Source organism: Pan troglodytes, chromosome 2 (genome assembly GCF_028858775.2).
Source record: "Pan troglodytes isolate AG18354 chromosome 2, NHGRI_mPanTro3-v2.0_pri, whole genome shotgun sequence".
Taxonomy (NCBI): domain Eukaryota; kingdom Metazoa; phylum Chordata; class Mammalia; order Primates; family Hominidae; genus Pan; species Pan troglodytes.
In genome coordinates this window covers 7,156,136-7,300,314 of record NC_086015.1, presented here as the reverse complement: position 1 = coordinate 7,300,314, position 144,179 = coordinate 7,156,136, and the positions used below count along the sequence as shown (strand labels likewise).

At 39.8% G+C, this 144,179-nt stretch overlaps 2 protein-coding genes and 1 long non-coding RNA gene across 5 annotated transcripts; 2 read left to right on the top strand and 1 right to left on the bottom strand.

The window, feature by feature from the left end:
• The first annotated feature begins 85,411 nt into the window (after nucleotides 1-85,411).
• Nucleotides 85,412-115,186, top strand: CRBN (cereblon). The gene is made up of 11 exons (XM_001140433.8): nucleotides 85,412-85,607; nucleotides 89,958-90,064; nucleotides 90,988-91,190; nucleotides 92,324-92,473; nucleotides 97,463-97,622; nucleotides 108,991-109,053; nucleotides 110,425-110,509; nucleotides 111,180-111,295; nucleotides 111,763-111,827; nucleotides 112,664-112,795; nucleotides 114,184-115,186. The coding sequence occupies exons 1-11, from the start codon at nucleotides 85,541-85,543 to the stop codon at nucleotides 114,362-114,364; spliced, it is 1,329 nt and encodes a 442-aa protein (XP_001140433.1). The 5' UTR covers nucleotides 85,412-85,540; the 3' UTR covers nucleotides 114,365-115,186.
• Nucleotides 111,816-136,963, bottom strand: TRNT1 (tRNA nucleotidyl transferase 1). Of its 3 annotated transcripts, none has more exons than XM_063805261.1 (9): nucleotides 136,920-136,962; nucleotides 134,734-134,908; nucleotides 127,772-127,965; nucleotides 124,578-124,716; nucleotides 120,511-120,637; nucleotides 118,596-118,789; nucleotides 117,514-117,767; nucleotides 117,027-117,308; nucleotides 111,816-114,668 (listed from the first exon to the last, which is right to left on the bottom strand). In XM_063805261.1, exons 2-8 carry the CDS (start codon nucleotides 134,879-134,881, stop codon nucleotides 117,060-117,062), a joined length of 1,305 nt encoding a protein of 434 aa, XP_063661331.1. In that variant the 5' UTR covers nucleotides 134,882-134,908; nucleotides 136,920-136,962; the 3' UTR covers nucleotides 111,816-114,668; nucleotides 117,027-117,059.
• LOC134809423 (uncharacterized) lies at nucleotides 122,129-134,783 on the top strand. The gene is made up of 3 exons (XR_010155070.1): nucleotides 122,129-122,217; nucleotides 125,893-125,946; nucleotides 134,699-134,783. It is a non-coding gene; the product is annotated as an uncharacterized LOC134809423 (long non-coding RNA).
• Nucleotides 136,964-144,179: the final 7,216 nt, after the last annotated feature.

The following is a 144,179-nucleotide window of genomic DNA, read 5'->3' as shown; positions in this document are numbered from 1 at the left end:
CCACCTCTTCCACCTGAGACAGCAAGATCAACCTCTCCTCTTCCTCCTCCTCCTCGGCCTGCTCAACCTAAAGACAACAAGGATGAAAACCTTTTTGATGATCTACTTCTACTTAATGAATAGTAAATATATTTTCTCTTCCTTATGATTTTCTTAATAACATTTTCTTTATCTTACTTTATTGTAAGAATACAGTATATACTGTATATAGCATGTAAAATATGCGATAGTGGACTGTTTTTGTTATTAGTAAGTCTTCTAATTCTTTTTTTGTTATGAGTAAGCCTTTTGTAGTTAGTAAGACTGAAGCTTGAGACCTAGTCTCTCCCCTCCTACCTGCACCTTGGCCCCTGATTATTTAGCTGGTGCAGTGGTGCTGCCTTCAAGCTTGATGGCATGATAAGCATGATACAGTGACCACTACCAAACCCTGAAATGGTGTTGGTTCATAATGGAAATCTGCATGTAGGGTCAGCTACATAAATTGCAGAGCCCAGCACAAAATGAAAATGCATGTCCTCCTGTGCAAAAATGATTAAGAATTTCTAGATGGTGATGGCAAAGCATTAAACCAAGTACTGAACACTTGCAGTCAACAGAAGCCTATATAAGTAGTTAAGTTTGGAAGGAGTCAAAAGTTATATGCAGATTTTCTAATGTATGGCAGTGGGGTTGGTGCCCCTAATTCCCATATTGTTCACGGGTCAACTGTATTGCTCTTCCCCTATAGCTTTCAGCCTGGGTGGAATAGGTTGAAGGATTATATAGATATCATCAAGGTATCTTTTCTGAACCACACATATTTAGCACTTCTCAAACAGGGAGGGAAGGTAGTAGCTAGGGTACTCTTAAAAAGAATATCCCCCGCTATGAAAACTATTGCTCTAAAGAATACCAGGAACAAAGATACATCAGGTTAAATATTCCACAAGTAGAGTAAATGGGTTCTATGTATTTATTTCCAGCTGCTTATACTAAAAGCCACAGATATGATAGAATCATTGAAAAAGAAAAAGAGCAAATCAATGTAATAAAGATGGCCGGGGAGAAAAAAGCTGTACCAAAAACTGAGGTTAATGAAATTTGCTAAGATAGAGCATGTAGCAACCTCTGAGCTTCGTGGCATCCAATGCAAAAAGGAAGTGCAATATGCCACAGTGCTGTCGCAGTCTAACTGCAATACAAAAGAGTATTGGATTTTTTCCTAAGCATAAAATTCTGAGATATTTTAATGAGAGAATTTATGCACTGAACATCACTGGAGCTGTGTCTGTCCTCACAGCCTTTAGAAAGATACAGAAAGAGGCCAGGAGCGGTGGCTCATGCCTGTAATCCCAGCGCTTTGGGTGGCCGAGGCAGGTGGATCACCTGAGGTCAGGAGTTGGAGACCAGCCTGGCCAACATGGTGAAACCCCGTCTCTACTGAAAATACAAAAATTAGCTGGGCATGGTGGCCCGTCCCTGTAATCCCAGCGACTCTGGAGGTTGAGGCAGGAGAATCGCTTGAACCCAGGAAGCGGAGGTTGCAGTGAACCAAGATCACGCCACTGCACCCCAGGCTGGGCGATGAGTGAGACTCTGTCTCAAAAAAAAAAAAAAGATATAGGAAGATTGTCTGCAGGGTCATTCCAGCACAGGTCCAGTACATAGGTCAAAGCAGTAGGATTCTGGCCCCTTCATATTCCTTGATCTCATGTTATTGTGCATCATGAGGAAACAAGAAGCAGAAAAGGACACTTAGGAAGGGTAGTACAGCATACCTGGCTTTGCCTGTGTCATGTAGATAAAAATTCTCCACATAAAACAGCTGCCAGGCACAGGGAATATAGCAGCTCCCACAGCAGCCTCCATGCTAATGACTCCTATAGGGACCCAATCAGGGTAGCTTTGTATTAGCTGCGTTGCGATTCACCAAGGCCTCACCCATGAACAGGGTCTTAAAGACACAGGCATCCAACCAATCATACACTTTAGATAATTTTAGGGAAATTCACTCTTTACTGCAGTGGCTAACTGCAGCACCCCTTAAATTACCATCTCAAATATGTCAGTGTAAAAACCAAGCTGCTGCTGCCTTTGGCTGAAAATTGTTTGACTTGTTTGTTATTCTGTCAAAATATTTCTTAAAACCTTTCTTAAGGCTATAAAACAATACAAAATAACTCCTCCAGGTCAGAAGCTCTCCAGAGAGCCATAAAGATAATGTTTTATTCACCTAAAGGGGGAAAATTATTCAAAACAAAACCTCATAACCTGGCCTATAGGTTTTACCTAACTCCTTTTGAACAGTGCAGTGGAACTCTAAAATACGGTAAGATTGTCCTTCAAAGGAAGAGGCTATCAAAAGGAATGCGAAGAGTCTAATTTAGTAATATTTTATCGAACAACTAGATTAGGACTCACATAATTTTACTCTTACCGTTGCAACTTACTGTGTGTTTTTCAATTTTGTTTTTAAACCCTGCGCCTATGACACCAACAGACATTATCAGGCATATCACTGTATCATCTCCCAGGGAGGAGGTGGCCTCAGGACCAGCAGGCAATTTTGTCTGAGCTGCCAAGTGCTCTGGGGAAAGAGAAATGTCATTCCCTCACCAAGGGGATTTCACTGTGGACCATGACTCATGTTGCTAATTGCTCCTGTGCCTAATTCTCAGGCCATGCTTGAAATCATTCAACTCAAAGGGGGAACTCCTAAGAGATTATTCCTCTTTTGCAAGTTTGGTACTCAAATTAAAGAATGAAAGTTACAGGTCTCCAGGCCTTTCCTTTCTTTATTGATCTTTACACAGACTTTACTCCTCTGCTGTTCCATCTCAACCAGAGAAGACTGAGGCTCTATGTCAGTCTCGACTTGATACACTGAAGATTTTCCATGAGAAATTCACAACTGAAAGCCAGCACTGAATTTGGCTACCTTACTCAGGGTTGGACTGAACAAAGAATTGGATGGTTAAATCCAGGAAGCTGTCAGAGCCTTTTGGAGCCTGATGGAAGATGGTGTCTGCATAACATTGAAGACTGAAGCTTGAGACTTAGTCTCTTCCCTCCTATCTTCACTTTGGCCCCTGATTATTTAGCTGGTGCAGTGGTACTACCTTCAAGCTTGATGACATGATACAGTCACCACTTACTTCCAAGCCCTGAAATGGTGTTGGTTCATAATGGAAATCTGCATGTAGGACCAGCTACATAAATTGCAGAACCCAGCACAAAATGAAAATGCATACCCTCCTGTGCAAAAACGATTAAGAATGTGTAGACGGTGATGGCAAAGTATTAAACCAAGTGCTGAACACTTCTAAGCACAGGACCCTGTGACCATGAAGCCAGCCCTATCTGTATGGTTGCTCCCTAGAGACTGAGAAAGTTCTCAGCAGCTTTTTCAACGTAAGACCAGGGTTTTTCTCCTGATCTCATAGACTCTCAGGATGGAGGAGAGCTTGGGGTCAGCAGGTCCTTCTCGCTTTCTCGTGACTAACCCTCTTCTACTGCACCCTGCTTTGTGCTCTGCCCCTCATGATTCTAATTTGTAGCCAGGGTTGCAGTTTCTGTTTTAGAGCCCTAGCTCCTTACATCTTCCTGGCCTCCATAGTTGAAGATTCTCTTTTCTTGGGTCAATATCACTATTGTCTTCAACGATTCATTCTGATGCGATTTGAAGTCCCTTTCCCGGGTAATGAGTATTCACCTATATTTGCTTTATCACGTTGCACCCAGATCAGAGGATAATATTCTTGGTGCTGTCCAGCTCACAGAATTGCCTACAGCCTCAGCCATTGTCCCAGATATGAGTTTTGTACTCTTAAGTAACTCATGTCACTCCTCTGAGACCCAAGAATTCTCCCTTAGAAATGAAAGCATTAATAAGGAGGATTCAGTGGACCATTACAAATCCTTCTGTCATTCTCTCACTCTCCTAAAATATTTTAAAGTTATGTAGATGGGTGTAAAATGTTTCCCCAAATCATACAAGAATGTGCAGATTCTCAGAGGCTAAGAGCTCCTAAGATGACACATCTCATAAAATCCTTTTGATGGGACCATTTCTGGAAAATGTGTAGCCTTGAGCATCTCCTGCCTCCAGTACTAGTGGAGGGGAGAGGGCTCCATCCGAGCACACTTCCCACTTTCTTCACATTGTCTCATAGGGCCAAAAATGCAAATTCCTCCTTTCATTTTGAAGTGGCGGTAACTTCTACCTTATCCCTGCAGGAGAACAGGCTAGAGAGATAGAACACAGGACATCAGGACCACAGAATGGAAAGGGCGGATCCATGAGTCACACAAAAATCAAAGGCAGTGTTTGTCCAAAGATAAAGCTCCTATTTTTAGTATTTTGCCCCAGGCCAGACTAGCTGGTTCCACTTAGACACCAAACAAACAAACAAAAAACTCTGAAACGCTAAATATGATCATCTTATTGTACATTTTACTAAGGAATTCCAAATATAATATTCTATTTAATCTTCACAATATTAAGACTGGTCAATATTATTATCTTCTTTTTACGATGAAGCCTGGTACCATTCTCATATGTTGCTTTAAGGATATCATAAAAGGTGTCCGACCAACCCAATAGTATTGTACTTGAAAACATTACGTTTATAACAAGAAGAAAGAAAAATAAAATTCATTGAAGTTAGAGGAGTGGGAGAAAATGCTAAGACGCTCAGAGAAAGAGAGAGAACAATATAAATGGGATGACTACTAAGCACCTTTCTAGTTCTCAGCGTTCTAACTCAACATTTCCCAAAGTGGTATCCTAAAGAACACTGGTCCACAGGCTATTCATAGATATGCTGAGAACCTAAGTGTTTCATGCTCAAACAGGCTTGAGAGACCAATAAACTAAAACCAGCTAGTTACAATGGCTCATGCCTGTAATCCTAACACTTTGAGAGGTCGAGGCAGAAGGATCACTTGAGCTCAGGAGTTCGAGACCTGCCTGGGCAACATAGGAAGACCCCCATCTCTACAAAAAGTCAAACAATTAGCCAGGCATGGTGGCATGCACCTATGGTTCCAGCTACTCGGGAGGCTGAGGTGGGAGGATTGCTTGGGCCCAGGAGGTCAATGCTGCAGTAAGCTATGATCACGCCACTGCACTCTTGCCTGGGGGAAAGAGTAAAACCCTGTCTCAAAAAAAAAAGTAAAACCAGGTACTTTCCTGTATGACTCCTTAGGGTCATGGACATGTATTCTAAATCTCCTAATGGCAAATATTAGGCATAATTTAGGAAACATTTTTCAAGTTCTTGCAGGCCACTTGCCTGCTTCTTTTTACATCAGGAATCCAGGACCTGTGGTGTAATTGCTGATCCTATTTCCAGATAGCTGATAAAGTATCTCAAAGCACTAGCTCTGAGTCATTGCATCTTTGCTCCTCTCCACTCTGAGGAACTTGGTTAAGTAAAACCTGTAAATAATGCAGGAAGAAAACAACAGCCAGTCACATCTCCATTGGCTAAATCAATGCTATACCCATCCCAATTAAAATGCAACTTCAATCTGATTTAAGGACTTTGTGATCTCATATTTGAAACAAGAATCTGTTCTGGATAAGTAAATGATATTTGGATCTGAGGCAATCGTCATCAGTTCCTTAGGGTAAAAGGCTATTTCCAATGATTTCCATATAATTAGATGTTTAAGGTCTTCTTCCCTCCAACCACCCCACATAAAACAGATGCTCAAACTGAATGTTCATGAAAAATAAATATCAGAAATATATTTGTATGCAATTTCAAGAATATCTGCTACATGGGCCTCTCATCCTTTTATTCTTGGTTTAAGTAACTTCTCCAAAGTCACTCAAAGCCATTTCTCAAAAACCATCATGGAATTCCAAGTCCTTTGTGTCAGTGAAGGTACTGGGATGGTGCAAAGTGGTAATGGAGCCAGGTGGGAAAGGGTGACTGAGAGCCCTTTATGCTTTCTAGGTGAGGTTCAGTGATGGTCATTAATACGGTGTTACTGGGAAAAATTAAATCAGGCAGACCAAATGGAACAATCCTTTAAACAAGAAGAAATTGTTTGCAGGTGTAAGCAAGCATGAAATAGGATTCTGCTAATGAGTTTTCATTACTAGCTAAATACATAATCAAACAATTTGGGCCCTATTCACAACAGTGAGAAATCAATTATTCATCATAAATCTTAGGGTATGTATTGACCACCTTGGTATGTGTCTAACCTGGTCTATAATGAATGAATATTTCAGTTTGATCAAGGGTATAGTATCATTAGCACATAGGTAATGAAAAAATCAAAAACAGCTGAAAAGTTCTGAGTTTATGAAAATCCAAAACAGTTGAAAAATTTTCTTCAAGGCTTTTCTTAAATAAAAGAAATATTGATCAAGGTGAAAATTAAATGAACTGCTTTTGAGAAATTGCTAGAATAACTGGACATCTATGTTAGGAAAAATGAACCTGAACCCATATCGTATACCTATAAAATTTTAACATGAAATGGATCATAGACCCAAATGTAAAACTTCAAACATAAGATTTCCAAAAGAAAACATAGAAGAAAATCTTTGTAACCTTGGGTTAGGCAAAGATGTCTTAGAACACAAAAAGCATAAATCATAAAAGAAAAAAGCGACAAATTGGACTTCATCAAAATTTAAATATTCTAAAAATACTATTAAGAAAATGAAGAGAAAAACAATAGGCTGGGAAAAATATTTTCAAAATACATATCTGGTAACTATAGTCCAGATTATACAAAGAACTCTCAAACTCTATAATAAGAAAACAGCCTAATTTTTAAAATGGGTAATAGGCTGGGAAAATTATTTTCAAAATACATATCTGGTAACTATAGTCCAGATTATACAAAGAACTCTCAAACTCTATAATAAGAAAACAGCCTAATTTTTAAAATGGGTAATAGGCTGGGCATGGTGGCTCATGCCTGTAATCTCAGCACTTTTGGAGGCTGAGATGGGAGGATCGCTTGAGGTCAGGAGTTCAAGACCAGCCTAGCCAACATGGTAAAACCCTGTCTCTACTAAAAGTACAAAAATTAGCTGGGCGTGGTGGTGCATCCCTGTAATCCCAGCTACTCTGGAGGCTGAGGCAGGAGAATAGCTTGAACCCGGGAGGCAGAGGTTGCAGTGAGCCGATCACACCACTGCACTCCAGGCTGGGCGACAGAGTGAGACTCTGTCTCAAAAAATAATAACAAAATAAAATAAAATGGGTAATAGATTTGAACACTTCACCAAGGGAGATATATGATGGCAAAGAAATAAATGAAAAGATGCTCAACATTATTAGTCATTAGAGAAATGCAAATTAAAACCGTAATAGGCACAACCATTAAAATGACTTAATTCTTTAAATTGACAATAGTATGTGCTGGTGAGGTTTTGAACTGCGGTAGACAGAATAATGCCCCCCCCAAAAATGTCCATATCCTAATCCCCAGGACCTTTGAGTATATTATATTACATGGCAAGGGAGGAATACAGTCACAAAGGAAAATAAATTTGTGAATCATCTGACTTTATTTATTTATTTATTGAGACAGAGTCTTGCTGTCTACCCAGGCTGGAGTGCAGTGGCGTGATAGCAGCTCACTGCAACCCCCTCCTCCTGGGCTCAAGCAGTCCTCCCACCCCAGCCTCCCAAGTAGCTGGGACTAGAGGCCCATGCCACCACACCCAGCTAATTTTTTTTTTTTTTTTTTTTTTTTTTTTTTGCTGTGAGACCGGGTTTTCACCATGTTCCCCCAGGCTTGCTGGTCTTGAACAACTCCCACCTCAGCCTCCCAAAGTGCTGGGATTACGTGCGTGTGTCACCGCACCCGGCCCCGGCATCATCTAACTTTAAAAGAAGGAAATTATCCTGGATTACACAAGTATCTGACGTAGTCATAAAGGCCCTTTAAATTTGGAAGGAGGCAGAAGAGTAAGTGTCAGGGTGATGCTGTATAAAAAAGACTCAACCAGCCATTGCTGAATTTGCAGATAGAAGGGGACACAGGGCAAGGGATGCAGGCAGCCTAAAGAAGCTGGAAAGGCAAGGAAACAGATTCCCCCACAGGCTTTCTAGAAAGGAATGCAGACTGCCCCAACCTTAATTCTAGCGCAGTGAGACCCATTTTGTATATTTGACCTCCAGAGCTATAAGGTAATAAATTTAGGCCACCAAGTTAGTGGCAATTTTTACAACTGCCATAGAAAACAAATACATAAACGAATGGAAACTCTCCAAAATTTCTGATAGGCATGCAAAAGGGTACAGCTACTCTAGAAAAATCCTGACAGTGTCTAATGAGGTTAAAAATACATCCACCATATGACCCAGCAATCCCATTCCTAGATATTTAAACATAAATTCGCTGAAATGTTTTTTATGGCTTTTTTTCATGATGCATCAACTGGTGAATGAGTAAACTGTGGTACAGTCACATAATGGAATTCTACTCAGCAATAGAGAGAGCTGAATTACTGGTCCATGCAACAAGATGGATGATGCTGAAGTGAAATGAAGTAAAGTGAAAAGAAGCCAGACTCAAAAGTCTATAGACTATATGACTCATTTACATGACTTTTTGGAAAAGGCAAACCTAAAGGGACAGAAACCATCAGTGGTTGCCAGGGGCTGGAGTGGGGTGAGAAGATTGACTGCAAAGGGGCATTGTGGAACTTTTTGGGGTGATGGAACCATATCTTGATTGTGGTGGTGGTTCCTTGGTTGTATGCATTTGTCAGAACTCATGGAACTGTACACCAAAACAGGTGAACTAAATTTATGTGTAAGTTTTACCTTAGTAGGCTCAATGATAGGTGATTGATTGATAGATAGATAGATGATAGATAGATAGATAGATAGATAGATAGATAGATATCCATAAATAAAATTCTCAGCAAACTACCACTTAGAAGTCAGGCTGCACTTGAAGTCAGGGAATCAGAGAAGCCCCATCTATAAATGGCTCCTTTATGCTGTTTTACAATAGTTACTTTTCAGAAAAAAAGAATTTAGAACTGGAAGGAATTTAGGCCAGGAGCAGTGGATCATGCCTGTAGCCCCAGCACTGTGGGAGGCCGAGGCAGGGGGATCCCTTGAGCCCAGGAGTTCGAGACCAGCCTGGCCACCATGGTGAAATCCCCATCTCTACTAAAATTACAAAAATTAGCCAGGCATGGTGGTACATGATTGTAATCCCAGCTACTTGGGAGGCTGAGGACAGGAGGATTGATTGAACCCAAGAAGCAGTGGTTGCAGTGAACCAAAATTATGCCACTGCACTCCAGCCTGGGCCACAGAGTGAGACTCCATCTCTTAAAAAAAAAAAAAAAAGAGCTGGAAGGAATTTAAAAGATCATTTAGCTCATTGATTTTCAAACCAATTTTAGGTTTCAGAATCCTGTGTCCAAATATAGTAATATTAAGTAGGTAGTGTGTGTGATATGGGTTGGCTATGTCCCCACCCAAATCTCATCTTGAATTACAATTCCCAAAATTGCCATGTGTGGTGGTAGGAACCCAATGGGAGGTGATTGAATTATAGGGGCCAGTCTTTCCTGTGCTGTTCTGACAGTGAATAAGTCTCATGAGATCTGATGGTTCTACACAAGCTCTCTTTGCCTGATGCCAGCCATGTAAGACGTGACTTGCTCTTCCATGCCTTTCACCTTTGCCATGATTGTGAGGCCTCCTCAGACATGTGGAACTGTAAGTCCATTAAACCTCTTCCTTTGTAAATTGCCAAGTCTCGAGTATTTATCAGCAGAGTGAAAACAGAGTAATACAGTAAATTGGTACCAGTAGAGTGGGGTATTGCTAAAAAGATACTTGAAAATGTGGAAGCGACTTTGGAACTGGGTAACAGGCAGAGGTTGAAACAGTTTAGAGGGCTCAGAAGAAGACAGGAAAATTTGGGAAAGTTTGGAACTCCCTAGAGACTTGTTGAATGGCTTTGACCAAAATGCTGATAATGATATGGACAATAAAATCCAGGCTGAGGTGGTCTCAGATGGAGATGAAGAACTTGTCGGGAACTGGAGCAAAGGTGACTCTTGTTATGTTTTAGTAAAGAGACTGGTGGCATTTTGCCCCTGACCTAGAGATTTGTGGAAGTTTGAACTTGGGAGAGATGATTTAGGGTATCTGGTGGAAGACATTTCTAAGCAGCAAAGCATTCAAGAGGTGACTTGGGTACTGTTAAAGGCATTCAGTTTTATAAGGGAAGCACAGCATAAAAGTTTGGAAAATTTGCAGCCTGACAATGTGACAAAAAAGAAAAATCCCATTTTCTGAGGAGAAATTCAAGCTGGCTGCAGAAATTTGCATAAGTAACAAGTGGCCAAATGTTAATCCCTAAGACAATGGGGAAAATGTCTCTAGGGCATGTCAGAGGTCTTCAGGCAAGACCCTCCCATCACAGGCCCAGAGGCCTAAGAAGAAAAAATGGTTTTGTGATAATGAATGAGTCTCACAAGATTTGATGGTTTTAAAAAGAGGAGTTCCCCTGTGCAAACTCTTTTTTCACCTACCACCATCCGTGTAAGACATGACTTGTTCCTCCATGCCTTTCAACTTCCACTATGATTGTCAGGCCTCCCCAGCCACGTGGAACTGGAAGTCCAATAAATTTCTTTCTTTTGTAAATTGCCCAGTCTTGGGTATGTCTTTATCAGCAGCATGAAAACGGACTAATACAGTGTGGTAGACACTGTTGCAAGCCCTTTGTATTACCTCTTTTAACCCCCGAAGACATCCCTATGACTATAGTTAATAATAACAAATAATCAATAATATATCATTAATAATAAGTTTGCAGGTATGGAAACTGAGGCTTATATAACTCACACAGCTGGAGTTGTTGAATGGACATTTCAACTCTGTTGATTTGATTCTAAAGCACATTCTTGTAACCATTACATTTTACAGCCTCTTTTCTATGAAATCCCTATGTGATATTCCTTTAAAACAAATAGGTGTGGGGCTACTTGGGCTGTGAATGTGTGTGTTTGGGTGTGTGTAGTGGGGGTGGGGGTCTGGATCCTGTTGGTGGTTTCACAATAACAATATAACTTGAATACCACTGATCCAGTCCAAATGATATGATTACATAAGGAAGAATTTGAAGCCCAGAGAGGTCAAGTGACTTGCTCTAGGTCACACATCTGGTTAGTGACTAAGGCACACCTCTTGACTCCAGGTCTGTTACTTCCTCAACATAATGTCAACTTTCAATACAAAGCCCATTTGGAAATGTTAATACAAATATTCCCTTAACGCATCCAAAACAAAAATCAGTAGGAAACTTAACCTGTTAAGTTGGCTTTCCTCTCTTTGTGCCATACTTTACCATTTTAAAAATAAAGATTGTTATATTTAAAGAAACAATGTTGATCTCCCAGAAAAACTGGTTGTAGGCTGGGTGTAGTGGCCCATGACTGTAATTCCAACACTTTGGGAGGCCAAAGCTGGAGGATTGCTTGAGCCCCAGAGTTTGAGACCAGCCTGGGCAGCATAGTGAGACCCTGTATCTACAAAAAATAAAAATTTAAAAATTGGCTGGGTGTGGCAGTTGCGTGCCTATAGTCCTAGCTACCCAGGAGACTGAAGTGTAAAGACCCCTCTGAAACAGCCAAGTATAAAGGGATCCCTGGAGAACTTCCCACCAGCCCATGCACTGGGAGGAATGCACACTGGGGTGGAGCCACAGAAATTTGTGCCATTTGCAGGGGTCAGTAGCCTGGCCTCTCCTGTTCCTGGGTGGTAACCTGGGATTCAGTCTGTGAGACAGGAAGCCTATCAGCAGGACTCTCTCTTTGCTGAGAGTCCCTGTTTCCCTTTTTTTTCCTTTTCACCCAATAAACCCTGCCCTTCTCGTCCTTCAAAATGTCGGCGAGCCTAATTTTTCATAGTTATGTGACAAGAACCTGGCTTTTAGCTGAACTATGGAGAGAGTCCTACAACACCTTGAGCCCAAAAGGTGAAAGCTTTTCACCTTTTAGTGTGTGCCATGATTTTGCTACTACACTCTAGCCTGAGTGAAAGAGCAAGACCCTGTCATTAATAATAAAATAATAATATAATAAAATCAAAATCAAAACTTTTATTGTAAAATGGTTTTTTTAAAAAAGGCCAAAGTTACCCAAAAACTTCCTTGACCAGCTGATTCCAAAATCTAGTCTTTGGCCATCTCATGATTATCTGATTCTTTCTAATAGTGTTTGTTACACGTTTTACAATCCAAATAACTTTAGTTGAGTTTTATAATGGAGAAACGAATTTAATTTGTATTTCATGGGCAATACTTCCTTGTATTCCTCACTCTGTTCTCAGATACAAATTCTTTCTGTACCCTTGAAACCTGCACTGTACTGGAGTCCCATATATGTGTTATTTCCACTGAGAACTGCACAGTAAACCTAGCTAGGAACAAAGGTTTGGCTGATCTTCCTGCAAGTAAATTCCAGGAAAATACTATAGTAGTAGATAAAGTAAGGCAGACCAATTTAAAACTCAATATAGGAAGCTGCTAAAACATGAAGTATGTGAATTTAACTGTGCCTATTCACACATAAGGCAAGAGCAAATGGATCTCTACTTATCTCATTATAGAGAACAGGGATTGTGGCCTTACATAGCTTTCAATAGAAGGTGGGTGTGATCTGGTCTCAGTTCATTAATATGACTCTGATTCTGTTAGTTCTGCTGACTTCTCTTAGATATTCTGGGGTGTAGTCCAGGAGGCATGTCTTTCATTGGGCACTGGCTATATAGTGGGGATATACTCACTTCATTTGCTACATCATTTGTTGAGTGCCTACTATGAGTTGTATACTGTACTCAGTGTTTTACATCTGTTATCTTACTGAACTCTATGTAACATTCCTGGGGTAATCATTGTTATTCATATTTTTGTCCTTTTAACTTTATATTTTGATCTGTTATTCTGATTCTAAAGATGTTGAAGACAGTAAGTAAATTGCTCAAGCTCACATGTCTACTAAGTGGTAGAGAGAATTTGAGCACAGCTCTGCTGATTTTATATCACAGGCTCTTATTATTATTTTTTTTTTTTGGTAGATCGCATCATCTTCAGAGGCAGAAGTGATGGCAGTATAGCACAATCAAACTAAGCTGGCCAAGAATATATCCTTTACCTAAACCTGAATCTTTCTACTCCTTAGAGACCATCCAATATTTGAATTTTGGCTGGGCGAAGATATTAAAGATTCATTAGTATCCAAAGAATTTGGGAATCAGAAAGAAGCTCAGAACCCATGTGGTCCAACTCCCCTATTTTACAAATTGATTATTTATTCAACTCATGTTTACTGAGAACCTGTTATATGCTGTACAGTGCTGAGGATACAAATTCTCATGCCTTTCAGGAGATTTTAGTGTAGTAGTAGCAAATGACAAGAATAGAGATGCCTTAGAGCCCTGGCAATGTGAGGGTTGGGTGGCAGGGGGCTTAATGGAACACAATGAATAGGCATTCCATGCACATTTTGGAGATTTAGAAAATGTCTTTGTTAAGTACGGGGAAAGATACAAAAGAAATAGAAGATAGCAACTCAAAAGGATTAGAATTAAGGCCCCAGGGATAAATGGACTTGAATTAAATATCTAAGAACTAGACTGTTTGAATCTAACCTTTCCCTCTTCCCAGCTCCTTGACAGAGGCAAAAGGATGTTGTCATTAGACCCGCACAGCATTTGCCTTACCAAGAGCCTGGCCAGGGCTGTAAGAATCCGTGTAGCTAGCATGAAGGATCAGGCGAGAAGGAAAAACATATGCCAGCAATTTTTGGTGGATGCTACTGTGGTTTGTGTAGTACAGCCTATATGTGTCATGGAATTCAAGGAAATAAATAGACAAATGGGCAAGGACATGTAGTTGGCTCTTTCGGACTACTCAATACATTTATCACCCATCTAATTTCTTGTGACGACAGAACCCACCTTCTTGACACAGGGTTGGGCACTTGACCCAAGCATGGGTAGTCACCGTGTTACCAGAGTCCAGGGTTCTTTCAGTCTCCCGGGATAGAAATCAAGAGAGATCACCAAACATAGCAGCAAAGATGATTTGAAGTTTATTCCAGCTTGTGCACAAGGTAGCCAGCACTAAGAAATGACAAAGGAGTAGGCTGCTCCCTGAGGGCACTGTGTGGGTTAGTTTTATAGGGTCTTTGTATAGAGAAAGGTTACATCAGGGCATGTGTAAGAGGAGTTTTCCTAGTGCCTGTGTAGTGGCTCAACATGCTTCTTCATACATTGTATACAGCATTAATATTTTAAATCTCCACCCTGGGCATTAATTTTAGCATTAGAATGAATAAGCAGTAACTAGGTTGGAGTTCAAGTCTAGCTGCGCATGCAGGGCTCTGAGGAACCCTAGCCCCCTGAAATAGGAACTTGCAGTAAATGATTTCTTGGATCTCTTGTAACTGATTGGATGAGAGTTAGAGAAGATAGAGCTTGAGAAAGGGCGTTTATCCTTTCCCTCCAGACCATCTTAAGACAGTAAATAAGCCAGCTTGCCTGTCTCAACAGTACTTCGTTTTCCTAGACACAACTGTTGTCCCAAGCAAAACCAACTACAGTGCTTCTCTGGGATTCACAAACAGAAATTGGAAAAGAGACATTTTCTTACCACTGAGGTTGCTAAACTGGAAGAAGTGAATCTGGTGTGCCAATAGCCATTTTCTTTGCCTCATCAAGAACTTAACTGCTGCATGAATCCAAGCAGAGACCAGCAGAAATGAGAGATGAAGCCCTGTGACTTCATCATCCAGTCCACAAGATGGGTTCCTGTAGTTCTTCTTTCAGTTTTGTGAGAAACTCTGATGTCTCTGCCAGCTGGGTGAGCCAAGATATCCCATTTTTCCTAGTTGGTTGGTTGGTTTCGAACCAGTTTGAGATGGGTAACTGGTCATTACAAAACAGTCCTGACAAACAGGAAATTCACACATAGAAAAAAAAATCACAAAAGAAGAAATCCAAATAGTCTCTCTCTGTATATGAAAAGTTCTTCCATTCTACTAATTAAAGAAATAGAAGTAAAACGGTAATGTTATTAGCTCCCCATCAGACTGAAAAAGAGCAAAAAGTATAACAATGCTCAGGGCTGGTTAGGGTACAGGAAAGGAATTTTCATATACTTTTGGTGGGAGTGTACCTTGAAAAGTAACCTGACCATAGGTATCAAAATGTGAAATGTGCATTCCCTTTAATGTAGCAATTCCTACTCTAGCAAGTGATTCTAAGGAAATCATTGCATAAGCCTATAAAGGTGTGCATACAAGAATGTTTATCACAGACTTGTTTCTAATAAGAAAAAATGGAATAAACCTCAATGTCCTTATTTAGGGAACTATTTTTTTAATAATAGTATGATGATAGGGTAGAATTTTCTTCAGTTGTTATTATGATGATTATGGCAGATCCTATGTAGTGATACAGGAAAATGTCTGTAATATCCTGTCATGTGATCAAAATAGAATATAGAATAGCAAGTGTAGCAGGATGTATTATTTTATTTAAGATATATGTGTTTACACCTATGCATAAACAAAATTGGAAGTCTGGTTATCTCATGGGGACCCAGAATAATGAAAGCAATTTTACTTCTCAAGTTGCTTAAATATTTCACAATATTTTTCCATTATTCTAAATTCATTTTCTTTTGAGAGGTATTATGGATGGAATGCTTGTGTCCCCCCAAAATCCGTGTTGAAACCCTGCCCCCTAATGCGCTGGCATTAAGAAGTGAGGCTTGGGGGAAGTAATTAGGATGAGATGAGATTGTGGGAGTAGAGCCCTCATGAATGGGACTGATGTCCTTATAAGAGTCCCATAAGAGCCTGCTTCATCTCTAAAACATGTGAGGACAAAATGAGAAGGTGCTGCCTATGAACCAGAAAGCAAGTCCTCATCAAACAGCGAATCTTTCATAACCTTGTTCTTGGACTTCCTAGCCTCCAGAATTGTGAAAAACAAATTTTTATTGTTTATAAGTCACTCGGTCTATGAAATTTTGTTATAGCAGCCTGTGCTGTTTAATTCAGGGTGAAAGGATATAAGGGAAGCATCAGATCCGTACCCCTGGGAATCATCACATTACGGAAAGAGTAGGCCAGTTCGACTTTGGGTAAGCCTTCCTGGAATGAAGAATAGCTACAGATTGATGGCATGATATGGAAGGAACGTGTAACATTTTCATATAGTCCAAAAAATTGGAGCTAACCTAGAAATGGCTTAAATCGCCATGGCTTTTCCTCCTTCTGTGCCAAGCCCACCATCATTAGAAGTAGACCTGTATTCCCAGGTTCTACTACAGCTCTTCACATTTTCATTAATTCATTTCATTGACAGGACTCCATCCTTGGGATTTCTAGAAAGCTGGCGATATTTACTGGGCTACCAGAGAAGTTTCAGGTTGCCACACTTTTTAGTTTGAACCATTTTTGCCGCACTTTTTAGGTTGAACAATTTGAAATGGCTACCACCAAACCACTTTGACCTACAGAAACGAACTATATATGGTTCATTATAACACACACTGATGCAGAAATTTATATTCCATATGATGTATGAGATGGTGCCTTCAGCAGCCCATTAGTTAAGAAGTGGCATGTGTTTAACCTGACCAGGTATTTGGCTCCCCAAGTTTGCGTGATGTAAAAAGTTGCAGTTACACAATGGGCACGGTGTACTTTTGCTAACATTAGTTTAAAACCTTTAGTAGAAACTCAGTTGTTCTAGCCATGGGTCTCTCCTCCACTTTATTGCATCTATATTGCAGTGCTCATCCCTCATACTCACCACAAGAAGCTCTTACCATAGGCTTATTGTTTTTACTTCCAAGAACTATTAAACACAAGGCATAACATAAAATCAGACTGTGACGGCTCTCTGAAGCTGAAGCATGCTCTGTCAAAGATGAGAGAGCAAAGCTAAATCAAACAATGACTTGGACCTTTTAGGTGGCCTAAGTTATAAATTGCAAGGCGGCAAAGATAATTGAGAATAATGTAGGAAAAGCTAGAATCAACATAAATCATTTAAAAAGGATAACAAGATATATCAACTGGACCGATTTTGAGGCAGGTTTGAAGTCGAGTATGTTTGGAAGGCACCAAAACAGGTGATTAGATACAATATTCAGCTTAATGCGCAGGAAAAGCAATCGGATGAAGCAAATCAGTTTCCTGGACCCTAATGCAGGGAATGTGGAGGGTTTTATTAAACATCAAATTAAATTTAGATTTATGGCTGCTGTTGATCCATTAGATTTAAACTGACATTATCACACCATTATTTTTTAATTCCTTGCTGTAGATGCTTTATTAAACAAACAAAAAATAGACTGGAAGCAAAAGTCAGCACCAATTTCTAAATAATTTTTGCATTTTCTCATAATTATTTCAATCTGTGCCCATTTATTCCCTACATTGATATCACACAGACTGCACTGCTAGTAGAGAACATTATGTTACAGTGTAGATGAGACACAGGGGGAAAGACATTTTTTAACATTGACCTTTTTTCAATAAATGGCCCAAATTATTAACATTAAAAAAAAATCTTTCCATGACTGATGATGCTGGAAGCAATAGAATTTGTCCAGAGAAAGTAGCACTGGGGTGTTGATTTCCTAGGAGGTGGTTTTTAGGAAAGGTGAGATGCATTGAGGCAATAATGCAGCAGCCAGAATGATAGATGTGAGAGTTTTCTGAGAGAAATTGTCATTCCCAAATATGGGGATGAATAGAACTCAGTTGCTTTGTTCCAGGAGATATGTCTGATTCCTAAGTGAGACAAAGCAGTCTCCTCCATTCTTCTGCTTTGCTGAGGAGGCCCGGCACAGATGCAACCAGTAGCAGAGTGCAAATGGAGCCAGTATAAGGCAGAACCACACAGAGGGAAGAAGCTGGGATTTTACCCCCTAACAGGAGAAAAGACAGCAGCTAAAAGCAACCGAAATGTGACTAGGTCATGATGTGCAGCTGTCTGAAGAAACTGGAGAAAAAGAAGTGGCACCTCTACCCAGGAATAAGCTGCCTTCACTGGCCCCACTGCTGTGTGAGTTTCCTTTCCAGAGCCATCTACCAGGACTCCATCCTCAGCTCATAACTGCAGGAATTTCCAAGCACTGCATTCTCACCTCTGAATGGGGCAGGTCCACCGAGACACCTTGGAGCCTTCCTACATCCTGCATTCCCAGGTGCAGACATCAAATGGGGCAGGGCTCCAGCGATGCTGCTCTTATCGGCCTTTGTAGATTTATTTCCCTTTCTTTCTTTCTTTCTTTTTTTCTTTCTTTCTCTTTCTTTCTTCCCTTCCTTCTTTTTTTTATCAGAGTCTCACTCTGTCGCCCAGCCTGGAGTGCAATGCTGCAATCTCAGCTCTCTGCACCCTCCACCTCCTCGGTTCAAGAAATTGTCCTGCCTCAGCCTCTCGAGTAGCCGGGATGACAGGCGTGCAGCACGACACCTGGCTAATTTGTGTATTTTTAGTAGAGACGCGGTTTCACCATGTTGGCCAGGCTGGTCTCAAACTCCTGACCTCAGGTGATCTGCCCACTTCAGCCTCCCAAAATGCTGGGATTACAGGCGCGAGCCACCACGACTAGCCAGACGTTTGCAGATTTCCTGTACAACCTGGTCCTGCCAGGCTTACGTGCCTGGTGCTTCCACAGCTGAACCACCATGGCTTCATGCCTTGGTTCCCTGACCTGTAGTATCTACAAATCCCTTTTGGTTAGCAGGACTTGTAGTCATTACCGTCTCAAGGCTACCTTGTCCTTTTGCCACCTGTTGCTCGTCAGGGAAATAATTCAATCTTCCTCTGTTCCAAGGGGTAGGAAAAGAGCACCTTCTACCCTGGAATGTTGGAGTAAGAAGAGTTTGGGGGGCGGAGGGGTGGAGATTGGTGTTTTTCTTGACCTCTTGCTCATATTGTTAGCATTTAGTAGAAAAGGAGCTTCCAGTCCCTTCCGTCACCCCGTAGCCCCAGCTCAGAAGACCCTAGCATGCCACAGTCAGCCCCCAAATCCCATATTCACAATGGCAGCGTTTGTTTCCCACCGTGCACATGAAATACAAAATGATAAGTTGACTGTTGATGGTACCCAGGGGAGTTTTCAATGGCATAAATACATGCAAGGGACCATTTGAGTACCAGAACTATCCTCTTACATCAAACTCATGAATTTTTGGGTTGTTTAGGGAGAGGCTAAGGTAAAAGAAGTGAGTGTATTTGAAGAACAATAGCACAGGAGGTACAGAGATATAGAGAAAATACTGAAGGGCTGTGCAACTGCCTGGAGGTTAAGGTAACTCTGCTAGAAGATTTTGCGAACAGAGGTGAAACTACCGCAGCAGCTGGCCTGGACGATTTTATCAGGAGCCTTGTGCCGGGCTAGGTCCTTAATTTCATACACTGCCCTAGAGATTGTCATAATGCCAGGCTGAGCAATCCACAAGCCAGTGTCAGAATGCAAAATATAGATGAGCTCAGGTTGTGCCTGCCAACTTAGAACCCAGACCCCAGCCTTATCCCACCTGATTGGGTAGCTTCTCCTTGGGACCCCAAACATGAAGGTGTCGATGACTGTCCCTCCCAGTGCCATGGCATTGCTGACCCATCCTTCTAGGGATGGCTCCACTGATTGCATCTGGAGAACCTGAGGGGGCAGAAGAAGGAGCTCAAAGGTGAGTTCCACCGCCCATCCCCAAGGGGAAATCGATGTAGTTTGGGGATATCAAACTCCATGGAGTCCAAGTGGTGAGAATTCTCTCTATTGATCTCTATCATAATAAGGATCAACAGTTAGAGTGCTCCTCTGAGTGAGGATCTGTAGAGTAACATGTGAAAATATATTCGTGGATAAACATTGACATGGATACTCAGAAATGTGACTTGCTTTCTTTCTGGTTCTGGTCTCTATTACAATTGCTTGAGCTTTTTTGACTAATAAATGAATAGATACTGAATAATAACAGCAAATACCTATATAGTTAGCATATATCAGTCTCCTTGAGCTGCTGTAACAAATTACCACAAACTTGGCAGCTTATCATAATAGAAACACATTCTGTCACAGTTCTGGACACCAGAAGTCCCACATCAACCTATCAGTGGGACCACACTCCCTCTGGAGGCTATGTGGGAGAGGCCATTTTTTGCCTCTTCCAGCCTCTGGGTGGCTTTTGGCATTTCTAGGCATTCCTTGGCTTGTGGCTACGTCTCTCTCAACTCTGCATCCATCTTCCCATCACTTTCCCTTCTGTTTGTCTGTCTGGAAGTCTTCTGCCTGTCTATACGTCCTCTGTCTGTCACTTATAAGGACACATGACTAGATTTAGGGCCCACCCAGGCAATCCAAAGTTAACTGCCTGCCTCAAAATCCTTAATCACATCTGCAGAGACCCATTTTCCAAATAAGATAGCATTCATAGATTTCAGGGAAGATTAGTCAGGGTTCTCCAAAGAAACAGAACCAACAGGATGTGAAGAGATAGATATTGATTTTAAGGATTGGTTCACACAATAGTGAAGGCTTATAGCAAAATCTGAAGGGGTAGGCCAGGAAGCTGGAGACCCCAGATGCCTGGGACGAGGGGCACTTTGAGTCCAAAGGCAGTCTGCTGGTGATACAGGAGCTAAAAAGAAATTATTTAGGCAGTTAGTGAGGGTAAGAGGGTCCTCAATAGGCCTCCCTTTTAACAAAAAGCAGCCCTGAAATCATTTCTTTTATAACAAAAAGCCTGAAAAAATCAAGCTGCAGACATAGAAAAGCAAGCTAGAAGCTTGCACAGTGAATGCCAGCAGCTGTGCCAATAGGAAAAGGCTATCTGTGGGCCAGGCATGTTCAACATGGCAGGTCCATCTTCCCTTTTCTTTGTCAACCACATGCACAGTAAGGAACAGACAACATGGCGCAAGCCAGGTAGAGAACCCATCTGCATAATAAAAGAGTAGAGTGGGATGACCAGCTTCCTCGTACACTACGCAAACCTCATGCCTGGTCCAACCAATCTCTCGGGCCCTATGTAAATCAGACACTACCTCCTCAAGCTCATTTATAAAAGCCTGTGCATTTCACTAGAAAACCAGAAAACCCACTAGGGTGCCCCTCTCTCTGCAGGAGAGAAAGCTATTCTTTTTTCTTTTTTTACTTTCACCTATTAAGGCTCCACTCTGAAACTCACTTCTTGAGTGTCTGTGTCCTTGATTTCCCTGATGTGAAACAATGAACCTTGGGTATTTACCGCAGACAACAATGCTGCTTCACTGGCAGCATTCTTTCTTATTTAAGGGAAGTCAGTCTTTGATCTATTAAGGGCTTCAGCTGATTGGATGAGGTCCACCCACATTAAGGAAACAATTTAAGAGTTAATCTCAGCCGGGCGCGGTAGCTCACGCCTATAATCCCAGCACTTTGGGAGGCCGAGGCGGGCAGATCACGAGGTCAGGAGATCCAGACCATCCTGGCTAACAGGGTGAAACCCCGCCTCTACTAAAAATACAAAAAAAAAATTAGCCGGGCGTGGTGGCGGGCGCCTGTAAGTCCCAGCTACGCGGGAGGCTGAGGCAGGACAATGGCATGAACCCAGGAGGCGGAGCTTGCAGTGAGCTGAGATTGGGCCACTGCACTCCAGCATGGGCGACAGAGCAAGACTCCGTCTCAAAAAAAAAAAAAGAGTTAATCTCACCCCAAAAACACCTTTACAGAAACATCCAGACTAATGTTTGACCAAATATCTGGGCACCATGGCCCAGCCAAATTGACACACAACCTTGACCATCATACAGGTACTGGATGTGGATGTATTTTGGGGAGCCATTATCAGCCTACCACAGTCAATTAATACATTATAGGCACTGTTCTAAGCTGTTACATGTATTAACTGATTTAATATGTACAATGACTTTGAGAGTAGAATTGCTGTTGTTATCATCATCCCCATTTTACAAATGAGGAAGCTGAAACAGAGAAGATAAGGAATCGGACTAAAGTCACACCGTTTGTAAATGATAGAGCCAGGATTGGACCAAGCAATCTAGCTTAATCCAATTAAGTTTGGAAAAAAGGGTCACATTCTGGTAAAACTCCGTCTTTATTGTCTCATGGACAATTCCATTCAATATTTGCTATAGCTGTCTGGATATTTTTGCTTGCTAATTCATTATGTGAGAGTGATCACTACTCTAAGGGTGGGGTAGTTTCTGTAGTAATTTCTTCTTTCTTTTCCTCCTACTGCAGTGATTACCTTACACCCTATTTTGACTTTGTGCGGCTATGTCAGATAATAGCCTCAGTTATTTGACATTTAATAAACATTCACTCAGTGCCTGTCTCATGCTAGACCCAGCTCCAGGCATTTTGGGTGCAGGGAAGAACTCAAAGCTCTATTTCAGTGTTTTCAGCTTCCTCCAAATCCGCATGTTCTATCATTATCTTCCCTTGAGCAGATGCTGAAAACTGGCTCAGAGCTGCTAAGAGGAAGCCTTTCCTCTGACTCAGTTCCAGGGGTTACCTGTAGGCATACGTGAGACTTTGAATATATATCAATCTTGGGGGAAGATAACAAGGTTGTTAAAGCAGATATAATCATCCAGGCTTTTCCTTATCTCAAAACCTGGCTATAGCCAAGATATCCAGCACATCACAGGGATAAGTCAGATGTAAATAAAGACCTGGGGAGGGCTTAAGTAGCTTTATATCACTTCCTTCCAGGCTCTCAGCAGAGCAAAAAGAATCTCCAACTTCTTAAACAGAAGTGTTATAAAACCAAAGCATTTTCATGTCTGTTTCCCTTTTCCTAACCACTTCACATCGCTGTTTCAGAAGATCCAGATTTTAATGGCTAAGTAGTTTTGTGTTTTCTATTATGATTAAAGTTTAACAATAATCCTGTTTTATTTCAGTAGGACTTCAGTTTCCTAAGTGCATTCACATATGTGGTCTTGTTCAGCCTCCCAACAAACTTGCTGGACAGGCCAGGAATGTTGCCTTCTTTTTTTTTTTTTTTTTTTTTTTTTTTTTTTGAGACAGAGTCTCGCTCTATCACCAGGCTGGAGTGCAGTGTACTGCAACCTCTGCTTCCCAGGTTCAAGTGATTCTCCTGCCTCAGCCTCCCAAGTAGCTGGGACTACAGGCCCGTGCCAGCACGCCCAGCTAATTTTTGTATTTTTAGTAGAAATGGGGTTTCACCACGTTGACCAGGATGGTCTCGATCTCTTGACTTCGTGATCCACCCACCTCAGCCTCCCAAAGTGCTGGGATTACAGGCGTGAGCCACCACACCCAGCCGTTGCCTTCTTTGATAAATGAGAAAGCTCACATTCTGAGGAGGGAAGTCCCCAAAGCACACACGCAGTAAGTTTGGCTTTCCCTCTTTGGTCTTTAAATGTCCCTGCATGAAGTGAGCACAGTATTAAACACCAGAAAACAGGAGCCCCCTTCCACCTTCTTCTGAACAGTAACAGCAGGCATCTCCATTATAGAAATGTAAACATTCCTGTGGTCCTTTAGAATATCTCCACAGTCTCAATGATTTTCAAGTTGAGTAAGTTTTAAGTTCCTTGAATAAAGTTATTGAAAATGACATAATAAGTTGCATTCAAAAATTTAAGTACCTAATTTCCATCCATTACAACCTATTATACTACAACAAGAGAAACATATATTAAAAGTATTTCTTTACTGCACTTACTTTACGTAATGCAGACCTGATGATGGAAACTAAGCTCCTTGGATTAAACTGCTTCAACCTGACCTGATTTATTGGTCCATTTTTAAGTTATAGCTAGCTGCACATGAGTATGAAATGTACCTTTTTGGCCTGAGAAAGTGTGAATGCATATTCTAAATGCAGTGTTTCAAAGTAGTGTTTTGCTATTATTTTATTTATGCTAAAAGTTTTCTACATCAAGTTTGATCAGGGTTTCTGGAGCATAGTTCATGATGTATGTGAGTATATCCATCTCTACCCCCACATGTAGAAACTGTTGACAGCTGTTGTGATACCTAGGTTCTTGCCTTCTTAGTTTAAAAGAATTTAAGCAAGAGACACACAGTTAAGGAGATGCAGCATAGAGCAGTTTATTGCAAAGGAGAAAGAATGCTCTGAAAGTTCGGTGCAGAATAGACATTACAACCTGAGAGAGGATTCGGGGCACGCTGCTCCTAAGGATGAGACAGCAAAGACAGGCACTAGGGAGACCCCCTTTGTGGGAGTCTTACATGATGATTCATAGGTGGTTGGGAAGAGGTGTTACTAGTAAGCATGTTCTGGGTGATCCTCTGAGTGCACGTGCGCAGTAGCTGTACATGCTTGTTCATATGTCGCATGTCTCATCAGCATCTTAAATCTCCACCCAGGGTGTGTTTTTTACTATTATAATGAGCAAAGGGTCAGTGTGAGGACCGGACAAATCAAAACGTGCATGCTCTCTACAGGGGAAGTTTCCCACTGAAGATAGCTTTGCTTGACTGAGCTTGAGTACAATGCGAATGCTGAAGCTTATTGTGTTGACTGTAGGGTTGCCACATCCCAAGATTATGGTCACCACTTTTTTGACTTGCTATCCTGCTTCAATACCTACATACATATGCTATATGCAGTTAAAAGAATGTCTGTGGTGTCCAGCTGCTTTGTGTGTATCAATCTTAAGCTCTGTGACCTTGGACAAGTTACTTAATCTTTCTAAGAATTAGAGATGAAATAAATAATCTTCTATCTCATGAACCTATTTTGAAGAATAAATTATATAACCACTGGAAAATGATAGATATAATAGCCTGCCCACAGTTAGCACTTAGTACACATTATCTATTGTTATTATTATTCACAGGACAATCTCATTTATGCAAAGTGCCTTAGCAATATAAAGGAGAATATAAAACAGAGTCAGGGAAGAAAATGGTCTCTGTATTACTTTCCTGCTTCTGCTATAACAAATTACCACACATATGATGGCTCAAAACAACATGAATTTACTACCCTACTGTTCTATAGATCAGAAATTAGTTTCACTAGGCTACTATCAAGGTGTTGGCAGGCTTGCATTCTTTACAGAAGCTCTATGGGAAAATCCATTTCCTTGCCTTTTCAAGCTTCTAGAGTGACCTCTTCTTTGAGCTTCAAAACCAGCAATAAGTGGATGGTCAAGTTTTCTACTGTATCACCCTGATATTCCTCTTCTATTCCTCTGTCTTTCTCTTATAACAGCAGTCCCCAACCTTTTGAGAACAAGGGACCAGTTTCATGGAAAACAACTTTTCCATGGACTGGGGTTGAAGCAATGATTTCAGGATGATTGAAGCACATTACATTTATTGTGCCCTTTATTTCTATTATTATTACATTGTAATATATAATGAACTAATTATATAACTCACTATAATTTAGAATCAGTGGGAGCCCTGAGCTTGTTTTCCTGCAACTAGATGATCCCATCTGGGGGTGATGGAAGACACTGACAGATCAGGCATTAGATTTTTATGAGGAGCATGCAACCTAGATCCCTTACTTGCACAGTTTACAGTAGAGTTTGTGCTCCTGTGAGACTCTAATGCCACTGCTGATCTGACAGGAGGCAGAGTTTAGATGGTAATGTGAGCAATGAGGAGTGGCTGTAAATACAGATGAAGCTTCACTCAGTTGTGTGCCACTCACCTCCTGCTGTGTGGCCCGGTTCCTAACAGGCCACGGAGCAGTAGCTCTCTGTGGCCCAGGGGGTGGGGATCCCTGTCTTGTAAGGATTCTTGTGATTACATTGGTCTTACCCAGATAATTAGGTCTAACCTCAACATTCTTCACTTAATCACATTTGCAAAGCCCACATATTCACAGGTTCTGGGGATTAGAATGTGGACATCTTTGCGGGAGAAACATTATTGAGACTACCACAGTTTATGCCAAATATATGCCATAATAACCACATTAAGGTTCATGGAGTCTGTTCATAGGAGAGTTCTAACTCAGAGCTTTCTGTCTTATTTTGAGGCTATTCCCATAAACTTGATTCTTTATTTCTTTGTAGCCTAGTACCAATTGGAAATAGTCAATTATTTGGTGTTTCAGGATAACGTAAATTTAAAAAATAAGAAGAAGAAATGGTCAATTGTTGTGTGCCTGGGAAAGGCTGGGAAATTAGGAAATTAAGAAAGGCTGGGAAATTCTGCCCACATCCCATTGTCCATTCCTTGGTCACATGCCTGCCCACTCCCCAACTCAAGGAAGAATAGAAAATATCAGCTGATGCTCAAGAAAAAAAAATAGTAAACTCCCCCAAACCAGTATCTGTCAATCTGTCACATTTTCTGTCTGCTGTAATAATCCAGTTGGAAAGGAAAGCAGAGGAGAGGCTAAGAGGGTAGAAGTGACTAAAAGGGGATACAGAAGCAACTAAGACAAGCTTTCACATTATAGTTTGCTAAAGGCCCATGAGGAAGAAAACAAGGGTCTTTAGATGACCTTCGATGCATCTGGCATCAATGACTTAGTCTGGTTTGGTTTGCAGAGCCTTGGACACTGGGCCTACTGTTTCCTAAAAGAGCTCAGAACTACTGTACAATGTCCCAGGCTAGATTAGGAGACCAGTGAATAGACCCATGTTCAATGCAAAGAGAACTATTCTTCAGTGCACTGGAAATAATGTAATATCCGAGAGATATCAAATTTATCTTTTCAAACAAGTAAAAGGAATATCCAGCAATACTTTTCAAATAAAGGAAAATATTTTGCCTTTTTGCTTTCTGTAGCTAATTAAAAGCAGAAAGACACTAGAGGACTGAAAATTGGCCTCAAAGCACAGGCTGAGTCCAGTGATTGAAATGATCGAGATGAGTTTTCTAGTTTATTTCCTTATCACAAAACCTCCCTATTGCTTCTAGAGGCAATAATTTTCCTTCCACTCTTTTGTAATTTGTTTTAGATAGCATTTTGAGTATCAGGTCAACTTTTCTCTGGGTTTGGGGAATCGAGAAACAAAGTTTGAATGCAAAGTTGCCTCCAACTTACTTGGAGTGTCTTGGTAAAGTAAAACAGTTGGAGAAGAAGGGAACAAACTGGGCACTCCTAAGGAAAATAAAAACATCAGGCAAGGTTATGAATTTTAAGCCTTGTGTAACCTTTGCAGCATGTCAGAACTTAGAGATCATCATCATCATCATCTTCCATACTTTTAAAATGACCATGACAATATATGCTAGCCCACAAGTCCAGTGCTAGAAGAAATTAAGGTACTTGACTGAAGTAGGTTTAAAAAATATTGTTCACCTAAGAGGCATCTAATATCCTAGCTTCTGTGTTTTAAAACATTTTTATTTGGCTTTCATGGGACTTTGAGATTAGAAGAGCCTGCACCCATCAAAACCCAAGAATAAATCAGTCCTCAATGAAACACCTGGTCATACAAATAAAAACGTTTTCCAGCCCTAAAACTGCAGCTTCCAGTTTGAAATGATTACAGGATATACATTTCAATTAGAATGAGCCCCTACTGCCAAAGTAAGTTGACTAGATGAGACTAATATTTGTAAAACTCCAGGTGAGCCACTCCTTGGAATCAAAAAATTGCTTTTCTGCAAAATGGATTGTGAAGTACAAACGATATATTAGATATGAAAGTATAAAGTAGCCTAAAATACTACACAAATGCACACTGTAAATGTTTTCAATGGATTTGTTCATACACCACAGAGGTATCCTTGCTATTGTCTCAAGGTGGGCAGGCCTGTGCAAACCTATCCTCAAAGTCCAAGGAAGCTAAGAGGCCAAAGAAAGAGGCTGACAAATCCAGTTTCTCAGAAAGAATCATTGAATAGGGACTTACAAACAGAAGCCTTGTCTGGGTCTTAAGCAGCAGCAAGACAAGATGGTAGATCCCCATGCCATTAGCCCCAGACTTGGGGCATATATGCCATAGGGAAAGGGCATATGTGCTTCAGAAGGGATGCATAGAACAATTGCTTAAGGGTAGGATTTATGATAAGTACACTCACTTATACAAGGAACAACAGATAAACTAGAAATCTTAAAGATTTCCAGAACTGGAGTTAATTAGAAATCAACATGGCAGATTAGCATTCAAGATGAAGTTGCTATAGCCTCCACACTCCACCTCCATAATCTAGCTCTGACAATTTCACATGCCGTCCTCTTCCGTGATGGTCCCTGAGGCTTTAGGGAGGATGATTTACATTGTATAGCTTTAGCAGCAGTGAGTTGGCATTGGAAAACAGATTGGGCCCAGTGGGATTCCAAATGAGGAGGGTTCACAAGCTCTGTTGAATCATTTCTTAGACTTCAGAATACCATGGCTTTGGTTTTCTCAGGAGAAGTAAAACAGTGAGAGATATATAACATTAATAATTTGAATAGTAGAAATATAATGCACACAAAGATTACAATCAAAAGAGAATTTGTATGCCTTAACAAGAGCAACAAAAAAGAACCTGGTCCATTAGGGACCCAACTAAAAGCATCATCAAGAAAATTAAAACCCAGTAGTTCTTTAGAGACTTCTTATAGCCAGGAAATTATTCAGGATTTAAAAACTCAAAAACAATGGCTAGGGCTAGAATCTAATAATTAATGGGTCTACTATAGTTTTCTTCCAAAATGTATTTTTCCTCTTTAGTTTCCCCATTTCTCCCAAGGATAAATTGTAGTAGGACTAATTTATTTGGAAAATGAATTTTAGTCTCACTTTACTTAGCCTGGTTATTTGCATAAAGCACACAAGAATAGTGATTAGCCATATAGGCTTCCTTTAAGTTGACTTTGCTGGAACTTTCATAAGGAATTTCAGATTAAACTTTTTAAAAGCCTTGAGACTAGAAAGTCAAGCTAAAGATTCACCATTAGACTGTGCTTGCAATACCTGCATGAACTGGGTGAGTTCCCCACTTCTTGAGTTCCCCAAATATCTTGATGTTCTCGGGCCTATCAAAAAATGGCATTCTTTACTTACCACAGGTCAGGAACCTTGTAAGGGAAACATATAGACAAGGTACTAGGCCAGTCTTTCCAAGAGGCTTTTTATTGGCTCTGTAAAGTCAACATTAATTCCTCAAAGCAGTCTGGTCCTATACGAAAATATGGCATTCCAGTCAAAGCCTTGGTAAAATAACCAGTGTCTCCAATTGTGTCCTGTTACAAAAAAAAAAAAAAAAAAAAACTGATTCTTATTAAATTTATATAAATATATTGCCATAAAATAAGAATACTCATAAATAGTTTCCAAGTTTTGGAGAAATCAGGTAAAGAGAAAAGCAAATTCTGCTCACAAAAGTATGCTTTACCCAGTTTATGTTAAGCTATTAATTGCTCAAAAGAAAAAGTTTTTATTGACTCTTTTTCAGAGTAGCAGCCTTACAAACAGGACGTTGTCTGTTCACATTGGAACTGCTATCCGCAAACCAAGCAGCTCTTTGTCAGTCAGGTGAGAGCTATTTATTGGGCACTGTAGAATCCAGCATCTCCTCACATAGTCTAGAGTCAGTCATAGGGAAAAAGAGGCTCTCTGCTCATATCTCCTTCTTGCACTGCCCATGTGGCATGATCCTACATAAGCCATTTATATTTTATTATGGAACTCTTTGGGGCACTTGTATTAGTCATGGTTCTCTTAGAGGGACAGAACTAATAGGAATATATATATATATATAGCTGAGTCCCAGAACTGAAGAACTTCGAATTTCATGTTTGAGGGCAGGAAGCATCAGCACGGGAGAAAGATGTAGGCTGGGAGGCTAGGCCATCTTTCCTTTTCATGTTTTTCTGCCTGCTTTATATTTGCTGGCAGCTGATGAGATGGTACCCATCCAATTAAGGGTGGGCCTGCCTTTCCCAGCCCACTGACTGAAATGTTAATCTCCTTTGGCAGCACCCTCACAGACACACCCAGATCAATACTTTGTATCCTTCAATCCAGTCAAGTTGACACTCAGTATTAACTATCACAGCACTGCTATCCCCATCAGAGTATTTCTCTGACATCACCCTTGACAGCGTGGGTATTTCAGGTGCCAAGCTCATGTTATGTCCTCTCGTCATAGGCGTGGCTTCAGTTAATGTCCTATAGCAAGGTAGTAAATGCCCCTCCACTGGAAATTCTCTAGTCCAAAGTCCAATTAGTTGTCATGAAGAGGGGCTCACAGGCTTTTGCCATAAACCCCAATGAATGATCCATAAAGGGCTATCAAGTAGAGAACTTGTCCCTACCAGCACTCCAGCATCTATTCTACTCTCTGAGGACTCAGGCAGTCTTACTGGTTCCCATTTAGCATGTTCAAGTAATACTGCTTGAAGGGCATATTTACATGCCTTCAGTTCTGCAATACTAGGTAACGGAAACAGTTCCCAGTCAGACACAATGCCTATTCCCATAAAACATTTAGGTGAAAAAGACACAACTACTTTACATAAAGCCTAAACATTTTAACTTTTATAATCCTATCAGCCTTCACATTCTTACATGCTAGTCCCAGAAACCTTTCCTCTCTACCTGCAGACCATTTTACCCTCTATGGTGAAAAAGGCCGTGGGTTCCCAGCAGAAGGTTGATCCCAGGCCCCTTGTGTCAATCTTTATCTTGATTGACCTGCCTCAACATTGCCCCAGGCATTTGTGGCTCAGCTTTCTCATTGTAACTTTGCCTTCTGAATTTTTTAAATTTCTCTAATCTGGAGTAAATATAGAAAACTGATTTGGGGCTCTGTAACAATGGGGGACCAGCAGGGGCTCCCTTTGGCTCACTCAGCCTTCAATAGTACTGTATTAAGACCTTTGTTTTAACACCATCAGCTTCCATTTTATTCACTTCATGTCTTAATAACCATCTAAAGATTTCCACCCTGCTGAGACTAGTCCCATGACTCTCCCTTTCTTTTTGTGTCTTAGTTTCACCCCATCCGTGTTTTTAAATTTACGCACTTTTTTTTAGCATGCTGATATGAGTTTTATTTTATTTTATTTTATTTTATTTTATTTTATTTTTCTTTTCTTTTTTTCAGACAGGGTCTCACTAACTATGTTGCCCAGGCTGGTCTTGAACTCCTGGACTCAAGTGATCCTCCCACCTCAGTCTCCCAAAGTGCTGAGATTACAGGCATGACCCACTGTGCCTGCCCTAATTTACCTTATTTTTAAATAACTGTTTAAAATGTCTTACCTTCCTAGGATGAGTTATTTGATTATCCCTCTGCCTTTCCCTATTTAAGATTCAGAGGGGAAAGCTGAGACTATTTAAGATTCAGAGGGGAAAGCAAATTTGATAAGACTTCTTGAACTGTTGTTTGATTCTGTAAGCATTTATCATGACTTGGGTAATGGGCATATTCAGCAGGTAAATATCTCTGTTATCATAAAGCCATCATTTTAACATGCTAATGCATTATAACTAATGTGTAAAGACCTGCGAGTATGACCAGAGGTCACTTTCATTGCCATTTTGGTTTTGGTGGGATTTGGCCGCCTCATTTACCACATGCTATTTTGTCAGCAAGGTCTTTGTGACCTATATCTTGCGCTGACCTCCTAGCTCACCCTGTGACTTAGAATGCCTAACCTTATGGCAATGCAGCCTAGTGGGTCTCAGGCTTATTTCACCCAGCCCCTGTTCATAATGCAGTCACTCTGGTTCGAATGCCTCTGACATTGAGAGTGGCAAGAGAAAGGATAGACAGACAAGGAAAAAGAGAAACAAAAAGAATTCAGTTGACTGAGAAGTTTTACAGAGAGAGCAGAGGCCTTAGAACAAAACATATCTATACATATATAGCCCAAATATTATTTTTAACTAAGTTGACTTTTGACTCTGAGCTCTTTAACAAACATTTTTTCTAACTGTAATTCCTACTGAAGCCATTTTACTTTGCTTCTGCTGCTGGCTGGGCTCCCGTCAACAAATGGGCAGCCCAGAGAAGCAGCCATCTTACTGCAGCAGGGGTTCACCGCTCTTCCTTACCACCGTGCGATAGACAGCTCTCAGTAACCAATCACTCTAAACACGCTGGCATTTTCAGCATGTCCCTGTACTTGTGCACAGCCTTCTAAAAAGTGAGCCGTACCACTCCACATACAAAGGGCTGCCACCCTGGGATTTCCCCCACAGATGCTTCACTCTTTTTGCCCACTTCTTAGCCTCTCAGCTCCTGGCTAACTTGCCACATGTTCTGTGGTGGACAAGTAATATGGTTTGAATTTAGATCCCCACCCAAATCTCATGTCACATTATAATCTCCAGTGTTGGAAAAGGAGCCTGGTGGGAGGCGATTGGCTCATGGGGATGGACATCCTCCTTACTGTTCTCATTATAGACAGTGAGTTCTTATAAGGCCTCATTATTTAAAAGTGTCTGGCACCTACCCCGTCACTCTCTTCCTCCTGCTCTGGCCGTGTAAGACCTGCCGGCTTCTGCTTCACCTTCCACCATGATTGTTTCCTGAGCCCTTGCCAGAAGCAGAAGTCTGTAAAGCCTACGGAACTGTGAGCCAATTAAACCTCTTTTCTTTATAAATTACCCAGTTTCAGGTAGTTTGTGTGGGAACAGACTAACACAGCACCTTCCCTTAAAAGTCTGAGGAAGCTGAGAGGCCAAATAAAGAGGCTGACAAATCCAGTTTCTCATAAACATTTGATAGCAACTTAAGATGCAGAAACCATATCTGTGTCTCAGACTATGGTGAGACAAGATGGTGGATCCCCATGCCATTACCCCGCAGACCCAGGGCTTATACACCATAGGGAAAGGGCATATATGTTTCAGAAGGGATGCGTAGGACAATTGCTTAAGGGCAGGATTTACGTTTCCTCTTACACAAACGACAATTGATAAACGAAATCTTAGAGGCCTTCCCAGAACTAGAGTTAATCAAAAATCAACATGGCAGATTAGCATCCAAGATGGAGTTGCTTTAGTTTCCACAGCTATAGATCAGGTATAGCATGGACTTTGGAATCAGCTGTGGATTCAAATCCACTACTTACTGTATGTGAAAACCTGAGCAAGTCATGTAACTTCCCTGAGCCTTAATTTCCTCTTCTTTTATTGGGAATAATAGGAACCTCACAGAACTACCAGGAAGATTCAATAACAAGGGTCTGCCACAGCACCCAGCATATGGTAGTGCCTTCAGTATATGTTCGTTTCATTCACTCGTTGCCTCAACACAAGGGATGATGGCTATCATTGAGAAATGCGTGTGCCCTTGATATAAGATTTTGCATGCAACTACCACAAATCTGAACCCATAAATAGGGGTCACCATGTGATCCAGTCTTTGCCTAGCCGAAGCAGGACACTGCAACATACCTCCAAGTAAACAAAAGTTTTAGTGACTCAGCAGGGATTTTGCCAACTTTTGTTGGAGGGGATGAACCTTATTAAATAGATCGTTTACCTACCTGACAAGTCTTTGTAACTGAACTTCACAAACTTCTTGAGTCTAAGAAATGAAATTAGAAATGTCAAGGGAAGAAATGGCCTGTGAGTTTTCTACATAGTGATAATTTGAAATAATTCATCATTTTATAAAAACACACAAAGAATTCACTTTTATGAAAAATTGCTAACTAGCCTAGAGAATTGGCCTCAAAGAAAATTCCTAACTAGCCTAGAGACTCGGCCTCAAAGAAAGCCAGACCTTGTTTTTGAAAATTGGTACTTAAAAAAAAATATATATATATATATATATATTTTTTTTTTGACCAGACATAGTGGCTCAAGCCTGTAATCCCAGCATTTTGGGAGGCCAAGGTGGGCAGATCACTTGAGGCCAGGAGTTCAAGATCAGCCTGGCCAACATGGCAAAACCCCTGTCTCTACTAAAAATACAAAAATTAACCAGGTGTTGAAAGTGGCACACACTTTTAGTCCCAGCTACTCGGGAGGCTGACACAGGAGAGTCACTCAACCCCAGGAGGCAGAGGTTGCAGTAAGCTGAGATCATGCCACTGCACTCCAGCCTGGGTGACACTGCAAGACTTCATCTCAAAAAAAAAAAACAAAATTTTTTTTTCAAAAGCATTGTTGCACCAACTATGTTCCAAGCATGCTAACTACTTTACATAAGTTATCTCATGTCATCCATACTGGATAGCTTTACAAAGAGGTACAGCCACTGTCACAGGGACTAGGTCGCAAAGCAGGACTGTTCTGTTCTAGAGGCCGTGCCAGCAATGACTATGTAGCAGAACCTACTCAACACACAAGATGTTAACAAACACTCTTTTTGATCAAAAAACCATGAGATAATTCTGATTATGCTCTGACTTCAACATAACAACTTGAGCATGGTGCCTAACTCTTCCCACCCAAACCAGATAAATTTTCAGATAAAGTAGGAAAGTATCTCCCAGAATGGGGGATTGAACCACTGGTTGTTTGAAAATGTTTTTAAGTGGTGCATGATATTAAATACCATTGACTAACATGTAACCTCCTGACGGGTTCTTCCTGCCTGCTGCACAAATACAGACCATGGCATTGCAGTAAGGAAACTTTAATTGACACCAAGCCAGCCACACCACACAGGAGATTGTTATTACTCAAATCAATCTCATTGAAGGTTTGTAGGTTTGGGTTTTTTCAAAGGCAGTTTAGGGGAAGGGGTAGGGGTGGCTAGGCAGTGGGTGTTTGCTGCTGATTGGTTGGGGGTGCAATCATAGGGGTGTGGAAAATGGTCCTCCTGCACTCTAAATTGCTTCTGGGTGGGGCCACAGGAGCAGTGGGTGGGTCCAGGTGGAGCCATCATTGTAGGTGTCAGACATGTAAAAACCTGAAAAGATATCTCAAAAGGCCAATCTAGAATAGTGATATTGTCTGCAGGAGTAATTGGGAAAGTTGCATATCTTGTGATCAGTCTACACCTTAGCAGAATTTAGGCTTCTCTCCTCCCCCTGGCCTGGTGGTATCTCATTAGCTTCACAAAGGTGGGTGAGTTTTGGAGAAGGGCTATTACTTAAACTATAACCTAAACGTCTTCCAAAGTTAGCTCTGCCTAAGCCCAAGAAAAATTAAGGCAGCTTGAAAGCTAAAGGCAGGAGACGGGTTGGCTAGATCAGATCTCCCCCACTGCCATGATTTTCTCACTGTTATAATTTTTGCAAAAGCAGTTTCAACATAATGAGAAAATCACTCCCTTACATTTTTATACGCCCATCCTTTGAATACCACAAGGAGAACTTCTCATCCTCCATGTTAGTGTGTCTTCAACACATTGAATACTTTTTAGTCTCTCCAGTTCAATAAATAGAGTGCAGACCTTAGGCTATGATGAGACTTCTGCAGCCAATACTATCTAGCTAGAATTTAATACTTTTGCTGTCCGTATATATATTTTTAATTACCTTCTAGTTAATGCTGAGCTTCCATTTATGAGAGTAGATTAAATGTTTCCTTTTAAAATAAATTTATTTCCATTTATAAAGGGAAATAGCTTTAAGAAATATTAAGTAAATAATAGAGCAGGTAGTATATAAATTATCAAAGTTCTTAAAATTAGTACACAATGATGAGAAAACACATCAACAGGGTACTGGGATGACTAAAAATTTGGGAAGTTCTCAATTGAAATACATTAGAAGAGTCCTTCTAGAAGCCACTAAAAAAGAGTGAATATTACCCTTAAGTAAAAGTCCCAGCCCCAGCAGTACTCAACAGGAGGGGCAATTTTACATACCTGGGGGACTCTTGATGATGTCTGGAGCATATTGGTTGTCACTTTCTGGTGTGGGGAGGCAGGATGGAGGTAGGAGTTGTGCTGCCTGCATTTAGTGGCAGAGGCCAGGGATGATGCTAAAGATACCACAGTGTACAGGACAACCCCCACAAGAAAGAATTTTCCAGCCCAAGATGCCAATAGTGCCAAGCTGTAGAAACCCTGCTGTCTCCTGACTGTAAGTGCTGGAAGTGATCCACAGGCTGACATTCGTCTTCTCTGAAGGCCAAGTTCCTATCTGACAAAGTTCATACATCACATTATAATTGGCAATTCTTGTTGGGCAATTTGCCCTTTGGTTGCAATTCCTACTTGTTTCAGACAAATGATTATATTGTAAAGTAGCTTCTATTTTAATTTATAATTCAGAGAGTATCCCAGCAGTGATTTGCAGTTCCGCCCCAGTCCTATTATTACCAGTTGTGAGGGCCTTTTGCTAACTTTTTAAAATCATTTCATCTTTAAAAAGTGAACCTCATGTGGGTGGATCTGATCCAAGGATTTTGAGGGTTTTAATTGTAACTCTTTAAAATATTTCATTGCAGATTTTCTACAATTTTTTTCTCTTAGTTTATTCTATGCTTTTATTTTTAATCTATATTTTACTTTAAAAATTATTTATAGGCCAGGCGTCGTGGCTCACGGCTATAATCCCAGCATTTTGGAAGGCCAAGTTGGGAGGACTGCTTGAGCCCGGGAGTTCAAGACCAGCCTGGGAACCTAGTAAACCCAATTTCTCCAAAAAATGCAAAAATTAGCCAAGCATGGTGGTGTGTGCCTGTAGTTCTAGCTACTCAGGAGGCTGAGGTGGGAGGATAGCTTGCCCCTGGGAGGCAGAGGTTCCAGTTAACCAAGATCACACCATTGCACTCCAGTGTGGGCAACAGAGCCAGATCCTGTCAAAAAAAAAATATATATATATATATATACACACACACACACACACGCCTATATATGTATTTCTATAATGACATGCAATTTACCACATGCAATTAAGCAGGTGTGATGTCTGGATTCTGAGCCTCAATTCTTATTATTGGAGAACGCACAGGCAGTTTGGTCTGAAATTGTACAAACTTTGGTCCATACCTAAAAACTGAATGTTCAGACTAATACATGAGTTTATTTTCTTGTCTTTTTCTCCCAAATATAAACTTCAGAAAGTAAACAGTAGTTTATTGAATACATCTATCACTGAAAAGAGAAAATTAGAGTTTTTCTATAATAAGCTTATGCTGTGTGTGGTAAGTAACACACTCAATGGAGAAGAATCACAAAACACTCACTCAAGCAGAGAAGAATCAGGTAATTAAAGAATATTTGTTTGTTTTTTTATCATAGAATTATTTAAGTAAGAGAGGGAAAAGTCTTGGAAGCACAAAAATATTTACTAATAGTTGACTGCTTACAAAATTAGCCCCTATTCACAAACTCAGAGACTACTGTCTATGTTAGGTAGCACCTTATTGATTATTTGTCAATTCTGTGCTTCAACAATGCAAAGCAATTGTAGATCCAATAAGTCTTGCCCCCAAAATGCAGGATTTTGTAACACCTATGAAAGAGAGAGAAAGCTGCTCTAATTGAACATAAAACCATTTGACACATAAGGACCTATAAAGTCAGATGGTTAACAATTAAGAGAAAAATAGACAAGAATGATTGCAAGATAAATGCTTCAGAGGAGAACGAGTTAAGTACCAAAGATGAAAGAGAGGCTCTTGGGAAAATTGATCAAGCCTTCAAACATTTTCATGGAAGTGCCCCTCTTGATTTCCACACTGTGAAAGTCAAACACGAAATAAAAGATATGGTATCTTCTACCACTGAAATTAGTCAGAAAAAAAATATGCTTGTCCAGAATCAATCACTGCTTGATTCATGCTGTGTTCATTCTGACACCTTATGCATAGTTGCATTTATAATCTAAATGATGGTAAGTTTGGAAGCAAATTTTGTAATTTTCTTCCCATTTTTTGAGAGAAAATTCCAATCAAACATTTCGCAATTTGGCATACATTTTTGGTCCCTATTTTAATTGCATTTCTTTTAAGTGGTCTTTTTCCAGTGGAGCATCACTTCCTGTGATGGGACAACTATCACTTCCGGGAATAGAAGCTCATAAAATGATAGAGTTGAATTTTCAGAAGCCATCGTGTTTATCACTCTTTTCCAAATAAAGAAATTAAGACTGAATGAGATCATTACCTGCCTGAAGGTTATAAACAAACTCTATGAAACATTTTAATGGAGTATAACAATCACAATTTGGCTTATAATAAATAAAATAATTTCTAGACAACAAGGATGATTCTTTTGAAGACGGTGCTTCTAAATTTGAAATCTTTTCTTTTTGTAAGAACCACTACTACTTTTGCCATATTTTTGCCAGTCCCCTTCATGTTTTCAGTAAAAGGGTGAGGGACTACGATTTGTGAACTCTGTATCTACCACTTCTCTGGAATTGTCATTCTCTGCTCATCCTACAAATCTGTTCCAGCTCAGTGTTTATTTTTATTTTCTCCTTCACTTACTGTAATCTGTGGTGGATCATTATGCAATTAATTTAAATTACCAACATATCATTCTAATAATCATTTTAACTACACTAAAGTGAATATGGTTCTGATTTAGCAGACACTTACTGTCTGGTATAGGAAACCGTGTAAATGTACATGCTTTTGTCATGCTCCAAGGATGATGACAATATCATGTTCTAACTGTGCTTTTTTCTCCCCATTTCCACCCCACTCAGCATGTCTACCTCTCCAGTTGTCCCAGACTTCTCAAAATGGTGATCCATGACTCAGAAATGGCCTATAACATGTTTTCTTCCCAAACCTATGTGACTTTTAAAATTTTGAATTAGTGGCCAGCTTTGAAAATTGGATTGTTTACATAGAAATCCAGATTTCTGACATCTCTTGGAAAAAAAAAATAGCAGATCTTACAATAATTATTTGCCATCTGCACCAGTCAGCTAAGGCTTGGTAACAACCAAACCCTTTTTGCCCAGCACCCACTTTGAAGTTTGCCTAAGTCCCATCAAGCTCTGTTGTTCCCTGAAAAGATAAAATGTTGATTGTTATTTTGTATTTGTGCTAGTCTTCTTACAGTGTAATTAAGGTGAAATATTTCTTGTATTCATGTCCCTGGAGAAAGTAGGAGAACCAAAAAGACAGGGAGGGCTGTGTGTTTCACAGTAAATGGGAGATAGCCCTCTTACACTCATTTGTTTCACCCAAGGATACTGTGAGTACTACAGTTGGCACTATCTGATTCAGTCTATTGCTTCAATGCCATTTAGTGTCTGTATTAGTCAGGGTTCTCCAGAGAAACAGAACCAGTGGGTGATATATATATATATATATATATATATATATATATATATATATGCACACATACATATATATAGTGTATATATGTATATATCTGTGTGTATGTGTACATATATATGTACCTATATCTCCATCCCTATCTATCTATATGGAGAGGGGGAGGATTTATTATAAGTGATTGGCTCATGTGATTATGGAGGCTAAGAAATCCCAAGAGCTGCTGTCTGCAAGCTGTAAGCTGAGGAAAGCCAGTGGTATAGTTCCAGTCCTGAGTCTGAAGACTTGAGAATTGGAGAGCTGATGGTGTAAGTTCAAGTTCAATCTGAAGACCTGAGAACCAGGAGTGTTGACAGCAGGAAAAGATCGATATCCCTCTAACAGTAAGAGAATAAATGAGTCCTCCACTCCTCCATGTATTTGTTCTATTTAGGCCCCCAACAGATTGGATGAGGCTGCCCACATAGGGGAGGGCTATCTACTGAGTCCACTGTTCAAATGCCAATCTCTTCTAGAAGCGCCCTCACAGACACATCAAGAAATTATGTCTGACCAGCTATCTGGGCATCTTGTCGCCCAGTCTAGTCAACATGCAAAATTAACCATCCCAGTTATCTTGTAGTAGGGATGAAGAATATGAATCAATACATGAATTAATGCAGAAAATAGATATGCTTCACATACCAAGGTGGTATGTCATCAGGGATATTCCACCAATGTTGGGGAAGTGCACACCACAAATCTTAAAACCAGAAGATTTTCCTACTAGACTACTGTATATGTAATTGTCAGACTGTTTGTTTGCAGTCTCATGACCTTAAACCCAGAGAATTTGGGGACCTGCCAGAAATGAAAAGAAGGAAAGGCAACACAAGTATCTCTCTTATATTTAGAGCTTAAGAATTATCCTGGATATATTTACTTATTTTCAACTTCCTTCCCTCCTCCTTTTATATGCTCATCATGAGGAGGCTTCATGCTATCTTAACCTGATTTAAGCTTAAATGGAAACATTTGCCTCTTTGATCATGATAAGAACAAACTAGTACCTTCTTCCTCTTCCCAAGTAAAGAAATCTTTAGAATGTGTGAAACTGTTGACAGTAAGTCCCAATTCCCTGAAGACAGACTGATCATTTACTTAGCATTCTACCTTGGGGGCTACACTGAAGATCTCAGAGGTCAAGTCCCAAATCAAAACTTGAGTGGAATATTTTAAAATACAGCCAGTAACCAAGGGAGTTAAAAGCTCTTTGGCATGTTTATATCTGACCTTCATCTATTAACCTCAAGGAAAGGTAATGAAACTTGCATTCACGAGAGATGGTATTATCTACTTCAGGATAATCTATTTAATGAATGAGTAATAAGCAAATTTTTTAAGAAAATGAAATTCCTGGGGACTCTTAGAAAATTTAACATCGCAATTTGGGAATATGTTTGCCATATAACTATGAAAATGATAATGAGCCCACAATTTCTGAGCCAGAAAATTTCTTCATTGCTAAATAATGCACTAGAAAGAAAACAAACCAGCACCACAGGATCTGCAGCAGCCAATATGGATTAAATATGGATTTTTAGAACCTTGTTATAATTAGCTGTATTAAAACGCCCTTGTCACAGTATCGAACAGTAATCAAGACACTAGGAAGGAGATGTGAAATAGAAAGACACGAAACAGCTCAGACAGAACTATCTTCATCATCAGTGATGTGTAGGATGATGCAAAGGACAGGAGAAAGTTAACCTTGGTGAGGGAGTTTAATTTGTGTGTGTTTGCCTATTTATACTCAGGTAAGACAAAGATTAAATGAAACCATGTATTCATGCCTTGCTTCAACATCTTAAGAGCCCCACTCCACCCATAACCATCACTTACTGAGGAAACTGGGAACTCCACCGGCATCCAAGACCCTTCACTATCTGGCTGTCACTTCTTTGCTGTAAACAGATTTCCTGCTATTCCCCTCAAGAGGTAGTAAAACCTAGTGGTTAAGAATCTGAGTTTAAATTCTAATTCTTCCACTAACTAGTTGTGGGATAAGGTTACACAATTTATTTTAGCCTCCATTTCTCCATCTGTAAAGGAGAATTACTCATCATAGTCTTAAACAAGGATTAAATGAGATTGTCTATGTCACGTGCCTAAGTACATGCCTGACATACAGTAGGTATACCAGACATGTTAGCTACTGTGAAGTTACACTTAGCTGCTCTCTATTCTCTGGCAGTTACCCAGCTTCAGGCTTTTGTGGGTTTTTAGCCTTTCCTGTTTAAAGGCTCTGCCCATCTCATGTCTTCAAGTCCAAATTCATCCTTCAAATGCCTCTCCAGATAGCTCCCTAACTCCCCACCTCCCCTGAAAATCACAGTTCAGCTCTCCTGACTCCTCTTCGGTTCCCTGGAAGACACACACTCAGCAACTGACCATCAGCTCCATGAGGACAGGAAGCAGGCTCCTGCCATCTTCATCATAGCCACATGGGCAACCTCAGCATCTAACAAGCATTAGGTACTGGGTAAATACTAAGTGATGAAAGAGGCAGAGAGAAGGAAAAGTGAAATGAGGGGAGAAGAAGGGAGTCTGAGAAAGGAGAGGCAAATGCAGGTGGTAACACAAATGCATGCAAAAGCAGCCACCCAGAGAAGGCCAGGGAAGGAAGGACCGAGTGGGAGAGAGTAGAAAGAAGATTAGAGGTGGCTATGATTTTCCCCTTAGTGGTTGCTGCTGCCAGCCTGTAAATGGCTCCTGCAGCTCTTCAGGGGGATCTCTGCTAGAATAAAGCAGCTCTGTGTAAACAATATCCCTGTGTGGTCATCAAAGAATGTGCAATAGGCTGTCTGTGTGAGGGAATATATAATAGACTCTCTGATGAGATCGCCACTTTGCCCCTTGCTATTTCTGTGTGCTGCTCTGATGAAATCTCAGAATATATTACAACTAGGACCACTGGAATTTTACTGTTGATGGGGATGAAGGGGAGAAGGAGAAGCCTTTCTGAAGCTCACAGATTCTAAATGATGATGACCACCACCACCACCCCTGGCCTGCAGTCAGCCCCAGCCTCAGTCTGTGGAAATCATTCTCACTGTGAAGCTTGTTCACAATTCTGGCTCTTTCCTCACCTGTGCTCTGTAGTGGTTGCTGCCTGTTATCTCTAAAGGATAGATTTGGGGGATTTTTGTCTATTTTCAGTCATCCTGTTAGAATTCAGTAATCCTCTTTCAGGTGTGTCTCTACCTGATATTTTCATTACTTACTGTCTAAACAAGCCACTGGAGAGGTCCTGATAAGAAAGGTCAAGCCTTACTCCCAAATTCTCCCAGATTGGCCTCTGCTTTGTGAATGATCATGAATGGAGGTAAGGCACAGCCTACACACACCTTGCAATAATAAGTAGAGTTACATCTACTATGTCCATAGTCTAGCACTATGCATTTTACAGACATTATGTGGTTTGAATTAATCCCTATATCAATTGTATGCATTCATATATTCATTTTTACAACAGATAGATACTAAGCATCTACCATGTTCCAAAAAAGGTGGGTAAAGGAGTTTACAAAACCAAGTCCCCACTGTCATTCCTTTACAGAAACAAACAATAAATATACAACATGTCAGGGGTTACAAATGCTCTGACAAAAATAAGCAGAACACAGTCATGGAATGGAGATGTGATTGGAATGGGGAGAACTTATTTTATATAATGGGGTCAGGGAAGGTCTCTCTGATAAGGGCAGTCTTGAGCAAAGATCACAAGGTAAAAAAGAAGTAAATGCTCCTGGGAAACAGAGGTACAAGCCTGGGGGCCAGAAGTGCAAAGGCTCTGAGGTGTGAGTGCATCAAGTATTTCTCAGAAATACCATGAAGGCTAGTGTGGCAGGAGTGGAGTGAACAGGAGAAGTAGTAAGGGCGAGATTAGGAGTACACGGCATCTTAGTTGATATGGTTAGGCTTTGTTTCCCCACCCAAATTTCATCTTGAATTGTAATCCTCCATCTTGAAATGTAATCCCCCATCTTGAAATGTAATCAAACATTGTTGAGGGAGAGACCTGATGGGAGGTGATTGGATCGTGGACCCCCACTGCCGTTCTTGTGATAGTGAGTTCTCACAAGATCTGATGGTTTTAAGGTGCTCTTCCCCCTTTGCTTTCCACACATGCTGTCTTCTGCCACCACGTGAAGAAAGTCCTTGCTTCCTCTTCGCCTTCTGCCGTGACTGTAAGTTTCCTGAGACCTCGCCAGCCATGCAGAACTGTAAGTCAATTAAACCTCCTTTGTTTATAAATTATCCATTCTTGGGTAGTATCTTTATAGCAGGGTGAGAACAGACTAATACACCAGTGTTCCACCAGTCCTCTAGCTTTTCTCCTCTGCCACAAGACCAGGCAGGCCCCTTATAGGGGGTGCTCCACTGGCCTGGCCCCCAGAATAAAAAGGTAAATGCAGCTACAGCAGCAACATAAACCTGCTGATGTGTTACACGAAAGAAAAGTACATGTTTATCGTTTTGATCCCACCAAATTATTAAGGTTGTTTGTTACTGCAACAAAGCTGTGTGGTACTACAAAGAAGGATTCTGCCTGGCTGTCTTTATATTATATGCCCACCCTTGGAATGAACAGTGTTCTCAGGAGAGTAGGGCACTATGTTACCACAAAGACAGCCCTGGCTAGACTGTGGTAACAGCCCCCCAACTCTCCATGGTTTAGAAGATCAAACTTTATTTCAAAGCACACAAACACCAGTGCATATAGTGCCTAACATAAAGGGCTCTCCTCCATTAAGTGACTCAGAATCTAGAGTTCCTTCTTCTATGACACTCGGTCTAAGTATCTGACCTGCAAGGTCCCAGGATGTGAGAAAAAAGTTGTAAGTATATAAAGGGTGTTTTAAAGGGCATGGCTGGAAGTTGCATATACCATTTCTATCCATATCCCATCAAATAACATGGCCCCACCTTACAGTAAGAGAAGCTAGAAAATAATGCAGTTATTCTATGCCCAGGAAGAGGGGGAAAAATAAATGTGTTTATTCTAGGACACAATCCCCACAATAAGCACTAATTTGACCGAGCCTAAGCCATGTACCCTTCTCTGTGGTCAAGATTTTGGCTTCATTACAAAAGGAGAATGAGAAAAATGCATAATCCTAAGAAATAACCCCTGTTTACTCTGCAAGGTGGAATTGCAGTGGATCACTAAGGGAGGTACAGTGGCCTAGGAATCAGGAGACTTGAGCTCTGGTCCTGTATGTCTTCTCTTACAGAGAATAATTTACAATAGAGCCCCCTGCTTCAGGAATCTATTTCTTTACGTGTAAAGTGTCAAAACCAACTTTAAAGGTTGTTATTTTGGGTAGAATAGAAGGCGCAGAAATAAACTCTCCATATATGGTCAACTCATTTTGACAAGGGTGCCAAGACCATTCAATGGAGGAAAGGACAATCTTTTCAAAAAAAAAAGGCACTGGGAAGTCTGGGTATCCATATGCAAAAGAATGAAATTGGACCCTTACATAATGTACAAAAATAACTGAAAACAGCTCAAAGACATGAATGTAAGAGCTAAAACTATACAACTCTTAGACAAAAACATAAGGGAAAAGCTTCTTGACTTTGAATTTGGAAATTATTTCTTGGATATGAAATACAAATATGAAATATAAAAGTACAGGCAACAAAGGTAAAAACAGATAAACTACATCAAAATTTAAAAGCTGTGGATCAAAAGGCAAAATCAACAGGGGGAAAAGACAACCTAGCAGAAAGGGAGAAAAATATTTGTAAATCATATATCTAATATGGGGTTAATATCCAGAGTATATAAAAGAACTTCTAAAGTTCAACAAAAAATAAATAATATGATTGAAAAATGGACAAAAGACTTAATAGATATTTCTCCAAAGAAGATACACAAATGGCCAACAAGCACATGAAAAGATTCTCCATACCATTAATCATTAGAGAAATGCAAATCAAAACCACAATACAATACCAACCACCTATGCCTATTAAGATAGCTACTATCATTTAAAATAAAAGAAAAACAGCAAAAAAAACTAGTGTTGGCGAGGATATGTAGAAATCGGAACACTTGCGCACTGTTGGTAGAAGGGAAAATGGTGCAGTCGCTATGAAAAAAAGCATGGGGCAGTTCTTTTAAGAAGTTAAAATCACCATATGATCCAGTAATTCCACTTGTGTATGAGTGTACCCGAAAGAATTGAAAGCAGGTCCTCAAATAAATATCTTCGTACCCATGTTCATAGCAGAATTATTCACAATATTTAAAAGCTGGAAGCAATCCAAGTGTCCATAAAAAGGTAAATGGATAAACAAAATGTGTCATATGCTTACAATAGAATATTATTCATCCACAAAGAGGAAGGAAATTCTGACACATACTACAACATGGATAAACAATATGTGTCATATGCTTACAATAGAATATTATTCATCCACAAAAAGGAAGGAAATTCTGACACATACTACAACATGGATAAACTTTGAGGATATTATGCTAAGTGAAATAAGCCATTCAAAAAAAGACAAGATATTATTCCACATATATGAGGTAACCTAGAAGAGGCAACATCATAGAGACACAAAGTACAATAGTAGGTGCCATGGGCTAACAGAAGGGGGAAATGGGGAGTTATTTTTTAATGAGTACAGAGTTTCAGTTTTGCAAGATGAAAATAGTTCTGGAGATGGGTAGTGGTGACGGCTGAACAGCAATGTGAATGTACTTAACACTCTGAACCACACACTTAAAAATGGTTAAGATGGTACATTTTAGGTTATGGGTATTTGCCACAATTTAAAATGTGTGTGTGTGTGTGTGTGTGTGTGTGTGTGTGTGTGTGCGCGTGCGCGTGCACACGCATGCTTGTGATTTAGAGGCTCACGACCTCTTTGAAAGTCTTAATAGAAGCTTTTAGCCAAAGAAATGTTGAAGAACGTTTTAGAGGCCTCAAGACCTATGAAGTTTGTGGATTTCAGGCTCAAAATCTTGGAAAAGGATATAATAGACCCCTTCAACTCTAACACTCTATGATTCAACTGAATAGATCAGAGGGTTAAAGAAAGGAGAGGTATTTGCAGTGGAGAGGAGACATAACCTATGGGCTATGTGTTCTGCAAACCTGCCCCATAGGCTATCATCCTCTGCTTTCCATCAGCAATAAAATTTACTCAGAGACATTTTTATCATGTCCCGTTGGAACAGGTCAAAAATATGTATGTATCAGGTGGATTTATTTTCATACATTTTCAATGAGTTGACGATCTCTTATTCTTAACTGAGATATGGCTTGGGTGATTTCATCCCATTTGCAATACAGCCTACTTTGAGTATTCGAATGACAAGTGGCTGATCCACAGGTTGGTAAATAAGAGAACAGCCATCAGCTGTGCCATGTTCTTCATCATTAACATGAATCAGTTTTACGTGATGCATCGTACCTCTTAGAGCAGAAAAAAACAGCACCTCTGGAATGCAGCTATTGCAGTCTGTCTTGATTAGACCACCAACTCCTTTAGGTATTTTGGCACTTATGTTGTCTGTAACTTGTATATCTGTCAGGAAAATGGGTGTCAGCCCCTTTTATTAATGTATTCTTCTCAGGAAATAAAGACAACTAGTTACCCCTCACAGGGAGGCAGTTGCGGGGAAAGGAGGGGAGTTAGTCTCACTCTTACTCTGTGGCCATGGCTGAGATCCTAGTCTTGGACTAACCACTTTACAAATATCTCAGGTGGATTTTGTGTGACAGAGTATGGATGGCCAGTTTCAAGATATTGTTATTCCTGGAATTTAAAATTTCAAAAAGATCAAAGGGTATGTACCTAACTGTAGCATCTTCACAATTCAGGGTTTGTTCACTCCCTCATTTAGTAGATACCTATTAAGTGTCCAAAGTGCACTGGGTATTATTCTGAGATGACAGAGGCATGGTTCCAAAACTCAAGAGTCATATTCCAGTTAAGGAGATAAGACATGTATCCTGGAGTTACCTAGTTCACAGAGACTACATTCCAAAGCCAGCATTCTTCTTGAGGTTTCCCGGAAAGGTCTTGTCCATGTTAAAACCAAGATATCTTGCTCAAAAAGCCCAACAAAGCCAGTTTTTCCAGTGGTTGGAATGGACCGTCAGTTCTTTGAGCACTATATGAAGGAGTTAACTTGCTTGCTGTTTTTCTATTTGCCCAGGAAGAGGAAAATGAAATTGAATTAGGTGACCTTCAGTGCTATCTCTGTGGTAGGAACTATCTTTGGTCCAGCCTAAGCCATATGCCTGCCTCTATAGTTCCTCTATGGGAACTTCTCAGTCAACCATGTGGGACTAGTGTTTACAGATACATGTTTATATTATGACATGTTGTATTAGTCTGTTTTCCCAATGCTGATAAAGGCATACCTGAGACTAGGTAATTTATAAAGAAAAAGAGGGCCAGGCATGGTAGCTCATGACTGTAATCCCAGAACTTTCCCAGGCTGAGGCGGGTGGATCATTTGAGGTCAGGAGTTCAAGACCAGCCTGGCCAACAAGTTGAAACCCCATCTGTACTAAAAAATACAAAAATTAGCTGCCGGGCATTGAGGTACGTGCCTGTAATCCCAGCTACTCAGGAGGCTGAGGCAGGAGAATTGCTTGAACCTGGGAGGCGGAGGTTGCAGCGAGCTGAGATAGCACCACTGCACTCCAGCCTGGGCAATGGAGTGGGACTCCATCTCAAAAAAAAAAAGATGTTTAATGGACTCACAGTTCCATGTGGCTAGGGAGGCCTCATAATCATGGCAGAAGGTGAAAGGCACATCTTACATGGCAGTACACGAAACAGTGAGAACCAAGTGAGAGGGGTTTCCCCTTATAAAACCATCAGATCTCGTGAGACTTATTCACTACCACGAGAACAGTATGGGGGAAACTGTCCCCAAGATTCAATTATCTCCCACTGTGTTCCTCCCACAACACGTGGGAATTATGGGAGCTACACCTCAAGATGAGATTTGGGTGGGGATACAGCCAAACCATATCACATGTCCTAAAAGCAAGACCCTGGGAACTGGCACTAATTAAGGGTATAGCAGGTTACTTTTATATCCCACCTTGGGCTTGTTCCAGAGCATATACCCATTGAATGGAATGGCAAGTAAAATAGTCTGCTCTATCCAAATTTTAAAAAAGATCACTTGTGTTTTTTCTTTTCTTGTTTGCTAAATACTCTTTTAAAGTTCAAACAACTTTTCTTTTGATTTTACCCTACAGATAAATACATTTCAAGCTACATTGTGAAAATGCGGTAAGAGAAAGACGATCAAGTACTGCTGGTCATTGAAAACATGGGAGTAGGTACTTCCAGGTGAGAGAGCTGAGATCATCCTCTTGGAGAAAATGGAATTTGAACTAGACATGAAAGATAGTGAGCCAGAGGGTTCAGCCAGGGGAAACAATCAGAAAAGACTGGGAGATGGCCACGTGTTGCATGTATCCAAATAATATCACAGACTGCATTCATAGGTGATGGTAGAAAAAAATTTGAAGTAGATAATTGCAAGGCTTGAATGCCATGCTTAGGGTTTTGGATGATTTTGAGAAGCATACGGGAAGTTAGAATAAGTTTTCCAGTGTGAGAAACATGAGGAGAGTAGTGGCAGCAGAGTGTTAAAAGTATTAGAAATGGAAAGTTTGGAGATTTGAAGGCCACATAGGAGACAGTTGGCCCAGAGGTACAAATTCGAACTAGTCAAGATGGAGGAAAGGGCAAGGAGGAGGCAAAGCTGAAGAATTAGAGATGATTTCACTTCCTGTGTGTCTATCTCCTCAAGTAGACCGTTGTGTCCTAGAGGTTAGGGACTCTACATTCTTCTGTTTATCTCCTGAAGTTTCTAGTATAGTCCTTGATACAAAGTGAAGCTGAATAAATGCTTGCTGAATCTCATCCTGCCCCCCAACATTTTTTCTGTCTGTTTCCAGAAACTCTGCTCTCTAGAGGGTAGAAGGTAATTTGTTCCTACTATAAAGCAATCCCAGTCTTTCTTCTTTCTGGGTTATGTTATCATAGATGTTTCTCTAAGGATTAGAGAGACAGATGGAACTGGCCATTGGCATTGGACTGGAAAATTGGTTTACTATGTGGGTGGCAACTAGAGGGACTCCTACACTTTCTGTGTTTGTTGTTGTTTTTGTTGTTGTCATTTGAGACATGGCCTCACTCTGTTGCCCAGGCTGCAGTGCAGTGGCACAGTCATGAATCACTGCAGCCTCGACCTCTCAGGCTGAAGCTTTGACCTCCTGCTTCAGCCCCCCAAGTAGCTGGGACTACAGGCGCACACCATCTACACCCAGCTAATTTTTTTATTTTTTGTGGAGATGGGGTTTCTCCATGTTGGCCAGGCTGATCTCAAACTCCTAAGCTCAAGTGATCCGCCCGCCTTGGCTTCTCAAAGTGCTGGGATTATAGGTGTGAGCCACCATGCCAGGCCACTTTCTGTGTTTTGATCAATCGATTATTGCTTGTTAGTGATTTGGACTAATAGGAAATTGAGAAACAGTACAGTAGTCCGACATTCCTTACATTATGAGACTCCTCACTGCTATGGCTAGTTTTTCAAGCCCTTTGAAGATTTCCAGGGCCAGGAGAACACTACCCTGACATTATTGGACTATTCTAATTGTTCAGAAGTTCTAAAACCATTAGCTTTCTCCTATGGGTTTTTTGTGTTACAGCTATGGACACCTCCATACACTTACATACCAGCCTTCCCACATCCATCTTCTTGTGGTTGCGGCCCTTTGAACACCTAGATTACTTAAAAATAAGATAACAACTATTTGGAAGTTATCTTGAAAGACTTTATTAACGCATGGCATTCTCATGCAATAAGAATCATCCCTAGCTCAAATCCATTCCCACTGGGGAGGTAAAGCTTTGTTAAAAATCTTGTTTAAAATAAGAAATAATTTTAATTGGAAACTTTACAATATTACAATAGCTTTCCCCCATTCACCATAACAATCCACGTAGAAAAGGGCATGAAGGGAGAGTCATATAAGGAGCCTCATCTCATTCTTTGGTGTTCCTAGGTATACAATATCACTGATTAATTTGGCTTGTGGTGATTTGACCGTCCAAATTTTGCTTATCATTGGAGTTGTTTGCAGATAGAAGAAGAGAGATATGTAGAAAATAATAAGAGATATTCCACAACATTGAGTTGAAGCAACAGGAAGAGGAAGAAATTCTGAAAGTCATTTTATACATCTACATCAATTCATGAAAATCCATTTAAAGTCTTTTTGCCTTGAGAAACATCACAGACTTTGGCAGACAATAGGGCAAAAATGAGAGTGGAAAATTTTAGTCAAGTCTGAGTTCACGTCTAGCACTGGATATTCTTATTTAAAGCATAATATTTGGGCTGGGCACAGTGGCTCATGCCTGTAATCCCAGCACTTTGTGAGGCCAAGGCAGCCCAATTGCTTGAGCCCAGGAGTTCAAGATCTGTCTGGCAACACAGTGAAACCCCGTCTCTTAAAAAAAAAATACAAAATTAACTGGGCGTGCTGGCACATGCCTGTAATCCCAGCTACTCAGGAAGCCGAAGGTGGGAGGATTACAAAGCCCAGGAGGTCAAGGCTGCAGGGAGCCATGATTGTGCCACTGCACCCCAGCCTGGGTGACAGAGTGAGACTTTGTCTCAAAAGATAAAAACAAAAATAAAATATAATATTTGACCAGGTGCTGTGGTTCACACCTATAATCCCAACTACTTGAGAGGCTTACGTGGGAGAATCACTTGAGGCCAGGAGTTTGAGACCAGCCTGGGCAATATAGCAAGACTTCAGCTTCACAGTAAAAAAAAAAAAAATTCAAAAAGTAGCTGGGCATGGTGGTTCATACCTGTAATCCCAGCTTCTCAAGGAAGATCACTTGAGCCCAGGAGGCCAAGGCTGTAGTAAGTCAAGATCATGCCACTGCACTCCAGCCTGGGTGACAGAGTGAGAACCTCATATCAGAAAAAAAAGTAATATTCTATAGCATCACATAGTAATAATCTGCAACTATCAGCTCTATTTTTTCTAAAGCAAGAAAATTACCTTCTTCCACATAGCAGCCAGCTATTACTTCTCTCTTAATCCTTTTCTTTTTGGGTCCATACATTCTCAGTTCTTCCAAGCAACCAGCTAGTGGATAGACAAAGATAATAAAGGCCCAATCTCTGCCTTAGAGGGTTCACACTCCCAAATTCTCACTCACCCCATCAACCTTGATATGATTTGGCTCTATGTCCCCACCCAAATCTTATCTTGTAGCTCCCATAATTCCTGTGTGTTGTGGGAGGGACCCAGTGGGAAATGATTGAATTATGGGGGTGGGTCTTTCCCATGATGTTCTCATGATAGTGAATGGGTCTCACGAGATCTGATGGTTTTAAAAATGTGAATTTCCCTGCACAAGCTCTCTCTTTTCCTGCTGCCATCCACGTAAGATGTGACTTGCTCCTCCTCGCCCTCTGCCGTGATTGTGAGGCCTCCCCAGCCTTGTGGAACTATAAGTCCAATAAACATCTTTCTTTTGTAAATTGCCCAGTCTCTGGTATGCCTTTATCAGCAGTGTGAAAACAGACTAATACAAACCTCTTCTATATACTCTCTGATTTTTCACTGTTCCCATGAAAATATGGCACTTGGGATTAAATTAGTAGTCTAGATCTGGACTGACCAGTGTAGATGGTAATGGGACAGAAACCTCCCATGTTGTGTTAAATATTGTGTTTGTATTAATAAAACCTAACAACTTGCTGGCTTGCAATGAGCATGTGATTAACTGAAATTCCCTGGTCCAGATACCCATCATGCATTTGTGCAATTTATTTCTCCGAGCTTTAGTAAAAGACTATATATGCATCCCCATCAAATTTTATCTTAATGGTCTGGACTCCCGATCTGTGGTTTATTACTATCAAAATCCTTTTTAAATGCTAGACTCAAGTCTCTTTCTAAGCAGAGAGTAATCCTCTGTTCTGCCAAAAGTGAACTAAAGCACTGTAAGAAGTCACTTGCTGTCAATCCCAAATCCCTTGCCATCGAGCTCTTTAAAAATGGCAACAAGGAGAGTTGAGTTCAACACTGAAAAGAATACCTGCAGCAACCTCTGCCTTTGTTGGAAAAAAAAATAGAGCTCTATATGAAGAATTTGAATGTTCCCATTCAGACTGTTTTAAAGATATAAATCTACATTCATCCTTATAACGCTGAATGGTTAGCTTAATATGTGGTGAAATAGGCTCACAGGCTAATTCCTTTCTGCCTGTGTGCATTGTCGCATCATCTGGAAGGAAATAGCATTGTCATCAGCTCTTTCAAGGAATTTAGTGCTCCAGAAGGAGCTATATTTTTCAGGGCTCCCAAACTCACCCCTGAGGTACCATAAAAGATTAAACTTGCCTCATTCATGGAAAGTAGATTTTTAAAAATCTTGATTTATTTCAACTTTGTGTAATAAAGCTTTCTGATCAGCCGCAGGTGTATAAGAAAAACAAAGGGGAAAGAAATTATGACACAAAATATTTTCTGAGAATTGTGTCTTCTCTGGTCAAGATGCATTTCAACAATATGCAAATTAGGCAGTGCCATTGTACGGTAATTATGTTTTGTTAATGTTTCCACAACAGCTCTGCTTTTGCCAGACTTCAATATTTTAGCAGCATAATGGTCACTTTGGAAGGGATTAGCACCCATTATATCTAGAGAAGGAAGGAAAACCTTGGAAAATCAAATTCAGATAATGCAGAGAGAATATACTTTCCATTGCTAATTTGTTTCACAGTTACCTTAAGGGAGAAAAACAGACTTCTATCTCCAGGAAAAAAAAATGGATAAAATGCAAAAGAATTAATTGTAAACATCCCAAAATGCAAAATCCTGAAGTTCTAAAACTATACTTAAAAATCTTCACAGGACCATTGGATCCTCAGGCTGAATGGATTTCAGGATAGCTGCGACTCGTCAAAGTGTGTGCCACAGGCTGTAAGTTCTGAGCCATGTTAATAGATGCTGTCTTTCAGAAATATGCTGTTTTTGTCAAGTAAATTTGCAAAATGCACTAGATTAAACAAAGTTAGCCAAGTTTCAGTCCCTATAGGACCTCTCCTAAATATATCAATGTTCAAGGATTGTCCTCCAAAGCCAGAGAGATAAAGGACACAGCATTCCCAAATGGAACCCTATTTTCACAGTGATTTTTTTAAGATATGGGTATTTTAAGAAAAACTCGTTAGGGAACATTGGCTACATCAATCCCTAGTGTTATCATAATAATAAAACTGTAGCCCAAGAAATTAAAGAGACTATTCTGAAGTCACCCAGATAGCTAAAGTTTGGACTAGAAATACAATTTCAGCTCTCTGATTCCCGGTACAGCTCTCTGCTACCTCTTGCATATTCACTGGCTGGTAATTCAGTAGAAGCTCATGTGATAATCTATAAATTTCCACTTTTTAGAAAATTCCATCATTTTTCTATAGGGAACAACAGATCTGTCATATACTAGCTTATGCTTTTCTTATTCTAAGTGGATTTTACAGTTTAGAAAATTCCAAGTAATCTTGACACATCATTATTACCCAAACAATTACTTCCAAGTCCTTGTTTAAATAGATGAAACCCATCACAACAGAGGTCTCAGATCTTATTGCCTCAGGGGCCAGAGAGATGACATAACTGAAATAGCTCAGCTTTAGCCAGCAATTGCTTAATGGAAATGTGGGATCTTTGTTGCTAGCTCTGATTTTAAAAAAACAGAAAGAAAGAAAGCCAGGTAGGGCATGGTGGCTCATGCCTGTATTCCCAGCACTTTGGAAACACTTTTGGAAGGCCAAGGCGGGCAGATCACCTGTGGTTAGGAGTTCGAGACCAGCCTGGCCAACACGGCGAAATCCCATCTCTACTAAAAATACAAAAATTAGCCGGGCATGGTGGCATGTGCCTGTAATCCCAGCTACTCGGGAGGCTGAGACAGGAGAATCGCTTGAACCCAGGAGGCAGAGGGAGGTTGTGGTGAGCCAACATCGTGACACTGCACTTCAGCCTGGGCAACAGAGCAAGATTCTATCTCAAAAAAAAAAAAAAAAGGAAGAAAGCCAGAAATGTATGTTTTTATATGAAACTTACAATTTTACATGTTGGCAAGTAGTTTATATTTAAAAATATAGTAAATTGCTGACCAACAAAATATACCTGCAGGCAGAATTCAACCTGTAGGCTGCCAGTTTCCAGCTTCTTCTTTACATTTTGGAATCAGTCCAGGTCTCTCCCTTGGCTCTGTGCTTACGCAGAGGTATGTCAAAGACTCTGGGTATCCCCTGGACAGAGTCAGACAATGAATAGACCAGCTGTTTCCAACACCCAGCTTCCATTTTCGATTAAAACCAAATGATGCAAAAGAAAGTGGAAAGCCAGAGATAGGTCAGAGATAAAGAGAGGGAGATATCTCAGTTAAGATCCTGGCTGTCTCCCACTCAACTTGTATCTCTTTTTCTAGTTAATTTTATTTTTTTAATAGACTTTATTTTTTGGAGCAGTTTTAGGTTCCCAGCAAAACTGAGTGGAAAGTACAGGAAGTTCCCATATACCTGCAAGCCCCCAACACACAGCCTCCCTAACTATCAACATCCCCACCAGTGTGGTACATTTGTTATAATCAACAAACCTACTTTGATACATCGTTATCATCCAAAGTCTGTACGTTTGCGTTAGGGTTCATTCTTGGTGTCGTACATTCTTTGGGTTTTGGCAAACATAGAATCACATGTATCCACCATCATAGTATTATACAGGGTATTTTTGCTGCCCAAAAAGCTCTCTGTGCTCTACCTATTCATTCCTCCCTCCCCTCAAACCCTGACAACCACAGATCTTTTTACTGTATCCAGTTTTGTCTTTTGCAGAATGTCATATAGTTGGAATCCTATAGTATTTAGCTTTTTCAAATTGGCTTCTTTAACTTAGTAATATTTACAGTTTCTCCATGTCTTTTCATGGCTTGATAGCTCATTTCTTTTTAGCAATGAATAATATTCCATTAACTGAATATACTTACAGTTTATTTATCCATTTACCTACTAAAGGAAATCTTGGTTTCTTCTAAGTTACAGCAATTATGACTGTAGCTGCCATAAACATTTGTGTGCGGGTTTTTGTGTAGACATAAATTTTCAACTCATTTGGGTAAATTTCAAGGAACAAATTGCTGGATCGTATGTTAAGAGTATATTTAGTTTTGTGAGGAAATGACAAACTGCCTTCCAAACTGGCTGTACCATTTTGCATTCCCACTAACAATGAATGAGAGTTCCTGTTGCTCCACAACTTTTATCTCTTTTAATGCCTGATATAACTTACTTACACTCAGCTTACTGATGGATATGCATTACTCACCAAACAAGCTGGTAGGTGAAGATTCTGCTTCAGGGGCCTGGGTCTCAGAATACCTGAGTAAGGCAAGCTCTTCTTCTGTTCTTTGTGTATTTGGTTAATTTTCAAAGTTGGACATCTCAAGACAAAGCAGTTTCTCTCACAAGTCTGGCCATGAGACTAGGCTCTCCTGAGTCATCTCTCCAAATTTTGGTTGTGAGAAATCATCTTCTTGTTACGCTTCTGGGAGGAAGTTGGGCAGCATATATTATTAAATATTGTCCCCTTGGAGTTTTAAAATAGCCCAACCTCTAGTCTGAGAGCTGATAAATTGAGCCGAATAGAGATCTGGATAAAATTAGAAGTCCCTAAAACCTGGATGGTGGCAGACTTTACTTTTTAATTTCCATAACCATTTTCTTACACTGCTGAGCTCAATATGAGGGCAGAAGACAACTTTATTTTCTTCTGTTACTTGTTCAAATTTATGGCATGAATGAAATCTTGGTCAGATCTTAGAACTTTCAGGGGTCACTTTCAGATAATTACAAAAACTCCCCATCATTTTCTGTTCCTGAAACAGTCTCAATTCAAGGAATTTGCAATAATTCAAACTCTTATCTGACTGTAGAGATTTTCAGCCTCCAGCTTAGTGATGCTTTTAGCTCTTTTTAGCTTTGCTGAAGTCTATAGAGAGGGTAGGGTGCTTCTGGGTCTCCTGGTCCTCATTAGCTGGGTTCACCCCTCCAAGCTGGAACCAGAAGGTGATAGGCAGGTGAAAGGGGCATAATTTTATGTAGCTGGTGATGCCATGATTTGGAGGATGTTTTAAAACTGCCTGTTTCTCTTTGGGGCATTTGTTTCCCTCTGGTTGTGAGGCTTTTCTGTGTTTCTCAGAGATTTCCCTCCTACGAACCTTCAACTGCACTTCGGGGACATCTCTCTTGGACCAATTGCATAGGGTTCCCTCCCTTAGGCTCTGGAGTCAGATCTCAGGGGTTCGTATTGTCAATTATGAATAAATTACCCATACCTCAGTTTCCACACCCAGGAAATAAGGATGATAATAGAATCTAACCCATAGGGCTCTGAGGATTTAAGGAAATGATCAATGTAAGTTGTTTACAACAAAGCTTGGTATGTAATAAGACCTCATAATATATTTTGTTATTATTAGGCCATGTATCAATATTTTGAAGGGAGTTTCTGGAAGATTAAGTTACCAAAGACACAATTTTAGAGTCAGATAAGGAGGGAAAGATGGGAAATAACTACAAATGATTATGGCATAAAAAATAAGAAATATGTTCCAAAGTTATATGTGATGCCATAGTAAAACAGACACTGGGTTCACCTTCAGAAGACCTGGGTTCTAGTCCTGACTCTGTCCCCAACTGCTGCATGTTCTTGAAAATGTAACAGAACCTCTCTGTTCTACAACTTATGGTTTCAAGTCCATCTCTTAATTTGGCTGGTTTAATATTGGCTAAATCACTTAAATTCTCTAAACCTTAGTTTCTTCATCTTTAAAAGGGAATGATCAGCCCAGCCCCCACAGGATTCCAGTAGTGATCAAGTGGGAGAGTAGATAAATGAGCATAAACTCTAAATCATTAATTCATTCGCTCAGCAAACATTTCTTGGCATTTATTGACCAATCACATGTCCCAGATACTATCAAACTGTAAACCATTGCTAACATCACCATTAAGGAACTGGGTAAACTCTAGTATTTCTTCCAGTTTTAAAATTATTGGAATCAAATAATAAAGGAGGACTCCTTCCTCCCCTTGTCCATGAATGGTTTGCACCCGCCAGCTAGAGAAACAGCTAAGGCAGCTCTGTGCAATAGAACTTTCTGTGGTGATGGAAATACTCCAAATTCACGCTAACTAAAACAGCAGCCACCAGGCACACATGGCTATCCAGTGCTTGAAATGTAGCTAGTGTCACTGGGGAACTGGATATTTTATTTTATTTTGAATATTTTATATTTAAGCACACTCATTTAGTGGCTACCATATTGGACAGTACAGAACTCTAAGACCTTAAGCAAAGGGTGGTGCAGGCAGAAAAGGGAAATGCAGACCATGAAGTCTAATTCAAGAGATATGTTTGCCACTTGGTAGAAGCATATGTTTGACTGTAGATATTTGGTGTTACTGTTTTTCATTATTGAACCCTGGAACTTAGGTCATTGCGATTCATCTGGAAGAGACTTCCAGCTTCAGTTGCAAAGAGACTTGCCCACTGCCTTACCTAAAATGGGATGGGGAAAATCCTCAAGACCTCTGTTCTTACAGGGTATAATTTATGTTTCATGAACGATGAAGAATTGAGGATTTATTAGAAATTTTCTACTCATTGGTTTTTAAAACAGGCATGAGTTAAGAGGCATTAAATGCAAACAAATGCATTTCCTCCTAAGTGCTCCATTGATGGAAATACAAGAGTGAATGATTTAGAAAACATATATTCAGAGCCTCTAATTCTGTAATTTCTATAAATCAGACATTGCTAAATGTTGTTGGGAATTCACACACTGAGAAGAACATTGGCATGACTTTATGAAAACATAACTAAGGCTGGGAGCGGTGGCTCACGCCTGTAATCCCAGCACTTTGGGAGGCCGAGGTGGGCAGATCACCTGAGGTCAGGAGTTCGAGACCAGCCTGGCTAACATGGTGAAACCCCGTCTCTACTAAAAATACAAAAATTAGCAGGGCAAGGTGGTGGGCACCTGCAGTCCCAGCTACTTGGGAGGCTGAGACAAGAGAATAGCTTGAATCCAGGAGGCAGAGGTTGCAGTGAGCCGAGATCGTGCCACTGCACTCCAGCCTGGGCAACGGAGCAAGACTCCACCTCAAAAAAAAAAAAAAAAGAAAGAAAGAAAAAAAGAAAACATAACTATGGAAGGCCTGGTGTGGCTGAAGGGGTAATGGACTCCAAGTCCATTCTCATGCCAGGTCTGGGTTTTTGTTTTTCCTTTTACCATTTCTACAAAATGGGTGCAGTTTCCCAAATCTATCAAAATGAGATAGCTCAAAGAGACAAATCTACTTAAAAGCGCTTAAGAAGTCTGCATAGATTTGAAACCTGGTTCTAACATTTAGTGCCTACGTGACTTTGGGAGAATTCCTTAACTTTTCCGTGCCTCAGTTTCTTGATCTCTCTAAAGTAGGGTACCTGACTCACAGAGTTATTGCAGGGATTTAAACAGTAAATTCACATAAAGCACTGAGATCAGTGCATAAAATTGAAGACTCAAGGAATACTAGCTAATTTACTGTGATTAAGAGCTCCAAAAATAATAACAATAAAAGAAAAATACAATTTAGTGAGAGATTATAGATTCTGTATATTCTATCAGTTCAAAATGACAGAAAAACTGTTGGCAGGGGCAGAATCCTAGAAGTTGGGTTTCTGCTACTCTTGGAAATTGGTGTAGGAGCTGTGCATCTTCACATGTTCTCTAGCAGATCTAAAATGGGGAATCCACCAACAGGTGAACAGACAGTGAACAGGGCCAAGAGCAGGGCAATTTGACTATATCTCCCACATTGCCGGGTGAGCAGAGGAAAAATAAGACAAATATGACAGAACCAGGAAACAACATCATATTGAATACAGGCATACTTCTGAAAATGATCAATTCTAGGAAACGGAAGAAAATACTTGGCATCTTCAAAAGGATGCAAGAAGAGTTTCTGTGATGTGAGATATCTTATGAAAAAAACAGACTGCTGTAGAAGACTACATACAGGACAGATGCAAAGTTAGCAGGCTGGCCATGGAGAGAGACCTGGGCCTGTCACAGAAGAACAGTGGCAGGATTGGCATGGTGAAGAACAACGTCAGAAGCCCCTCCAGAGTGCAGAAGAACAGCACACAAGGCTGTGATGATGAGAGAGGCCATCAGCACAACAATTAAGGAGGACAAAGGGAGAATTCTCATCTAGGGTATTCATGACGAGGGAAACAGAACATTTAAAGCAAAAGTAATAAACAAAGACACAACTGGAAAAAATAAATATTCCTGAAGAGGTCAAGGAAATGGGCAAAGTTACTGAGTCTGCAGATGGAGAGACTACTCACTTCCAATATTCAATGGGAAGAAGCTGAAAGAGGCAAGGAGACATCCTTCCCTATAGCCTCTTCCAGCTTCTTGAGGCTGCCTTCATTCCTTGGCTCATGGCCCCTTCCTCACATCACGCCAACCTCTGCTTCGGTTCTCACATCTCCATGTTCTCTTACCATTTTCTCACATTGACTCTCTTACCTCCCTCTTATAAAGACGCTTATGATTATAGTTGGTCCACACAGGTCATCATGGATAATCTCCCATTTTCAAGATGCTTAACTGCATCTGGAAAATCTCTTTTGCCACCTGATGTACATAGTCACAGGTTCTGCGGACTCACGTATTTGGGGGAACATTATTCTATTAATACTAGAGCCATAAGCAAGTAACAAGCAGCCTAAACAATGAGAAGTGTAAAGTCAGGTCCACCTGCATTTTACTTAGAGCAGTGGTTCCTGGGGTGCACTTCCAGCAGCATCAGTATCACCTAGAAATTTGCTAGAAAGGAAAATTTTTAAGCCTCACCTCAGACCTGCAGAATGGGAAACTCTAGGGAGGTGAGGCTTAGCAATGAACATGTTAATAAGCCTTCAAAATAATACTGATGCATGGCTGAAGTTTGAGAATCCATGGCCTAGAGGAGGGTATGAGAAGCAAGGAACAATATTCTGTTCATGCTCTCACCAGCTGTCTTTCATACCTGTTTTGTCAAGGAGAAATGTCACTAAGAGGCCTATAAGTTCTTTGAAGGTTAAATTGCGATAATCTACGTCTATTTTGTTTATTCATTTTATTGTTCCAAATAGAATTTAAGAGATAGCTTGCAAAAGTCAATCACCTTAATAGGTAAGGTGTTATTCCTGATTTTGTAATCCCTGGGGAACTTTTGCAGGGAAGACAGGATTTGGATGAGAGGGTGACGGAGGGCTTGTAACCATAATAGGTCTGTTGTCCTATGTGCACAGCAAGTCAATACGCCTAGACACTGACAGCAGAAAAAGAGGTTTAATTATAGGACCACCAAACAAGGAGACAGGAGGAAACCTCAAATCCATCTCTCTAAGAAGTTTGGTGCTAGGGTCTTTAAGGGTTTTGGAGTGGGCCAAAATGCGGAGATTGTTGATTGGTAAAAGAGTGTAGGGTGAAGTCACAGGACGGGGAAATGAAGAAATAGTATTCCCATCCATGCTGATTTGGTTTGGTTTCTCTGGAGGGGTCTTTAAACTGGCATCAGCTGTTTTGCTGGAATTCAAGAATTCCAGATCTGCTTAAGCAGTTCTTTTTTTTTTTTTTTTGGTGGTGGTGGTGGTTGGGGGTGTGGGTGGGGTGGGGGGCGGTCATCTGGGCTGCAGTACAGTGGAGCAATCACAGCTCACTGCTGCCTCGACCTCCCTGACTCAAGCAATTCTCCCACCTCAGCCTCGGGAGTAGCTGGGACTATAGGTGCACATCGCTACACCTGGCTAATTTATTTTTTGTGGCGACAGGGTCTCACTATTGCCCAGGCTGGTTTTGAACTCCTGGCCTCAAGTGATCCTCCTGCCTCAGCCTTCCAAAGTGCTAGGATTGTAGGCATAAGCCTACAATTAATTAATGCTTAATTGTAACTATACTTCTTTCCATAATTCCTTTTAACGCGGCGAGGATGGCTGTAGGCTGAGTCCCTCCTTTCTCCCAGCCTCTCTTCTCCTGTCCTTCCCCACCCTTCCCTCTAACCTTTACCCCTCCCCCCGACCCCCAACAAAGCAGCCCTGCATGTATTAGTTAGGAGTCAACAAAAACCACATTGGAGGATGTTGGGCAAAGTAAGTAACCACTGATTTACAGAATTATAAAATGTTAGAATGAGAAAGAGTCTCTGAGAGCGTGTTTTGAAGGCCCTCATTTTACAAAGGACTCTGAGGCCCGAGGAGGTCATGCCCAAGGTCGCACAGTTAATGTGTAGACGCCAGGACTAGCTGCGCAGATTCCTGATTTTATGCTAGTCAGCTAGACTCCAACATGCCAAGTAAAAAAGCATGAGCTGTTTTCACCCAAAACCAAGAATCCTGACTAAAACAGAGTAAATCTGCCCTGCTCTTATTTTCATTATAGCTCCACACTGTGAGGAGAATCAGTTAGCAAAATGTGAGAATGAGGCTATTCGTTCTAATGCCAGGGCAGAATGAAATTGAAATTTATCTGAGGTGTGACCAGAGCAAGAGCAGCCCTGTGAAGTCTTTGTAGTACCATAGGAAGGAAATCCCCCGAGGGCCAAGAGAAGAATTTTAGAAAGTAAGATCACCAAGGGTAGATAGGGGTGATGAAGCCAGTTGCTGGGATGGGAGTGGGTGAGGAGTGAGGCAGGGTTGCCTGTGCAAAGTGAGAGGAGACGGAGTCTTGCTCTGTCCCCCAGGCTGGAGTGCAGTGGCACAAACTCAGCTCACTGCAACCTCTGCCTCCCAGGTTCAAGTGATTCTCATGCCTCAGCCTCCCAAGTAGCTGGGATTACAGGCCTGAGCCATCATGCCCGGTCCCAAGGAGTTCTTGCAATTTATTTACAGAAATGGAAAGAAGAAAAGGATTCACATTAGCGAAGAGAACTAAAAGAATGAAGAGCAGTGATTTTGTTTCCTTTAACTGGGAGGATGAAAATTAATATGATTTGAACAGGAAAGAGTTTAGAAGCATAGTTGTGGGCAGGGCCAGAAGGAGGCTGGGGAGCCAATGAAGGGCAGGAGAGGATGTAGAAGCTTGTCCTCAAGGTCAGACACATGAAAAATTATGTGCCAAAAGAATGTGGGGCTCTTAAAATAACCCAAGCTCAAGGTATTTCCCTTATTTTTTAATGTTTAAAATTAACTTCACTTTTTTGTTGTCTTGGTGAGAGGGGGGAAAAAAGGTTGTGCGGGTGGCAAATATGTTTTAGGAATTGGTGAATTCCAAGCACCGGCATCATATAGTCAGACCTTCTAGTGAGGTCACAAACCCAGGTAACATTAGTTAGTTTGGGAACGTTTTTCTATCTTTGAAATCTTACTTGGGCATTTATTTAAATGCCTTTCTTTTCTTATCTGCTTTCATTTTCTTCTTCATTAAGTGCAGAGATAGAGAACGTGTGCGTCTGTTTCTGCGTGTGAGCAATTCTCTCAAGTCCAAGTCCAGTGTTTCCTCTCCGGCCACTCTCTGTTAAATACCAACCGCGCCATCTTGTGGCTAATGGGTATTTGTGCACCTGGCTTAAAGCTCACTTTGAAAAATGAACAAGTCTAAAAAACACCAATATCATGATTTCTCATTAGCTTCAATCATTAAATAATATATGAATTCTGATGTTGCGTATATTGACCATACTGCAATGCGTTAATGAGCTGGATGCTTGTCGTAAAATATTTATTATGAAATGAAGGGCAATTAAAATGTAATCAATACAAAAAAACACTCACTGGAATTTTATGCATGAACACAGGCTTGAGAATTTAGAAGGGTCTATGGGATTACAACTGTGAAAGCTTTTGTTTTCCACTCGAACTAAAGGAGGTGTCCCTCATCCTTCTCTACTTCAGCCATTCATCATTTACTTCAGATTATTTGTTACAACTTCCTATTACTTTGCTCCCCCCAGCCCCCAGTTTTGCAGGTAGAATGCAGTGAGTTCGACAAGATTAGGGATTGCCTTTGCATTTTTCAGCGTTGCATCCCCAGTGCTTAGCATTTTTCCTAGCACACAGTAGACACTCGACAAATATTGGTCAAATGGACTTAATTGATTAAAAATAATAAATAAAATAAGCTCTTAAATAAAAATAAGCACTTATAGGACTACATATAAATTAAAGAAACCTAATCAGGTGGATAAAGAAACTGTGGTATACATACGATGGAATACCACTTAGCCATAAGAAGGAATGAATTAATGGCATTCGCAGCAAGCTAGATGGGATTGGAGACTATTACTCTAAGTGAAGTCACTCAGGAATGGAAAACCAAACATTGTATGTTCTCGCTCAAAGGGGTAGCTAAGCTATGAGGATGCAAAGGGCATGAGGATGGCACAATGGACTTTGGAGACTCGGGAGGAGAGGGTGGGAAGAGAATGAGGGATAAAAGACTACAAATTGGGTTCAGTGTATAGTGCTCAGGTGATGGGTGCACCAAAATCTCACAAATCACCACTAAAGAACTTACTCATGAAGCCAAATACCACCTATTCCACAAAAAACTATGGAAAGAAAAAATTAAAATAGATAAAATAAAATAGAGAAATTCCTCTAACCAAAGTGAAATGACATTTTTTCAAGGAATTCAGTGACACTGGTTTAGGTATGTATCTCTGGTACTTTCCAAAGCTGCAGTGTTTCTGGCCATGCTGCTGAAAGTAAAACTGGTAGGAGACTGCTCCCATTACTCAGTGATATGTTATTAGTGTTGAAAAGCCCTCTTTAGAAGGCGGGGGTCTATCAGCAGTAAACTGGTGCCTTTCAAAATCAACAGTCAACTCAGAACAGCTGGGAAATTCATAGGTTTTGCCAGATTTCACTGTGTTATTAGGTGACATTTAGATAACTGATTTAAGCCCCACCATCGGGAGCTCCATAACTCACTAAGCTTGTGGATTTCAATGCATGGAAGCAAAGTGCTGGGGCTCTGCCTTCTTGGATATGAACTTAATCATGTCACATCAACCATTCATTTTAAATTATAGCACCACATCTGTATTTTGACTTCTGACAAATGCTAAGTGTGTCCTGACACATATTTTTGTCGTGGTAAAAGCCTATTTGAAAACCAGAAGAGGTGGTGAAAGGTAGAAAACTGAATTGCACACAGGTTTGAATTTGAGTTTGTATCAATTTTGAGTTTTTTGTTGTCTTCATTCAATTCAGAGAGCAAGTTGGTGGGTCCCCAAATGTTCTCCAAGGGGGACTATTTACGAAAATCTGAGAACCTCCCAAAATAAAATGAGGTGCAGAGGAGCCCTGGCTATATTTAGAGAAGGGGGGGTGCTCTGATGGGCTCTTCTTCCTCCCCCACCCCCACGGTTGCTGGGGGTCCCAGTAAACCAAGGAGGAGAGTGTGGAAATGAGAACCTACCAGCTGAATTGTTTTTATTTTTGGCAGCGAGGGACAAAATTTAACGTGTATTAAAATCATCTAGGAAGCTTGCTAAGATGTGGACTTCCAGACCCGCCCCCTTGTGGCTCTGCATACATACAGAAACCAGGAATCTGGTAATTCTGATACAGGAGAGCCATAGAACACACTTTGGGAAACATTGATTTACTACTTTCAACCAAACAAGTGCAGGGGCTCTGTTTTTTTCACGAATGCATCCCAAATGCCCCTAGCACATGGTCTGGATGCAATGAGTAACTTGTAGGTGTAGACGATGGATACGTGGATAGATGGATGAGTGGATGGATATGTACATTCAGGTATTTAAAGAGAGGATGAACAAGAGTAGAAAAGAGAATTGTAAAGTTTCCAGGGTTTCAAAGATTCTTTGAACTTATTCTTAAGTGTTTGATAGATACGTTGCATTTGCCCCCTGATTTTGTGTGACCTTTATTTAAATACCATCTCCCCTTGGCAACAGAGTCGTTTTGTCACTTGAGATTAAAAGTGATTTTGTTTGTAAAATGGCAAACCATCTTGACATTTCATCTACAAACCACTTAACAAATTTCTGTTCTCATCCAAAACTACTCTTCCAAGTAGAATAGAGACTTCTACCAGTGGTTTTATAAAACAAAATACTTCTTTGTAGTGAAAGTCCAATCAGAGGTACCCCAGAAGAGGTGGGAAGGGGACTAAGCTGTGTGCTGGGAGACCTAGATGCCAAGTGTAGCTGCTTTGCTAACAAGTTGAGTGACCTTGATCAAGCCATGTGCCTGGATGAGCACCAGTTTCCCCACGTGTAAAGTAAGAGATTTAACAAAATAGTCCCCAAGGCCCTTGGAGCACCACATATTATTTACCATCGTTTTGAGGCTTTGGGTTTCCTCACATGTCTCATTTTTGAGTGTGAAAATTAGGCTTTCCTGAAGGCCTCCCTTAATTATATCATGATAGATAGAACAATGTTTCCCCCAAAGATGCCCACATTTAAATCTCTGGAACTTGTGCATATGTTACCTTAAATGGCAAGAGGGAGTTTGCAGATGTGATTAGGTTAAGAACCTTGAAATGGGGAGAGTAGCCTGAATCATACAGGTGGGCCCAATCTATTCACAAATGCTTAAACCCTGGATTATACAGATGGGCCCAATCTAAGCACAGCACCTTAAAACCAGAGAACCTTTGCCACCTGGGATCAGAGAGCGAAAGGGAGCTGTGAGGGTGGAAGAAGGGTCACAGAGATGTGATATTGCTGCTTTGAAGACTGAGAAGAAGGCCATGAACCAAAGAATCTGGGCAGCCTCTAGACACTGGAAGGGCAAGGTAAGAGCTTCTTCCCTGGAATTTCCAGAATGGAATGCAGACCTGCTGACACCTTGGTTATAGCCCAGTGAGACATGAGCTGGACTTCTGTCTTACAGAACCATGAGAATTTGTATTGTTTAAACTTCCAAGTTTGTGGTCACTTATGATAACAGCAATAGAAAACTTATAAATACATTCTAAGGATACAGGAGATATTCAGGAGTCTAGCACTTTGCACAAGCCGACCCACGGTGAAAACCAGGGCTTCCTCTGCCGTGGTCCACAGGGTCATTTAACCTGGACCTTATACTTATCACAGTCCTCAGATTTAGATTTTGACACTTATCTCCAAACAATTCCTTTGAAAACTATGTGTGTGTATAAAATGCATGTGTGCCTATATAAGCATACATACACATATATTCAGTCAGATATAGTCAGTGAGATTATTTCTTCAGCATCCCTATAAGACCATAGAATGATCTGAAAACACAATTGATAACTTGTAACAAATGCCACTCAAGTGAAGCCAGTTGCGGTGGGTAAGCGCAGTATAAATAGTAAAAGGACACTCTGAGGCTAGTAGTCTTTATCACGCAGCTCTGGATCAGAAAGCTAATTAGTCTGGGTTTGATGAACTCGGAGGCTGAAAGGGGCACCTGGATACACGTAAAATTATAATGCAGAAGGGAACCGTGGAAATTTCCCAGGCCTCCTTCATGCCACAGACTGAGACTCAGAGGGCCAAAAACTATTCCAAAATCACACCTGAAGTATTCTTTTGGCTACAGTGGAAGTTCCTATAATCGAAAGGAAAACAGAATTGGAAAGTGAGCTGATAGCACTGTATCTAGAACCTGTACTGCATGAGCCTATCTCAAAAGCCAACTGCTGTGTCATGTTTTGATGGCTTGCTAAAGAAACTGGGAAGATGAGCGTGGTTTAAGGAGGCAGCGGGTGGAAGAGGGGCAGCCAGGATACAAGAACTGATCCTCATCTAAGCAATCAACGCACCCTGGCTAGCAATAGGCACGCACAGCTCAAAGTCACAAGCATAACCTCTACTTTAAAGTGGTCTACAATCCACATTGGCCTAAATTATCTGGATAATTTCCATATCATTAAACATTAATTGAGCACCATCTAGAATATTAGAGTTGGAAGAAACCTTAGGAGCATCTAGTTTATCCCAGTTATACAAATGCAAACAGGCCTAACAGGTTAAGGGTTCCTCCTAGTGGCAGAGCCAGGATTTCAGCCCCATTGATTAATTTCCAGACACTTGCGCTTTCTCCTCTCCTCACTAGAAATTGGATTCTCCCTTCTTATGAAGAGCCTCAAAGCATCATGAAATGAGTTTTCAGTGTCAGTTCCATGTACTAGCATTGCCTAACTCTTAGTCTAAAAGTGTGCCCCCTGGAGTCAGAGTTCATGTACTCTGGTAGAAGGGAAAATGGACTCATAATGTCATCCCAACTCTTTGGTGAATAAATAAAAAACATTCCACTTCTAGGCTGAGGACACAACTTCTTTAAGGAGATTTGAATGAAAAGCACTAATTATTTGCCAGCAGTCTGATATTTGAATCACCCACAGTGTTTGCAATACTACAGACTTCTGACTTTTCTTTCATCCATCAAGAAATGCTACCTTAAAAGGCTGTCAGTGATCAGCACAATATATCTTAACATTAGATTAAAAAGTCCATCCAGAGCCATTAGAATAAACTCAAATTTGCTGTTAAACCTAATATGAAGATATTATTCAAATACTTCCAACCTCAGACCCTTGCTGAGGCAATTTCTTAGATCTTTGCTCCTGGTTTTTCTAAATTCACTCCCCGAATGAAGAGACCCACTAAATGTCTCCCTGTCAAATGCTACAGTTTTAGGAAAATTCATTTTACTGTTAATACTTAAGGGACAGAGGGATTTCAGATTTGAGAGATCTGCATTCTGTGGGGATACTTGATGTGTGTCCCTGTGCTAATTTTAAATCTCATCATAGAAATGAAATACATAGATAAGAAAAGTCGTGTTAAATGAGCACTGTACATGGATTATCCATTTGCAAAGACTGATAATGCAATAAAGTACTCTTAACATTGAAAATGTGAGTAATAAAATGTAATCTTTCTTTGATTCTGAATGCACTTTAAGATTGTGCAGTGCCTTGGACTTATCACAGGGAATATTACTTTTTATGGATCATAGGACCATAGAACTTTGGAATTGAAAGGAACATTTTGGATCATCCAGTTAAGGGTTGACAACTAGGTTTTGCCTAGTTATGAACAACAATTGATTGTTATGGTTCTGGTGTGCTATGCTGAGAATTCTGAGGTTATGTTTGGATTCAGTGGAAAAGTATAATGAGATTGATTAGCAATGTCTGCGTAGGGTGGGAGGAAGAAACAGTGGCTGGTTTGGCACTTATTTGGTGTCCTTAACGAGTCCAACTTCTTCATTTAACAATGAGTAGCCTAATGTCAAACATAGTAAAAGGATTTGCCAGACAGAGTCAACCAGCTGCCAAAGTTGTGGTCAAGCAGAACTAACCACCACTATTGCTACCACAGGATGTTAGCTCTACAATTTCAACTGGCAACTTCTAGAAAATAGAAAATAAAATAATTTCTTGGATGTCTAAAAACTTTGGCAGAAAAAAATAACCAACTAAGCAGAAAATATATTTGGATGGTGATATAGTTTACCTAGGAAATTGATGACAATTCATTGAATAGTTTAAAAGAATTTGAAGTCAAATTTTTTGTGAGGCACCATGTAGTTTAAACTATAATTATGCTTTTAGAATTCATTTTTATACTCTGAAATATGTTTGTTTTCTCTATGCAAGTTACTGCATTAGAGTTGTGAGAATAGTAATGAAATATTTTAGGCAAAAATCCCCTAGCGTTTAACAGATGCTTAGTGAGTACTTGCTGGATTCAGACAATGTACTCAGTCCTGGAAATTCAATGCCAAATGGAACCCTACGTTAAAGGAGTTGTCAGCCTGGTTGGCAATATCTGGCACCATAACCAATGGTTAAAGCAACTTTGTTTTGTTTTGTATTTTAAATCTGTAGAGAAATCCAAGAAATGAGAGAACCTAGAAGTCATGTCCTGAAGAAAGTTAAAAAATAGTAAGTGTGGCTCGGCACTGTGGCTCACACCTGTAATTCCAGCACTCTGGGAGGCTGACGTGGGAGGATTGCTTGAGGTCAGGAGTTCAAGACCAGCCTGACCAACACGGTGAAACCCCGTCTCTACTAAAAATACAAAAATTAGCCAGGCGTGGTGACAGGCACCCATAGTCCCAGCTACTCAGGAGGCTGAAGCAGGAGAGTCACTTGAACCCAGGAGGCGGAGGTTGCAGTGAGCTGAGATCACATCACTGCACTCCAGCCTGGGCACTAGAGCAAGACTCCATCTCAAAAAAAAAAAAAAAAAAGGAATAGTAAGGGAGAAGCTGACAAGACAAGCTGACCATTTTTTCAAATAAATGCTCAATGACTATTTGAAACATCAAGCTTTAAAGTATTTTAAATATTTTTACTAAAATACAGCACATGTACAATAAATCAAAATACATAGCTCAGTGAATTATGACACAATGAACAGAGTGATCACAACCATGAAACCATCATTCAGAGCAAGAAATAGAACATCACCAACTCAGAAACTCCTTTCATCCTCCTCCCAGTCTTTACCCCTTACATTAGCCCAAGCGTAATTACCATCCTGACTTCTAACGCCAGATTCATTTCTCCAATTTTTTTACCTTTATGTTGATGAATCACATTGTATTTATTATTTTATATCTGGCTTCTTTTGCTTAACAGTATTTTGTCAGAGTTATCCATGTTCTGAGGAGCTATAATTTATTTTTATTACTATATAATATCACACTGTATAAATATATTTTAGTTTGTTGATCCATTTTGTTGTTGGAAGATATATATCTACGTTACTTCCAAACTGGAATTACTACAGATGATGTTTGTTTTTCTCTCTTTTTTTTTCTTTTGTGAAAGCAAGTTCATTAGGAAAGTAAAGGAATGAAGAATGGCTACTCCATAGGTAGAGCAGCCTACAAATGATGTTTCTACAAACATCCTTGTACATGCATGGAAATGCATGCATTTCAACTAGGGACATACTTAGGATTATAATTGCTGGGTCATTGGTATAGATATGACTAACATAAATACTTCCAAGCAGTTTTCCAAAGTGGATGTAACCAATTTATACTCATATTTATAGCATAGGAGAGTTTGCATTGTTCTACATCCTTGTTAACTTTGGTTATTTTCAATTAATATTAATTGGTGTAGTAGGTATTTCATTAGAGTTTACATTTGCATTTTCCTAATTACGAAGAAAGTTGAACATATTCTCATGTTTGGGCATTTGGAGACCCTTTTATGAAGTACATGTTAAAGCATCTTGCTCAATTTTCTTTCAGATTGTCTATTTTTTTAATTTATAGATTTTTTAAAGAAATTGGACAATATTCAAAGTAAGAACTACAGTTCATCGACAAACACCGCAAGAATGTGCATCAGTCGGGGATAAGTCAGGTTTCATAAACCACCCCAGTTACATGAAAAGAGAGCTTAATACAAAGAATTGCTAACTAGATACAGAATTGTAACCAGGTAACTGAAAAGGCAAAAAGAGAACATTAAGGTAACATGGAGGTAACAATTGCAGGTCTAGAATATAAAGGGAAAGGTTGGCGTTATTAAACTCAGAAGCTGGAAGCAGGGGCCTATTGAGCTGAAATTCGGTGCTCTGAGAAGGTGCTGGTCAGCTACAGCCAGGGTCTCTTGACAGGTTGAAAGGCTGGTTCTGCAAATGTTGGAAAAACTACATACTGGATGTGATTGCTGCTACAGGAACACAATGACATTGGAGAAGTGGGACGAGCATGATGTTCCCAGGAGCAAGAAGCAGACAGGAAGGAGTGAGTCCCTTCTTTCTCCAGCCTTGTGGTTTCCCTCTAGTACCTCCTAGGGGAGCACAAAGCCAAATACCTCCCAGAGAGGTTGGAGCTAAGAGACAGTAGGTTAATTACTGGCAAGAGATCAAAAAGGCAAACCAATGAGTGGGAGAAGATGCACAACAAACAATGGACTTGGCTCTAGATTTGAGTGACATATAGCAGGTAATAATAGTGTAACCAAAATGTGGGTTAGTTGCTTATCACTTGCAGAGTTCAATTAACAAGAGTGAGGTCTGGTATAAAGAAAGTGATTTATTTCCAAAGCTAGCTTAGAGGATGAAGCACAGGCTTCCCACCTTTAAATATACCGCTTCCCTCTTGGAGAAGAAAGTGAGCACTTTTAAAAGACAGGGGAGAAAGTGAGCAAGGGCAAAGGTCCTCGTACTAGCTTATCTACCACGCAGTAGAGCTGGTGACTGCTGGTGTTTTCCTGGGCAAGCTGCTATCTCCCAAGGCAACTTCCTGGAGGGTGAGAGTTCCCTAGCAAACATGCTGTGGTTTGTAAATTAACTGTTAAGAGTTCTGTCTTAGAGCACACAGTTACGTGAACTTACCCAGTAAGAGATGTCTGAAGGAGAGGTAAAAGCCTATATAGTTCCATTTCTGAAGGGCTAAATAGGATGTGGGGAACCAGGAGAGCAATAAGAGAGAAGAACCACCTCTTAGAAAAATGGGGGTGCTGGGTTACAATTGCTAGGCTTTGAGATAGTGCTTACCACGTGCCAGCTCTGTTCTAAGGCTTCACCATGTTATTATAATTCATCTCACAAAGGCCCTTTAAGAGTAAATTATCTTCATTCCCACTTGAAAGATGAGGAAACAGAGGCAAGAGAGTTTAAGTAAACTGCCCAAAGTCGTACAGCCAGGAACTGCCAGATAGAATAAAATTCAGATAGATTTAATTCATTTTTGTCTTCATACTCAAATTCAAAAATAGGATTTACTGTTAAAACAGCTATAAAAAATTATAGTAAATGAGACATGAAAATAGCAGGTCTCCTGACTTAAGGGAACTTTTACAGTAATCAATAATTTCTAGTCATAAAGATATGGCTCATAAAAATGTGGCCGATGGCATCAATGTCTTTTATCTTTTACCTTCTAGAAAATTCTTATCTGCTTTTAGTTGGTCTTTCAAGAATTCTTGTCACTATAGTGAAAAAACATAGATTTTATGGATGTGGGTTGTTTAAAATTATGTTTACTGACTGTTGATCTGCTTTCTGCACTTTGTTCTTGCAGATGATAATTGTCTGGGTGAGAATAGTTCTTCTTTGCCTTCTCTGGAATCAAAACTTAGGCTCAAACTGCTCCCAAAGCAGTAACTCATAGGAAAACTCTAGATTATTCATTGCCTGTGCATGATTGTATGAATGTAACTGAACTGCCTACAGGCCCAGTAATTTCACTTTTCTCACCTGTGGATGCTGCCTACACATGCTGATCAGTCAGAGATTTGGAGAAAATAGAATTCATTGATTTATTTATGCTTGCTCTGAAGTGTAGGGTAAGCTGAAAACCTGACTTTCTTTAAAAGGCAAGTCAGTGTTGGCAGTCTTCTAGAATTTGAGTGGGGAACTAAGGTTTATTGGGCCCCCTCTGTGTCTCAAGCACTGTGTGGCAAGTAATGCCACTGCCTCCTTATTGGTGTCTCCTAGTCCACACTTGTCCCGATTCTTCTCTTCCTCTACCTTGCAACCAAATACTGACTTCCAAATGCAAAGCTAATCATAAGATTCTGCTTTGGGGAGGGTGAAAATTCTTAATACAGTCCACAGGAGCTAATTTTCTTGTAAACTGCAACCTCAACCTCCTGGGCTCAAGCAATCCTCCTGCCTCAGCCTCCCAAGTAGCTGGTACTACGGGTGCATGCCACCATACCTGACTAATTTTTTTTAATAGAGACAAGGTCTCACTGTGTTGCCTAAGCTGGACTCAAACCCCCAAACTCAAGTGATTTTCCTGCCTCGGTCTCCCAAAGTGGTGGGATTGCAGATGTGAGCCTCAGCCACTTTTACCTTTTCTCCCTGAGCTCTGGCCTCAATGAGTGTCTCCAGCCTTAGCGTTCTTGCATATGCCGTTCCTGCTATGCTCTCCCTCCTGGACCCACACCCTCTTCCCTAGTTACCTCTTACTAATGTTTCAGACATTACTTCCCAAGGGAAGGTCCTGTGCCTTTCGTCCCCAGACAGGTCAGGTCCTCCAATTAGAGGCTCATAGCACCATGGACTTCCTCTTTATAACATTGATCATTTATGTTATATACTGGCACGTTTATGTAATCAATGTCTGCTTTCCCCATTAGAACTGTAGGTTCTGGGAGAGGGTGGGGCACATCTGTTTTGTTCACCATTGTCTGTCCTCCATACCTAACGCTGTACTTCAATATGGCAACCGTTTGAAAAAGATGCGATGAAGGGTAAATTAACTTACATTACATCTCCATGATCACAGCTGGTAGGGAGAAGTGAGCAGCCCATCTGTTCAAGGTCTGGTCTAAATTTTTCTATCAACAAGGGCCAGTGCAAATCAATGTTCTGATGTCAGCTTTTGACTTATTTGTCTATCTGGAGAGGCTATAACTTCATCACTGTCGTCACAGCAGTGCACACACAGTCATGAGGGTCACTGTAGGAGCAGTCTGATTGGAAAGTTCTAAGGTAGGGCCCAGGGGTCTATCTGCATGTGAACAGGCATTCAGATGTCCTGGGCCCACTTTGAAGAACAATGCCCTGGTGCTCACCCTATTCCATCCTCACCCCAAAACAAACTCTGGCTGCAAAAACATTTTCTGCCCTTCGAGATCTCTGTATAGTCACATTCTTCCCTGCATTCGTTTTCTTGTGCCACTATAACAACCACAAGCTTGGTGGCTTAATACAAAACAAATTTGTCTTTATAGTTCTGGAGATCAGAAGTCTAAATTTAGTCTCAGTCAGCAAAAATCAAGGTGTTGGCAAGGCTGCAGCCCTTCTGGAGGCTCTTGAGAGAATCCTTGCCTTGCCTTTCTCTGCTTCTGGAGGCGGGTGCATTCCTTGGGTCATGGCGGTCCCACATCACTGGACCTCTGCTTCTGCTGTCACATCTCTGTCTCTGACCCTCCTGCATCCTTTTTTTTTTTTTCTGAGATGGAGTCTCACTCTGTCACCCAGGCTGGAGTGCAGTGGTGCAATCATGGCTCACTGCAACCTCAACCTCCTGGGCTCAAGCAATCCTCCTGCCTCAGCCTCCCAAGTAGCTGGTACTACGGGTGCATGCCACCATATCTGGCTAATTTATTTTTAATAGAGACAAAGTCTCACTGTGTTGCCTAAGCTGGTCCCAAACCCCCAAACTCAAGCGATTTTCCTGCCTCGGTCTCCCAAAGTGCTGGAAGTGCTGGGATTGCAGATGTGAGCCACTGTGTCCAGCCCTGCATCCTTCCAATAGGGACCCCTGAGATTAGATTGAACCCATCTAGATATTTCGGGAAAAATTCTCCATCTCAAAATCCTCAACTTAACACATCTGCAAAGCCTCTTTTGCCATGTAAGGTGATGTATTCACAGGAATGTAGATTTCTTCAGGGGACCATTATTCAGGTTGCCCAAACCCCACCTCATCATTCATTCTTCCCTTCTATTTCTAGTGAAGAAATGCCTCTTGCATTTGCCAAGGCTTACATCATAACTTTCCCATGTTCTGTCCTTTACCTCCTCCCACACAGTGTGCTCCTCCTCTCAGCAACTAATTCCCCTCATTGTCTTCAAATGGAGTTATCAAGTTCTCTGAGTTTGCATTCCCAGCTCTGCTACTTTGATGCTGTTAAGTAGTCACAGAGCTTTGACTCTCTGGTTGCCTTTAAGTTGCCTTACAGGTAACAACTATCTGTAAGGCAGATATTTGGGACTATCTGGAGGATTAACTCAAATAATGAATGAAAATCTCTCTCCCAGAGCATGGCTGGTGGAAAGCATTCCACACATGTAGGTTGTTGTATTCATTACCTTCACTATCGCCCTCTTTCTTCTGTCCCATCCCGGGGACTGGAGGTCTATACTACTTTTAGTGACGACTGGGTTCTCACTCTAAGCCATCATTCGAATAGCACATATCATGACTGTGTAGACATAAGCTGGACTTTCTCCTCTGAGTTAAATTCAGTCCAACAATTGTTTATCAACATTTCACTCTGTGCTATCACTGAGCGTATAAAGATGAGTGAGGCATGGTTTCTAACCTCAACCAACATTCTGCAGAGCTGTGGAACTGGATGTGGAAAAATAAAACTTCAAAATAAAGTGGTAAGTGCCTGGAAGAAAAGACATTTGAGCTGAGTGAGCCAGGAAATCCTTTTGCAGAAAAAAGGTTAAATTATAAGCACTATTGCTGGTTGTATTCATTGATTATATCTCTGCTGGAGGCATTGGGCCAATCTCTGTCATCAGAAAGATTCTTGCTCAAGTGTTTCAGAATAATGAGAGCTTCACCACTCTCTTATTTCCTGCCCAAACCTGGTGAAGAGAGCTCGTTGGAGGGGCCTGGATAATCCCCAGATTCCCTACTTTTTCAGCAACAGGCATGATACAAATTTAAAGCAGCACAGTCAATTTGCTTTATCAGAATATGGTGGCTGCCTAAGGGTCATCAGCCAGCACAGAGACTCCTGCCAACAGGAAAATGGCCATGTGATGAAGCTCAAAAGACATCCAGCTGGGCTGTAAATCAGCAGTGCTCTGACTTTCTAGATGCTGACTCATTACAGCAGAGCAGAAGACCTAACCCTCCCTATCCTATGCATTCCTGCTTTGCAGAGCAAAAGACTTCTGCGAAGACCAAGAATTGGAGTAGTAACAATAAAATCTCTAAAAATGCATCAGTCAACCAACATAACAACAAAAGCAAGTTCCAATACTTTTCTCAACTCTATTAATTAATGCAATAAGAGCAACAACCCAAACCCAAACCAACTTAAGACAGTGCTGGCGCTGTATAAGTAATACAGTATCCTTCCAGAAAGTTGTGGGAACCCCTTGATCTATGCCTGTACAGCCTCAGTAGAAGCTTTGCAATATTGTCAAAGCATTGGTTGGCTGCCAGACTTCTTGAAAGAATATAAAATGAAAGTGTATAGCAAACTCTAATAATGCCCTAATTTTTGTTTATGAAAACCAAGTTTTAGTTATTCATATTTTAAATTTGTATTAATAAATCTTTAGTTGCACATCAAAATGAAAGTCCACAGGCTTGTCTTCAGTCCCCAAAGAAAAAAAAGACTTAACATTCAGGGATACATTTGTATCTATCCAGGAGGACCCCTTGTAGAGTACAGTGGCCTCATAGCCCTACCCTGAGAAACACTGAGACCAACATCCACTCCCTATCTCCCAGACCCCTTGATGTCTCGTCCCTGGCGTCTGTCTTGGGGGAAGCTGAGCAGTGTCACATAGGACTGAAAGAAGCAAGAATAGGACCACAAATCTAAAGCAAGAGGAAGAATCTGGAGGTTGACCCAGGCAATGGTGGAAGAAGGACCAAGTGAATAGGACAAAAGTTAAGGAACACACAGTGAGTTAAGATATGAAGAGGACTAAATTCACAAAGCTGTAGAAAAAAATGAAAGCTGATTGAGACCTGGAAAATCATTTATACTGAACCTGTGTTTTAAAAGGGAGAAAGTGACTTGTGATCGCAAAAAATAGGGATAATAGCACCAACCTCTCAAGATGGCTGTAAAGTTCAATGAAGGAACATATGCAAAACACAGATATTGATTTTGGATTAGAGTAAGTGTTTAACAAGTGTTTGTTCATTCATGAGTGACAGAACCTGAACTAAGTCTTCTAATTTAGAAGCAAGTACTCTGTCAGGCTACCAGAAATCCCAAGTATGTAGGAGATTCATAATAAAACAATGGTAACCTTTAGAGCCTGATACTGGGCCTAAGCTATGGTCTATTTACAGGGATCCTGTTCAGACAGGAATGGATCTCAGGTCCAGGATGTGACTCCATCCAGTAAAGTTAAAGTCATTTGCTATGTGGTATACTCTTATAACATAAAGTTGTTATAGACAGCACTTGCCACATTGGGATGTATACTATTATTTGTATATGTGTCTTAGCTACTAGTATGACCTCTTTGGAAGAAAACATACCTCCTTTTAATTTTTTTATAATGAAAGTAATTACTTATAATTATGTTTATTTATAATTTCTTATAATTATGATGTCTTAGAAAAATAGAAAGCTTTTAGATGCCAGTAGAGAAAAAACTCCTAGTATCCAGAAGTACCCACTGTTTCAAAGTATTTATTTTGGTGTGCATTATTCTGTCTGTGCATTTCTTTTTAACCTATATATACACACATGCAAGAAGCATACAACTTGCTGAGAAAAAACAGCTTTTGTCTAAGCATGCACCTCTGTGGACTAAATTGGATCTAAGCCCCAGTAACAAGTGGACAGGGAAGACATGCGTGAGTGTGTGTGTGTGTTTGTGTGTGTGTGTGTGTGTCTGTCTGTCTGTATGTCAGGGTTTTCAGTAATGAACAACAGAAACTGACTCTGGCTTACCAAAGCAGAAAAATCATTTATTGGAAAGATATCAAATAACTCACAAATTATTTTATCATTTATCTTATTTCTGTCTTGCATGTTTCAAATAATGTTGATATAAACATCTTTATGGATCAATTTTGTCTGCTTTTTGCATTATTTCCATGGGATAGATTTCTAGAAGTAAAAAATAAAGGTTAATCCTTTTAGATCATGAGATTTCCTATTTTGGATCCTTAATTTTTATTAATATCTTAGATACAAGTAATTTTTATGAAGGAAAATGAGTGATAAATCCTTTCAGTGTGTGTATATCCAAGATGCATACACTATAAGGCCTATCAACTGCTCATTGCTCCGATTGTAGCTGTTGCTATGGGTACACGCAGAGAATTGATGACATCCCTGAAATTTAGTTGGTAGAGAAGCCTCCATGTTCTGCTGCTGCTGCCACCACACTAACTAGCCTGGTGTTCATGCTGAATCCAGCAGTTGAAGCAGTGTGGCTGAAATAAACCCTCTACTTAATCTTGCTTCTCTAAGATGGTCCCTGCACTCCTTCACCAGCAACCACCATGGTTCATACTGTTTCTTTGGAGAAAAAACATATAATATATCCTACTTAACTAGATACCTGTTATGCTGTTTATATGTCTGCTTCCCAACCTCTACCCTCAAGCTGTAATCCAGCCCAGGGCAAAGGTTACATTTTAGTCATCTTTCTTCTCTGCTAGCTTATTAGCCTCATTCACCCAGGGTAATGGACTCTTCTGTTTTCTTTTCTGCTGTACCCCTCGTTCCTATAAAAAAATACCCGGTGCATAGGAGACATATAGTGACTATGTTTATTAATTTGAGTTGAAGAATAGACAAGTAATTCAGAGTCTACAGTATTAGCATGGTTTTTGTCTCTGAACACACTGGAGTTTTGTTCTCATCTTGGTCTTGCAAGTCACTTTAGCTTTTTTCTGTCTTACGACTTTTCAGTTAGCTCCTCTACTGAAACACATTATTAGACTCTTATATCCATTTTTCTATTTTTCATTAATGAAAAGTCACATTGCTCATGCATCCATTAATAACTTCATATGCAATATCTTCCCCAATTAACACCTGGGATCTAAATTTTTCTGTTTCCTCATATACAAATGGTAAGCTAATGTCAGTTGCAGCAAAGGGTATATTTACTAGGATTTGGGGACCCAAATCCTCTTGATGCTATTGGGAATGATATTTATTCAGACTGGGATTTGACCTGTTTTTTGTCTCTCTTCTCAGTTTCTTTGTGAGTTGGTTAACTTTTTCATACAGTACAGGTCTTCTCAGTTACATGATTCTACTTACATCTGATTTTAGTAATTGTGCTGGTCTGTTATTTTTAAGCGAGTTTCTTAAGAAGTTATTCTGTTTCTGACCACTGAATAGCATCATAGCATTTTACAACTGTCCAGGGATTGTGAAACATTGGTCTTCCTCAAGTATAGAAGGGTGATGAAAGCCAAGAACATCATCCTCAGTAGTTCTACTTTCATTTGTTATACTTACGTTTCCATGTAAGATTTCCTCTGAGCAAATAATTTTGAAGCTTATATATGTGAATATATATGTGTATACATGTTTACATTTGTATGTATATATGCATATATCAACATATGTACACAGATACGAAAATCACAAAGTTAGTACCACCCTGTGGCAGACATTACAAATGTAACCAAGTTCCACTTCTTCTACACAGAGTATTAGGCTACTCTGCTCCCTTGAAGTTAGACTGAGCCCTGGGATTCACCTTGGCCAGTGAAATATGAGTGAAGGTGATATGTTTCACTTCCAGACAGAAGCATTTAAGAGACAGTGTTCCATTCTCCAAGCTTTTTCCTTCAGCCATGGGCAATCTGCGATTATAGAAGCACATACTGATGTGAAGTTTCCACAAGACCAAAGCAGCCTTCGCTGGTGATCTGTCAACAGAGAACATGATGCCCTGGAGAGTCACCAAATTCATAGAACATTTGATTTGAGCAAAAAATACACCTCTGTTGGTTAAGCTGCTGAAATTTTTGTTACTGTAGCAAAACTTCACATATCCTGGCCTTTGTAAACCCTTATGTGCAAGACCAAGAATACAAGTCCAGGGAGGAAGACATTGAAATACCCCAGCCAAAGTTACAGGTAGAAAAAAGGCAATGACTAGAATTGAGGTCTCCTCTCTCCCTGCTTTGTGTTCATCCCTCTGCAATATTCTGTACGCTTTTGCTTCCAGTGGAAACAGCACATAGTGTCAGGACAAGCTGTTGGGTGAGTCATGAACACAGTTTTGCACACAAGTTGAAAAACCATAAATTGCCCAACATTTTACTATCTTGCAAAAATCTTCCCTACTTTACCTGTCAAGTCAGAGATGGATGTAGTGGCAGGAAGTCTCAGTAAATTGCAACATTAAGTATCATCACAAATAATCATTTTTGGCAAATAATCCAACATGCCTGGGACTTGTATAGGCTCTGGTGTACCTGAAAATATTACTGTAGCATGGAAAGTGGCATATAAAGGTATTTTTTTCAAATCCAAAATTATTCACCATATTACTGAAATATGAAACTGAATCATTAATAAAATTGTCAACATTTTGAAGGGGCTATCAAATACCCTTACTACCTCTGGTTTTCTGCCTGCTAACAGAGCAGGCTTCCCTGTTTTTCCTCTTTCTAGGTCTGCATAAAGCTGACAAGATCCATCTTTCATTCCCTCATAACTTTGGGATTTACAGGATAAGATGCTGCCATACACATTCTACAGCCATGGCTTCCAGCCCCTGCACTTGATGGTAAGAAGTAGACTTTAAAAAAAATGCATTCCTGAATACGTTACTATTTTTCCTGATATATAGGTTGCCAAAAAAGTTTAAAAGATTTTTCCAGTGGGACAAGTTTAGGAAACTGTTTGTAGCCTCTATAGACTGGGAACTTGAGAATTACCCTGATTTAATTCTAAAGACTTTTTAAGTTAGTGACAGCACACCTAACATAGTTCAAAGAAAGTTGATGAACATGATTCTCTATGACTGAATCAGAGAGCTACAAAGGATTTAAAGAGCCATAGTTATGATCCTTCATTGTCAAGGGAGGCTGAATATGACTGGGACTCCTCAGGCAGATAACGATGTCCACATAGCCCCATCACAGTGCTGCAAGCACCTCTGCCACTCTAGATGTAGGACAATTTATTGTACAAACTGGCACACTTTGAAGAGTGGAATGGGGCAAGGGGTGGGGCTGGTCTGGTAGTTATGCTGATACACCAAACACATACCAGGGCTGTCCTGGGCAAATCCCAATGTGGGGTTGCTCTATCACTTGCTACACACTCATACAAGTGGTTGCACACACAAATGCAGGCCAGATCAAGGCAGGTAACATACACACACACACACACACACACACACACACACACACACACACACACTGGCTGGTTGGCTTCTGTGACCAACAGGGGCTGCTCCATCTAAACCAGGCATTGTTATTTAGTCGGAGATAATTGTTCCCATGCATGAATCTGACTCATGGTTGCCAAATCTTCCCAGTTTTAAAGAGAAGCAGGAAATCAATATTGGTATATGTATTCTTCATTTGCCAAATGCTGGCTGGCAATCATATAATTCAAATACTCAAAATACGACACAGGGCAAAAAAGCCTCTAGCTTGGGAGGTCACCTGTTTGGGACCCGTGTCTCACAGAGTGGCAGAGGGGACTGTGGCACTGTGAGAGGAACATGCCCATGGAGCTGCTTACATCTCACCTGTGCTTTTGCCCCAAGGGAGAAAGCATTGGAAGATTTATGCACTTCCAAAATTAATGAATTCATCTATTCAAAAAATGATAACCAAATATGCCTACAAGTTAATCTAGCTTTGCTTTTTCTAAAATCCACAATTTCCTTTAAAAACAATTTTGGATCTTTGGACTAGGTTGGCTGGTTTTATCCATCAAACCAATATGGGTCTTAATCGTCATCCCAGATGGAAGTGGGGAGGAATGACATCTTTGCCTTTCATCATGGAGGAAAATCTCTTCCAAAAGTTATCTTCCCTCTTCGTTCTCAGAGGCTACCAAGCTGACTTTCTCTAGGTGTCATTAGCCAGGACCAGGTCAGGTGATACCATCAGCCATAGAGGAGCTTGGGGGAATAGAGTGGGCTCGTTATTACAGGCTTACAGCAAACACGACCCCATAGCAGAGTACACTATTGCCCCAAACAAAATCAGAGTTCTTGGCAAGGAAGGAAAGAGGAATTGCTGTTGAGTAGGTAGGAAATTGGTGTCTGCCAGAACTGTGCAATTCGTCTTTCATTTAATGAACATTTTTTGAGCAGCTTTTAAACGCCAGAACCTGTTCTTGGGAGCAGAAATTCCCCACTCAGACCTTATACCTTTGAGGGGGGAGAAATGAGACTGTTTTTAAAAGTAAGCCTCACAGTATTTTATTATTCTATTATTATTATTTTGGAGACAGGGTCTCATTATGTTATCCAGGCCTCATAGTATTTTAAAAGTTGAGAAATGCTTTGATGAAGGCAAATGAAGCAGAGAAGGGTAGAAAATGGTGGGAAGTGTGGGAAGAGGGTCACAATCTGACACTGGGTAGTGTGGGAAGGACTCCCCAAGGAAGGGGTATTTGACCCAAGACCTGGAAGGTACAAGGGGAAAAGTCACGCATCTATGCAGGAGGAGAGCACTCCAGCCAAAGGAAAAGGCAATTGCAAAGGCCCTGAGGTGGCCATGGGTCCATGTGGTTGTGGAAGAAGAAGATCAGTGTTGATGGAGGGGAGGGAGAGCCCACAGAGCAGTAGTGAAGTGACATCAGGGCAGGATATTGGGGGCCCACTGTGCATTATAAGGGCCACTGCAAGGGAGATGGGGAGCCAAGGAAGGGTACTGAGCAGGGGAGTCGCATAATCTGACTTGTGTTTTAACAGGATCGCTGAGACTGCTTTGTTGAGAAAGCACTGTAAGAGCTAAGGGTAGAAGCCGAGAAACCAGTGTTGGTGCTATTGCCATACTCCAGGCAAGAGATAATCAACTGCTTAGACCAGAGTAGTAGCATTCTTTAACACATTAAAAAATATGTAGAGGCTGGGCATGGTGGCTCATCCTTAATCCCTTAATCTCAGCACTTTGGCAGGTGGAGGTGGGCAGATTATTTAAGCTCAGGAGTTCGAGATCAGCCTGGGCAACATGACAAAACCCCATCTCTATAAAAAATACAAAAATTAGCTGGCCGTGGTGGCTCGTGCCTATGGTCCCAGCTACTCTGGAGGCTGAGGTAGGAAGATGACTTGAGCCCAGGAGGTGGCAGTTGCAGTGAGCCAAGATTGCACCACTGCTCTACAGCCTGGGACAGAGCAAGACCCTGTCTCGAGAAAAAAAAATTATATATATATATATAATATATATTTTATATATATAATATATATTTTATATATATTTTATATATATAATATATATTTTATATATTTTTATATATAATATATATTTTATATATTTTTATATATATAATATATATTTTATATATATTTTATATATTTTATATATATAATATATATTTTATATATATTTTATATATATAATATATATTTTATATATATTTTATATATTTTATATATATAGTATATATTATATATATTATATTTTATATATATATTTTTATATATATATTTTTTATATATATTTTATATATATATATGAAGAGAGACAGAGAGAGAGAAAACACAAAATAAAGGGAGACAGAAATGTCTTCTCCCAGTCTATGTGTCCCTTGCTGCTAATATTGTGTAGAAGCCAGAAGTTGAAAGAGCGATGGTCCTTTTCATTTACGTTTTCTCCCGTCTTCTACCACCCTTAATTCTGTACTATTAAAGTTAATTCTTGAGCTGTAAACAGTGATCTATGAACATATATATTTCTTTTCCCTCTGGTTTGCAGAGCTCCTTATCCATTGAGACTGCACGCAAGCAAGAGGAAATGTTAGGAACAACTCAGTATGGTATCTTCTTTCAGGATAAAGTTACCAAATTAAACAAATGGTAAATGATCATGTTTTCCTTTTGGTTTTAATAACCAGTGCTTAATCCAAGAAACCTGCTTGCTTAGATATTTTTGTTCAATGATCATCTGTTATCCCTACTGAAAGGTGTAGCTATGGATGACTAGGTAGACTCTGGAGGGATAAAATGAAGGAGGGAGCAGGTGGTGAATGTGAAGAGCGGAGAGGAGAGGAGGAGAATGGGGGAGTAAAAGATACACAGATGTGAGCTCCGGTGATCTGTAGCAATGCACAAAAGAACAGAGAAAGAGCCAGTGCTTCTCCAGCCACATTTGTAGACTCCACCAGCCTTGCAGCTGTGCTTTCTTGTCCGGAGAAGCCTTGATTGACCCAGGGTTCAGACAATTCTGGTATCACCTCTGGGGAGAATGACTGGAAAGTCAGAGCTTACTTATTCAGAAGCTAGATGCTTGTGTAAAGAAAATTCTGCTCCAGGTAAGCACAGGTTATTGAAATTCTACAAACTGTAGTGAGACATAATGTTACAGCATCAAACACACACACATATTACTTAGTGCATGCTTCCTGCTTGCTTGCATTCTCTCTCTCTTTCACGTGTGCACACACACACGCACACCAATACACCGGCCATTCCCTCATCGTTCTGTGCTGGCATTCTGGCATAGAATCATCCTTCAATTGACTAGAGTGATCACCTTAACTCCGTTAAATCATTACGTAGTATATGTAATTGTTATTAACCTCATCGTAAAAGGTGATGCTATGATTAATGTTGCAGACATTATTAACTGGAACAAATAGGCGACACTATTTGGTTCGTTCTTATTTTGCAAATGGGCGAATTGAGGCCCGCAGCCATAAGTGATTTGACGAAGACCACAGACTGATTCGGAGACAGGAGGCAAAATGACACAGGAATGATTCACAAGCCTCTGTCACAAGGGAGTTTTCTGCTTGTAACTTATCAGGGAGGCAAATTTTCTGAAATCATTTTTTCAAATCTCAGATCCATGACTTTTCTGTTGAGCAATGCTGCTGCTTCCTCTCAGCCTCCGCCCACCGCCACCGCTACCATGTTTAGATGTTGTATTTCATTTAAGGATTTTTCAGTTTTCCTTCCTCGCTGAAAAAAATGATACTGAAATACACTACGAAAACTTTTGTCCACCCTCCAAAACAAATATCTTACCAGTCACAACTCCACCATTATAACAGAATTATCTTCATTTTTTACATAGTCTTTATTTCTTTTTTGCCACAGTGACTTGTTTTTACATAGCTGAAGTCATAATGAGTAGGCTAGTTTATATTCAGACAATTTTATTTACCAATTATAAGGCGTTTTCCATTCTGTGCAATCATCATTTCAAGTATGTTTCTGATTAATACTTGTTAATTTTGGAATGTAATGTACATATATGGAAACTACTGAAGTTATTGAAGTTGTATGTACATACATTGAAACTACTGAAGAAAATCAGCAATAATTCAACCACACTCGGAATAACTGATGGATTTCCCCAGCCTTCACATATATGCTTCTTATTTTAAGAATTGAAACTAATGCTGCATGAACAGGTTTCTATTTGCTCCCTGCCCCCTTCGTTTAAAAACAAGGTGGAGACTAAAGGCTCTCAGCCTCAGTTTCTCCATATGCAAAATATCAGGATTAAATAAGTCATGCTAAGGGCTGGAACAAAGTGAGGGCTCTGCAGCGTGTACGCCGGGCACTCAGCCGTGGATGGCAGGGGGCGGCGTTCTGTCCCCGGGACGGAGCGCAGGCTTGTAATTGTCCCTCCCGCCTAGGCCGTCACTTCCAGACTTGGGTAAGCGCCGCCGTCTGCTCCTCTGGGGCCGCCAGGGGGCGCTGTGGCCCCGGTGCGCGGCAGCGGCGCGACACGGACCCTCCCTCGGAGTCTTCGGCACCGCCCTGTCCCAGCCTCCTTTGCGGGTAAACAGACATGGCCGGCGAAGGAGATCAGCAGGACGCTGCGCACAACATGGGCAACCACCTGCCGCTCCTGCCTGGTAACCGCCCGGAGTAGTTCCCTGTAGTCGGGAGTGGGGCGAGGCTCGGAGCCGCTAGCGGTGCAGCTGGGCCTGGGAGGCGGGCGTGGGGGCGCCAAGACTGGCGAGCCAGCCCAGCAGGGCCGCGCCGGAAAGCTGCTTCACGTCGGCCCTCGGCCAGCGATGGAGTCGCGGCGCTTTCTTCGCTGCTCTGTTGCCCCGAGCCGTGAGCCAGGGTGTCGGGGGGAGCATTTGCTATTAAGAACAGGAAACCCATCCTCTCCATCCTCCTTGTGTTCTGAGTTTAGCTCCTAGGAAATGCTCTGAAACTAGAGGACCGGGTCAGATTCACAGCTGTTACTTTTGCTGGTCTCCTTCCTTTTAATAAGAGTGACAGCTAACATGTACTAAGCACTTACCATGTTACGAGCCTTGCAGTTAACGCTTTGCATGCATGTCGCCTTTTAATCCTTCCCACATCAGTTTTCAGTTTCCGATTTGATAAGCGAGTATTGGATTTGCAGATTAGTTCAATGACTTGCCCAAGGTCACACAGCAGAGTCAGGATTCCAACCCGGGTGTGTCTGTCGTTATATCTCTAAACCACTTCTCTGTTTTGTTTTTCTTACTATTGGTCTTTCTCAGGCATGTACGATTATGCTTAATCAGAGATACTTAGTTTTTCTTTTTCCTGTATGTTGTGTGAAATATTTAGACTTTGGCCTTGTGTTGAAATACTGAACAACAACAAAAAAAAAGGCATGGAATATTGCATAAACTTTTCATGGAATGCCTTTCAAGAGATGCTTTCCAAAAGGTGTATCATGCAAACTTGAAAGTATTACTTGAGTGCCTTCGTTATATGACAAGTATGTTAGGTGTTGCGGAGATGAAACGAGAGGTAATACACAATCTGATAATTGAGGTTTACTGTCTAGGCGGGGCTGCTGAGAATATAACTAAACATAAATCAACTGCAGAGGCGGTTGATTTAGGGCCAGATAAATGAATGCTGTTGTGGCTTTTCAGAGGCAGAGGTTGCTTAAGGGTCAGAGGGTTTGGGAAAAAGCCTTTCAAGGTAGATCAGGAGACATCTAAAAGCACATATTTAGGATATGGTTGTGGGACATAAGGCCTAGGAGGTATATTGGATCTAAGTTGCTGGGAAACTGGCATCTCTTGCCAGTGGGTTTGGGGTTTTTCTTGTGGATTGCCAAGAAACAGTTTTAGGTTTCAGGTAATTGCCTAAAGAAATGTATGCTTGGAAGATTAATTTGTCCACTGGTAGCAGCATGGAATAAAAGAGGAAGAGACTGAGTGCGTGCCCACCATATAGGAGAGAACTTTTCTGTAAAAATAAACCATAGTCACTGGTTGTTCTCGAAGCCATTCTAGCTGAGTTGACACAAGGGTAAGTGTGCCAGCCTTTGATGGAAAGCTGAGCTATTTTTTCAGAGACATTAGCCCTACTCTCTGTGCCAAATCCGGTGTTTCAGGGAGAATGGTGAATAGAAGAGGGAGGATACTGATCTTCTGTCGACATTCACATCGTGCCTCTGCATGAGATGAGTCATCAGACTTCACTGATAGCTCTGAACAGTCAGCGTGGTTTTTTGTGTTTTTTTGTTTGTTTCGTTTTGTTTTGTTTTTTGTTTTTCAGAAAAACATCGGGAGAGGGCCCAGAGATGGTGTAGATATAGCAATAATGCCTCTCCAAATTACGTAAATTTTATTTGTGGGGAAACACTGGGCTTTCCATAATTCCATGTAGTACGAGTTGTTCTGAAGAGTAAATCCTCTAAGTTCCAACAAAAAGCTTTATATTTGAGATGTGAAGAGTTTATCCTAGGCAAATGAAACATTAATAAACATAACTGAGTAGGGGAAAGTGGTTTTTAGCCATATTTATGAAAAAAAGGTTACTAAAGAAATTATTTAGAGACTAGGAGTCAGAACAGTTAAAATGTAAATTTTTAACAGTATTAATTCCAGCCTTTGAGCTAATAGTTTATCTTTTAAACTTTCTGTAGTAGAGCAATAAAGTGGGTTGTGCTGCATGCCAAGTGATAGCCATACTGTCAGAGTTGGAAATACAAAGAATTTGATGCAGAATATTTTTGTCATCCATTTAGATAGCTCTTTTTTTATCTCAGTGAAACTTACATGTTCCAAGGAAAATTTGTATGAAGTGTTAGACCATTGGCTATTTACATATAAGTTGAAGTAATTCTGTTTTTGACAAAGTTTTATATCTAGGAAGTTGTAATAATAAATAGAAAGTCCAAGGCAGTTACCATATTGAAAAACATTTTTATTTTCTGTCAGGGGCCTGGCTAGAGGTGGTTTGACTTAAATAATGATATGCAAAGGAAAACAAATGATTATTTCGTAATGACATTTTATCGATTTAGAAGTTTATTTGGGGCCTTTAAAAACACATGAACTGGGAGGTGAGAAATGAGATTCAGTAATTCTTTATTGTTAGTCTAGGCCAGGGTTTCCCAACCTCAGCACTTGACTTTTGGGCTGGAGAATTCTTTGGGTGGGATTGTCTTGTGCATTGTAGGATATTTAGCTGCATCCCTGGCCTCTACCCACTAGATGCCAGCAGGACTCCCTTAGTTATTGCAACCAGTATCCCCTGAGGGGCAAAATCACCTGTGGTTGAGAATCACTGGTCTAGGATAGGAAATTTACTCATAGTTTGTATGAAAAGGACAGACTCACAGTTAGTAGAATAGCATATGTATTGTGTAGCGTTTTCTAATTTTCTTTGCTGTCATTGGTAACATCTGGTTTTCTAAGACATTCTTTTAAAATGTTTTATGCTTCATGCAAACTTTATTTTTAAATTTAAAATTAAGCAAAATAGTATGAAAATGATTGCAAAATTTTCTTTGTTTCTTTCTTTTGAGATGGAGTCTTGCTCTGTCGCCCAGGCTGGAGTGCAATAGCACAGTCTCAGCTCACTGCAACCTCCACCTCCTGGGTTCAAGCGATTCTCCTGCCTCAGCCTCCCCAGTAGCTGGGATTACAGGCACCTACAACCACACCCGGCTAACTTTTGTGTTTTTAGTAGAGATGGGGTTGCAACATGTTGGCCAGGCTGGTCTTGAACTCCTGACCTCAAGTGATCTGCCTGCCTCGTCCTCCCAAAGTGCTGGGATTACAGGTGTGAGCCACCACACCTGGCCTTCATTTTAAAATAATGTAGCGACTGCCAGGGAAATGTTGTCACTAGAAAAATGCTGTGAAATTCTTCCTGCTAGGTTATCTTTCTCTCAGTTTTAATTAACAGATCTTGCCTGCTTTGTTTCTTTTCTTATGTAGGAACTCTTTGAAGTTGAGAGTTTGAGAGAACGTTAGAGGTTGACTTGTTGAAGCCTATCATTTTGCAGATGAGGAAACTAAAATTTAATTGGGCAGAATGAGTTGTCTAAGGTGTTAAAATTAGTTACTGGTGAGGGAGAAGAGAAAAATCTCCCATATAGAAGAATTTTAAATAACTTATATTTCCTCTTCAAGGGAGTGGAGCATAACTCATCACCCCTGAAGTGGAGGCTACACCTAGTGATTTGCTTCCAAAGAGTACAATGTGAAAAGGAGGGGGGAAAGGAACTTTACAGCGGAAAAACCTGACACACACTGCTTTAGCCAGGTGATCAAGGTTAACAGCAGGAATAGTTCATAATATATAGGCTGGATATGTAATAAAAACAGCACATTGGCGACAGACCCCATTTCTAAAAAGGAAAAGAATAACAACACTTCACTTCTGTGGTGTTCCTCCCTGAAACACGTATCCTCAGTCTAATCATGGGAATTACATCCAACAAAACCCAGCTGAGGGATACTCTACAAAATACCTGACCAGTACTCCTCAAAACTCAGAAACAAGCGAAGTCTGAAAACCACCCTAGCCCAGAGGAGGGTAGGGAGACCTGATAACTAAATGTAAAGTGGGATCCTGGAACACAAAAAGATTAGATAAAAACTAAGGGAATCCATTTAAAATATGAAGTTTAGTTAATGTACCAAGACTGATTCCTTCGTTGTGGCAAATGTACCATACTAATATAAATTAACTATAGGGGAAAAGGATGTGTGACACACGGGAGCATTCTGTACTATCTTTGCACTTCTCTGTAAATGTTAAACTATTCTAAAATTCACAGTTGACTTAAAAAAAAAAAATAGCTACTGACAGAGCCCAGCATAGACCCCAGCCCTCTGGCTACCTCTTCACGGTACTGTAGAGTTTCCCAAATGCATGTGGTTTTAGAAGTACCCCTTTTTTGAAGAAGGAATTATGTGTTTGAAAGGTTTTCATTCATCTTTTTTTTTTTTTCTTACAATATTCTACTCTTACAGCAGAGAGTGAGGAAGAAGATGAAATGGAAGTTGAAGACCAGGATAGTAAAGAAGCCAAAAAACCAAACATCATAAATTTTGACACCAGTCTGCCGACATCACATACAGTATGTAATTTAGTGACAGATCTAATATAATAGATATACATTTAAATGTAGATAAAAGTTCATAAAAACAGGTGACTGAAATTTGTATTACTAGATATCAGAAATTGTGGATGAGGACATGGGCTATTTGCCAGTAGATAAACATTTAACTGTAATTTTTAAGAAGCTTAATACTATGTTGTGGTAGAATTGTTTGAGGAATTGTTGCTCTTTATAGTCTTTCTAGTAATTGAGCTATTAAATACTTCTCTGTATTTCTAGGTACTAGAGTGTTATTGAACATACTAACATTTTATACTTGCTGTTTGTGATATGTGGGCATAGAGATATTTCTTATCTTGGTAAAAATAAAATACTTTGTACTAAAAAAATTCTTGAATTTCTGTGTTTGTGATATATTCATAAAAGATTAGAAATTCTTCTAAGAGTTAAAGTTAGATTAAAAATTATATTTTAACATGGGATGCTTATATACCACGTTTGTTAAGTGTTTGTAACCCCATTTGTATTTTTTTTTTCTTTTTTTTTTTTTTTTTTTTTGAGACAGAGTGTTGCTCTGTCGCCCAAGCTCAAGTGAGTGCAGTGGCACAATCTCAGCTCACTGCAGCCTCCACCTTCCAGGTTCGAGTGATTCCCCTGCCTCAGCCTCCCAATTAGCTGGGATTACAGGTGTCCACCACCACACCTGGCTAATTTTTGTATTTTTAGTAGCAACAGGGTTTCACCATGTTGGCCAGGTTGGTCTTGAACTCTTGACCTCAGGTGATCCGCCTACCTCGGCCTCCCAAAGTGCTGGAATTACAGGTGTGAGCCACTGTGCCCGGCCTGTATTTCTTTTAATGTGATTTGCTCTTTAGTCTGTTGAGCTTACATTTTTATTACATATCGATCATGACACTGTACCTATATATGTTCTTATATAGTACCTAGGCGCTGATATGGAAGAATTTCATGGCAGGACTTTGCACGATGACGACAGCTGTCAGGTGATTCCAGTTCTGCCACAGGTGATGATGATCCTGATTCCCGGACAGACATTACCTCTTCAGCTTTTTCACCCTCAAGAAGTCAGTATGGTGCGGAATTTAATTCAGAAAGATAGAACCTTTGCTGTTCTTGCATACAGGTAAAATATTAGAGTCCATTTGCTTAATACATTTCCTCTCATGGGTAATTGCAGTGGTCAGTGTTGAAGCCAAAGCAGGCTGTTATTTTGCATGTACAGGAGAGGTTGGGTAAGAATGTGAGGTTAGGAATTTGGTTAAGTAGAAGTTTGATAGTGCAAGTTGGAGTATTTTTGTTCATTTCATTACCATCTAATTCAGCTCTTCACCTTCATACACAATTTAACTTTGTGGTATTTGAAAAATGTTTAATCATTTATATTTGATGAAAAACATTTCTGGAATCTTAGTTTCAATAACTGTCTTTATTAAAGAGAAGTAGTGCTTTTTTATTTTAACGTAAAGGATTACTTTTCCAAAAGAGTGGTCTTTTCTTTCCCTCACTCTCAAAATTCATAGGTTGTACCACTTTAAATTGAAGCTGAATTTTAAGTATCCCGTGGCAAATAAAGGAAATCTGTGGTAGAGGCAGGAAATACATACAGGAAGCTCCCACCCCAGTACAGTGCTGCCAGTAAGCAGCAGAAATGATAAGTCATTTGACAGAGTGAAAGAATGTTTGGTTTGGGAAATGAGTTTAAACCCTTGTAAGTTCTAAATTATTTTCAGTGACTAGAAATCTATTATTTTCCTAAAGTTCTCTAATTGTACTTCCTGAGTCCTTCTTGTATATCCCGCATGTGATTTAAAAATAAATAAAACTGGCCGGGCATGGTAGCTCACGCCTATACTCCCAGCACTTTGGGAGGCCGAGGCGGGTGGATCACCCGAGGTCGGGAGTTTGAGACCAGCCTGACCAACATGGTGAAACCCCATCTCTACTAAAAATACAAAAATTAGCCAGGCGTGGTGGTATGTGCCTGTAATCCCAGCTACTCAGGCAGCTGGGGCAGGAGAATCACTTGAACCTGGGAGGCAGAGGCTGCAGCAAGCCGAGCTCATGCCACTGCACTCTAGTCTGGGCAACGCAGCAAGACTCCATCTCAAACAAATAAATAAATAAATAAAATTATCCTAGCTTTGTAGTAAGGGTTGATTCTATAAATTGTTTACCGGTATTTATTGCTTTGCCTACTTTGCATATATTTAAAACTCAAATGTTCAAAATTCTTTCCTTTTAAAATTTTCTTGGAAGCAATGTACAGGAAAGGGAAGCACAGTTTGGAACAACAGCAGAGATATATGCCTATCGAGAAGAACAGGATTTTGGAATTGAGATAGTGAAAGTGAAAGCAATTGGAAGACAAAGGTTCAAAGTCCTTGAGCTAAGAACACAGTCGGATGGGTAAGAAATAACATATACCTTAATGCTCTTTGAATGTTTCCTAATGAAATAGTTTTCTGGTACTTTTTCTGTTCTACTGACCCTTCATATTTTGTAACTTTTAACTAGTTGTTCTCTCTCCCTTCTAAGGTATAGCCCAGTGGTTTCCAACCTTGCTATGCATCAGAATCACCTGGGAAGCTTTTAAAACTATAGAAGCTTGAGTTCCAACCTCATCTCCCATCTCCAGAGAGTGATGAGGCTGCAGCATCTTTTAAAAATGATTTTCAGGTGATTCTAATGTCTCTCCAGGTTTGAGAACAGTCATGTAAATCCAAAGGGAAGTGTTGTTTGGGATTTGGCTTCTTTAGGATTGAAGGCCTCTCGGAGCATAAGAGGATAGGGAGACCAGAGGCTTGCGAGCTGTTCGTGTGCTTACCAGGACAGCTGTGGTTTTTGTAGCATTGCTATGATGTTTAAAAGCCACACTGGTTACATCTGCCAACTGCTCCAGCTGAGCTATAAAAGCCATTTATATTTCGTGTCCCTCTCCAGTGTGAATTTTATATCACCCAGAAATGCTATTTACATAATAAGTGATCAATAAATACTTGTAGTCTGTGTGCCTTGTGACATTTAGAAATTCCCTGAGTATACTGTTTTAGCAGTTACTCATTTTGACATAGCTGTCATGGCTGGGTTTTGCACAAATTCGAGGGATACACATTAAAACAGACACAAAAAAGTCCAGTTTATTTTATCCTCTTTTAAAAAGGAAACAAAACAAAGCATTTGCCTTGATCATTGGATATTATCTCTTAAGGGAGTGCTTCTAAACTGTGGCACATCACCCGTGAGGTCTTACACATACACAGTCCTGGTACACAATACAAGTACTAGTGAATTGGTTTCCAGTTATACCCACAGTGGAAAATCTCATGAGACCTCTGTGTTGCCAGGTGGTATCTTCTGAACACATGCAAGTTCTGAGTATTTTGGGGTTTTTTTGGGCGGGGTGGGGGATTAAGACTGAAAAAACAATGTGAGCAGCATGAGGGCAGGAACGTTTTGTCTGTTTTGTTCACATGGTGGGCGTTCCTATATATTTTTGAATTATGAAAATATTGACATGTCAGGTAGCTCCTTGGAGCTAAAGAGAGCATAGAGGAATGTGGGATGGGATTGCCAGAGCTCTTAGGGTGTTTAGTTCTCCCCAGGTACTTCTCTAGAACATTCACTGTGCAAACTTTGATAGCCTTACCACATTGCACTGTCCTGACAGGATTTTATGTACGTCTCCCTCAATAGATAAGCTGCTTGAGAACAATGACCAAGACTTATTTATGTTTTACATTTAGGACCATAAATTTTATATAAATGAATGAAAGAATGATCTCCTGGGGTGGGGGGGGGTGGTCTGCATTATGATAATTAGCAAACTGTTTTGTTACTGTGGATTTTGCTAACAGTTCCATTTTTAAAGTACTTCTTATCTTCATACAATTTTGATTATTTGTGAATACTTTTATAGAAATCATTAAGGAAAATTGACTTGGGGAAAAGTATATTTCTCAGACTGTCTTGACATTAATGACTTTTGATTGTGGAAAAACTATTGAACACAAGATGGCAGTATACCGTTAACTCTGAAAACAAGACAAGGAATGGATTTTTGACTCTAGTAAAGATTAACATCAGGCCGTGCACAGTGACTCATGCCTGTAATCCCAGCATTTTGGGAAGCCAAGGCAGGACGATCACCTGAGCTCACGAGTTTGAGATCAGCCTGACCAACATGGAGAAACCCCATCTCTACTAAAAATACAAAGTTAGCCAGGCGTGGTGGCGCATGACTGTAATCCCAGCTACTTGGGAGGCTGAAGCAGGAGAATCGCTTGAACCCGGGAGGCAGAGGTTGCGGTGAGCCAAGATCGCACCACTGCACTCCAGCCTGGGCAACAAGAGGAAAACTCCATCTCAGAGGAAAAAAAAAGATTAACATCAAACTGATACAGGTGGACAAGAGTTGGAAAGGGCACATTCTCTCTAGTATTCTGTAGACCCATTATTAAGGCCTCTCATAAGGGTATGTCTGTCTTCATTTAAAAGGCCTCTGTGGAATGAGATTTCTCTTGGCTCCACTACTTCTCTGGCCCTGTAGCCACCTTCACTGGAAATGGTGAAATGAAAGAAATTCTGGAGTTGATTTAGTTCAGCCTCGTCTTTTTCTATATCAGAATGCCAGGTACTAGAGAGGTTAAGTAATTTGCTTAAACAGCAAATAAGCGACAGACCTGATTGGTTCTAGGTCCGGTGACTTCCAAACTGGTACTCCTTCCATTATACCAGAATTTCTCTATAACACATTTGAAACTCAAGCCAGCTTCCCTTTCTCCAGTAAAATATTTAATATTCATTTGTTTTTCTTAGAGAAATAAGCATATAGAAACATAAAAATTAAAAAATATAAATATCCATCTGTCTTTTACCTAAATGACACTTCATTTATTAAAAGTACACTACAGAGGCCAGGTGTGGTGACTCATACCTGTAATCTCAGCACTCTGGAAGGCCAAGGTGTGTGAATCATTTAAGGCCAGGAGTTCAAGACCAGCTTGGCCACCATGGTGAAGCCGCATCACTACTAAAAATACAAGAAATTAGCTGGGCATGGTGGCCTGTGCCTGTCATTCCAGCTACTCGGGAGGCTGAGGCATGAGAATCACTTGAACCTGGGAGGCAGAGGTTGCACTGAGCAGAGATTATACCACTGCACTCCAGTTTTGCCAACAGTGAGACTCCATCTCAAAAAAAGAAAAAAAGTATACAACCCCTAAAGTCGTGTGTGTGGGGGTTGGGGAGGGCGGAGGGGGGGTGGGCATCTTCTGAACACATAGAAATTTTTTTTTAATAAAAACAGGTCTCATTGACATAGGACTCTTCAGAAGTTCCTACTTCTTAGCATGTAGAGAGGAGGAGGGGATTGATATCCTATTGGCATCGCAAGAGAAGATCTCTTACCTGTCTAGACTGAGACCAATAATTGTTAGTCAAAAAGTTAGTTGAAGCTGAAAATCACAAAATGTTACTATAGCTTAAACATTTTATTTTAACTTTGTAAATTTATTCATTTTTCATTTGGAGAGACCAAGGTCTTTCAATTGAAGCAGGTCTGCAGATTGGAGATGACTGTAGACTTTCTGGCACTTTCACTGTACATTATCCACAGTTTATACTGCTAGTTTTTCTTTAAAGAGGGATTCTAAAGATAGTCACAAGGCAATTTGAGTGCAGAATTTTTCCAGATTTGTGCGGTTTTTTTCCTACTATTAGAGTAATCTGTACCTAATTTGCAAGCAGTTTATGTCTCAACTTAATGTTCCTTGAAGCAATTTTATTGTTGAAGTCATATTTCACTGGTTTTTATAACATTTATATAAATTATGTTGCTGTAATCACAAAACAACTGTGATAAACAAGTTGGAAAGAAAAAAAAAAAACTAGCTTATGTTAAAAACAAAACTCAGCTGCTGGGAGAACTAGCCACTGCATATGCAGTGGACCCTGGCCATGTTTAACCAGGTAAAGGAGAGTATTCCTTAATCCTTCAAGGCAATTCAGACAGCTTGTACTGCAGACTAATTAACATGATCTGTAAGCCAGGGGATCAATAATGTTACTGTTTTTATCATAATCAAATCTTATACAATAGTTGGGTAAAGCATAATTCTTAATTCAGTTACCTATAACCTTGAAGAATCAGATTCCTAAAAATTTCTATAGGATGGTATATACTTTTACCTTCATAATGTAATTAACAAGTTATTTGTGTTCATGAATGGGTGAAGAAAACTGAGATTTTGTTTCTAATGAGCTCTAATAATAATATAAGAACACTTGACCATAATTTGACTATAGTAAAATTTTTTAACATTTTCCGAAGTCATGTAGACAAATTTTCTGAGTATTTCTAATGAGTTTGCAGGAAGGAAATAAAGTTAGTAGAGTGAGTCTACTATTATCATTAAATTAAACTTAGATACTTTCTAACGCACTCAGTTATTTTTCCTTTTAATAAATAAGTAAAATGTCAGAATTTCATCCATAATATCTTGTGGTCAAACAGTGGTTATTATGAAAGACTACTTTAGAAGTCTTAAGTATAACTAATAAAGCAGAGACTTTTAATATATTTGACTTTGTCAATCTGACAGTGTTATATACTAGCATTTGAATATAGTTACATATTCTACATTTCAGAAGCTACACTCTAAGAGATAGAATGCCTCACAGGAAGATAGCTCATAGATACAACCTTCCTGTTTGCACTAGTTCATGATAAGATGTTTGCAATTATGATATTCTCAAGTAGCATTTTGGAAATGACTTTATTATGACATTTTAAATAACTTTTAAGAAAAAATCTAATTTATAGTTTGATCCTTTGTACAGTTAAACTCTTAAGAACGTGAAAAGGAATGCACACAGAAAGGTTGCATGTAATTCTCTAGTGTTATTTTAATTCATCCATGTAAATGCATTCTTGATTTTTCTCTTCCTTTCTCTACTTAGATTAGATGACTTATGAGAAAGGATAGATGTAAGAGTTAAGCAGCCTAAGAAGTTGGGGGATAGAAGAATTTGGGTGTCTTAAGAATGTTTAAGAAAGTAAAAGTATCAAGCAGTAGTTGGTTGTATGTTGGTTTTTTTAAAACTTTGTTTCATTTATAGACTCTGTATTTATCTGAAATGTGTAGATCTCCCCTTCCATTCCACAGTGACATTGAAGATCCGTACCTTAGGTTATCTTTGGTTTTAACTTTGGTATGATTTATGAAATAAAATTATTTTCTGAAAGTTTCTGTATCTTAACATCAGTATTTGATGAATATGTTTAAAAGATAAAACTTGGAAAATCTTGGTATTTAAAATTATCACTGTTTAGAAACTTATAGTTTTGAGTTAGTCAGTCTTAGAAATGAATACCATGCTTGGTTCTCTTTATTTTAGAATCCAGCAAGCTAAAGTGCAAATTCTTCCCGAATGTGTGTTGCCTTCAACCATGTCTGCAGTTCAATTAGAATCCCTCAATAAGTGCCAGATATTTCCTTCAAAACCTGTCTCAAGGGAAGACCAATGTTCATATAAATGGTGGCAGAAATACCAGAAGGTGAGAAACTAATTTTTTATGCATCTTCAAAAAATGAAGACAGGTTTTTTTTTTCCTGTTTTAAGAAAGAAACACAACTTTCATGATTCATTACCCAGCCACCTTGTATGGCAATATTCCAGCTACATTTGATCCTCTAAAAATTGCACAGGCAGCTACTTTATGTAAAAGCAGTTTACAAAAGCAATAAAATGTCACACAGCTGTAAGGTATCCTTGTTATTATGCTTATCAGCTATATTAATCGCTTATGATTTTTAATTCCATGGGAAATGCTTATTAAACTATGATCAAATTAGATGTTTGGCTCTTGAGTTATAAACATCCATTATCTTAAAGAAGGGAGGATTCTTTTGGGGTAGAGTAGTAGTAGAGAAGTAGAGTCTGTTTTCCTTCTTCCAAACCAGAGAGAAAGGTTTCTTTTGCTATGTGTTTTAATGAAATACAGTTGACGTCGCAGAAATTGACTTGAGACTAGGTGCTCTTTAAAAATGTTGCTTGTTTGGGCACTAATTCCTATGTTATATCCTTTGACTAAATCATAATTGTCATAGGGAAAAAAAATTGAGGGAGCCTGTTTCTACCCGTTTGTGAGATGTGCAATTTTAAGTATAGTTAATATTTATAATTGCTACCTAAAGAAAAAGATTACTAGTTTCTAAATTTAGAATAATTGGGCTTTTTGAGTTTTTTTTTTTAATATGGAAAGACAGTTTCCACTGTAACCTTAAAAATTCTGTATTAATCATCGCTTTGTTGAGTGGTGAGGATTTAATATTTTAATGTAAATACAGAATCCTAATTTAATGTAAATTATTATGGATAATTAATGAAGTGGACTTATATACTAGTTACTGTACCAAATTTTTATTGTTCTTGCAGTAGAATTCCTCCAGTTTTCAGCGAAAACTTGTGCAGAATGGGCACTTGATGGGCATCAGGGTTATAACCAGGTATCTATAAGACTTCCTGGTCTTATCTTTATCTCAGTTAACTGATCTGTTTCATGGTACAGTGTGTTTTGACTAGTGTTTCTAAGGAAGATTCTAATAAGGAGGATATAATTAGACTGCTTTAAGACTCCCAAACAACCTTGAAACTAGTATTTTTTAATGTTTAGTAATATTGATACTGCCTTTAGTTAACAGGCAGCTTTTGTGTAGCTGTATTAGTCCATTTTCACGCTGCCGATAAAGACATAACCAAGACTGAGCAATTTACAAAAAAAGAGGTTTATTGGACTTAAAGTTCCACATGGCTGGGGAGGCCTCACAATCATGGCAGAAGGTTGAAAGTCAAGGAAGAGCAAGTCACGTCTTACATAGATGGCAGCAGGGAAAAAGAACTTGTACAGGAAAACTCCCATTTTTAAAACCATCAGATCTCATGAGACTCATTCACTATCACAAGAACAGCACAGGAAAGACCTGCCCCCATAATTCAGTCACCTCCCACTGAGTTCCTCCCATGACATGTGGGAATTGTGGGAGTTACAATTCAAGATGAGATTTGAGTGGGGACACAGCCAGATCATATCACCGTGCAATACTTTCTTCCCCATACCAGATATAGACACTTTAAATACATGTTTACCCTTGTTTCTTTTAACTGAACTGTGGGAAATTTTGCTCCCATAGTCATTTTAAATGTTACTGTTGAAATAAGTATGTCAGTGATCACTGTCAGTATGTGGCCCCCAAGGAGTAGATTTGGAATATATTAAGTCATTTAGTGCCTAAAAGTATGTTTGGCACTGGTTTGCTACTGAAATACGTGGCAAGGTAACTGCATCAAGTTGTTCCCTATGTGTCATCTGAATATTCACGTAGTTATGTATTTCATACTAGAGATTTTTTTTCAGGGGGTACAGGCATACCACAGAGATATTGCAGGTCCAGTTTCACACTGCTGCAATAAAACAAGTATCACAATAAAGTTAGTCTCATGAGTTTTTTGGTTTCCCAGTGCATATAAAAGTTTTATTCACACAATACTGTAGTCTATCATGTGTACAATAAGATTCTATCTAAAAAACAGTGTACATACCTTAAATAAAAAAATACTTTATTGCTAAAAAATACAATCATCTGAGCCTTCAGTGAATCATAATCTTTTTTGCTGGTGGATAGTCTTGTTTTGCTGTTGATGGCTGCTGACTAATCAGGGTAGTGGTTGCTGAAGGTTGGGGTGACTACAGCAATTTCTTAAGACAGCAATGAAGTTTGCCCCACAGATTGACTCTTCCTTTCACAAAAGATCCCTCTTTAGCATGCGGCGCTGTTTGATAGCATTTAAGCCACAACAGAACTTTCAAAATTGGAGTCAGTCTTGTCAGAACTTGCTGCTGCTTTATCAACTAAGTTTATGTAATATTCTGAATTCTTTGTGTCATTTCAACATTCACAACATCTTCAGCAGTAGATTTCTTCTCAAGAAACCACTTTATTTGCTCATCCATAAGAAGCAACTCCTAATCCATGTTTGATCATGAGATTACAGCAATTCAGTCCTATCTGTGGGTTCCACTTCTAACTTTAGTTCTCTTTGTTTCTGTCACATCTGCAGTTACTTAACTGAAGGCTTGAAACCCTCAAAATCGTCATCCATAAGGGTTGGAGTAAACTTCTTCTAAATTCCTGTTAAGGTTGATATTTTCACCACCTCCCATGAATCATGATTATTCTTAATGGCACCTAGAATGGTGACTCTTTTTCAGAAGGTTTTCAATTTACTTTTTCCAGATCCATCAGAGGAATCACTATCTGTGGCAGCTATAGCCTATGAAAAATGTATTTCTTAAATAATAAGATTTGAAAGTTTAAATTACTCCTTGATCCATGGGTCACAGAATGGAAATTTTGTTACCAAGCATGAAAACAGCATTAATCTCCTTGTATGTCTCCATCAAAACTTCTGGGTGACCATGTACATTGTCAACGAGCAGTAATATTTATAAAGAGTCTTTTCTGAGCAGTAGGTCTCAACAGCAGGCTTAAAATATTCAGTAAACCATTATTTAAACAGATGTTCTGTCATCCAGACTTTGTTCCATTTACTACAGAGCACAGGCAGAGTAGATTTAGCATTCTTAAGGGCCCTAGGATTTTTGGAATGGCCAGTGAGCATTGGCTTTAACTTAAAGTCAGCAGCTATTAGCCCCTGAAAGGAGACTTAGGGACTTTCTCTGGATTAGGCTTTGGCTCAGCGGAAATTTGTGGCTGGTTTGATCTTCTGTCCAGACCATTAAAACTTTCTCCATATCAGTAATAAGACTTTTTGGCTTTCACCAGAGTAGCATTTCATATTCACAGCTTTGCTGTTTGCCCCAGGAGGCCTAGCGTTTGGCCTCTTTCAGCTTTGACATGTGTTTCTAACTAAGCTTTATCATTTTTAGCTTTTGATTTAAAGTGAGAGATGTATGACTACTCTTCTTTTCACTTGAGCACTTAGAAGCCATTGTAAAGTTATTAATTAGCCTAGTTTCAATATTGTTGTGTCTCAAAGAAATAGGGAAGCCTGAGGAGAGGGAGAGAGATGGAGGGGCTCGTCAGTGGAGCAATCAAAACACATTTGTTAAGTTTACTGTCTTAAATGGGTGCAGTTCGTGGTGCCCCAAAACAGTTACAGTAATAACATCAAAGTTCACTAATCACAAATCATCATAACAGATATAACAATGAAAAAGTGTGAAATATTGTGAGAATTACCAAAATATGGCACAGGCAGGTAGTTAGCACATGCTGTTGGAAAAAATGGCTTGATAGACTTGCTTGAAACAGGGTTGCCAGAAATCTTCAATTTTTTTTTTTTGTTTGTTTGTTTTTAAAGGCAGTATCTGTGAATCACAGTATGCCTGTATTAAGTATTTGGGTATATATAATAGTTCTTTCACACCAAGATGGCTTAAAAATTCTTAACCATTAAAAACCCTAAATTAACGCTTCTTTGCAAAGTTCTAAGTATAGAGTGAGAGCAGTGGTAGTTAATTCCTGACTGAAGTGCTCTGTACAGCTAGTTCTGTGACCTGCCTGTAGGATCCTGCAGTCTTAAACCTGAACTTGGGCTAAGCAAGTAAGACTGCTTTTTAAATTTATTTTTTATGTGAGTTACTACTTAAATTCTTCCTGTTCTGTGGTTAAAGCATCTTGTTGACATTACATTCCGAATTTGGCCCATGCAACTGGGTTGCCACTGGCTTAATAAGACAAGAAAAGATAGAGCTGGGAAGACCAAAGAAGCACGTATTTGCCTGGGTTCAGATCCTCTGAATTTTTCCTCTTGTCTTAATTAGCCCTTGGTTATTTTCATATTCAGAGTTGCCAAGGGCTAAAGAGAAGATGCTAAGGAATGAGAAGGCCTAAAAGGTTTTAGGTGATACAAATAACTCCATCCCATATACGTCAGGTTATCTACAGGGTTCCCTTGCTTAAACGTTGATAGAGTTTCTTAGGTTCTGAAATTTGGAATCTAGATCACTAGGCCAAGAGAAACCGCTAGCTGATCTATTTTGGACTCCAAGTGACCTACAAACTCTGTTGTGCTTTAGAGAGACCACTTAGAGCCATTCTGTGTGCATCAAAAAGGAATCTTACAGGGAAAGGGGATGGCAGATGTCTTTGGTAGGAACTCCATATGCAGTGGGACCATCTGAGTGGTTTGGCATGCTGCACCTTTAGTGGGACGCTAGCTTACCGTGGGGGCTGGATTATGTAACAGTGTTTGTCTTTAGACAGATACAAGGTTCAGTTCATTCCTCTCTTCATAGAGCTTGCTTGTATCTGATTTGTCCATCCCACCATAATCTGAAGTACTGCATATGTGTCTTCTGTCTCTGTGTCTGAGTAGTAGTTAAAATGGTCAGAGTTGGGAGATGCTTACATAACTAAGCTAACTCAAGCTAATAAGGTTGCCGCACACTTTTCCTGCAGAAAAGGAACTTAAAGTATCCAGGATTGTAGTCTTCCTGAGATATATTCAATTAACTTTGAAACTGCACACAGCATTTGCCGTGGAAACCTAAACATCTCAAATGACATGAAATAAAATTATTTAAGCTTCTGGAAGTGTTCTGTGTTATCTACCATTCTGACAAGGAAGCATTAGAGAGGATTCAGCACGTGTCTCTCATGATTAAGGAGTTAGGCCAGTGTAATTAGGAAACACTTTCAAAACCCACTCCATCTAGAGACATTTCTTGTTCTGGAATTTGAGCTCTGAAACTGTTTACTTCTTTTCCCATCACAGTGCCTTTCTCTATTCACTGGTTTACTGTAGGGGGATTTGAGAATCCCCCTACAGTAAAAATCCTCCTCAAAAAAAAAAGAGGAAATTTTGTTTAAACCTGTTTGGAGTATGACTTAAATGTTTCTAAGTATATTCCCTGCTTGCCCAGACCATCTGCTTATTCATATATCAAGGCTTACTATGTTAATCAGAAAAGAGTTGAGTATGAAATGTAAAGATAAGTCAAATGGGAAACAGATACTAAGAAAGTAATGAGTCTCATCTTTCTGGCCTCTGTTGAACCTTAGCCATGGTTGTTCCTGTTGATTGCGTAGAGCAGGGAGGAACTGAGCATGAATTTGGAAGGGCAGGGGTCTCATACATAATCTCCCAGATTAGTGTTTAAATCTCCTCCTAATTTTATCTAGATACAAATGTTCTTATTTCTTTCTTATACAGAAGGATACATACCTTTTTCTTAACAGTGTATCTTATAGGAGATTCTTTTGTATTAGTTTATAGAGCATTGCTCATTCTTAAAGCTGCTTGGAATTCTTTTGTATGGATACACTGTATAACCAGTCCCATACTGATGATAGATCTGTACTAAATAACATGTACAAATGACCTTTTATATAGGTAAATATTGATGATAACTTTTAAAGAGTGAGGTTATTGGCTTACAGGGTAAATGCATTTATAATTCTGTCAGTTTTAAAAATAATTTTGAGGCCAGGCACAGTGGCTCACGCCTGTAATCCCAGCACTTTGGGAGGCTGAGGCGGGTGGATCACAAGGTGAGGAGTTCAAGACCAGCCTGGCCAAAATGGTGAAACCACGTCTCTACTAAATATACAAAAATTAGCCGGGCATGGTGGCGGGTGCCTGTAATCCCAGCTACTTGGGAGGCTGAGGCAGGAGAATCACTGGAACCCAGGAGGCGAGTTATTTTCAAAATACTTAAGGTGTTTGTACTTATTTTTATTATTGTTTCATCATGGCCTGACAGGCAATGTAGTATCAAACCTGATGTTTGCTGATCTGGTAAGTGAAATATATTACATTGAAGGTTCAATTTGAATTTCTCTGAGAGCAAGGGTAAGCATTTTGTTGTAAGAGCAGTTTGTGTTTCCTTTCTGTAAAGTGTTTGCCCATTTTTCTACGGCTTGTTGATTTCTTGGGAGTTCCTTGTAAGCTTTATAGTCTCTGTAATTAATGAGTTCCAAACATTTTTCCTAGTTTGTCTTTTGTCTTTTGTTTTTGGTGTGCTCTGTCAAACAGAACTGTTTTTTTGTTGTTGTTCTTACATAGTTTAATTTTTAATGCTTCTGTATTCTAAATCATAGCCAAAAACGACGTTCCCATGCAAAGGAATGTCTCGTGTTTTCTTTGGATACTTGCTGTGGTTTCATTACTTTTCCGTGGAAAGCTCTGATCCTTGTGCAGTTGATCCTGATATAAATTCCACTTTACTTTTTTCCAGATGGCTCCCTATTGTCCTACTACCACTTTTTGAATAGTCCATATTTTCTCCCATTGATTTGAGATCCCACCATTGTCACAGACCAAATTCATATGTTTATTTTACTTTTCTTCTCTTTTGGTCTGCTTGTGTGCCATCATCATATTGTTGTAAATGTTGGCACTTTATACTTTGTGTAAATAAAAATAGGGCTGATAAGCCCCTCACTGCTTTTTTGTCAAGCTTTTCAGTGACTACCATGATTAACATTTCCTTATGAACTTGAGAATCTGTTTCACCTTGTTCCAGGATAATAATCGTAAGAACAGTAACACTTATTGACTATTTTTATATAAAGAAGAAAAGTCTTGAAATCCTAGGCTATGTATAGTCAGGTGCTTCCTCAGAAAGACTGGTCATTTCCCAGGCATACATCTTGTATGTGCACTTGTGTATCTGCCATTAGCGTATAAGCCTCAGGAGTAGGAAAGAGCTTATCATTCCATTCCAGTTCTTATTACCATGTAGGAATTTGGTTCGTGAAAGAAGGAAACAAAAACTGGTAACTTTTTAATTATTTATATAAATTATTTCTGTCATTTACATTGCTGATTGTAATAGGATTTAACACAATAAGTGACCACTTTTAGTCACTATATAAAGGAAGTCAGTGGTAGTGATTTACTATTTATGTTTAGCTTTTCACATTACTCTTTCCATTTTCATTGCACTTCAAAGACTCACTTCAATGAAGTTTCACATGTTTTGAACATTCTACACTGTTGGGAGGCAAAGCCGAAGCCATAGTTATGAGGCTTAAGAATGGAGGACTGTGATAGATTACCTCCAGGTAACAGATTCATTTTAAGGGCTTTTATGCCTGCTTTCAGTAGTAAATCCTGTTCCCAGAGTGAATACTACTCTGCTGCAGAATCCGTCATTGGTCACTTTTAAGTGCCTAAACTTTTTGGCTAGTATTAAAATTTTCTTGAGGTGTAACCATTTTATGACATCAATCATGGTGTTGATATATTTAAAGAATGCCTATAAATTGCTAGAACTTATCATCCATTTTACCCAGATATAAGACAGGAGCCTTTCCTATTGTGCCAGAAAGCTAAATGGGACTCTTAAATTTGAGGATGTTGAAATGTCTTAAACTTTGGCAGTTGCTCTGTAAAAGCTAGCTAGCTAATCTTTTCTGGTATATGTCTCTTCAGTGTGTCTAATTGACTAACACACATCACAAATATTAAGGATGTATTATGCATATTTGAATCTGTCAGGATGCTCCAGATAAAGAATTTTAGAGGTCTTCTGACTCTGAAAAGAAGCTACCTGAAACTGTAGCTTGCTCATGGGCATGGTGGCAGAGTGAATGCCTGATCCAGTGCATTGCTCTTAATATGCTAGTGTGCCACATTTTATTCTCTTTATACTTGAAATTTATATATTATTTCAGATTCTTTTTCTTGACATGGGTGCCAAATGAAATTACACTTTTGTACTACACTTTTTTACATTTCTTTTGTATTACAAAAGTGACCATTCTGATATGTGAAGTATATTTTAATAACTGAATGAGGAGTGTGTCAGCGAAACTAAAACTTTCAGTTGGGTCTTTGTCATTTTGTAATTCTAAGAATATATAACTTAGTAAGCTTCTTCTCTCTAAAACATAAGCTCCACAGGGTATTGAATTTTGTTGGTTTTTCTTTCATTCACTGGCATAGCCTAAATGTATAAAAATAGCCTGACACATGTTAGGCACTGTATTAGTCTGGTCTCACGCTGCTAAGACGTACCCAAGACTGGGTAATTTGTAAAGAAAAGAGTTTTATTTGACTCACAGTTCAGCATGCCTAGGGAAGCCTTAGGAAACTTACCATCATGGCAGAAGGGGAAGCAAACATGTTCTTCTTCACATGATGGCAGGAAGAAGTGCCAAGCAAAAGGGGAAAAACCGTCTTAATAAAACCATCAGATCTCGTGAGAACTCACTATCATGAGAAAACCATGGCAGTAACTGTCCCCATGATTCAGTTACCTCCCACCAGATCCCTCCCATGACACATGGGGATTATGGGAACTACAATTCAAGATGAGATTTGGGTGGGGACACGGCCAAACCCTATCAGGCACTCACAATATTTGTTGAATGAATGATGGTTAGAGTCAGACTCCCTGTATACAAATCCTAGCTCCTTCCTGTTTACTGACTCTGTGACCTTGAGCAAGTTATACCATCCTTGTGTGCCTCTGTTTCCTTACTTTAGAATGGAGATAATAAACTACTAACCTTAGAGTATTCTTATAAGAAATGTGAAATTCTTGGCACAATACTAATGGTTGCCATTGCTGTTCCTGAAGATTCAGAGCTACTTGATGTGCTCTTGGTAGTATTTTCTTAAGTTCTGTAACTGGACTGTGACAGTAATCTTACCATTAGGTATTTAGTCTTAAAAGTGAGGGACAACTTATTGGAGAGTACCTGAAGGGTCTCATGGTCTGACTCCTCAGGCTTTAACCACTACCAGAGCACACAGTAGGAGGCCATCTCAGATCACCTTTGGCAGGGGTCCCCAAATCCTGGCCCACGAACCAGCACTGGTCTGTGGCCTGTTAGGAACCGGGACGCACAGCAGGTGGTGAGTGGTGAACGAGCAAGTGAAGCTGAGCGCCACCTCTTATCAGATCAGTGGCAGCATAGATTCTTATAGGAGCGCAAACCCTATTGTGAACTGCGCATGTGAGGGATCTGGATTGCGTGCTCCTTATGTGAATCTAATGATAAATGTAATGCACTTGAATCATTCCAAAACCATCCTCCACCCCATCTTTGGAAAAACTGTTTTCCACGAGACCGGTCCCTGGTGTCAAAAAGGTTGGGGACGGCTGATCTTTGCATAGTCTCAAATATAAGGATTATATTAAGCCAGAAATGTTTCTCATTAAGGAATCCTTTGTTTTGAGCTGTAGGTCGTGTTTTAGAACAAGTCTGTCCTCTTGCATGTTGCAACTCCTAAAATATTTGAAAACCAGTGTGTCCACTTGAGAGACAGCTCTAAACTGAACATCTCTGGTAACAAGACATTCCCTTTGATAATAAAAGTTCCCATATTTGAACAGCATGGAATAGAATAACATTGTCTCTTAGATTCTAGTCTTCTGTTAAAACCGCAGTTACTTTTGCACCAAACTAACATAGCTGGAAGAGGATTGGAGTGGTGGGGAAGTCGAGGGTGTGGGTGGTGTAGCACATTGGACAGTTGCGTAGCACAATTCCAGCTACCAGCTCAGTCCCGAGTCCCTTTTACGTGTGCTGTGTTCCCACGTTTCCTGCAGATCTTACTCCTGCACTTGCAAGATCAAATGACTAGGTATGAAACATACCTAGGGTAAGTATCATTCAGCGTATGAAACATACCTAGTCATTTGATATTGCAGGTGCAGGAGTAGGGTCTTCCTCTTGTTTTGTTCAATGTTACCTTGTTTTTCTTGTTCTGGTCTGTTAAAAGTGCCTTTTCATCTACCTTATTCCTTTTCTCTCTCACTTTCATGTGTCATGTCACATGTCAATTAACATTTTATTTACAGTGAAATTACAAAGATTTGTACGTATGTAGGTTTTGTTTTGAGAAAAATGTGATAATTCTTTATATTCTGCTATACCTTGTTCTTTGATCACTTGCAGAGCATTCCTTGATATAAACATATTCTAATGTATTTCACTCTATTTTTGATTGATGTTTAGGTTGTTTGCAATTTGTTGCTATTAGCACTGCTGCAGTGCATCCCTTCGGTAATATTTTTGTGTCCTATAGACCATTTGCTTCTCTTTCAAAAATTTTGTGGTTACTTTTGCAGTTATTTTTCCAAACGAACTTTAAATTATACTTATAAATTCCATTCTCACTGGTATTGCACTGAATATGTAATTTGAGGACCGACATCTTAACAGTATTGAGTCTCCCCCTCAAATACTGAAATTCTACAATTTCTACAATTCACATTTCTCCCCCTCAAATACTGAAATTCTACAATTTCTACAATTCACAATTCTACTGAAATTTCTACAATTCACATTTTTATATGGACTTAGGCATGCTCCTGTTTGGATTTCAGTTACAATTAGAGGTGATAAATAATCGGTTTCCCCTCTCCTTGAGTTTTATGAAATGAGGAACTTCATCATGAAGTCTCAAGTAAATGAACATTTTATCTTTCTTGGGATTCTATCACTTCTTAATGTTTGCCCTTACAGTGATTCAGCTGATTCTCATTTAAAGTTTTTACACAAAAACAGTTTGGATTATATCTTGAGGTTTTCACTTCAGATACTGGACGAGTAATTAGTATAAAGGCAACTAACACGGTCATAATAGAAGTATGGTGTTTACTCTCAACATTTATCTTCCCAAAGTTGTCTTCAGCATTGAAATTTTAATGTTTGACCTTTTTAAATAGGAATGAAGATTCTAGTTACAATATATATTTGAAGGATATAGGAAGCATGATTTCACACTTCATAGATAGTCACATTACGGGATTATCTACAAAATTTTTTATCTTTTTAAAATTAGATGTTTTCCTAGGCCAAAATCATTTTTCAGATGTTGCTCATTCCAGCATTAGAATCTTTATTCTGTGGGGTTTTTTAAGTGCCTTTTTGTTTTGTTTTCAGAGAAAGTTTCATTGTGCAAATCTAACTTCATGGCCTCGCTGGCTGTATTCATTATATGATGCTGTAAGTAACTTACCTTAAATTTACTTTATATATGGTAGGCCATGTCATAATTAAGGGTCATTAAAAAACAAAGGTTTAGTTTTTCCAGTTTCTAGTGCCTTATAACTTAAGATATCGTAAGAGTGGTAGCTCACACCTGTAATCCCAGCACTTTGGGAGGCCAAGGCAGGGGGATTGCTTGAAGCCAGGCATTCAAGACCAGCCTGGGCAACATGGTGAAACCCCATCTCTACAAATACAAAAATCAGCCAGGTTTGGTGGCATGTGGCTGTAGTCCCAGCTGCTTGGGAGGCTGAGGTGGAAGGATTGATTGAGCCTGGGAGGTCAAGGCTGCCGTGAGCTGAGATTGTGTCACTGTACTCCAGCCTGGACAACAGAGCAAGACTGTCTCAAAAGAAAAAAAAAAGGTATCACAAGACTCTTTAGAGTTTTATTAAGCATGTGAAATTTTGTTGGGTTGGGTGATAGTTACATTTAGAACATTAAAGCATCCATATTTTACAGTTTTGGTTTTTCTCTAAACAAGTATATTAACTTACGTCTCTTGATCATTAGTCTATTAATTAATGCATCCAGGAGGGTTTTTGCTCCTTAAAGTTTAACACTAGGCATTGCCACATTTTGCAAAACTAAGGGACAGCGTGAAATGGTTTAAAGAATCTGGATTTCAGATCAGAGACTGACTTCAGAGTCACTTACTCTGTGGGCCTGGAGCAAATTACTTCTCCGAGGACCTATGAAATGGATATAATGGTAGCTATTGTACCTGGTGTGCATAGCGGGCATTCAAGAAATGCTAGCCATTTCCCTTAATGAATCACTGCCCACAAATCTGGAGTCCTGGGAAAACGCAACAACATGCACGACACTAAAGGAAACTGCAGTTGATCTCTGCTCTTTAGCAGCTTTTCAGCAATTACAAAGACACAATATATGAGTTTTTGCATATGTTTTGCATATGCTTGTGAAAATTATGTAGTAAATAGGTGCCAAGGTATGTAGATAGCAAGTGCTAGTGCAATTTATAGGTGCCATAATCCCTATGGACTGAGTCAGAAGTGGCCTAATAGAAGGCAGAAGAGAGGCCAGTTCCAAGCAGGGGCATAGAACAGAACAATCTGCAAGGGAGTTGGGAGCATATACCGCTGGGATAAGACAGTGAGTGAGAAAAGGCTGGAAGGCAGACAGTGCTGGGCAAAGGAGCTGGAGCTTGATCATTGCTGCGTAAGAAAATGGAGGCATTTAAACTGGGACTGAGATGGGACTGAGTGATTAAATTGCTACCAATGTTAGTTTTAAGAGTTGAAAAGCTTAATAGTAAATTTTAATAAGCCCATGAACTTGATTATGGCTACCTTTATTTTAAACAAGGAGACCTTAATGGACAGAATCAAGAAACAGCTACGTGAATGGGATGAAAATCTAAAAGATGATTCTCTTCCTTCAAATCCAATAGGTATGAAAAGTTAGTTTCCTGCCTGGAGCCTGGGATGTCTTGCTATAAAAACTAGCTTTCTCATGGATGCGATCCAATCATATCTTCTAGATTTTAAGACTGATTAAAACATTTTAATTCTGAAAAGCATAATTTCCTTTGAGCAGTTGAAAAAAATGAGTATTTTAAAATTAATTGCAATAAAATCCTCATATTCTGTGAGCACTCCAATTTTAGACAAGTTTTCCCTAAAAAGTTCAAATTGCAGGAAGTGGCTGTCATCCAAAAACACTTCCTGTGTAAGGACTCCTTTCCCTGTTCTTCAAGGTGCCTTTAAAAGAAGTGAGTCTAGTTCCAGGACTTGCCTTAATTATAGATACTCTCTTTATCTGTTTATAAGGTATAGTTTAGTTATTTTTCTAGTCTCTTGGCAAATAACTTCTAACATGGATTTGAGTTCATGTTTAACATAAAAGGATTTTACCAAAAAAAGTATAGGAAAAGCAATGAAATTCAGAGCTTCTGAAAAGTGTATCTTTGACAGCTGGTATATTTTTGTATTGTTTATACTTGTATAAAATGTGTAACCTTAAAGAGAAGGGTTTATTTCAAAAGGATATTATCCGATTTGTAAGTTATCTGATGCTTATCTGACTCCTAAGTTTAAAACTTGAAAAACCATGTCTTGAAGATTTTTCTTACAGAGTAGCTGCTTGTCTTCCTATTGATGATGTATTGAGAATTCAGCTCCTTAAAATTGGCAGTGCTATCCAACGACTTCGCTGTGAATTAGACATTATGAATAAAGTGAGTAAAGTGAATATGTTTTTGATGCCCATGTTTTATTCAGGCTGGAGAACTAGGATGCTCTGTTGGGGCCAATGGAGCTCTGTATAGAGTCCAGTAATGTAGTCATGCAATTCAGATTTCAATTGGGATCTTACAGATAAACTCATTGTTTTGTGTTTGTCAAATATGAATACATTTATCAACTTAGTGAAAAATAACTTGATTTCTGCATGGAAATATCCAAGGTTATATATCACTATTCCTTTACTCTAGAGAAGGTCATGTAGTTTTATGTAAATATGTGGCAGATCTCAGTTTCAGTGATTTTCGTGCTCCATCTTTAAAAGTGTTTTTGAATGCTTGGAAGGAAAATGTGATATTCAGAGAGAGCAATATCTTTATAAGTTTCTTGATGATCTATGTGATTACATGATAAAGTGAATGCCAGCTTTTCCTACCAATAATTTTTCTCTCAAATTTTTTAGTGTACTTCCCTTTGCTGTAAACAATGTCAAGAAACAGAAATAACAACCAAAAATGAAATATTCAGGTAAGGTCTTTATTACGTTTTTAATATACTTGCCTTATCAGAATTATAATCAAGACTGTATTTCTGTTTTCCATAAACTTTCCTCCAGTACCTTAAAGTTACAAACATTTAGCAAATGAAATATAGGGAATTAGCTCACTTTTGCTAAGACCATCTTCCAGATTGGGTACTCAGAGCAACAATGCATGTCAGGGATTATTCACAGGTAATGAGCATGGTAAAGTAAAACAACTGAGAAATTCTTTTCCCCCTAATTCTTGTTGACAATCTATATGTTAGACTGTCTTCAATTAGGCCCTAACATAGATGCTTCAGAAATTACATTTCAGTCATCAGTTTTGCCATATAGGGCCAAAGGAGGACATGCTTCTGAACACATCTTGATGCTCTGATATAACAGTGTTTGAAAATCATTTTATGACAAATCCATCAGTTATAAATCAAGAAGGTAAGGAAACTGCTTTCTGCAAAATAATCAACTGCCCCAAAATGACCACACAGGACCTTGTCATTGCACTTACACTCTCAGACTCCTTTAGAAGCATTTGAGTTTTATATTCTTTACAATGTCTGTCTTGAGGAGGGTTTTAAAAACAAGTACTATTTCCTTTGGGTCATCACAGAAAATATTTAGACATTTAGACAAAACAGGCCTGTCTGCCAGCTCTACCCCCACCCTATTTTCATACTAAGATCCTGGTATTATATAAAACTGAAGGATTAAAAACTGTATAGCTCATACCTCATTTCTTGGTGAACTTCAATAAAATTCTAAGCATTTAATAGAATTAGACTTCTCATTTTGACTTGTTCTCCATCTTGATTCTTTGTTTTAGTTTATCCTTATGTGGGCCGATGGCAGCTTATGTGAATCCTCATGGATATGTGCATGAGACACTTACTGTGTATAAGGCTTGCAACTTGAATCTGATAGGCCGGCCTTCTACAGAACACAGCTGGTTTCCTGGGTAATATTATGGTGGTGGTGGTTGCTTTTTTTTTCTCTTTTTACCTTAATTGGGCAGAAAAATCCAGAGTCCTAAGCAGAGTTGCCACAATCTTTATAATAAAAAGTAGACAAATGAGTAATTTGATACAAAAATTAGCCGGGTATGGGGGCAGGGGTCTGTACTCCCAGCTACTCAGGAGGCTGAGGCACAAGAATCTCTTGAACCTGGAAGGCAGAGTGTTGCAGTGAGCCAAGATTGTGCCACTGCACTCCAGCCTGGGTGACAGAGTGAGAATCTGTCTATTAAAAAAAAAAAAAAAATTTTATTTAAATGTCCTTCATTCCACAAATAGCTAGAAACATCTGTTGCACTTTTTATATCTTTTATCATTGAATGAAAGGAAGAAAAGGTTGACAACTGCAGTTGTCCGCGGGTTACTGTATCCAGTTAAATCCAAAATTGTTTTTTTCTGTCATGTAATTCTGAAAATCAGCTCTCTTATGACCCAGTAGAACTTTATATCTGGACCATATTCTGTAGTAATGTAAAAACCGGAGAATGTTTACAAAGCAATGATTGATAGACTAAGATGGTGCAGAACCCATCGAATCCTGCTTTTCTTCTAGTTTGCCTTTTTTGTTGTTGTTGTTTGCTTCAGCTTAATGATTCTCTATGATCCTGGGAACCTGTTCAGTTCCCTCAGCTGTACTATCTTCAGTTTTCAAAGAAAGAGGGATGCTAAGAAAGGATTACATGCTACTCTGGGGTTAGGACTATGTCTCTTGGATTGCCCTATCTTACTTGGCACCCTATGTGAGGACTGAAACTAGAATACATTTGTTACTATAAATAAATGTGGCATGGTATACCTAGGGAAAAAAATAAGGAAACAGTTGCAATTACATGGTTTATCTTAAGAACAAAATGCCATGGTTTGTATTTCTGGTTGCATTATCTGACAATCGTTCTTATTTTAGAATAGTAGTTTTTAAATATTTTTTGAGACGTGTCCTTCCTGGCCCATCCAGTTTAACTCAGACAGAAGTGCATTATTTCTGCAGGTAATTGCTGTTTTCTAACTTGACTGCAATACACCAAAGGAAAAGCCAGTATAAGTTAGAATGTGGTCTTGGCAACCAGCAATTTCTATAAACAAATTCATAAGATTACTCTTTATTTCTATGCAGTAGAAGAAAAATGTAAACATGGCTTAAGAGCATAAAAGTCATACATATTACAAAATTAGAAAATGTTTTTAGGTTTCAAGGAACTGTATGGATCAAATCTCAACTTAGAATCTCTAATCCTTAGAATTTGCCTCTAAGGTCTGTCTTCGTGATAGGTTTATATGATAGGCTTGGAGTACAGAAATGTTTCCTTAGCTGATATCTTTCTTAATTTCTTAGGTATGCCTGGACTGTTGCCCAGTGTAAGATCTGTGCAAGCCATATTGGATGGAAGTTTACGGCCACCAAAAAAGACATGTCACCTCAAAAATTTTGGGGCTTAACGCGATCTGCTCTGTTGCCCACGATCCCAGACACTGAAGATGAAATAAGTCCAGACAAAGTAATACTTTGCTTGTAAACAGATGTGATAGAGAGAAAGTTATCTAACAAATTGGTTATATTCTAAAATCAGATCTGCTTTGGAAATTATTGCCTCTGATACATACCTAGGTAAACATAACATTACTTGGAGGGTTGCAGTTTCTAAGTGAAACTGTATTTGAAACTTTTAAGTATACTTTTGGAGAGCATGAACGGCAGTCTAGAATACCAGAAACATCTACTTGGGTAGCTTGGTGCCATTATCCTGTGGAATCTGATATGTCTGGTAGTGTGTCATTGATGGGACATGAAGACATCTTTGGAAATCATGAGATTATTTCCTGCGTTAAAAAAAAAAAAAATCTTAAATTCCTACAATGTGAAACTAATAATTTGATCCTGCTGTATGGGACAGCATATCTGTACCAGTGCTCTAAATAACAAAAGCTAGGGTGACAAGTACATGTTCCTTTTGGAAAGAAGCAAGGCAATGTATATTAATTATTCTAAAAGGGCTTTGTTCCATTTTCTTTAACTTCTCTGAGATACTGATTTGTAAGTTTTGAAAATTAGTTAAAATATGCAGTTTTTTGAGCCCACGAATAGTTGTCATTTCCTTTATATGCCTGTTAGTAAAAAGTAGTATTGTGTATTTGCTCAGTATTTGAACTATAAGCCCATTTATACTGTTCCATACAAAAGCTATTTTTCAAAAATTAATTAATTTGAACCAAAACTACTACTATAGGGAAAAGATGCCAAAACATGTCCCCTCACCCAGGCTAAACGTGATACTGTATTATTTTGTTCAATGTAAATTGAAGAAAATCTGTAAGTAAACCTTCAGTGTGAAACTAAACATGTTCTTTGTTCAAATAATGTAAAATATCTACTCATAATTCTAAAAAGTTCTAAAAAGACTACTTTGCCACCTACCTCTTTGCTTATATTCAAGGGTTTTAGTGGGTCCTTCCTTCCACATTTGTATGATAACTTTCGTTTTATTGATATTCCTTTGCTACTTTAAAACTAATCAATCAATCAGGTTAAATGTTTACTCAAATGTAGTAATAGTATGAGGCCAAAATACATGCCTTGAAGGTGGAGTGAAATCAGTTGAGTATCACATTGCATATTTATGTAAATAGAGTAAATGAAAATTCAAGAATACTTCCATTCAGGATATGCCCCTGCCTTATTTTTTCTAAGCTCTACTTTTACTACTTTACTTTAATAATTTTGGGTTTGTGTGACTTCACTGGTCTGGTTGTTCCTATAGTTCTTACACTGCACTAAAACTTACTCCAAGTGGATCCCAGAAAGTTCTTGTCAGTAGCATAGTACATCTCTGTAGGTTGAAATCTAAACCAGTTGCAATAAGTTACCTTTTCCCCCTGAAAAGTTATAATTTCAGTATGTCCCATACTGTTTACTAGCAAATAAAATTTTCTGATCTGTAAAAACACACATATACTACTACTGAAAATGGTTTTACACGTGACAAAACCAGACCTGACAGCCAAATCTGCATCCTTTCTATACAGAAATAGTATGTATTACATGACGCTGGGTCTAAATCTGTATTTTGGCAGTACTTCTTTACTTAAATATTTCAAAGTATTATTTTATAATGCATCTAATTACTGACCTGTATGCAGTCATTTCTGAGGCTTTCTTGCATCATAGCCCCTGTGACATTTCCTCTTAGAAATATTACACTCTACAAAATTGTTTTATCAAGGTCCAAAATTACTATTTGCTCATAGAGTACAAAGATTTTATGACTGGCTCCACAGAAAGGAAATAAATTATGAAATGTCAATATGGCAGCTGAAATTATAGCAGCTGAAATAAACAGTTTGTATTATACATTTTATTTACCTGATGAAAGCATTTAGGACTCAAATCTTTAGAGAATATATAATAATAGCCATATCCTTTTAACTAATAAAATAAATAACACTTTAAAGAGAGGCATATTACCATTGTATATGACACCTGATACACATTGTCAGATACCACATAAACATATTTATCTTCCAATACCAATGTTTGTTTTATTAAAATAATAATTAATAAATAGGCTCAAGAGGGACCCTCAAGTTAATCCCATGACTTTCCCAGGCTCTGCATGCATGAAGAAATCATTGTGACAGAAAAATATCAACCACATACTGAAGCATAGCTTGCTAGAACAAATCCTGTACATATGAATGCCAGCAACTGGGGACACATTTAGTATTCATATTTTATGCAAACTTGGTCAATTATTTCTTTTTTAAGCACAGGTTTATTTTGGAATTCAGATAAGAACTGACACATCATAGACAGTCATTGTTAAGGTAACCCTGTTATTTCAATTGCAAACAATAAACGTTTTTTCTTCAAGACAGTTACCACTTTTTAAGATCTTAGTACTACCCTATGCAAAAACAGTTTTCTTTAAAAGCCTGAACAGGTTAAACAGGTTAAGATAGATAATAGCCAACTATGTTTTCTCAGGTGAAACTATTCCAAAAGAACTGTACATTTCAGTGATATAAATCAGATCCAGAAAGGTGGATCTCAGTTTAGTTCTTGAAATATATAACTCACAAAATAAGACCCTTGTTGTTCTACAGAGGTCCCCTAAACTGTCTTTTATTCTGGTGTAGTCTCTCAAACCTCATTAAGAGGGAGGGGAGAAAATTGAGTCTTACCAGAAATGCTCTGCTTTTTAGTAGCCATCAGTTTTAGGTCTTCTTTATGTAACTCAGAAGTTCATCTTTTTCCATTTGGTAACCACTTTTTTTCCACTGTTCTCGCAACTGTTGTAATAGAGCCCCAATTTCTTTTCCTGAAGAAATGCCCACTTTTCTGATGTCATGGCCACTTACAGGAAATGGAGGAATGGACCACTGCTGCATTTCCTTTAGGAGACAGTGCTCTCCTTGGTACTTCAGTAGTTCACATACACGAGTAGTTGCATCAGGTTCCCTAGACTACGTGTCAAAATCAAACATTTAGTTTCGTCACACATGAAAACATACACTTACAGTCTTATCCTAAAATTTAAATACTCAACATAAATTTTTTCATTTAAAATAAGTAAAATTCACAGAATTGTAGATCTTAGTTTTAATAAATTAATTCTAAATTCGTGACGATACTTCTTCATATTTCTGACCAAGCCTAGTATATACTTACATCTATAATGAAGTCTTGATAGGGTTTCAATGGGTCTGAACTATCTGTTGCTTTAATTAAATCTTTCCTATTTTTAACTATAAATAAGCCAAGGTTTTTCTCCTCTTTTGCGATCTTCAACCTCAAATCCAATTTTGTGACATCATCTTGCACTTTGAATAATGAGGCCAAAAGAGTCATTGGCTTTGGTGAAAAACCATCAACATTTTTACTGACTTTGTCAAATTCTTCTAAACTTGCATTAGCAGGTAAACCTGTAGGGACAAAAAGCATTTTTCACCTGTTTTTAGTGGGGATTAAAAAACCACTCATATCCTAAACCTTGCCACTGTTTTAGTATCCAGAAACGCTTTGTCACTAGGATACGTTATATAGGTTCAGTCTGATGTTCCAACTTAAAGGCGAACCACTAATATATTGTTATTCTCTCCCCTGTCACCTTCAAAGCCTCTAGAATGTTCTTGTTTCCATTAGAGCTACATCAAGAGGTCCAGGGGTAGTGGTGACGGTGGTGTCAGACTCACAAGGCATACTCTTTCTAATCACAAATTCCTGACTTTACACTGATACAAGATCCACCCCCGATTCAGTAATGTTACTGAAATTTGAAATATGCCCAAGCTTACAGAAGTGTGATAAGCCATATAACCCCACTGTTCTTTGTGAAAATGAATTACGACGTTTACTGAACAATTTCTGTGTACAAGTCACTCTTCTAAAAGAGCTTTACATGTATTAACTCACTGAATCCTTCTAGCTTTTCTATTAGATAGAGGCTACATTACTTTTAAACCGCTTTTTTGGGTTAGAAACTAACCCAAGTTGCAAAGACTAGATAAGGGGCTGAGCTTCCTTCAAACCTAGGTCTGACTAGAGACTACTCTACAAGCACCACAGGCTGTCTTTGAGCTCTTCCCTACTCACGACAAAACTTACCCCATAACCCAAACTTTGTCTTATTTTAAAATACTCCATTTCTCCAAGAATTCTTCAACCAAATGAGTCAAACATTTTTTCCTTATGAAATTTGAAACCAGATATTTCACTGCCAAAAATTCAAACACTTTATAACTTGCTCTCACCTATATAAGGAGCCACATCAAGATCATAGATAAGGTGAATCAAATGATTTACATGGTTACCAACAAGAATTTTTTTCAGTTCCACCCAAATCCTTTCTCCTGATATTCCAGCCAAGCCTTTTGCATTTTCTGCAATTGCTTCCAAAGTCTCAGGATCATGGTCACCAGGTTTGTCTACAATTCTCCCATAAAACCTACAAGACAAAATCTTCACAGGGTATCACCTCTATATTGGCATATCACAAGCAAAATCTGTTTTTCATTTTTATTGGTACTATCCCATACATCTGCTTAATGAAAACAACATATAATTAGTTAGGTCTAGAAGGGACCTTAGAAAGCAACTGGTCATTTCTCCACCTCCTCTTTCTTTTCCCAGATAAGAAAACCCAGGATCGAATAAAATATAAGTAGCCTTTTTGAGGTTAGCAAGAACTAAAACTTCAAGGTCTCCACCTCACTTCCACATTACTGACTCAAGACATTCCGAATGGTCATCAAATGCAATTCCTGAATTGGCACTTATACTAGATGGAAAAAAAACAGCATTCTTGTAAAGGCAGCAAACCAAAACAAGACTGCAGTGCCTTAACAGAGTAGTCTGAATTCCTCAAAGCTTGCCTGTCTGTACACATTAGTACTTTCAATGAAAACCTTCAAATATGACTAATCTAGTTGCACACCCTGGAGTATATTTCACGGAATCTTAGATCTGGAAGCCCTAACGTGCATGTGTTTTCCCTCTCATACCCTTAAAATTCTAATGAATACCCTCTATTCATCAGCGGTCCAAAGTGATGCTAAATAAGTAAATTAATGCTAAATTTGGATTAGTGATACAAATACAGCTAAGTCTTAATCTATGTTCTATTATTTATAAGACAGACTACAAATACTCAAGTTTAGAGAAACTACATTGACAAAATATCCATGTTCTGTTATAGAATATTCTGAGAGCAATCCCAACCAGTGAAAAATGAATATTACTTGACATAAACTAGCCAATTCGGATAGTTTTTTAAAAAGGTTACTGTGTGACATTTAAACATCATTGCTACCCACAAAACTAGTCATGCATTTCATATTTACCAAGTTTATCCAAGATCATCTTTTTTTTTTTTTTGAGATGGAGTCTCACTCTGTCGCCCAGGCTGGAGTGCAGTGGCGCGATCTCGGCTCACTGCAAGCTCCGCCTCCCAGGTTCACGCCATTCTCCTGCCTCAGCCTCCTGAGTAGCTGGGACTACAGGCGCCCGCCACCATGCCCGGCTAATTTTTTGTATTTTTAGTAGAAATGGGGTTTCACCATGTTAGCCAGGATGGTCTCGATCTCCTGACCTTGTGATCCACCCGCCTCGGCCTCCCAAAGTGCAGGGATTACAGGCGTGAGCCACCACACCCGGCCCATCCAAGTTTCGAGTATGCTTTATGCTTTGATTCTTTAAATCATATAACAGGTATTTCTTTTCACCAAAATCATTTTGTTGTGAACCATCACCGATTTCCATGACTACCTAAAACCGTAAGCTGTATGAAGGCGAACACTTTCACTCATTCATTACCATGTTTAATGCACCTAACACAGTGATTGACCTGTGGTAAGCATTCAAACATCTGTGTAATTAATGAATCAATGGAGGAAATATCAATCAAAAAGAAAAATGGACATTTAAAAAGATGACTTAAAATTGTAGGAAAGATCACATAAAGTATATGTGCGTTCTGGGAATGAAAATACAATATGAAGTAGCTAAGTAATTTTCACTCATAAGTCATAGGGTGCTAGGTCTCCACTGGAGACAGACATTTGGGATGTCACCATTTTGTACACTGACCTGCTGTGGGTTTCGTTTGACCACTGTTATGCTCTAGTGATGATATTAAAACTATTATTTTTTATTTTTAAAAATTCTTACCTGAAGTATCTTAAAATTCTAAGATAATCCTCTTGTATTCTCTGTTTAGCATGTCCAACAAATCTAACTTTCTTATTTTTTAAATCTTCATAACCATTAAAGTAGTCAAATAAAGTGCCATCAAAACCTATTCATTAGAAAAGGAGGGAGAAAAATCACTATTGGCAAATAAGAATTTGAAAACACAAGAAAATCAGCTAAACACTATCACAAACAGTAAAAATTCAGCAGCGTGAAGAGTTATTAAAACACATACGTATTCATACATACCAACTATCAAATGGAAGACAATAAAAGACTGTCTTTTAGTCTGTTTAGCTGCATTTACAATTGCAACTAAAAAGATAATCCAAGAATAAACTAAACAAGAAATATGCAAAACTTGTATGAGGTGGAGTGGAGCCAACAAGACACCATACAAGCTAATTTTCACAATATGGGAAAATAATAGCCAAAATAAAATGGAAAAAATACATAACAGGATTAACAGAAGAAACGAGGAAAATATTTTTAATCTTGGAATCTTTATAATCTTGAAGATCTTCCAAACTCAGCAAGAAAACAGAAAACACAACACAAAACAACAGGATTTTCGAAGAAATAATTGAATGACATAAAAAATGAAATATGCCTGTATGGCAGAAACTACTATCACACACAAAGTCGTAAGTGACATTTTTGGAAAAATATATGTAAGTCCATTAAAAAAAATGGCTAATTTCCATAATATATAAAAGTTCTAATAAAAAGGCCACGTAAATAGAAAAATAGGCTACATATAAAGGGAATATAGAAATCTCTTTAATAATGAAGATTTTCAACCTTAGTCATAAATCCTTTTTTTGTTCTTTGAGGCGGATTCTCACTTTGTCACCCTGGTTGGAGTGCAGTGGTACAATCTCAGCTCACTGCAGCCTCCCAGGTTCAGGTGATTCTCCTGCTTCAGCCTCCCAAGTAGACCTGCCACTACACACAGCTAATTTTTGTATTTTCAGTAGAGACAGGGTTTCGGCAAGTGGGCCAGGCTGGTCTCGAACTCCTGACATCAAGTGATCTGCACGCCTCAGCCTCCCAAAGTGCTAGGGTTACAGGCATAAGCCACCATGCCCAGCCAGTAAATACCCATTTCCAAGATAGCGTTTTTCAGATCGGCAACGATGCAAACATTTGATAACAGTGTTAGCAAGGGTGTGGTTAAACGGGCAGTCCTGTTCATTATAGATCAGGAGACTTCACTGTAGAGCCTTTAAAACTTTGTGAATTTTGAACCATGTTAATCTATTAGCCATTCACAAAAATGGTAATAAACAAATGTTCTCATATGTTGAACGAAAAAAGAAAAAGTGACATAAAACTAATTTTATATATACGTACATAAAACCTCAAGTAGAGTGACCACTTCATACTGGTTTGCCTGAGACATTCCTAGTTTTAAAGCTGAAAATCATACAACCAAGGAAGTATTTCAAGCTCAGGCAAACTAAGACAGTTGGTTACCATGGAGACTTAAAAAAAACAGAAAAAGGAATTTAGAGCCGAAACACAGACACCATTCAGCTCACCAAATGGGGAGGTCAGTGATCCTATGAGATATTCCACTCTGTAGCATTACAGAAAAGAGGCACTGACAACTACTTATCAAAAATACCTCTTGGCTGTGTTTGAACTTGAATGTTCTTTGATTATCCCAAAAGCAACAGTAAATTGGTAAGTTCACACTTAATGCTTAACTCTTCCCAAGCTGTTAATAGTTTTATATGCATAGTAACTTTTAAAAGGGAACCATCTTGACATACATGGCAAATTTCGAAGGCTCCAGATTCAAAAAGACATAAAAGAAAATGAAGATAAAAAGAAAATATGTAAATAGGCAAAAATATGATCACAAAGTAGCAAATAATATGGTATATCCATCTTGGTGTTATTTCTCCTAATGAAGACACTTGTAACCGTCCCTGGGGAACCTAAAGGCAAGATCAAAATTTGGAGGAAAAAAATCATAGGAATATGATCAAAGCAAAAATAAGCGTTTGGGAAGCAAAGTAACCAACCATAAATGCCAGAACTATGAATGCTCGATCCAATAAGGCTTGGAAAAAGCCAGGAGAGAAAACTACACAAAGCTTAGTAAGCATCATACTGGTGTGTATTTTGTTTTGCTCTGAATATCATCCTTTTAAAATACAGTAAATAAAAATATGAAATATGGTTGAGTTGCAGGGAATAATGTAGTGGTTAAGAATGTGACCTCTGGAGTCAGGCTGCCTGAGTTGGAATTCTGATCCTACACTTTACAAGCTGTGCAACTTTGGGCAAGTTACCGTCGGTTAAATAGCACTATCTGCTTCGCAGGGTTGTCAGGAGATTAAATTTACATAATGTGCTCACAGCAGTGCCTGACACGTTATAAGGGTTCAGTAAATGTCAGAAAATGATAGTACCAATAGGAACAGCTTTTATTTTATAAACTAGGACACTGAAAAAGAGTATTAGTTTCTCTCTTTCAGTATGCTTATGAGAAGCCAGTTAGACAAGACTCTATATTGCACTATTTGGAGCAGTTTCCTCTATGAGTAAATATGAGAATAAATAAATACCTGGAGCTCTGACTACATTAACTGAGAGAAAAATGCACCAACTGGGCTCTATGATCATATATTGCCTAGGCTTTGGAAACAAGCCAAAATCATGGTTCTCTGGACTTAAACTAAGTTACTTAATATCTCTCAGTCTCAAGTTTCCTCTTCTATCAAGTGGGCCTAACACACTTTATGAAGTTTTTCTGAGAGTTTAATGAAATAAAGTATATCAGGTACCCAATGTTGTACCTAGAACCCAGTAGGTACCCTAGAAATTGTATCTGTCATTACTGTAATCAGCAAGAGATGCCACCTTAGCTTATAAACTTCTTGCCCATCTATGCATGAAGCAAATTCTATTACTTCATCCTTTTACCACTACTATTGCTACAAACTAGGTTATGAATAGTGGATGTTTCATCCTTTTTTAATCCAAAATCTTAAACATAAAGGGCTTGTCTTAACTTTAAAGTACAACATATGATGCATCAGTAATGTATCAAAACACTAACCTAATTCGTATCTACCCCCCATATAATTCCCAGTGCTTTCATTAAACAAAAAAGTTAAGCTGAAATAAATAGGTTTCATCTTACATACCAACTCTGATGATTGATGATTCCTAGAATACAATGCTAAAAAAGAATCTGAGGTTGTGTGTAGGCTCAGCAGTAAAAAGTGCTGAAGTCATTCACCATTGTTTGCCAGGGAAGCAGAAGAAAGAGTGAATAAACATGCATGAAAGATAGTGCAAAGGAAAAAGAATGATCCCGGGTGTGTGTGTGTGGATGTGTGTGGAGTATGTACATGTACCGTGTGTGTGCACTTCTCTTCCCTGAAATCATGTTGTTTATATGCAGTTAAGAAGTTAGCACTGACTTGAGTGTGTACATGTGTCAGGCACTGTTCTAAGCATTTACAATTAACTCTTAAACCTCACAACAGCTGTACAAAGGAAGCCAATATTAATTAACGTTTTTGTTTCGTGGCTAGTGAGTGACGGAGTCAGAATTTGACCCCAGGGATTTTGGCTCCAGAGTCTATTCTTTTTTTTTGAGATGGAGTCTCGCTCTGTTGCCCAGGCTGGAGTGCAGTGGCACAATCTCAGCTCACTGCAAGCTCCGCCTCCCGGGTTCACACCATTCTCCTGCCTCAGCCTCCCGAGTAGCTGGGACTACAGGCAGCTGCCACCACGCCTGGCTAATTTTTTGTATTTTTAGTAGAGATGGGGTTTCACCGTGTTAGCCAGGATGGTCTCGATCTCCTGACCCCATGATCCGCCTGCCTTGGCCTCCCAAAGTGCTGGGATTACAGGCGTGAGCCACCGTGCCCGGCCGAGAGACTATTCTTTGAAGCAATCTGCTAAACCATCTCTTAGAAGAAATTAATGCAACTTCTCAAGTTGAAGAACATTTCCAGAATATAGGTTTTACTTGAAAAGAAGGCATTCTGATAGACTCACAATATGGTTTTATCTGCAAATATTACCTAAAAACATAGAATTTATAGTGAGATCTCTGCGTTCCGCATCTTTCTGCCAGTCAGTTGTAAATTCTACCTCAGCATGTCTTCCATCAGTGGTGACATCAATCCGTAGTGTAGTAATCTCAAAATTTTCTTCATGAAGCTGCAATTAAATACATGGGGTTTTTGTTGTCATTTAAATTAGGTTTTCATACTACTGAATTGAAAAAAAATAAGTTTTTGTCTTTATAAAGGGATGGTACTATAAGCCCTGACAGTTATAGTCTTTTTAACGTCAACTACCATACCTAAACGTTGAAACAGAAAGATATCCACATTATTCAAAAACAGATCAAAAGACTGATTTTTTTTTAAAAATATCCATCATGATTAAAAAAGATGAGTTTAACACACAAACATGTCACCTCTGCCAAGTGATGTGGAGAAACTCCACATCAAACTCAAAACCGTTCTTCAATTTCAAATCAAGCTATTATCAGAAATATTTTTAATAGCTCCAGTTTGCAAAGAGGTGAATGTCAATTTATGGAACATATGCCATTGAGCAAAAGACTGATAAAGAATAAGTACAGTTAACAGATCTTGCAACTCCCTTACTGATAATCCCCAGTGAAATTAAAATAAAGGCTGGGGGTGGTGGCTCATGCCTGTAATCCCAGCACTTTGGGAGATCAAGGCAAGCGGATGACTTGGGCTCAGGAGTTCAAGACCAGCCTGGGCAAGATGGTAAAACCCCATCTCTACCAAAATACAAAAAAACCAGCCAGGTGTGATGGTGCATGCCTGTGGTCCTAGCTACCTGGGAGGCTGAGGTGGGAGGATTGCTAGACCCCGGGAGGCAGAGGCTGCAGTGAGCTGAGATCACACTGTGCACTCCAGCCTAGGCAACAGAGTGAGACCCTGTCTCAAAAGAGAAAGAAATAAATTAAAATAAAGAGTTACCTCTATCTTAGGAAGACAGACTACCTCCAGCTGGGGAAGCTGAGTAACTTCGTGATAGGGTGGCGTCTGTGCCAAGCCTTGAAAAAGCAGCAAGGTTTGTACATGCAGGTGTGGTAGGAAAACTTCAAATGAAGAGAAGAGATGACCAAAGGCACGGTGGAGGAAGAGGAATATATGTAAAAGAGAAAGTATATCTGACAGATAGCATATTAGCATTTAGGAGTAGAGAATAAAGTGTTTTATGTGCCAAGAGTTAGGAATGTCTTTATTTAGGAAGTGAAAGCCGTTAACGATCACCAGAAGTCTGTTGTAGGATTTCTCTCAATTTGATACATACTCTTCTCTAAATACAAGCTACATCTATCTCTCACTATAGAATTCCAGAACTCAAGAATTTGAGGCACAAGTATCTCTGAAGGCAAAGAATAAGGTAAGGTTTGAAATAGGAAAACTGTTTGAAACTCATTTTAAGAAATAATCAGACCCACCTAGAATGACTCCCTTAATGAGGCAGAAAACCAGGGATTGATTCTCTAGAAAGGTTCAACCAAAAATAATCAGAACTTGTTGCAGCAGGCACAGATGCTCATGGGAATGAAGCATCATAATGAAAACAAGATTCAAGTGAAAATTAACATGACCCTCATCCCTTTCCCTACTTGGTTTCAAGATGCTAACAATCAGGTTCATTCCCTGGCATAATACTGGAGTATTCTTCTCTGATTTCTCCTAATGAAAACTCCTACTGAGACTTAGATTGGGAGTCCCAGTTGGCTGACACTTCCCATGCAAAACTACAATAAAGCCCTCAGGTATAGAGCATCACCCAAATTCAAGGAAAGCCAACCTGAAAGAAAAAACTCGGAGGAAACAAAGACACTGTCAAAATAACTACAGTAGATATCCTAAGAGAAATAAAAGATCTTGCATCTGAAACATGAACGGGAAGCTTTCCAAAGAAATATACTAAGAAAGATCTCTTGAAATTCTACAAGACCACAGAAGTTGTCAGTATTATACAATGATTGGGAGATGAAGTTCAGGCACTCTCATAGAAAGTAAGACAGGAGAATATAAAATAAAGACAAAAGATAAAACTAGAAGGTCAGTCCCAGCAATCCAGGATCCAAATAATAAGAGTTTCCAAAGGAAAAAGCATTTAACAAAAGGGATGAAATTATGAAAGAAACATGAGGGCCCACTAAGTGCCCTGCACAGTAAGTGAAGAATCCAAAACAAGTTATATCATCTTGAAATTAAAAACATTAGACATAAAAAGATCGGAAAGACTTCCAAAAGGAAATAATGGCAATCAGGTTTTTAAACAAAAGAGAAATCTAAATGGAACTAGACTTACTGGCAGTACTGGAAGCTAGAAAACAATACCTTTAAATTTCTGAGTAAAAATTATTCCCTGCCTAGAATTCTATAACCGTAACTATCAAACCACCGTGGAGGTGAAATAAAAACATTTTCAGACGTGTAAGGCTTCCTCAGGTTTTGGATTATTAAAATGAGGGCTTAAGCCAAGAGAGAACAGCACATGGGACCCAGGAAACAGGAGGCCTAACAAAAAAGAGAGGCCAAGGAAATTCCTAAAAGTCCATATTGGAGCAGGAAGACAGCACCAGGTAAGATGTTTCCCAAAAACCCAACTGAAACTTGATATAATGTGTTTAAATCTTTTGAGAGGAACTCTATAGCTCTGGCACAGAGTGCAGGAATAAATTGGTAGTATATGGAAAGCTTATGTAAAAGAAAAATGCCATTAACTGCAGGAAAATTTAAAAACATGCCAATAGAAGAAATGTCATCACAATATACTCCACAATCTGGCTGTAAACAATAGAGTCATAAACGTGAACCCTGAATACTGACTTAACCAAAAATTATGATATAAATATACTAGGAAGACAGAAGAAGGAGAATTATATGTGCTTGTTGTTGAGAAGGGTGTGGTAAGAAAGCTAAATCATCTTCCCTTATGGAAAGTCAATACATAACACATCTTAAAACTGGGATAGTAAAAACTGAAAAGTAAATACCATAGCATACAAAGGTCTTTTTAGAAATGGAGAGGTAACATAAAAAGTAAACATGGCTGCAGGAACAGAGGACTGCAGGGTTTAAGACGGGCATAGAAGAGACTGACGTTTTTTATTAGACTTTTCGTTATTTGCTTTTAACTAGAGAAAATTAAGTTTTTAAAAATTACCAAAAAAGCAATGTAATTACCTGTCAAACTTTTGACTCACCCTGGCAGTAATTGTTCCGTGCTTTTCTCCTCTGTTGTTTATCATCCGAATCCCAGCCGACTGAAACATCTCCTTCATTTGAGTAGGGGTAGCAGTGCTGGCAAAATCTATATCCTGAGGCTTTACTCCATTTAATAAATCCCTCACTGCTCCTCCTGCTATTCTTAATTCGTGATTCTCTTTGACAAATAATTCTGAGATGAGAGAAAATAAGATTTGTATTCCCAAGTTCTTTATTTCAATGTGTTTATTTTAACCACAAAAGTACAAGGCTTTTCCATCTAGTTGGAACAGCAGAGATTCATTTAACTGAGGCTTTTCACATGAAAAATGAGAACAAGGCCCAAAGAAGTAAAAAGACTTGTCTACAGGAGAGTGCCTCTGAGGACCAACAGGAAACAGAGAACTTGCAGAATTCTTTGCTTATTCAGAAGATAATTCAGAATTCCACAATGCCTCAAAGTGATCAATATAAATTTGAAGTATTACTAAAGACTAAAGCAGGTCAGGTGCAGTGGCTCACATCTGTAATCCTGATACTTTGGGAGGCTGAGGTGAAAAGATCACTTGAGCCCAGGAGTTCAAGACCAGCCTGGGCAAAGAGCAAGACTCTATCTATACAAAAAATAAAAATAGCCAGGTTCAATGGCGCACACCTGTAGTCCCAGCTACTTGGGAGGCTGAGGTGGGAGGATGGCTTGAGCCCAGGAGTTCAAGGCTGCGGTGAGCTATGATCGTGCCACTGCACTCCAGCCTGGGTGACAGAGCAAGACCTTATCTCAAAAAAAAGAAAAAAAAAAGAAAAAGAAAGTAAATCAAACAATTCTGCTTTCTTTTCCCCATTTATGTGCATACTTTAGAAATGGTAACATGTTCTTGTATTTCTCTGTGTTTACAGATAGATGTTGAGGCAGGATGTTCACGCATGAAACTATCAGACATTAGTCTATACCACTTATGATTAATGTTTATAGCTAAAAATCTTCAAGAAATGATCTGTATATAATTCTAAAATCGACTCCTATCTGTGCTCTAGCTAGAACCATTTGAACACTGAACAACTATAAGCAACTACATAGCTGACTCCTCTATATGTAGAGGATAAGGCAAAATCCACTATAGCTATATCCATATGCCCGCATGGAACCTAGTGAGAATGGCATCCAGGAGCTAGCCTGCCACGATATTAGGCCCTGGGGTCTGTGGAACAGAAACAATTTCACAAAACATCAATACCAGACAAGCCCATTCTGTGGCCACGATGGATCCATCAAGACAACTCTGTAATCACCTAAACATACACGGAACATGAACACTGTCCATGATACACCCTACAATCGTTGGTAACAGTGACTGTGCCTTACCAATTAGGTTTAGTCTCACAACTGTACTCAACTTCTAGGAAAGCATTATTAAGACACCCAGTCACAGAATTACTTCTGCTTCCTGAGAGCATCTAACCCACTGCAAAGCTCTACTACCTTAAATGCTCTCCAAAATGACCCAATACAAGCCCAACTCCTGTAAGAAGTCATTTCTAAAGCCCTCTTACTGAGTATACCTCCAGGTTCTCCAGTGTCAGCATGCTACTCCTCACTCAGCATGTTGCTCCTCACTGCCAGGAGTAACAACCCAACTTGGGTCCCTGTTGGTCTTTGGCTAGCGGACAGCGACACGAGCATTCAACTAAACTCATCATACATCAAAGTTCCAGCACCTCTAATCACAACTCAAAACATAATCCTCTATCCCTACCTCAACATCTGTTTTCTGTCCTGCCCACACTCCTCTTCCACCTACTCTTCCCACATCTTTTCAGCCCCATTCTCTGTAGACTCCTTAAAATGATGTACTTAAAAGTAACAAATGCTCCCTACCCTCTTGACTTAATTAAGGATATCTTTTCCACAAGCTCTCCCCAAGGGGAAGTGTTCATATTCCCCTAATGCCACATTTCCCATCAAGGCCCACTTCCGGGACCACATCACCTCCCTTAAATCCAGCCTCCACCATCTAGACGTAGGGATTTAAAACACTAGGTTAATTATGCTATGCATTCTCCTCCTAACTACTCACAACACAGTACCCAAATTCCTCAATGCTATATCCAAAGGCTTCCATGACCTATTTGTCTCATCTCTTGCTAAACTCTGCATCACACTTTGTCTGTACCAGCTGTCTGCACCAAACTCTCCCCATAGTTTTCCTCCATAATTTTGCTTCTGTGAGTCACTTCATTGAAACACCTCCCCAACTTACTCCAGCTCAGTGGCTGGCCGTCACACTTCTTAGCCCATAACCCACACTAAGACATTCACATAGCAGTCACCAAAATGTGTATGTCTACATGGCAAACAAAAGTGTCATAAAAGAAAACCTGCCCTTCATACCATGCAATCTATTCTATTCTCTCTTTTTTTTAAATACTGGTCATGACCACTAAATTGACTTCATGGCCCACTAAGAGGTAACTACCCAGTTGGAAAACATTGATCTAGCTCACTCTTACTTACCTGTTATGATTCATTTTAGGAAGCGTCACCTGAAGGTAAGGTTAGGTGAATTTCTTCTAAGCGACTAGTACAGCATATCTTTATACATACCAATTATATTAAAATTACCTGTTTTATGTCTTTGTCTCCCCACTTCTCAGGGTAGAAAACCTATCTTACTCATCTTTATACCAATTTGGCTCATAATTAAACTGAATTATGATATTCTAGCTATTAAAAAAAAGAATATTGGGTTTTTTTAAGTTTTCTTAAAACAGTATCAAGTAGCTATTCTGAAATTCAAGCAAATAAAGGACAAGTTTCACGTTCACTTGAACTTACTATAAACAGTGGGATGAAGAAGGTCAAGGCTTAATTTATACAGATAACTACTGTTTTAAGATTCTCATGCTGGCTTTACTAAAATAAAACGATAAGTTCAAATTTACTCAGTAAGCTAACTGCATTACAAAGAGATCCAGAACTCAAAGTAATATATTCACCATTTTGATTAGTCCTATGTTATTAAACCATTCCAAGAAACTTGCCATTCAGGATTTTTAAAAAAACATTCAAGACAACTGAGAAAGACGTATCAAGGCATATTTGTCCATATGAAAGAGCAGTCATAAAAATTATAAGAAAAGCATAATTTCACACTGGCCTAAAACAGCAGGGACTATCAAGCTTCCAGATTTAATTTATTCCTGTTACTGATATCTTCAATCTTACAGAAACAAGGAGGCAGTCAACATTTCAAAGGACTTTGCAAGCTACATTCAATGAAATAATTCAGTGAAAATAACACCTAATGTAACTAAATTTAACTGTAAACTTACGCCTAAAAGTCAAAGAATGCAGAATCTCATCATCCCCAAACTACGTTTATTTGCTCCAAATGCCACCTCTGATAGTAAGCAATTGTTAATTACTATTAGCAATTCAAAAGACCATACATTAATGTGTCAGAAAACTTTTATAATTGTCACCTCTTTTTAATGTTAACTTTTAATTAAATTTTCATGAACGTCTTCCCTTTACAGCTTTAAATTTTGACGACTGGAGGCTGGGGTGGGGTAAGGGGCAGTGAGTGGCAGCTATGAGTGGGAAGACATGGTGTGAGCATCACTACAGGAAAGCAGACCATCTGTTCTAAGAGCTCCGGACTTCAAGAGAGTGATCAGTTGTCCCTATTGTGCTATATTTTAATATGATGGCCTTCTGACGTCACATAACACTGAGCGCTATCACCCCCTGTGGACAACAGCCAAAGGACTAAACAAGTCCTTGCTCATCCATTAATGCTGTTAGCTCAGGCAAAAATCGTCTGCATTGGGAACTTCAGCCTCATCTCTAGGACAGAAAAATAATCTCTCTTTTGTTTTTTTGAGAGAGGGTCTCACTGTCATCCAGGCTGGAGTGCAGTGGCACCACCACAGCTCACTGTGCAGCCTTGACCCCAAGTTCAAGGAATCCCCTGCCTCAGCCTCCTGAGTAGCTGGGACTACAGGTGTGCATCACCGTAACTGGCGAAATTTATTATTATTATTTTTGTACAGATGGGATTTCACTATGTTGCTCAGGCTGGTCTCTAACTCTTGGGCTCAAGCAATTCTCCCACCTCGTCCTCCCAAAGTGCTGGGAGATTATAGGCATGAGCTACCGCAGCTAGCTGGGAAATAATCTTCTATGCCACTAGCATATGATTGTACTGAAGCAAAAAGATACATAAAATAACCTGACAAATTATAAAACCCTTATGATATGACAATAATACACTATTCTAGTCTCTCATATTCTTGCATACTGAAAACTAATTTTACACATGGCAAAGCAGCTATTAAGATGTGAAAATTGGTACAGGATTTAAACTCCAAGTATCACTATATAGCAGCCATCACAAAGGCTGTGTGTTTTTGTACATTTTGATTTTATACAGAACATTACATTTTACCAGGGCACCCAAGTCTTTGACATTCTAACTTGTTGATCGTTGCACTAAAAGATTCCATTCTTGCCACTTCTCCAGTAGCCTAGAAAAAGTCAACTTTAGACTATGTCCATGTTCTCATTTGCCAGTCCTTCAAGCACAGGACTCTGGAAGCAATCACCACCTCTACCTTACCACACCATTTAGGCTCTAACTTCCTTAGGACCTCATTTCTCAGGGTGGAGAAAATCCAGTTTTTAATGTCAGGTTTAGAACATTAAACACAATTGTTAAAATGATGTTCAAGAAGCTATAGTAATCAATATTTAGAACCTTATTTCCAAAAAATGCAGAATGACCTGAGTTAGGCCATCAAGAGTTAATTACTACTCCTTCTTCCAAGAGGCCTCTTGCAATTGAAGTTGAAAAATTGGGGGCTGTGAAGGGCATACACAGAAAGAAAAAAGCTTCAACTCAACCCAAAATCAGAGCTTCAAAATCTGCACTATTCAAACAGTAGCCAGTTGTACTTACTGAGCACTTAAAATGTGGTTAAGTCTGAATTCAGATGTGCTGTATTAAATGCATGCCAGACTTCAAAGACTTCCAAGTAAGAATATAAAATATCTCATTAATTTTTTTTTTTTTTAAAGACACGGTCTGTGTCGCCCAGGCTGGAGTGTAGTGGCACAATCTCGGCTTACCGCAACCCCCACCTCCCAGGCTTCAGTGATCCTCCCACCTCAGCCTCCCAAGTAGCAGGGACTACAGACACATATCAGTATGCTTGCCTATTTTTCATATTTTTAGTAGAGATGGGGTTTCACCGTGTTGCCCAGGCTGGTCTCAAACTCCTGGGCTCAAGTGATCCACCCACCTCAGCCACTCAAAAGTGCTGGGATTACAGGTATGAGCCACCGCGTCCAGCCTCCCAAAGTGCTAGGATTACAGGTGGGAGACACTGTGCCCGGCCTCATTAACAATTTTTATACAAAATTCATACTGATAGTATCTTAGATATATTGGATTAAATTAGATGAACCAAAAATAATTATTAAAATTTATTTCACCATTTCTATCTTTTTAATGCAGTTAGTAGAAAAGTTTATATTACATATGGGCTCATAAATTTCTATTGGACAGCAATTTTTAGCAATTTTCACTCTCTCCAATTAAAAAAGATAGTAAAGCATCGGCAAAACTAAACATGCATTTAAGCCCTCTACTTAAAGTCTGCCTAAAACAATCTAAAAGAATCAACATATTCTGGGCCATTTATCTCTGGCACATACCTAAAAAGCCATCATCTAATTTCAAGAATGGGAAAGTAGCTTTGAGAATAAGCTAATACAAGGTGAGTCACGTTAAAGTAATGGTTCGTCTATCTTCTGTGCATCAGAATTAACTTGTGGAGCTTTTATTGAAAATATAGATGGCCATCCCACCCAGAGATTCTAATTCAGTAGGCTGCAGGTCGAACCCGAGCATGTGTGTTTTAAAAGCTCCCCAGGTGAATCTAATAGATAGCCAGTGCTGTATAGGTCATATTTCTATATATACTACTAAATATATTTATGAAGGTGCTATTAAAATTCCCACAGGCTTTGTAATGCTACTGTGTGGCTGCTTTAGCAACATCAGCAGACGACATTAAGAACCAATACTAATAAAACTGTGGCAACAGCAATAAGCTACTGGAGTCAGGCACTTAGCTAAAGCCATTTCCTATGCTCCTTCCAGACAGGTTTTGCAACGTGCACAATGGAGCCAACTCCTATTTCCTTCTTCCTTCAGTTCTCATGGAAAGCATTTATACCTAGAAAGGAAACAGAGCTTAGCGGTTACAAGCTGGGCTCTGAAATCAAACTGCGTTAAGTTCGAAACCCAGCTCTCTAGTTAGTGGTTACAGGAACACAGGCAAAGCACTTCACATGCCTAACAATCTGTTTCCTTTTTCACATAACAAGTCAAAATGTACGTGCTCATTCAGTTAGTAGGACCAGTCCTGTAATGAATGGCAAGTACTTAGCAACAGAAAAGCCATGCTTTTTACTGCAGTCAACTTCTTGCCTTTTCCAGTGAGTTAGCTATATTTTCGGATCAGCCATATGTAAGCCTCTCTTTTGTAATATTCCTTTCTCTTTTTCTGAGACAGGGTCTCACTCTGTTGCCCAGGCTAGAGTGGCATGATCATAGCTCACTGCAGCCTCAAACTCCTGGGCTCAAACAATCCTCCTACCTTGGCCTCCCCAAGAGATTACAGGCTGGGTACACCCAGCCAAGCCTTTCTTCCAACAACGAAAACGTGCACATTGGGCACCGTGGCTCATACCTGTAATCCCAGCATTTTGGGAGGCCAAGGAGTGAGCCCAGGAGTTTTGAGACCAACTCGGGCAACATAAAGAGACCCTCTACTTATTTTTTTAATAAAAATAATTAAAACAACAATGAAAATATCTGAATGCTGGCTTAAAAAGTTAACCCTCTACTTCTCCATTTATACAGGTTTCCAATCAGGAAAAGGTATCCTAATCTCTCACCTGTCAGACTCTTCAATCCTTCTGTGAAAAGTGACTGGAATTCGGGAGACTGCAACTTCATTGTAAATAGATACTGCTTCAGAAGGCACAGCCTACTCCACCTACGGTTCAGCACTGGCCTGTGCCAATGATACAGGCACCTCAGCATCTGGAGAGGCAGTCACCAACTACACATCTACAAGGCAAATACACAGGCATACCAATGAAATTAAAAGTGAAGGAAAATAAAGGGACACATTGCAAGTTTATCAACTCAGAAATTCATCTCTTGTTCAGATGAAAAAACTGAAAACGGTGTCAGTTTGAGGGATTACGACTAGATCTACGTATCTACCTGGTTTTGTTCTCCAGAAGCACTTACTGTGGCAGGCGGGGTCTCACTAACGCAGGCCTCCATAACAACTGTTTCAGTACTGACTGACTGGTTGAGTTACACATTAAAAGCTGAAAGAGCCAGCCAGTGCCCTTAAACAAGGCTAGAATGTAACAAAAGCCCCCCAAGAGTTTTGCCTAGGCCTTTCCTGGACCTTGAAGCATGATAAAATAACAAAGCAATTCTTTTTTTTTTTTTTTTTTTTGAGATGGAGTCTCGCTCTGTCGCTCAGGCGGGAGTGCAGTGGCACGATCTCGGCTCAATGCAACCCCTGCCTCCTGGGTTCAAGAGATTTTCCTGCCTCAGCATCCCAAGTAGCAGGGATTACAGGCGCACACCACCACATCCGGCTAATTTTTTATACTTCTGGGTAGAGACAGGGTTTTACCACGTTGGCCAGACTGCTCTCGAACTCCTGACCTCAAGTGATGTGCCCGCCTCGGCCTCCCAAAGTGCTGGGATTACAGGCGTGAGCCACTGCGCCCGGCCACAAAGGAATTCTTAACAGGACCCGTTTAGAATTACACAAGTTTTACTGGGGATGTGAGGAAACTCCCCAGGCCTCCACGAACAAGTTTATTAGGGGTCTGAGGGAACTCCCCAAACCTCCATGATTTAGCAGGAGAGAATATAAGGGTAATCACCCCAGCACCTGGACCCATTTAGATTAAGTAAATTTACTCAGGCTCCAGAGGAAGGTCTTCAGGACTCAGACCTTATGGATAAGAAGTTAATCACCTGTATCTTTAGACGAATGCACACTTACACATAAACATATAACTTAGAGGGTATATAAGCTCTGGAAAACTCTGTAATTCTGAGTTGGTCTGGGATATTTTCCAGGCCTTCTCCCTGTACCTGGTTACAGAAATAAACTCCCTTCTTTCCTAGTTTATCTGCATCTCATTATTGGGCAGCGAGAATAAGCAGCCCAACCCTCGGTTTGGTGGTTTGGTCGGGGAGCATTACCACGACACTCGCGTGCCACATGGTACTGTGATGACACTCTCCCCAGAGCAGGGCTTCAGTCACTATGTGAGGGATGCGGGGTTCTAGGAACTCTATCCGAGTTTCTGGTCTCCAAAACTTGTCATGGTCACAGGTGGGTATCACCCTACTTCCCCACCTGCACTCGAGAATTCATGACCCTGGGATGGCTCCTAGACATTGTATTTTCCCATGAATTTAGTTTTGCTGCCCCCATTTTCCTGATTCTTCTCCTGCCATCTTGCAATCTCCTCTGATTTCCAGCACACCCCGCCTTCCCTTCTACATATCACATCCTCGTTCTCCCCATACGGGGGTCCTGCCCGTAAGGAGGCAGCAGCAGCTCTCGAGTGACCCCGGTGTAAACCTGCAGAGAAAAACCATTCCATTCCACGGAAGCCGGGAGGAGGAGCCGCGCTTCCCAGCAGGCCACGTGGGGCGGAAAGACTCACTCAGTTTCCCTGCACCTCCGCCTCAACTTAGGAAAACGCTCTGGGGAACCCCAGCCCTGAAAAGGCGCGTCTCACCCCCCACGCCGGGTGCTGGCGACAAGGCCCAGTGAAAAAGCGTCTCGGGGCCGTCCGCGCGGAGGGGAAAGCGCTGAGGGAAGCCAAGGAATCCGCGCCTGCCGTCGCCAGAAACGTGGCGGGGACACGACCTCCGCGTCGGGGCTATTTTGCCCACTGCTGAGGAGGCCTCTCGCCACGTCCCGCTCCCGTCTTCCTCGAGGACCGGGCGCGGTGGCTCCCCTGGCCCACAGCAGGAAGGAAGGGGCAGCAACTCACGCCACCAACTCTGCCCCTCTGAGCGGCGCGCGCCCGCTTACCGGCCCCGCTGCTGCCGCTGCCGCCACCGTCGCCACGCGCACTTCCGGGCTGGTGAACGCGGTGACGTCACCAACGCACATGGGTTGGCGGCGAATGGGAAGTCGCGGCAGGGCGAGTGCGGGGGCGGGGCCCGGACCGAAGGGCTTCCGGCTCCCCTCGCCCCTCCCCACAGCGAGGCGAACCTCAGCCGGTTCCCGCCTGGGCGAAGCGGAGCCCCGGGGGGGCCCTGAGGAAACCGGCGCGGGTTCGTTTAATTACGCCCTTCTCACCAGACCTCTGGCTGGCCCTGAGCTGCTCAGAAGCCCATCTGCGCGGCATGCCGGTGCGATCTGGGACAACTGGCAGCTGTCTTCCTTTGCAAAACGAGACTGTTAATAAAACCTACCCCAGGGTAGGACGGATTGTTCGGTAAATGTTAACTTATTCGTGTTTGACTATTCTGTACTCCAATCTCTGCATAGGGTTAAGTCCACAGTTGACAGAGTCACACGCATTCGAAATCTAAGCCCTCCGGTCCTATGAAATTACTGGGCATATTTTATTTTCTTACCTGGTTTGTGTAACCATTGGCCTCCTTGGCCTGGAGGCTTCCCATCTGTAACGTGGAGAACTTAGATTTGATTCAGTTCATTAATTTTTTCTAGAGCGGAAAAGAGCAAAGAGAGTGGCAAAGGAGTGGGAATACAGCCGTTGAGCCCTTAAAGTGCGAAAATGTGTCGTTTTTGTTTTGTTTTGTCTTGTTTTTGAGACGGAGTTTCGCTCTTGTTGCCCAGGCTGGAGTGCAGCGGCGTGATCTGGGCTCACTGCAACCTCCGCCTTCCGGTTTCAAGCGATTCTGCTGCCTCAGCCTCCCGAGTAGCTGGGATTACAGGTGTCTGCCACCACGCCCAGCTAATTTTTAGTAGAGACAGGGTTTTGCCGTGTTGGCCAAGCTGGTCTCGAACTCCTGACCTCGTGTTCCACAGGCCTCGGCCCCCAAAAGTGCCGGGATTACTTTTGCCGGGATTCGGCCACTGCGCCGGGCCGAAAATGTGTAGTCTTTTAAGTGTAACTTTACATCACTTAGCTTTCCCTAAAACTTTCCTAGAAAAATGCTTGTGCATGTTATTTCTATTCTTTTGCCCTCCCCACATGCCTACCTGTTTTTCCCAAACTTTTCAGCCCCCCTCTCTGTAGACTTCCTAAAACGTAAAAAGCAAGATGTCCAATTACCACACCTCTTCAAGGTGTTGAATATCCTGTTTTTGGAAGCACAGGACTGGCTTTCCAAATTGACATTCAGAGGCACAGCATTGATATAATCCGGTGCAAGGATTTTCTTTCTCTCTCTCTCTGTCTTTGGGGCAAGGAAAGCCCCAAATCATCCTTTCAGGCTTGTCTGCTATTTCTCACCACCATGACCCTAGACAAACTGGACCAAAGCCTCCATTGCTGTACCCACCTACAATAGATTCTCCAAATCACCACCTATGAAGGCAACGCTAATACAACTATTATGACGACTTACTTCGTGCCAGTTACTGTGCTGGGCACCCTCAACAATTTCTGGCCTTGTAAATACATAGTTTATATATGCATGTGTATATACAGTTGTCCTTCCGTATCCATGGGGTATTGGTTCCAGAACATCACCCCAACCAGTGTTCAAGTTCTTTATATAAAATGGCATAATATTTGCATATAGACTATACACATTCTGTAGTACAAATCATTTCTAGATTACTTATAATACCTGATATAAATGCTGTGTAAACAGTTGTTATGCTATATCGCTTGTGTTTTTTAATTGCTATTTAATTTTTTTTTTTTTTTTTTTTTTTTTTGAGATGGAGTTTCACTCTGGCGCCCAGGCTGGAGTGCAGTGGCACGATCTCAGCTCACTGCAACCTCTGCTTTCCAGGTTCAAGCGATTCTCCTGCCTCATCCTCCCAAGTAGCTGGGATTACAGGTGCCCGCCTCCACGCCCGGCTAATTTTTGTATTTGTAGTAGAGACGGGGTTTCACCATGTTGGCCAGGCTGGTCTTGAACTGCTGACCTCAGGTGACCCACCCACCTAGGCCTCCCGAAGTGCTGGGATTACAGATGTGCGCCATGGTGCCCCAGCCTTATTTAATATTTTGACCTGTGGCTGGTTGAATCCACTGATGGAGAACCCATGGCCATGGAAGGTCAACTGGAGAGAGAGAGAGAGAGAGAGAGAGAGAGAGGAGAAAGAGAGAGAGTAAGAGAATTCCTACTGTACTGGCCAAGACAATGAAATGAAAATAGGGATATTACTACAGATCATGTAGATATATATGAGGAGGTATTATAAACAATTTTATGCCAATTAATTTGACAATGTAGATGCAACGCACCAATTCTATAAAAAAGACAATTTATCAGAACTGAAATAGGGTAGAATTTAAAAATCTGAATAGCTTTTCATTTTTAAAGAAATTGAATTGTTGTTCAACAGACTTCCCGCAAAGATAATTCCAGGCCCAGATGGTTTCAGTGGTCAAATTTATCAAACGCATAAGGAAGGAAGAACTCCAGTCTTGTGCAAAGTTTGTTTAGAAAATAGAGGAGGAAACAGTTTTCCTCTCATTTTGAGGCCAGCATAACCCGCATAACATAAAATCAACACTACAAAAAAACTAATACACAGCTTAATATACCACATGACCATAGAAACAAAAACAACTTTAATAAAATGTTAGCAAATTGAATCCAACAGTATATAGAAAGATAATACATCATGATCAATTTGGGTTTGTCCCCAATGCAAGGAATGCAAGTTGGATTTAATGATCTAAAATCAATCAACGTAATTCACCATATTAACTGAAAAAGAAAAACTGTTGTCATCACAATAGATGCAGAAAGACCACTTAAAATTCAATCCCTACTCATAAAAACTGCCAAAAAAATTAGAAGGGACTTCCTCAATATAGTAAAGGTCATTCATGAAAAATCCATAGCCAATATCAGACTTAATGGTAATATATTGAACACTCTCCCCCTTATATCAGGAAGAAGGCAAGGATGCCCCATCTTACCACTTCTTAACATTTGTCTGTAGTTTATAACCATTAACAAAGCAAGAAAAAGATATGGAAAGTGCAACAATTCAGAAGGAAGTAAAATTGTCCCTATTTTCAGATGACATGATGGTGGTTTACACAGAAATCATAGAAACTGACAAAACTACTACTAGAACTCACAAGTAAATTCAGGAAGGTCTCAGGATACTCATAGGAACTGACAAAACTACTACTAGAACTCACAAGTAAATTCAGGTAGGTCTCAGGATACCAGGTTAATATACATAAATCAATTCTATTTTTATATATTATCAGCAAAAATATACTACGTAAAAATATATATCACATATGAAGAAATAAGTGTAATAAGAGAAGCTATATGGTTAGCAACCAAACATATATAAAGATACTCATCAATCGCTAAGAGGCCGGATATGGTGGCCCTTGCCTGTAATCCCAGCACTTTGGGAGGTTAAGGTGGGAGGATCGTTTGAGCCCAGGAGTTTGAGCCCAGCCTGGGCAATATAATGAGACCCTTTCTCTCTATATTTTTTTTAATAGCCGGGGTTGGTGTTGCGTGCCTGTATTCCCAGTTACTCAGGAGGCTGAAGTGGGAGAAACACTTTGAGCCCAGGAGGTCCAGGCTGCATTGAGCTGTGATTGCACCACTGCGTTCCAGCCTGGACAACACAGTGAGACATTGTCTAAAATATTATATATATATAAAATCACTAGGGAAATACAAATTATACAACAATGAGATACCTTTTTGTTTTTTTAAGACAGAGTCTTACTCTCCCCTAGGCTGGAGTGCAATGGCATAGTCTCGGCCTACTGCAACCTACGCCTGCCAGGTTCAAGCAGTCTCCTGCCTGAGCCTTCTGAGTAGCTGGGATTACAGGCACGTGCCACCACACCTGGCTAATTTTTGTATTTTTAGTAGAGACGGGGTTTCACTATATTGGCCAGGCTGGTCTTGAACTCCTGACCTTGTGATCTGCCGCCTCAGCCTCCCAAAGTGCTGGGATTACAGGCATGAGCCACCACGCCTGGCCAACAATGAGATACCTTTACATACCCATTAGAATGTCTAAAATTGAAACACCTGGAAATATCAAATGCTGATGAGAATGAAGAGCAACTGCAACTCTCATACACCGTGGGTGGGAATAAAAACTGGCCCAGCCACTTTGGTAAACAGTTTACTGGTGTCTGATAAGACTAGCTATACATATACCTTATGGCCCAGCAGTCCCACTCCTAGATATTTACCTGAGAGAAATAAAAACTTATGTTCACACTAAAACGTGTATGTGAGTGGTGTAGTCACTTTATTTATAATTATTCCAAACTGGAAATAACCCAGATTTCTTGCAGCAGATGAATGGATAAGCAACCTGGAGCATATCCATACAATGGAATACTACTGAGCAAGATGAAAGAACAAACTGCTGATACACACAGCAACACATCTGACTCTCAAGTGAAGAAAGCCCCTTTCAAGAGGCTGCATATAATAGACTCCATTCATATGACATCCAGAAAAGGCAAAAGTATAGGTCGGGCGCAGTGGCTCAGGCCTGTGATCCCAGCACTTTGGGAGGCCGAGGTGGGCAGATCACGAGGCCAGGAGTTCAAGACCAGCCTGGCCACCATGGTGAAAACCCATCTCTATGAAAAATACAAAAATTAGCTGGGCGTGGTGGTGGGCACCTATAATCCCAGCTACTCGGGAGGCTGAGGCAGGAGAATCAATTGAACCAGGGAGGCAGGGGTTGCAATGAGCTGAGATGACACCATTGCACTCCAGCCTGGGCAACAGGGCAAGACTCCATCTCAAAAAAAAAAAAAGGCAAAACTGTAGAGAGAAAAAATGATCAGTTCTTGCCAGGGGGCTCAAGATGGGATGAGGTATTTACTACGAAAGCACATGAGAGAATTTTGAGGGGAGAGAAAGGTGATAGATTTGTTCTATGTTTTGATTATAGTGGTGATTAAATAACTCTGTATTTGCCATAATGCATAGAACAGTATTGTATTAGTCCATTCTCACACTGCTATAAAGAAATACTTGAGACTGGGTAATTTATAAAGAAAAGAGGTTTAAGGCCAGGTGCGGTGGCTCAAGCCTGTAATCCCAGCACTTTGGGAGGCCGAGGCGGGTGGATCACGAGGTCAGGAGATCGAGACCATCTTGGCTAACACGGTGAAACCCCGTCTCTACTAAAAATACAAAAAAATAGTCGGGCGTGGTGGCAGGCGCCTGTAGTCGCAGCTACTCGGGAGGCTGAGGCAGGAGAATGGCATGAACCCGGGAGGCGGAGCTTGCAGTGAGCCGAGATCGCGCCACTGCACTCCAGCCTGGGCGACAGAGCAACACTCCGTCTCAAAAAAAAAAAAAAGAGGTTTAATTGGCTCATGGTTCGTTCGGTAGGCTCATGGTTGGGGACGCCTCAGGAAACTTGCAGTCATGGTGGAAGGTGAAGGGGAAGTAGGCTCCTCTTACATGGCCAGAGTGGGAAAAAGGAGTGGTGGGGAGGTACTGCACACTTTTTAATTGCCAGATCTCACTGCAACTCACTATGAGGAGAACAGCACTAATGGGGAAATCCACCCCCATGATCCAGTCACTTCCCACCAGGCCCCACCTCCAATATTGGAGATTACAATTTGATGAGAGATTTGAATGGGGACACACACCCAAACCATACCAAGTACATTTAAAAGGTAAACTTTCCTGCTTATAAATTATACCTCAATAAGCCTCCCCCCAAAAGTAATTACATTTTTATATATTAGCAAAAAAAATTAAGAACATGAAACTTAATTCAATTATTGAAGCATGTACCTATGAAAGCAGGACAGAACTTTGAGGTCATTAAACTAAAGGGTGAAAGAACTCTGGACAGAATGCCCAGTTCAACCCCTTAGGACATGGTGAAGACAACCAAAGCAGTCTCAAACTCCTCTCTGCCACACAAGATGTTTTCTATTATCTCTTAATATAGACCCATCCTAAAGGAAATAAAACTTTATCTGCAAAGGAACTGACATTTACTGCACAGAAATCCTACTGGAAATATTCTCTCTCTGTAGAACATACCCAAAAGTAAATACCATAGACAGGGAGTGCTGTTAGCATCTGGCAAGTTTATACCTTTCTATGGAAACACCACAGTCATGAATATTACTCTTCAGTTAGAAGGCTACACATTATTAAATAAATTCAGGAGGCCAGGAGTGGTGGCTCAATTTGGGAGGCTGAGACATGCAGATCACTTGAGGCCAGGAGTTTGAGACCAGCCTGGCCAACTTGGTGAAACTCTGTTTCTACTAAAAAAAAGAATAATAATACAAAAACTATCTGGGCCTGATGGCACATGACTGAAATCCCAGCTACTCGGGAGGCTGAAGCAAGAGAGTCGCTCAAACGTGGGAGGTGGAGGTTGCAGTGAGCCAAGTTCCCACCACTGCACTCCAGCCTGGGCAATAGAGTGAGACTCTGTCTCAAAAAAAAAAAAAATCAGAAAAGTAAGATAAGAACAGCTTAGAAATATATATCAATATTTCTTAGATACACCAATGTTAGGTCTGAACACTGGTTTGAGTGTCCTTCAGTGCTTACTAGAGATGCCCTCAAGAGTTTAGCAATTGCCTCAAAGAGCTTCCATCTTTCTTCATAGTAAACCAGATCTTAGATCCTGTTCTTTGTACATCTAGTAGCCAAAATGTGGCTCCCCAGTGTTCAATTGTCTCTTGGCTTATCTAAATTTTGACTATGTGTCTGTGACACTGATTCATTCTGCACACTAGAGAGAGAAGCAATGGTACACAGAGAAGTTGTGAATGTAACATTACTTCCATTCACTTATGCATTCATTCATTCACCAGAGGTTTCAGTGCTCACAATTTGCCAGTGGCATGGGTAATACAGTAAGAATAAGGCTACCTACCAATTGTATTGTGTTTAGAATAGTGCCAGGCATTTTATTTTGATTCATTTGTTTAATCTTCACAAACATCCAATTAGGTACTGTATAGAAGAGGAAACTGAGGCATAGAGAGGTTTATTTGTCTAAGGTCCTACAGAGAGTGAGTGGCACAAGCAGAATTTGGAGGCAGACATTCTGCCTCAAAACCACCATTGAACACTGATAAGGCTGGAGAAGACGGCAGGGACTAGAGCATGCAGTGCTGGGTGCTTCTTGGGATGACATTTGGATTTAATTTTA

What these genes read in the sequence shown, in the direction of transcription:
- TRNT1 (XM_063805261.1), bottom strand. Translation starts at nt 134,881, where the DNA reads ATGCTGAGGTGCCTGTATCATTGGCACAGGCCAGTGCTGAACCGTAGG. An exon ending in TATAAATTCTATGTTTTTAG is followed by an intron (nt 120,638 to 124,577) that starts GTAATATTTGCA and finishes TCTAATGAATAG; the next exon opens with GTTTTGATGGCACTTTATTT. An exon ending in AGAATTTTAAGATACTTCAG is followed by an intron (nt 118,790 to 120,510) that starts GTAAGAATTTTT and finishes TTTGTCTTGTAG; the next exon opens with GTTTTATGGGAGAATTGTAG.
- CRBN (XM_001140433.8), top strand. Translation starts at nt 85,541, where the DNA reads ATGGCCGGCGAAGGAGATCAGCAGGACGCTGCGCACAACATGGGCAAC. An exon ending in TTTGCTGTTCTTGCATACAG is followed by an intron (nt 91,191 to 92,323) that starts GTAAAATATTAG and finishes TTTTCTTGGAAG; the next exon opens with CAATGTACAGGAAAGGGAAG. An exon ending in TCTTCCTTCAAATCCAATAG is followed by an intron (nt 110,510 to 111,179) that starts GTATGAAAAGTT and finishes CATGTCTTGAAG; the next exon opens with ATTTTTCTTACAGAGTAGCT.